Source organism: Epinephelus fuscoguttatus, linkage group LG22, assembly GCF_011397635.1.
Source record: "Epinephelus fuscoguttatus linkage group LG22, E.fuscoguttatus.final_Chr_v1".
Lineage (NCBI taxonomy): Eukaryota > Metazoa > Chordata > Actinopteri > Perciformes > Serranidae > Epinephelus > Epinephelus fuscoguttatus.
In genome coordinates, this window is record NC_064773.1 from 18,838,797 (window position 1) to 18,982,975 (window position 144,179).

At 42.5% G+C, this 144,179-nt stretch overlaps 2 protein-coding genes across 6 annotated transcripts; both read left to right on the plus strand.

The window, feature by feature from the left end:
* Positions 1 to 8,594: 8,594 nt before the first annotated feature.
* Positions 8,595 to 93,278, plus strand: nrcama (neuronal cell adhesion molecule a). 5 transcript variants are annotated; one of them, XM_049566323.1, is made up of 32 exons: positions 8,595 to 8,847; positions 42,089 to 42,139; positions 62,860 to 63,041; positions 63,543 to 63,560; positions 63,898 to 64,003; positions 64,543 to 64,736; positions 64,916 to 65,038; positions 65,205 to 65,375; positions 66,636 to 66,747; positions 66,856 to 67,040; positions 67,778 to 67,909; positions 68,155 to 68,298; positions 68,419 to 68,530; positions 70,466 to 70,632; positions 70,735 to 70,882; positions 71,061 to 71,191; positions 71,488 to 71,517; positions 72,642 to 72,743; positions 72,872 to 73,069; positions 73,159 to 73,229; positions 73,323 to 73,548; positions 74,130 to 74,245; positions 78,155 to 78,362; positions 78,916 to 79,038; positions 79,754 to 79,930; positions 80,146 to 80,178; positions 80,794 to 80,859; positions 82,824 to 82,946; positions 83,048 to 83,203; positions 83,625 to 83,756; positions 83,852 to 83,930; positions 86,815 to 93,278. In XM_049566323.1, the coding sequence occupies exons 1-32, from the start codon at positions 8,765 to 8,767 to the stop codon at positions 87,047 to 87,049; spliced, it is 4,134 nt and encodes a 1,377-aa protein (XP_049422280.1). In that variant the 5' UTR covers positions 8,595 to 8,764; the 3' UTR covers positions 87,050 to 93,278. The 5 variants fall into 5 exon arrangements, with proteins under 5 accessions (XP_049422280.1, XP_049422284.1, XP_049422282.1 ...); XM_049566327.1 differs by lacking the exon at positions 80,794 to 80,859; XM_049566325.1 differs by lacking the exon at positions 71,488 to 71,517.
* Positions 93,279 to 94,550: 1,272 nt separating this feature from the next.
* cntn1b (contactin 1b) lies at positions 94,551 to 113,663 on the plus strand. Its single transcript, XM_049566329.1, has 24 exons — positions 94,551 to 94,695; positions 100,882 to 101,035; positions 101,144 to 101,179; positions 101,287 to 101,413; positions 103,072 to 103,253; positions 103,371 to 103,466; positions 103,548 to 103,760; positions 103,910 to 104,009; positions 104,119 to 104,303; positions 104,732 to 104,856; positions 104,953 to 105,070; positions 105,895 to 106,045; positions 106,147 to 106,274; positions 106,354 to 106,526; positions 106,674 to 106,797; positions 107,993 to 108,160; positions 108,338 to 108,487; positions 108,580 to 108,650; positions 108,776 to 109,028; positions 109,134 to 109,255; positions 109,934 to 110,123; positions 110,229 to 110,350; positions 111,143 to 111,299; positions 111,378 to 113,663. Exons 2-24 carry the CDS (start codon positions 100,981 to 100,983, stop codon positions 111,458 to 111,460), a joined length of 3,129 nt encoding a protein of 1,042 aa, XP_049422286.1. The 5' UTR covers positions 94,551 to 94,695; positions 100,882 to 100,980; the 3' UTR covers positions 111,461 to 113,663.
* The last annotated feature ends 30,516 nt before the right edge of the window (positions 113,664 to 144,179 follow it).

Here is a 144,179-nt window from a genome sequence, read left to right on the forward strand (position 1 = left end):
CAGTAATACGGCACTGACCCATTACCATATTATGAATAATTAATATAACTGTCTTTTGTTTTGTTAAAAAGACTGATGTCCATTTGCATTTCCAGTGACTTGAAGACATTAAGATGTAATTAATACATGGTTGCACAGTGAAACTAACAACTTAACTGCCTATTTCTAACACTGTACAGACAAAAGACCTCATGCACTTTGTAAAATATAATTCTTAACCAAGAAAATGTAAATAATATTTGAAGTAATTATGAATTGTTTGAGTGCTCTTGCTAGGATTTAGGAATATGACATAAGATGTGCTGCTGATTATGAATTTCACGGTGCTGTAATGACACATACGGACACTGAAAACTGTTTCGATACTGATGATGATGTGCAATTACCGTTTTCCTCATGGCACAAAGCATGTTCTCCATTGTGGCCCATTATTCAGTACGAAGCTCATGCCTTTAACCTTGCTCAAGCTTGAATTCCTCAGCCCTGCTGTCGTTGTGGCAATAAATTCGACACCCTTTTTACATTGTGAGAGAATCCTAATTGCCGTGATACCTGCATTCCTTATATCTGGTTGAATGAAAGAAACAAATGTCATGAAATAATAAAACTTGGATTTTCAAAACTTGATCTTCTTTTTTCACATCTGTAAGATTTTAATTTTTTTCTGCTCATAAAATTAGCAGGTTGGAAATATATGTCATTATATTCTGCTGACACACACACACACACACACACACACACATCACACAAAGAGCCCACACAATAGAGTTGCCACAAAGGAATGCTAAGTGTCCTCCTATGATGAATTGCCTTTATTCCCCCAATCGCACACATTGATTTTCTGCTTTATTGTTTGAAGAATCCGCTCAAATTCCACGGCGTCATTCCTCCCAGTCACACTGTTGTTACCCCAATCAACATGAACAATGCGCCACGAGGAGGCATACCTACAAACCTCTGCCACAATGACACGTCAGAAAGATATAGAGAGATATGTCTTGACTGATGCCTCACTCCAGGTTTCAAACTGTCACAGTTATAACTGGATTGACTGAGAGATTCATGCCCTTTTTTTTCAGTGCCAGCTTGAGCTTCACCCAGACGTCATTTCTGATTCATGGCAGTGTTGCCTACATTTGGCCTTGCTCTAGAAGGGTCTTTTTATTGGGTAAACAGCCAGGGGTGAGCAATCTGACAAGAGTATCCACATTGAAAGCTGGTGGTGGGGCAGAAAATGTGTTTCAGAGACAAATAGATGCATGGAAGTCTTACTTTACTCTTACTAAGGACTTTGTATATTGGCTGCATTGGAATGATATACATTGCAGTTTAGGTGCATGGATGCACTTGGAACAAACTGTGGTGATGCAAAGCAGGTGCTGCTGATGCCTTGGTAGGCAAAGTCCTGAGAAAGGAAATACATTTTCTGAATTTGACTTGGAGCACACAGGTTGGTTTACTCACATCACAAAGCACAATATTTACCTCACCTCCTGATTTTCTTAGGTTTTAAAATACCGTCTGTGTCAGAGAAAAAATGGATGACAGAATGTATTTCTCAGCGCTTAAAAAGGAATACTTCACCCCCCAACTTACTATTTGTTCCTAAGTGAATCATCCCGTGTTACGTTTAATTGGTGAAGGAAACTTTGTATTCTCGCATGCCTCCACGGTGACCGAAGAATCCAAAAACTGAGAAAATTCTTAATGAATCAAACTGAATGGGGGCCACGTTTAACAACAAGCACAGATGCGCTACTTGTCTGTGCCTGAAGCTGAAAACATACTGTGCCACCCCTAGCATACTGTGCCATCGTTTCTCATTTCCGTTTCGAAAAAAGTTCTGTGCTCAGATGACAACGTTTTGATAACAACTGCCGTGCACTCAGATCCGCAAAAATGACCAAAACGCTGTAGTATACATTGCCAGGCCATTAATTGGCGGTGCAACTTTATAATGAAACAACATGCGCGTAAATCTACACTTTGCTGAGGAAGCATTGATAAATTCAACAGGGTGAGCAGCACAAACAGAGCTTGGGAGTCCGCCATTGTTGTGATGGTCGACTTTCTCGTGCATGCCTACTGACTGGACACGTAATGCGCATGTTAGAATAGTCTCCGTTTTCAGAGGAACTGCATATTGCACGTTTACATGACAACAGAGACAGTGCTGTTTCCAAAAAATTGCACTCTGGAACCCGTTTTCAAAATGCTGCATTTTCAGGCGCCCGAAACGCCATTGTCGTGTTGATGATCAGCCAAAACGCAACTTAAGTTTACCGTTTTTGGTTGAAATCGTTGTCGTATAAACCTGAATGTGTCGTGCTGCAGCCAGTCAACACATGACCATGCAAAGTTATTACTTCTTTTGCTGAAATATCTGTATTTCCTCCACCTCTGCATTAATTTAAAATCATGTGTAGGCATACCCTGATTTTCTCCAGACCCATGACTCACCAGGCAATATCTTTTTGGCCACATCCATTTTTCGTCAAACACGAGACACAGCAACAGCTACAGAGTTCTCTTTATGCATCCATGGTGAGGAGAGGAGTCGAGCTGCCAAAGGAGCAGAAAAAAAGAGCTGCTACGGGAGCTGGTGTGTTCAAGCAGAGAATGAGCAGGGGGAAAATGCGTTTAATTTCAGAGGCAGCGAGGCTGGAAATAGGACAGTGGCGTAAAATATGTATTGTTGTGTAAGAGTTTGTAAAAAAGAAGGTCGATAATTCTAAAATGAATACTTGCAAATCTCAACATGCAAAGCTGAAACTATCTGAATGACTTCATACAACATGGAGGGAGTGATTCGAGTAAACAGACTGAATTTTTAGGTGAGATTTATGACTTTACCACACACCTCTGATGATCCGAAACTTTAAATATAGACGTGTGATGTTGCTGTGAAATTCCACTGTCAAACTTATTGAAGTCTCCTGTCCAGCTGCGTGGAGACGGACTCTTTGACAAGCACAGACAAATGAGGTGAACGTGAGATGAACACTCGGTGATGCTCATCCTGTTGGCAGTTTCTCTGAGCGTAAAAGGCCAAAGTGCCGAGGTAAAGTCTGCCAAGCTGTGCGTACATGAAGGAGTGGGAAATATGTATATATAGTTCATACCACTGCACTATTATTTGCTTGTTGTGGCAGGAGCTGTCCGTCTCTCCTCGTCCTCCTCCTCCTCCTCAAACAGAATTGGATTGTCTGGTCTTATGGTGTTCCCTAGCAACCGTTATAGTTCCCCTCCAGTTTACAGTCTTTTCAATGTATGTGTGCCCACGTTTGCCTAAAAATGTCCCTGATCTGGTTGAAATCTGTTACACAATCGACCTCCTTTATTTCGCAGTGTGTTTTTCACAGCTGGCATTGCAGTGAAGAAACAGAGATCACATTTAAGTTCGCTATCAATTTCTCAGGCTCTTGTTTTCAAGCTCCTTCAGTTGGCACGCACTGTTTATTAGCTTAACGCCTGCCAGGATGTACCATGTTGTTATACAAACAACAGCCCAGCGTGCGAGCAGATGTTGTTACAAGTTGTTTCACTTTGTTTTGTCATGCCTTGGCGTTTGTTTTTAAATGTACTGCAGTGTCAGAACCCTGGGCTGTGGATGCAAATAGACAAAAACGGTTGCGTAACAAGAGCCACCCATGAACAGTTGATCATAATCTACGAGGATACTGCGACTCCAATGATGCAAGTAAGCCGGCAAATAAGTCCCTGAGGGGGTAAGAAGTGTGTGTGTGTGTTTGTGAAGCCCACACAGGATTCATGCATCCTATCTGTCATAGATAGAGGACGAACTCACCTGAAGGACTTCAAGAAAATTCACAAGTTCAGTTTTCTTACCAGGGTCACCTCAGGATATGTACCCCAGCTGTTTCACATCACAGACTGTCAGTGATGGAGCTCTCTGCCCAAGTTAGGAAGGCCGTAAACGACGACAGTATGGAAGCTGGGCTCTGTCACAGAGACATTGTCGTGCTATAATATATCCTGGCCTGTGTAAACTGGTCTTAAAGTACACGGCGCCCCGGAGAAGGCTTGGCATAGAGCCTAAAAATGTGAAATGATACTGAAACAGCTTGAGTGTTTTGTCTTGAGCAGTTCGCTACTGCAGTACACATCTAGTTTACTGACATATTACTGCAGTAGCTATAACACCAGGTCATCATGGATATTGCACTTGGCCGTACTGTGATTTCGATTATATTTTGATTAATTGTGCAGCCCCAGAAAAAAAATCTCCTTGTGGTCCCGAGTATCTGAACAAAGGAGGGTGAATCTGCCTTTAACTTTTACACACCCCTAGTTTGGATGAGCTGCAAGGCATACTGACCTTGGAAACTTTACCCTCTCTTGACATGTTTAAACATATTTTAGAAACAGTTTCACAACACAACAAGTGTCCAGCTTGCCCAGTGGTCTCATTTATGAACATTGTGTAAGCACAAAACGAGGCATGAAAGAGGCGTACGCCACTTCGCACGCAAAAGTTGTGATCGACAAAAACAGACTTGATGGGAGGAACTTGCACCCATGCTTACGAACATTTGGAGATGGAGCCTGATTGTAGAAATCGTCCGTACGTACTTTATTTGTATAGATTCTATGCACTGTGTTATAAATGAGACTCCAGGACTCCCTGACAGAAGAGATACTGTATCTCAGTGGGACCTTTCTGGTTGAAGATGTGCAACACAGGATTGCCAGTCGACGAAAGTGAAAGTTAAAGCCAACCTCAGATTCATGCTTGTTTGGCATCCCAATCTGCCGATCCCGGATCCTATTTTGAGCAAGCATGCGTGGGAAGTGCCGGTACCCCACCTTGCACCCCGCAAGACTCAAAGGATTCGTCGGCTACGCCTTGGTATTAGACGGCACAGAACACAACCAGAGGTCCTGTGTACATACCTTGACAGGTCTGAGCCAAGTCCGATCCAAGGAGGCCCAACTGTGGATCGGATTTGACTCTGGGGTACCAGCATGTCCCATAGATGCTTGATCAGATTGGGATCTGGGGAATTTGATAGCCAGGTTGACGCCTTGAGGTATTCGTCACATTCCTCTGACCATTCCTGAACAGTTCATACAATGTAGCAGGGTGCATTGTCCTTCTGGGGGGCCACTGCCATGGGGAATGCCGCTGCCATGAGGGGGGTACTTGGTCTGCAATAATAATTGGGTGGGTGGTGAGTGTCAAGAGGCGTCTGCATAAATTCCAGGACCCAAGGTAAATATTTGTGTTCATACAGTATGTTGGACTATAATACACACAGAGACAGTAGACACACAGTTTCAGAAATGGTAAAGGAAATATGTTGAAAGCACCTGGGAATATTTCACACTCCACGGCAGTATGTCTGAAATGTCATGCTGCAGAAAAACACATCTGTCCGTCGTCACATCTCCTCATTGACAAGAAACGGTAGAACAGTTTACACAGTCATGTGGCTCTCCACAGATCTCTGCCAGTTGGTTAGTGTGGCAACACACCTGCGCACACTCACACACACACGCACACATCCTATTTGTCCAACAGCCCCACATGAATGTCAAACAACACTGTCTGTGCCCACCAGTTCCAACGTCTGTGCAGTGTAAACTCAGTCTTCTTGGTCAACACTGAGATGTTTGGAAAGATAATCTATGTTTTTTTTAAAGTCACACCCATGGAGAGCAATTATACATTTAAATAAGTGAGCTGATGCAGATCTTTGTCAGGTTTCTGGGAGTCTTACGCATACATGCAGACACGCATGGTTATCTCATGTTAAATCATGTTTTGTGAGAAGAGCTCCGTCGCTAAAACTCCTTTGTTTTGGTTCCAGCCTTCCCTCAGGCCTTCACATCAGCACTAGTAGCAACAGCTCATGACTCAGTCGTGAATGCCCCTCAGTGCTGGATGAGTGTTACATGCGTTTATCATGTGAAGAAACTGCACATGCATACAACCCCCCCCCCAAGCCGTGGCAGTAAAAGCCATGTTCACCACTTTTATTCTTTTCACTTAAAATAATGTTCTTTAAACAGATGTCAAGTAGATTCTCTCACCTCTCATTTGCCTGGTTGACAAAGAGAGTGAGAGTGGACATTAGTGGTATTGATGAGTGTTGACGACAGGGTCTCAATGTGTGTGAGACAAGCTCGGGCTGTCCCAGATTGGAGTTGAGTGATGGGTGTTCACACACAGCTGCCGTGTGAGTTCTGCAGCTCACATTGTGATGTGCATTGGTGAGCCGGTAATGATAATGTGATGTGCAGTGGGCCGTTTGACACCAGCACCGCCACGGCTGTGTCTGCTTGAGACACCTGTCCAGTGTTGATGGCAGAGGAGCACCTGTGAGTCCTATCTGACCTGAGAAACATCCACAACCTGCAGCTGATGTCCATTTTGATCCATGTTATACATTTTCACATATACGTCCTCTAGAGGGCGTTGTTCAAATGAACCAAACTCCAGGTATTTTCTGGGGCATTTTAAGCTTTTATTGTAGAGTTGACAGTGGAGAGATGGGATACAACCCAAGCACTGCAGTTCAAAGACAACACCCCAAACTCCTAGGCCACCAGGGTGCTCAGAAAAGTGTACAATTAAAGAATCATTGCAGTAGTATTACTATATTGCATTAGGTGGCTGGCCGTCAGCCATTGGTCAACACTGGGCCATTGGTGAGCGTCTGTTGCCCTTTATGTGGCAAATTTTCATTTTCATTTCATTTATTTTATTTGGGACAACGCACGTTAATTAACATTTCTGTAAATGTGCCAGTGATAGCCAGGTGGGCAAAAATAACAGGGGACTTTAGCCGTAGATCTGCACTTAAGACAAACCATTGTCAGTTAAAGACACACCTTCAAGATGGTAGCCCTGTTGTAATTGAAATGCAAATCTCTGCTGTGCTTGGCTGATGGCCCAAACCAAGCCAAGCCAAGCCAGCGCATGACTGTCGAAAGTGGGTATCAGTATTTGCAACTGAATGGAAAGTGAAACTTCTTTATGATCTCTTCAAAGCCAGACTCCAATACTACATTTTCTTTTTGCGAAAATGCATGTATTTGAGAAGTACTGAGCATACGACTGGATAACTGAAACTTTGATTATGCGGTGCGAGTTGTGTGAGAGTTTGTGAATGGTTGTTTTGATATGGTTTCCTGTTGTTAAACGTGGCCCCCAGTTGATATTAATCAAGATGTTTGCCGTCCTCTGTGAAGGCATGACAGAAAAACAAAGTTTTCTTAATGAATTCAAAGTAACACAGTATGACTAACTAATATACAAGTCGCCATTTTGTGGGTGAATTATTCCTTTAATGCAATATAGTAATACAAGAAATATCATACAAATGTATAACAGATCACCAAATACATAAAGAGACAGTGATTAAATTGCTATGTTATAACATTTCAAAATCTAGCAATCCAGTGATAATTATTAAAGTGTAAAATCACCCTAGAAATAAGAGATATCTTTTAATTCTCATGGTAAATGTACCAAAACTGCATATTAAAAGATGTATTTTTTTCCCACAGACACACAAGACGACATGTGACCGTATCCCAGAGCTTTTATTAGATGCAACAATAACACAGCTCTGCAGGGTTTTTGTTTACTTCACACATATGTGTGTGCAGGTCCCTCTGCTGCCGCTCATTAAAGCGGGGTCGCTGCAGTTGCAGATTTTTCTTTCTCTCTTTCTTTCTGCACCGGATTGGCACCGGCTCACAGATAGTGGAGGGAAAAATAAAGAGGTCTCACTCTGATATGTTTTCCATGTACGAGAAATAACATGGTGGAGAGAGGGGAGTCTTTCAGGGGATCAAAGGTGGTGGGTGAATGTGTGTAATAGGGCCGCGGGGAAAAAATCGATACGGTATAGTATCGCGATATTTTGTATGACAATATCTTGTCGCATCAATTTTTTAAAAATTATATAAATTATTAATATTGCAAATACAAATAAAATTTTTGGGTAGCCTATCAGAGTAATATAATATATTTGTTTTTCAGTCCACTTGGTACACTTTGCTGCAAAAAAAGAAAAAGAAAAAAGAAAATGGCTGAAGTGAGATGACGCTCAGTCTGAAGAATTTATCTTATTAGATCGAACAGATGGTGATAAAGTTTTCCTTTGGCGACATAGTTTACAGTTGGAAAAAGGCAATATTTTTTTATCGCAATACTCAACATATCGCAACATATTTAAAATCGCATCGTGATAACATCGTATTGTGGATCCTTATACATTTAATAAATCCTCCCACTTCCAACAACTTTATTATATAAAATACCCCAATGATGAATTTAGGTTTACAGCAGGATTGCCTTGAGCTAAAAGTCTATTTATGTATTTAGTATTTATGTCGATGCAAGAACATTAATGTAGTTCAATTCTGAGTCATTTAAAACAGAGAAATAAAAAGCTCATGTGCAGGCCTGACATATAAACTAAGGTGGTGCATTAAAACTGGGATGAAACAAGGCTTATAATGATTCATCTGTGATAAACAATGCCATCTCCCAGGCGCTCGATGGCCAGGTTTTCTCCGTGGAGTGCGCCCTCCTCTTCAAACCATAGACGATCTTTGTCGCTGCTGGTTTTTGACAGCGGCGGGGGAGCTGGTGAGGAGAGCCGAGGATCCGTGTGGACCACAGCTTGCTGCTGCAGCGGCTGAGGGGGGACGGACACACACACTCGGCCGGGCACAGTCCCTCACATGCACACACACACACACACACACACACACACACACACACACACATATGCGCACACCTCTTCATTTTCTCCAGCATCTACACACAGTCACAGCCGGGGAGAGGAAGCAGGAGCCGGGTTGCTGCAGACGGTGAGTTTGAACGTGCCTCTTGTTTTTTTATTATTATTATATGAAGATGGAGATTGCATTTTTCCTCCTCCACCCCTGTTGTCTTGAGAATTATGGTGCAGTGGATGTGTCAAGTGGGCGCGTTCTTATTTGCACCAGCATCCCCGGTGCTGCTGCTGCTTGACTGGGATGACCAGGTGCACATATTTCAGCAATATGGACGCCGATTGACGTGTTTTTTTCCCCTCAATGTGGATTCTGCTGGGCATCAAAGGCAGAGCAGCCTCACCGCACTGCATACTGCATCTTGAGGAGCAAGCATCAGAGCAAGTGAAGGGAGGGAAAGCAATGTGTTGATGTGCTGCTGGACTGAATGGATGCATTGAGCGGTGCAGCAGCAGCAGCAGCAGCAGCAGGGTTGGTGCTTATTGTTGCCGCCGCCGGCCGGTGCAGGCAGGCCCGCAGGCTCACAGGATTATTTGATGTCTGCCGGTGATGCTGCCAGATGTAGCTCAGCTCCTCCAGCTGTCAATCCAAGGGTTTTCACTTCAAGGCAGGCAGGCAGCAGGGACAAACCAAGGCCTTGTTTGCAGATAAAAGATGTAGGGATATGAATAGTCAGCAGGTGTCTACTGATCAATATAGAGGGTGGGGGCAAAAGCATCATATATATTTTTCTATGAAAGAGACTATTTGTGATATCTGCAGTTTTCTGCTCAAAATATCATCTGATAGAGGGAAATATTATTTCTTTCTACATGTCTTCAAATGCAAAGGGATAAGCAAGTCAGGAGTTGGAGTTGACATTGGATGGTTACAGTCAATCAAAAAGGATGATTCGCCTTATTGGATTCGAAAATCCATCAGGAAAGGAATCCTAAGTGTAATCATGAGCATTTGCAGTCAGTATAAGTGCTGTTTTAATTAATCGATCTATCACTTACAGTCAGTTTTCAAGCAAAATGGCCAAACGCTCTGGTTTTAGCCACTTAAATGTGATGATTTGTTGCTTTACCTTGTCATATGTGACAGCATAGGCGTAGATTTTGGGGACAATGTGGGGGACATGGCCCCCCTCGATATAAATAGATAGATAGACATGATTCACATTCAAAACACATTTGAAACAAATATAAAAAAGGACTGTTATGAAAGCATATTTAGAGCTTGCGCATTTGTCTGCCGCCAGGAAAAACCTGAAAGTAGCAGAAATTCAGTTGAATTAATTATTAAAATTAAAGACATTTACACCATAAATTGTTGGGAAGGGGGAAAAATTCAATACAGTATAGTGTCACGATATTTTGTGTGGCAATGTTGTATTGATACACGGACAATACCTATTGATTTTTTTTACTTTTGCTTTATCAATCCAATAGATATATTTTGCTGCAATAAAATAAAATGTTTTTTTTTTTTTTTTCTTCGGGGGATATAATTTGCAGTTGAAAAAGGGTCATAAATCCTCAAGGCCTAAATTGTCCCTCCAGAGTTGCCATAGGGCTGTGGTAGGCGAGTTTCCGCAGTTAGTGTGGCTGTGTTGCTCGGAATAAAGAGAGAAGCGGTGGCCGCTGAACCTGTTGTCTCGACTCCTGTCCGTTTATTGCTCATTAGCTGCACTCAGTTAGGCGAACCCAGGACGCTCGGTTACAATACATTGGAAAGCAGAGGCAACAATAAACAACTCAGATGAAAAACCTGGCCATTTTTGTTGTTTTGATTCCTCCGATTTTTTATTACTGATTCCGATTTTATAAAAATAACGTGATCGGTGCCAATACCCAATCCGAGGATCGAACATCCCTAGTGCCTTAAGTATCGTGATAATATTGTATCATCCTATAGTGCCAACAATGCAGGAAATTAAGTGTTTGACGCTCAACCCCCCGTTGCAACACATTCTCACCCCAACCTCGTCACATATCAACATTTGGTCATGGACTTTCCACGTCTAGATCCGTCATGAAACGCACCCTGGATGCGTTGGTTGTTGACATTCTGGGATCCCTGTCAAGTTCTGCCTGTTACATGCATTGTCTTCTTTCAAAATGCACTCCCATTTTCACAGGCAATTTACCATTTACATACAGTCTCATTCAAAATAAAAGCGCTACGTCAGCACAACAACGCAAATTGCCATTTTTTTCCCTCCAAGAACTAACGCATGTGGTAAGGTTTGGGAAAAAAGAGCAGGGTTTGGCTTTATAATCTTGTGGGACGCTAACACTGCTCTGCCGCGTTTCCTCCTGATGCTGTTAAACTATAACGACGTTAAAGGACGGCCTTTTTCATCAGTTTCTGACGCTGCAAGTCACTGCCTGAGCGCCGGATTTCAATGACTTCTTTCTTCTCGACTTCTTTCCCTTGTGTGACAGTAACGTGGACAGTTTGACTATTTTAAGACATTTTATAGACAAAATGATGAACTGACTGACGTCACAGGGTATTGCAGGCAATATCAAGATAGAAGCTGTACTGTATAAAATATATGTCCCTTACTGCCACATAGCATTAACAGCCAATTTTTTTTGACATTGTGATTGAAATGAATTGATAAATGTATACAGGTGGTCCTCTCGCTCAATGGTAACGAATTGATAACTGGCTAACTAGTGTCCTGAATTCGTTTTGTCAGGCTTGTGGTTAAATTCCCATGGGGCCACATGTCAGAACATTGCAGGGATTTATGCAGAACACTTGTTTGTTTGATTGGTGACCAGTGTGTATCACACCTGGCTACAAAACAGTCGAAGAGTTGGAAGAATCCCTGTCATGGTATTGAGAATCCGTCAGTCTAACTGCGAGTTACTTGACGCAGCGTTAATGTTTGCATCCGCTGTTGGTGGAACCCCACGTGGTACAATACGACTCTGAGCCTCAACCATACTTCATGCAAATAAGTTCCTGTGTCAATAAGCCGTCACTCATCTTTTATATGTAAAGCTGCTCAGCTGTGATCAGTTGCTGTGAGCGGGAAGCCCTCTGTTGTTCTGCACAAACCTGAAGCTGCACTCGAATGCTAATATCAGCCTGTTAACCCACATTCTCAAAGTCCCTGTCAGCACTTTCTACTGTATTTGTGTGTTTCTATCTTTCTTCTCCTTTAAGAACGCTCAACCTTTGGATGAGGCTCTGTGCAGTAACATTATGACCTGTTGTTTGTGAATCATAATATAACATTAACAGAAATGCAAGCTATTTAACACTAATAGGCCTTTGTCACAGAAGACATTTTGAGATGTCACAGAAGGAACAGCGCAGGTGTAAATGATCAGATGAAATGATGGCACTTGAATAAAGCTGAGCCATGGTGAATGTTGTTCTTAACGCCCCTTCTTTTACTGCTGTAACAATTCAAAATGTCTGCTGTGGAGAAGCCAGATTACCAAATGAATCCACATTTTAAACATTGCAAACATCATTTATTTTAATTCATCTGGGCTGTTAATCAATTAGTTTGATTAGGAGTACGTCTCATTTTTGGAAATGAAACATATGATGTAGTGCTATGGCATGGTTTGTGCGTTGGCACCATGATTCCTGTTGGCGAGCTTTTACCTCCCGAGAGATATCGCAAGACACGACCTCAGTCTCCTGTGACAACTCCCCCAGACTCGTGAGTGCAGAGCCAGCGCAGAGCCATTATTCACAGCAGATGCAGTGTCATCGTCATTCTTCCGCTCTCCCGTTTATCCACGGCCCATTAGACACAAGTCAGGTGATGGAGCTTATGGTGGCTTTAGGTTCTCATTCTGTCGCCTTAAGTGATGACACAATTTTCAGACACGGAGGATGCATAGTTTGGCTCCCAGGCTGTTTGGGGATCAGGGTTGGGGTTGGGTCTCTTTCATTTCACACAAAGAAAGGAAAAAGAGAAACAAGCTAAATATACTAAAGTCTGTATGTCCATTGACAGGAATGAACTGTATTTATTCAATTAAAAACTGCTTGTCACAATTTCCTGATGTCCATGGCGACACCTTCACACTGCTTATTTTGTCCGACCAACAGCTGAAAATCAAAAAAATAATCAGTTTACAAAATGCTAATGAACACATTTGAGTACTTCTGCCAAACAAAACAAAACAAAACACACAAATACCATAAAACTTCAATTAATAGCCTGGGCTTTTATTTGCTTAAATCACTGAAATCAACAGGCCTATATTTGAGACAGGCCTTTAATTCCTTTCACACAAAATCGTTGCTCAGCAAAGATCGGGATATACAAACAAATTGTTTATTTAAACTAGCATGAATATTACTTGTTTACCGGGTGTCTCTCAAGTTGTCGAAATCCGGCGCGTGGGCAGTGACTTGTGGCGTCAGACACGAACAAAAAAGCCGTCCTTTAATGTCGGCATGATACACGACCGGTTGCTGTTATAGTTTAATGGTGCTCGGCAGCGTCAGGGGGAAACGTGGCGGGACTAGAACAAAAGTTAGGTGGCGAAAGTCCGAGTAGGGCAGGCGGGAGGGTTGGTGGATAGATTCAGCAAACACCCGGGAGCGCTGTATTCGCGTTCCCTAACTTTACGTTCAAACCAGAAGCTTCCAAAGAGGCAAAGTCTCTCGCGGACGCCCAAGAAGCACAACTGTCAAAAATATTTGTGGCAGCTTTGGTTGCTCTAGTCGCTCATCGCGTGAATCATTGAACATTCGATCGTGCTTGTCAATGTAAAGGAGCTGCAAAGCGGACTACTGGCTTGAAAGCAGCGTAGTTGCTGCTTGCTGTTGTCCAGTCAGAAAGCTCATAGTTGGCCTACGCAAAGTTATGTTCGGTGAGAGGAAACCGGAGTACCTGGTGAAAACCCACGCTGACATGTGGAGAACACAGAAACTCCACACAGAAAGGCTCCCCCACCCCAGGGTTCGAACCCTCAACCCCAGGGTCTGAACCAGGAGCCATCTTGTTTCAATCCTTTTTTAAATTAATTGTTTACACTATAAAAAATTAAAAAGTAGTGGAAAATGCCTGTCGCAAGTTCTGGAAACCCGAGGTGGACAAACCAGCAAATATTTGTTTTTTTCACTGATCGACTAATTACCTATAACATAGGCACACCTGCCTGGGAAATAAAACATATCACAACCCTGCATAATATCATCACTGTCAACTCATATGGGTGGGATTTTGCTTTTTGCCTGCAGCCCACATTATACCTGATAAACTGAAGGAATACTGTGAGGAATTCTGCATTTTACAGCTGCATAATGCTGCTCATGTTGTGTATGTGTAACACTGCATACCGTGCTGCAATTACGGTTTTGATCCTCAGTCCCTGCGCGGCCCCAGACGCTGCTGCAACTAGGAAACAATGCTTCGTTTTTAATTCATCCCCAGAGGTTGATCAGCTCACTCCCCACACGAGCAACCACCAGAGAAGTATGCAGGTGCACGTGTTAATGAAGTCATCCTGGGTTTTGTCTCAGTCCAGATTTATACACCTCTGGTTCACGTCTCTGAGGCCACTGTGGGAGCTGCAGCCAAATGCATACAATTAGCAGCATAGATTCTTCTGTATGCTTTGGGTTAATAGCATCAGTGCCCTGCGGCGGTGATGGTGGGTTAGAGGGGGAGGTATGTAAACACCCCCACAGCCTTGGCTCACAGCTGGACGGACATGTTTGGGTTGCTGTTTTCATTAAAGGACCGGGACGTATTAAATTACCATGACTGGCTGAAGATTGATGAATTGGAAAACAGGGGACGTTAAAGCTGGGAAAGCCTGGAGTGTGCCGCCGCCGCCGCCGGAGCCGCTGTTGGTAGATTTCTGAGAGAGCAGATGCAGTTGTTCTCTCTGCCTTCCTAACAAGACAGATGGTTTTTTGTTGTGGGTTTTTTTGGAAGATGATGTTATTGCTTGGAGATGGGAGAGACCCAGTTTTTGCACAATGAAGGACTATAAGGAGCTGTGTATATAACAGCTGTGTTAGACAGGCTTGGTTTCAGCATGAGGGTTTAATGTCAGGTATATTTCCTTTCACCCAACACTGAACACCTCACACAGTATATCAGTATACGTTTATTTTATTATATGTTTTAAGTCGTTCACTTAACAGTATGAACCAGGAGAGGAGATAAAAAAGAGAGTAGGGAGGATAAAGAGGAGAGATAAGGAGACAGAAGAGGAGAAGAAAGGAAAGAAAAAAGGGATGGAGAGGAGGGAAAGAGGAATGATAAGAGAAAAGGAAATGAAATGAGAGATGAGAGGAGAAAAGGGAAAAGAAAAGGTAAGAAAGAGGAAGGATGAAAGGAAAAGAACAGGAAAGGAAAGGAATGGAAAGGAAAGGAAAGGAAAGGGGAGAAAGGAGAGCAGAGGAGGGAAAGAGAACAGATGAGATGATGGAAGGTTAAGAGAACAGAAGAGGAAAAGAAAACGGGGGAGAAAGAGGAGAGAGAATGCAAGAAAGGAGAGGAGGAAAGGATGAGAGATGAGAAGACAGAAGAGGAAAGAAATGGAGAGGAGAGGAAGAAAAGAGGAGAAAGGAGAGGACAGAAGAGTAAAGGAAAGGAAAGAGGTTAAAGAGTGGGGGGCAGAAGACAGAAGAGGAGAGAAAAGGAAAGGGAAGGAGGACGGGGAGATGAAAGGACAGAGGAGGAACATTAAGAGGAGAGGAACGGAAAGAAAATAGGCTACAAGGAAGGAAGAGTAGTGACAGAGGAGAGATGAGAGGACAGAAGAGGAAAGAAAGGGAAAAGAGAGGAGGGGAAGAGAGATAACAGGAGAGGACAGAAGAGGAAAGGAAAGCAAAAGAAAGGAAAGGAGGGAGAGAGAAGACAGAAGAGGAGAGAAAAGAAAAGGGAAGGGGGGTGCAAGGACAGAGGAGGAAAGAGAAGAGGAGAGGAAATGAAATAGTACAAGGAAGGTGAGGGGGAAAGAGGAGAAATGAGGAGAAAACAATCTGAGAGGACAGGGAAGAGGAGGGGAGACAGGAGAGAAAAGGAAAGAAAATACAAGGAAGAGGAGTGACAGGAGAGATGAGAGGACAGAAGAGGAAAGAAAGGGAAAGGGAGAGGAGAGAAGAGGAGGGGAAGAGGAGAAGAGAGAAGAGGAGGGGAAGAGGAGAGGACTCACAGGAGAGGATGTGACAGGAGAGGACAGAAGAGGAAAGGAAAGGAGGGGAAGAGTAGAGAGCAGAAGACAGAAGAGGAGAGAAAAGGAAAGGGAAGGAGAGGGGTAGATGAAATGATAGGAGGAAAGTCAAGAGGAGAGGAAAGGAAAGAAAATACAAAGCAGGAAGAAATAAAAGGAGTGGAAATAAAAGGGAGGGAAGGAAGGGAGCACAGTGCGGAGGAAAAGATTGAGTAAAACCTGAGTGGAATGACTAAGGAGGAGGACAGCAGAGCTGCAGTGAGGAGGAGTAAAGGAAAGCAGAAAGGAGAGGAGAGGAGAGGAGCGACGTGCTGCTGCGATCACCAGCTGTGCCAGGCCGCATCTGAAGTAGAGCAGGAGACTGGAGATTAATAAAAGGAGACGTGGCATGGCGCTACAGAAACACATGGGCACACACACTCATGTACGCACTCCCATGATACAAGAGCTTCAAAGGTCAATAATGTACATGTTTTTACTGTCCCATGATGCACCAGTGGGTTTGAGCCCTGTTGTCGGCCGCAGAGGAGTTGTTTGTGTGGATCAGGTGGGCAACAGATGGGAGAGTGGGTGAGAGCAGAGGAGTTGCCAGACTGGTAGTAGCTGAGTGTAAAAACATATCAACAATATCTGTCTCAACGGGCGATTTAACTTTACATACAGAGCCATACGCAGGCAAAGATTATGCTCAACATGGCAGACGACTGCAGTCGTGTTAAATCCACTCACAGCTTAAGATATATTAAGACAAAAAGTGTGAGGTTTTGGGTTTTCTGGAAAAGAAAAACACAACATGTAAACTTATCAAAGGCATATGGTATTTATATATATCCTCTTTTAGCAGGAAACAAAGGAGAAATGTTCAAATCCCAGCGGTGGGAGATTAATTCATGGTACAGTAGGCTTAAAATAATATTACACCCCATCCAGCAGAATCTTTGTCACAGCTCTAAAATGATTAGTGAGGATTTGGGTCAAAGAAGCCATTAAAGAGCTCCTCTTATCACAACAAACATCCAATTGGTTCGAGGCACCAGCGTCACATGACGGGTGTGAACCAACCAGCCTGAACAAAGATTATTAAAGATGTTTTTAAAGGGCATAATTGAATCTGTCAGCCATGGAGGACTACATCATCACTTTTTATGGGAGGGATAAAAAGAGTTTTTTTTTAAAGCTTCTTTTCTCATAGGTAGACATCTTTTACCCCCAGCCATGAGGAGAGATTAGCTTGATGGCAAATTTATCTTAAAGCCTTTACACATGATTTGTAGAGTGTGTAATTATGTATAGCTTTTTAAGGCACTTCATTGGCCCGAAGCCGACGATGCTCACGCTACGCCTACGCGGGACCCTGAGTATTCCCTGCGGCAAGACTGGTGTCATTTCTGGTGTCATTTTCTACACCACAGGGGGCATTTATATCTGCAGAATATTCTGGTAACACACTATAGCTTATTTCACTGTGTGTCTTGTGTCAGGGTTTCCAAAAATTCTGAATGTCTATTGATTTCTTTTTACTTTATACTTGCAATAAACTGTTGGCAAAATGTAGATTAACCTAAACCATGTCCTACATAAAACCTACCTCTGCAGGGGACCACTTATATACTACTGACCTTCATACTTACCTGCAATGCTTGAATGAGAAAAAGATTATTCATCCGAATAGCAGTCTTAGGGTGCTTTCACACCTGTCCTGTTTGGTTCGGTTCAGTTGAACTCAAGTTTGTTTGCCCCCTCAGTGCGGTTCATTTGGGCAGGTGTGAACACAGCAATCACACTCAGGTGCGCACCAAAACAACCAGACCGAGACCTTCTTGAAGAGGTGGTCTCGGTCCAGTTACAAACAAACTCTGGTGTGGTTCGTTTGTGGTGAGAACGTGTTCCGACCTCGATCTGAACCAACCATTGTTTGGGTTAAACATGAGCATGTTACAGTCCTGGAGGATTATTAATGTGCACCTCCTCCTGTACTGCCTTAATACGCACGTTCAGCACATCCAATGCATCAAAACATTGTTTTCTAGTTGGAGCCGCGCCTCGTTTTCAAACTGTATGGTTTGACTAAAATGAACAATGACAGCAATATAGTCCACGATGAGCAGTGCTAAAATCAACCTGCGTAGTTGTCCCTCCATTGTGACATTAGAAAGTGTCACATTTATCTTGCAAGTGTACTCTTCTTCAACGTTTGGTTTACTTCCTGGATTTTTCCCACATGGAAATTCTGACCAATCAAGAGCAGCTTTCTCGCACAAGGCATTTGATCTGGTCCACTTGTAAATGCTGCCGTGAGAACACGAACCAACTCTAGGCAACTATGCAACTTTGTAATAAGCTTAGGCCCTGATTCAGACCAAAGCAAGACAACTCTAGGCCTTAAATTTGGTTTAAAATTATCTTGAAAAGGTCTTAAAAAGCATTAAATTTCAGTATCTGATAAAAGAAGAAGAAGGTTAGGTATATTAAAAAACATAATGACTTGGCTTAAAATAAGTCAGTTTGTTAATAACATAATGTAATGTCATGTTATGTGATACGTCTCACTACGGTAGCATGCTACACATACTAGCACATTAAGTTGTAGTTAGATAAATTTTGGTTTCACATGGGACACCAACAGCAGTCTTGTAGGTGAAAGTCCGGAGTTTGTTTGACCCATCCACCTCCCCTTCCACCCACCTTATGTGGACTCTATACTACAGCAATTGCTCAAGTTGTCAAAAAATGGCGCCACCCAGTGGGTCTCATACTGCCGCCAAAGAGTGCCTCTGTGCGTCGGCATCTGACACAGAGGGCCATTGATCAAGCCTTGGTATTTGATGAGTTGGGAATGAGACCAGGTTGGATTATAGTAGACACCCTGTTTGCATGTCCCTTCACTGATTAGTAAGAGTTGCTCTCTGAAGCATTTGTGAATTCTGGTCTTGTAGTGACATTTAGGGAACTCCTAGTAGTAAGATATAATTCTTTGTAATTCTGGCCTCAGTTGTCCAGTGCATCTGCTAATTGTCCATTTGTGTATGGTGTGGGAAAAGCGGCTCCGGTTCAATGGTGCCCGCATGTGTCCTCGAGCCTACTCGTCTGACCCCAGAGTGAAGGCCTTTCTGAGGCCAGCCCGCCTTCAACAAGTGCCCCCTGCTCATACTGAAAGAATGCCTTTGTAGAAAAAGATACAAACTGTCCGGCGAGCAGATGAAGAGGATGGAGAACAGAAGCAGTTCCCAGCGTGGAAAAGTCATCTGTCAGCTTAAGCTGCATCTGCTAACTGATAAAGCAATTAAAGGCAGACAGAGCCTCATCTTTATGAGCCTTGAAGAGAGAAAGACGGAGTCGGGTAACATCTGTCTTGTTAAACATGCTCTGTTTATTTCAACTTTTAATTTGATTTAAACTGTATGCTCATACAGTGTGGAGCAGGGTCAATGAAACCCTCACGATACACACTTCCTAACATGGACACTTCAGAGCTAGCTGAACACAAGGAGCAAATGGGACTAATTGCGTAGGTATGGTGTGCCAGTCATGTCGCTGCTCCAGCTGCAGTTAGAAATTTGAGGCTGCGGGTACTATGACTTACTGTAAGAGTAATTCGTTTCCTGTTTGTTCTTGCTCAGCATCATTTGATGCCTCTGGATGTCGGCCCATAAAAGTCAATGGCGTTTCACATCAGTGATAATTCCCCACCCTGCCACTCTACTCACTCTGTCCTCTCTGTCTCTGTCTCTTTCACCCCTAAAACTGCTGAGACGGTTGTTTTTGGGGCTGCCAGATACTCTGCATTGTCCCGTCAGAGCCAGGCTGCTTTACTCACCTTGCCTATTTGCACTCTGACGTAATGCAGCCACGGCTGCTGTCGTAGCACTTTAGCTTATTGCAGTTGGATGTGAGATATGAGACGCTTGAGCTGAGGATGTAGATCAGCTTTGCTTGAAACAAACTTCAGGTGATTGTCTCGGAAACTCTGCGGCTGGTAGATCACTGATCAGGATGAGGAGCAGATTGCGATCAGGCCATTTTCTACCAAATGAGCTTCTACCTGTGCTCTCCTGATGTCTGCTCTGTGGGGAAGAGATAACCCCGATGTCCCTGCTCAGACTACGGAGATACAGTGATGATAACCACACAGATTGAGATCAGACACACTGCCCGATGAAAAGGGAATATATATACACAGAGATGTAGGGCCTTGTTTTGTTTCTAATGTGTAAAACAGGTACTAAGGATATTAATTATTATCTAGTTAGCCATACAAGGACTGAACCTACTTCCTGTCCTTTAGAAATGAACCCTGTTGACATGTTTTTTTCCCCGCTATTAATCATTTTAGTTGTTACAACAAAAGCTTCTCTGGCACAAACACTAAAAGAAACGTACAAAACAATAATTAAGTGTTAATAATTACCAATAAGCCATTTATCGTCAGGAAGCAGGAGCTTTTGTAATGCCAAATTAACCGTCTCTCTTACAGAAGATATTCTACTTAACCTTTGTTTAAATAATAGAAGTGTTCCCTCACAGCTTTGTGCACTAGTACACAGATAATTAAAGGTTTTAATGACTTGGCCGGGAGCCAGCCTCTGTAGTTTTGACAGGACAGCCATATGTTTTGCTGATGAAAGTCTTGGATGTCTTGTTTTCCCTTCTCGTGGAAAGGCACGGCAAGGAATTAAATTGTCTGTGTGTATGTGTGACATGTTGCACTTATTATAATGTCCTAAATAGGTAACATATAGATAATTTTACACCTACTTTAATTGATTTTTTGGCCACCAGGCAACAAGCAATAAACACACACACACACTGACATATTAGAATGTTATGAAGTTGATATGGAAGACAAGCCAGCAAACAGCAGCTATATGCAGCATTAGCATTTATGTGGCATTATGTTCCCAGCCATCTGACAAATGTAAGTCCAAAGGTCAGTCATTACTTTTAGCTTTGTTTTGGTTTTCACCAACTCCTGATGGAGATAGTTAGCTCCATAGCTGCTAAATGCGTCATGTTAGCTGCTGAATTAGTCTGTTGGTCAAGGAGGTTAAAAAGAGTGAAGTCACGGCGTCATATCACAATGGGGTACACACTGCTGTAGTCTTCAATGAAAAACTTTCAAACCATTCAAAGGTACAAATTTTCACCACTGCATTGAGTAGTGTACACCTGACTTGATGTGGCCTAGTGTTGAGGTGTTGCTCCCCCGTCTAGCAACACCTGTCCTGCAATGAATGGTTCCTACTTATATTGACAGACACCCATGACCCTTACAGGACAAATTAGCACCCTACATACATTTTACACTGGGGATGGCTCCTATACAAACATTCTACTGTGTATCACCAACCATCCAACTGAGTGTACCCAAAAGTTCTGTTAGGGCAAACACACCCAAGGTGCACCTGAGCACCTAGCCATAGTGGCTAAACCATGTAACTACAACTTCCAGGCCCGTCATGTTATGCTGTTGGCCCCAAAGAGACTTTTTCCCATAGACTTACATTGGAAAAAGATGTCTGTAAATTGGTGGATACATGTTTTTGAGTGTGACAACCCCCATGAAAGAACTCGTTCTACTATCAGGATTTGATCCATTCAGTTTCAAAACATATTGAAAGTCTAGGAGAGCTGCATGATTAAATGATTTCACCCCCGTTCAAGTTAGTGGAGGGCTAAACAGGAAGTTAGCCGCTCAGCTGGCAAGGTCTCTGGTGTGCTTGCTCTGTGGGTCCAATGGTGTGGAAGATTCGGGTAATTTTATATCCAGGAAGTCAAACTTTTTTAGCTTCATGCGCCACTTTCTTGGGAATGAATGGGGCCATGCCTCCAACGCTGTATCCAGGTCTTTTCATAGACTGCTCCAGGGATGAAGTATTTTTGTAGGCTGACGTGGAAGTTAGCATCGCAATGCTTCCCTCATCAAAAAGCCTATGGGATTTTTCCACTGGATTTTGGATTATTGTCGAATATAAGCTCTGGCAAACAAACGTTTACAAGTTTTATTCAGCAAGATAATCTTCACAAATGAACAATACTTCATAATTATTGAAGCCTAAATGTTATCGCCAGAAGTAAAAAGCTAATGTTATGCTATAAATGAACTACATTACAATCGCATGACCAGACGTCTTCACCATAACAAGACTATAGAGCTCGGCATAGATGTTCTGTAGTCTTATTTAGCCACTTGTTAGCCACCTTTTTAAAGACACATAGAAGCTTCAAAGGTCACGAGTGGGGTATTTACAGACATATCTTATGTCGTAGAACTCAACGTGAAAGTTTTTTAGGCTTGTTTTACTTAACTTAACATTGACTTAGAGATGAGGGAACTGTGAGTGGTAAAATACTAACTCACATCTGGGTTTTAGGACTCATTGCTGGGGCAATCAATACACCCGCCATTAGAGTGTGTTAGCATATTAGCTAAAGTGGATAATGATTCCCTGGGGTGTTGTCAGTGACGTAACAAGTGACGCCCTTAATGCAGCCATTTGATCCATTGCTATTATAAAAATATTGCCAAAGAGAAGCTTTAAGAAAATAAAACTCTTAAAAGTAACATGATATTTGTTCACAGGTCATATTAACTTACTGTTTTTTACCTCTGTTACATAATATTAAACAGTTCTTCAAATGCATTGTTCTTTCGTGGAAAAACCAATGAGACAAACATAATGTGTCATAAAAATCATGTCTCAACTATGACATTTGAACACATCCACATTCTTTAAATTGTAATCACTTCCATGCCTGGGAAGGCTGCACACAGCTCTGCACAACGCCTGTTTGCCCAGCTTTCTTTTCCCTCCCAGCATTTTCCCACCATATACACACTGCTGGTATTGACCCTCAACCCACTCCATCTCTCCTCCACTCGCTGCTCTGATCCATGACTCACAAAGCCCATTTAACCTTTACCCAGTGCTCGGTTGCTACCCCACTGTCTGCAAGCAGCAAATATCACTTTCTTTGTAGTTGCAGCTAGTTTTTATGGAATTGTCGGGGAATATCCCTTGGTTGTCTGTGTGCTGGTGACGGACTAGAGGCAGTCAATGTTCGTCCTCTTAAACCCCAACATATTTTTTGGTAGTATGTACCAGCAAATAAAGATAGGGAGGAGAAAGCTGGCTCAAAGTCAGGTATTGATTACTGCAATGTATCAGTGTCTGTCCTGTCTGTAAAGCACAGGAAACCCCTTCACTTTGTTATATATTCATTGAAGCCGGTCATCCATTACGGCTATGTGATACATTACCTGCAAGATATTCACTCTACAAAAGGCCCATTAATAAGTGGAAGAGCAGCTACTTTTCTTAAATGGGTATCACATACTTTTCCCACGCTGGTTTCCTCCGTGTACTCACTCACATAACCAGGTAGCACAAGCTATCAGGTGTCCAGGGAGTGTCCCACAACTGCTGGATCACATGAACTGTCACTTGTTCAGTCAGCGATGTTACAGTAGTATATGTCTGTGGGACTTACTTCAACATATGTTTTCTCTAAAACTGTCACAGATAGGGATGCACTGATTGTGAAATTCTAGGCCAATAGCAATTTGGGCAGTAGCAGATGATGATGCTTTTTTGGTTGTTGTGATTTATTTAAGTTTTGTTGTTATTTAACCTGAACCTTTTCTCATCTAAAGTCATCACATTTAGCTGCTTTGTCGGTGGCCTTTCATGTCTACATATTACGAGCTAGGTATCCCCTACAAACGCCAGGATGTCAACTAAAAGCACGTAGTTAGGTTTAGACAAACAAATATAGATAGATTGATACAGGAAGTGTACACCAGGCTCCTGGGTGAAAGTCCAGGGTTTGTTTGACCCATCCACTGCCACTCCTGCCTGCCCTTTATGGACTTTCCAGCTCCTTACGTAGATTCCAGCAGCGTTTCAACCAGACGCTGTCCAGTGGTGTATCATACCGCTGCAACAGGTGCCGTTTAGCCAACTGGTGGCATATATAACACCACAAAAGGGTGTATCATAATGCTGCGTGGCAAACTGACACAACCTAGCAGTGTATCATACTGCCATAAAAGGTGGTATTTGGCGCCAGGTATCTGATTGAGAAATCACTGACAAAGTGGCAGTACTTGACAACTTCAGAATGAAAACAGGCTGAAATTTTCTGTATTCTGTGCCAGGGAAACAAAGAATTCTTCATCATAAAAAATAATGGAAGGGTTTTAAACAATGTAACTGTTCAACTTTCACCTTGAAAGAGCTCTGTTTATTCAAGTTTGTTGCCCAAATCTGAATTTTACAAGATTCCATTTGAACACACCATGATAACATTATAGTTTACCTTTGCTCAATACTCAGTTATATTGAATAGAGCTTGAATGCATCATAATGTAACTCAGTGCAACCTCCCACTGCTGTTAGTTGCAGCCACCAGCTGCTAACATCTAATATTAACTAGCTGTTTCCCGACCAGTTTCAACACGAATGTGCTCACAATATAGCATTTTAAGGGAGTAATGTGGCGCATCCCCTGATGCGTGGATTGTGAATTTACTGTGTCCTTTCATCCTGAAGGTGTCTCAGGGAAGACATGTTTTCTATTGTCCCTTGATGACTTCTAGTCCAGCCTGTGCAAAATTGATGTGACACAATGGCAAAACATTGGCCACTGCCATCCTGGTGAATGTCATCTTATTTGGTGATAGGCCAATGGTAGTCAACAAGACAAATATGGGTCTATGCTGATGTTCTGCTGATAAATCGGTGCATCCCTAGTCACAAATCTATCCATCAGTTTATAAATGCACACATCAATACTGTGATTTCTTTTGATATTTTAATGCTGTCAAATATAGCACAGCTTTGATGCAGTTCTAATGCATTTTGTGGCTGCCCAACTCTATATACTATCCATCTATTCATACATCAATCTTTATCCTCCTGTCCTCAGAGGCTGGTGTTTTCAGGGAAGACCTGACTGATGTTTGTCTGCCTTACATTGGACTATACAACAAAGAGAATATAACAGAGTTTTGGTGCCCAGGAGGCTGAAAACAACGTAGAATACCGTTCACTTCATAAATGTTGTAGCAGCAGCCAGCCTGCTCTCAAAAACATTTATGAAAAGAGTGAGCCATCCTTCTTTTTACTTTTTTTTCCATGTATGTGAGTGATTTCATGAGGAAACAGAGGGGAGCAGGCCAGAGTGTCACATTGAGCTCATGCAGAAATTCAGAAATGTCACCGGTTTCAGCCTCTCAAATACTAATATTTGCTAGTTTTAGGGGTGGAAGCTCAGTCCATAGGGACTTGGGTTGGGAACTGGTGGGTCATCAGTTCAAGTCCCAGTTTGGATCACATACAAGGTGTGGACTGGTAGCTGGAGGGGAGCCAGTTTGCCTCCTGGGCATTGCCGAACCCCCAACTGCTCGGGGCGCCTGTCCAAGGCAGCCCTCTCGCTTTCACATCCCTCCATTGAATGCATGTACAGGTCCTGGTTGTGCATGATTGATATAGTTTATCTTCTTCTAGTCAGACAAAACAACCAATATGACTCAGCCAGCTTTAGCTTTTTTCTATTTTCGGATGATGTTTACATCAAATATATAATGGAGAAAATAATAGGCAGTTAATTTAATAAGGAAACTCCTTCGTTGCAGCCCTACATATGAGTATCTGTCAGTCCATTATTGTCCATTTGTCCACCTTAATAATGCAGTCTTCCTGTTTTTGGCACACTGTGTGATATTTGATCATTTTTATCTCGCCACATGACGTAACTCTACAGTAGTTAATGCAGGACAAGCATCACTCCACTTGGCTCCATCTTGGCAAGGTGCTGGAAACAGTCCAAACTGGTGGAAAAGATTGACTCACACTAACATCGATGTAGCGTTTCACTTTTTAAAGCATTTTAAAAAGGATTTAGAGGAATTTAGGTGGTGACTGCAGTTCAAAGCCACCTACTGTACATAATATTAGTATTTTATAATGACTCAGTTATTAAATTAATGCCTGAGCGCACCTGAGAATGGTTTTCAATAACAATTTTAAGCTGCCCTAAATTGTTATTTAAGCTGTTGTACTGGTGTTTTTTGTCCACCGTCTTGTAAGCCTGCTGCAAGCTACCCAAGAAGACTGACTGTGGGTTTGACTGTAGGTGAATAATTGATATCCTCTCACATATGCAAAAATATGTCTCTTATCTTCTTGCTTAGAAGCACCGCCACTGCTTTGGTGTATCAAAGCAAAGCCACAAAATACTATACTGACTGATGAATTATTGAGTGCCTTGCCGCTCTTGTCACTTGGACTCACGATTCTCCTTGCAGCAGGGGTTGAATTTGGGATGATTCAGGGATGTACTGCCCTTGTTCTGTCAGAGAATCTGGAGAGGGATACAGTCTCAGAATCAGGTTTAGGGTTTGTTTATGGTTGTTCCATCTTCTTGTGTCGGTTTTGTTTTACATTTACTTTTACGAGATGTGGAATTTACTCAAACACTGGCTTTTCTACACTAGAGCATTTACATTAACACACACTGATTGATAATCTGTCAGGTGTCACGTATCCATAACTGTCAGCACTAGGGGTTGTATTGACAAAGGGACTATTGATCTTGGGATTAGGCGCGGGGACCCACAGGGCAGCTGAAAGCAGAGGCCCCTATTTTTAGACAGCTGTGTGATCTTTCACAAGCTCATTAACACGGGCTGGAGTGGGTTAACTCAGTTTATCTTGGTTAGCCAAAATCCCAGCCGTCAGATGGGCATTTTGTTAGATGGAGCCTCCTCCGGCCAAAAAGAAGGGGAATTCAGTTCTCTCGACAGCCAAAAGATTTTCATGGTCAGTCATGTTTTACGGAGCTGCTATCCTGCTCAATACCTCCTTTCTTTTTGCTAAATCCTCCTCAAGTTCATCTTCAGGCAACGCATAATGGCATGAACTGCAAGCAAAATGCAACAATAAAGATTTACTTAAAGGCACTGTTCACTCTGAAATCATAAATACATATCTTTCCTCTTACCTGTATTGCCATTTATCAATCAAGGTGTTGGAGATATCGGTTGTAGAGATGTCTGCCCTCTCTCCAATATAATGGAACTTAATGGCTCTTGGCTTGTGGTGTTCAAAGTGCCAAAAAAAAAAAAATAATTTTTTTTTTTGAAAAACTCAACAGCAATGTCTCTTTCCAGAAATCATGACCCGGTTAAGATAATCCACAGACCTTGTTGTGAGCAGTTCCATGTAGGAACTATTTTTTCTCTACCAAACTACACCTGCCAAGTGTATCACTGTGCAGAAGGTAGAGTGCATCTACTCATGGATGAGAGGCTCTTGACAATGGGGGAGGTAAACAATGGCGTCCTCTTCGGCTGAGCTGTAACGTTATTGCCGATAGAGACACTCTGCAACTCACACCAAAACAATCTAGGTTTATAAATAGCACTACAGGTAAGAAAATGTGTATGTGTGATTTGGGGGTGAACAATGAAACCGCTCCATCAGTGTCACAATGTAAATTCTCCTCCAGCGAGCTAGTACACATAATAGAGGATGCGTTTGCATGGATGGAGTTGTGTACCGTCCCAATGTAAACCCTGGGCTGCTTTGCTGCGAGGTACACTCATCAGCTCAGACAGCATCTGTTTTTAGAGTACCAAAGTGCTGACTGGAGCTTTTGTATAGAGGTACAGCTGGGTGCGTGCTGTCTGGCTCGCCATGAGCTCAGCACCACTGGCCAACAAGGCTGAACAGCCCTGTGGGCAGCAGTGAATAGCCTATGCCTGTGTGTGTGGGTGTGTGTGTGCGCAGCAAGAGATTGAGTGATAGCAAGCTGCTAGGGTTTGCAACTTTGGTAGGTCAGGAGCTGCAGTCACGTTGGTTAGTACTGAGGCCCAAAGGATACTTTCGGAAACTGTGGTGGAAATCATTGCATGCATGTTATCATGGGCATTTTATAGTCTACAAGAAGGACAGATCTCTTTTTACACCTAAGTCACATTTACCCTGCAGGTTAGGGCCTGCCTAAATGGGGAAAAAATGTTGTTCCAAGAGAGTGCTCCACAGATTATCCATGTTGGCTTTTGGCCTGGTGATGGCATATGTTTGTATAGGTAGAGGAGTGTAAAGCCAAACGGCATGCTTAAAAGCAGGGTGATTAAATATGAGAAAGCATTTGGGAAATTCAAGTATAAAGAGAACAGAACCCAAAAACATGACTCAGACAGCTTTTCAGTTTAAAGTGGATTTATTTTCAAGGGGTGTCTTGGGTTGATCCAGGGTACTTGGAAGAAACGGGGCAGGGAGGCTGAGCAGGTTGGCAGGCGAATAGGTGACCGGTGAGTGTGGATCTGAGGCACAGAGAAACAAGGTGTAGGCAAAAAAAAAAAATCCAAGAGGAACAAAAACAATAAGCAACAAGCAGGCTGTAGCTAGTACTGCAAGGTAGACAGAACAATCTGGCAGAGACTGGACTGCAGAGCCGGGGTGTTTGTACTGCTGGGGTTGATTAGCGGATGGCTTTCAGGTGATGAGAGTCACGCCCAGACACAGAGACACGGAGAGAGACAAACAAGGAACCACAAGATATAAAACAGCCGACACATGAGGAATAAAGGAAAGGCACAGACTATGACACTCCGACATTTCAGGACCCCTAATATGGCGGCTTTTTGAAACACTGGCGACCACATTTTAGTTTGGATGGGCGTAAACGGAATCTTTTGAAAATGATGATGCAGACACCCACATTCACCTCCCCACTGGGTCCTTTTTTTGTGGGTAGCCTACTCCCTTCCCATCGCCATGGTTTCCTTCGGCGATGGATAATGCTCCTGCAACTTCCAATTGTTTTTCCACCACCTTATACTCATGTGTTCAGTTGTCATTGTTGGTCCAATCAAACATATCTCTGGCCTTACCTTTTGCCATCTCTGTATTTTCTTCTGTAACTAAGCAACCAACCACAAAGTAGATAATCTGCTTCCTATTTACATCAGCATGCGCAGGCACAGTGTACATAAAAGGTCATGTGATTAGTTCTGACTTAAAACATGTTTAAAAATGAAAATGTATCCGTGTTGATGTGGCCAAAGAGACCTGATGTTCTTGAGTCTACTCTCCAGAGATGAGGGAGGGAGGTGTTGATTAAAGCCCTTTGGGAAATGGCCACAGATTGGCAGGAGTGAAAGAAACCATCTCCTCAAATATTGATTTCTTTCGCTCCAAAAGCCGTGCAGGGGTGTTAGAGGATAGATTTAAGCAAGCCCTCCTCAGTTCCAACATTGGTGTCAAATAATGAGGTTATTGGGACACACACAGAGAGTCTTTTCTCAGTGGATTATCATTGTCAGACTTTTTTAACCAAATGGTTTTAATAGCAAGAGTGTGATATTAGCACATTGTAAACCTGTGGCTCTTTGAGCCTCTCAGACTGGCACGGCCGAGTCTGCGGTCTGTTTTGTTTGCTGGATTTGCCTCCAGGTCAGTGTGGATTTGTTTAAAGAAAATCAGGGCAAAGGTGGGAAGCAAATACGTAGGTTTCTGTGTGTATGAATTGCAATATATAGGTGCACGTGTGTCCGATTCATGCTACAGTGATCCTGCACGCCGCAGCAAGGAAGCAACAACACTGCGCTACTGAACCATGACAGCATCCAAATAAGTCCAAACACACGCTCTCATTTTGCTGCTCGGGTGTGGTGATAAATCACGGCTGTCACATGATTCAGGGTGGCTTCAGGAACATTTGCATGTGGCTTCTGTAGCTTTTTAAGTCTTCTTTTGTTAGCCCACAAAACGTAGGCTTAATTGAGAGCTACGGAGGCTAACAGTAGCAGTGTTGTTGAGTGTTTATTTGACCTCAAGGGCCATAAACAAGTACAGCACTTATAAATGCGAAAGGCAAAGCGCGTCATTCATTCAGCAAACACGAGAGCCCTGGCTAGTGCTTAACGCTGTTGTTTAGGTAGTGCTCTGTTTTGTCTGCCTGCAGCTCCAAGTCCTCTTTTAGAAGGGGACTGTTAATGTCAAGTCTAACTGGTCTGCTGAAGTGTGTGTTTTAGAGCTTTCACATTCAATCTAGTGGAACTGCTGAGTGCAGTGTAATTAGTCACTTTGTGTTAGCCATGCAGACACACAGATTATTACGTCTCGCTCCAATCATGCACACCCTACATATTAGCATTTCACTGCTCTCACTGTTAACTTATGGTGCCCAAACTGCTCATCCAAACCAATCACCCACAAAATAGACACCTAAAGTGAATACAGATGACATTTCAGCCCCCTCCCACAGCATTTCCAAGTGCTATTATTGTTGTTCATTGTTGCAAGGACAACCAGATCGCTTTCCGTTTTCCTCCGTTTTCCTCTGAGCCTAATAAATACACAGGACACATTTTGTTTTCCACTTATACTTTGGTTGTTCCACCATTTCTGCTACTGGGTAACTGCAACGAACTCACACTGATATTTTGTGGTAATTGGGGATAACTGCTGATAGCTATCACAGAAAACAAAAGCACTCTCTTTTAGTTGCACAATGGTTGACACCAAGGCCCCAGGAACAGCACTTTGTGTTAAGGTCTATTTGGCATAGCGGCTAAACCATGGAATTACAACTTCCAGGTCTGTCACGTGATGCTATTGGGCCCAAAAATACTTTTCTCCATAGACTTACGTAGTACAGGTTTTGATTTAGTAGTCCATCTATGTCGCAACCCTCACCTATGGTCATGAGCTCTGGGTAGTGACCGAAAGAATGAGATCTCCAAAGGGTGGCTGGGCTCAGCCTTAGAGACAGGGTAAGGAGCTCGGACATCTGGAGGGAGCTCGGAGTAGAGCCGCTGCTCCTTAGTGTCCAAAGGGGTCAGTTGAGGTGGTTCGGGCATCTGATTGTGATGCCTCCTGTTAGAGGTGTTCTGGGCACGTACCACTGGTAGGAGGCCCTTGGGCAGAGCCAGAACATGCTGGAGGGATTACATATCTTGTCTGGAGTGGGAATGCCTCAGGGTCCTCCATGAGGAGCTGAAAAGCATTGCTGGGGAGAGGGACGTGTGGAATACTCAGCTCAGCCTGCTGCCCCCGTGACCCAGCTTCGGATGAGTGGTTAAAAATGGATGGATGGACTGACTTACATTGTGAAAGAGATGAGTGTAAATCAGTAAATACAATTTTCTTGAGCATCACAACCCTGTGAAATGACTTGTTTCAGGATTTGATTCATTTGGTCCAATAACATTTGGAAAGTCAAGAAGGGCCCCAAGATTTTTCTTCTTTTTCTTTTTTTTCTTTCTTTTTTTTTTTTTTTTAATTTTACCCCTATTCAAATGATCTAAGGGTCAAACTGGAAATAACTGGCTCGGCTGGTGAAACTCTAGTGACTTTTTTGGCTTCATGTGACGCTGAGCAACTTTCGTTGGAATGAATGAAGCACCGCCTCCAACGCTGTATCCAGTTCTCTTAATACATCTATGGTTGATATACTTCCTTTGTGTCGTAAATCCTTAATCCTCCATAGTAAAAGCACCTTTCAAACTGTTTTTAAACTTGAAACAAACAACTTCTCAACTTCAGCTGGATCGCTTTCTGTTTTTTTAGAGCCTTGCAATGCAGCTTTTCTTCCTTTGCTGGGTTTCCACAGAGTTTCCACCGCTACTGGGGATAGTAGCTGCAAAGAACTTACATTAATAGTCTTTGGTTATTGGGGATAGCTACCAATATCTTCAGGGATATCAAAAACCCTATCCTCTTGCTGTTTTTGTCTCACAATGGTTGACGCAATGGCGTTCTATATTTTTGCGGCGCAGTAGCTAAAAGAAGTATCCCCAAAAGTTTTGTAGTGATGTTGGGAACAGTTAAAAGACCAGCTGTGGAGGATCTCAGATGAATAAGGAGTCTGATATGAGAGGGGGCAAGGCCATTAGGTACCTTAAAAACTAACAGAAATAAATTAAAATCAATTCTAAAAGATATGGGGAGCCAGTGTAGGTTACATGAAACACGTGTTATATAGTTTCTCTTTTTAGTTTTTGTTAATACCCTTGCAACAGCATTCTGAATGATCTGTAATGTTGCAATGACAACTGGAATCAAAAGCACTGACAAGCATCTCAGCATCTTGCTGGCTCAACAGCGGCCTCACCTTTGCTTTAGGGAGCTATCCATTTTAAAACGGAGGAATCTGGGGCCTGGTGTCCAGAGGGACAATTTGGTAATCCATCCCAGAGAGGTCATACTGTGTGCGAAAAATAATGCCACAAATCCCATATGGTTTACCTTGGGGTAATCTGTGTGAAGGTGGCATCCCTTTGAGCTCCATCAAAATCCAGGGTTGGGACTGACATACCATAGAAATAGCATGCTTGATGTACTGTCAGCAGGACATAGTCTGATCCTTAACCCACATTTACATACACATAGAAACCCTGAGGGAGGCATACTTATAAGACAGAACATACGTCCCCATAGTTTCTTGATATTTTCTTAAAATAGCAAATTCAGTATGTCATCGCCTGCCATGGCTCATCTACTGTTTTGATCTTCCTTCAAAGTGTCTCGCGTCGCAAGATCGCTGCAGGATATACCAATTACACAGCTGTGAGGCACTTTGTTTGTGTGGTGTGAGACTAGCAGGAGAGTGAGAAGCATGTGTAGTCTTTTCTCAGTATCATAAAGCTACAGTCTGGCTTTGTTGAACCATTAAAAAAAAGAGAGAAAAAAAAGATTTACAGTAATCTCACTTGGTTACAGCTTCACTGCCAAACAGAAGTGTAATATCTACACTGTCACTGTGAGCTGCTGCGTGTGAGCTTGTCTCTTCCTCATCACAGCTTTAAGCCTGAGAACAAGGTGTCTGTGAGGAGTCCTAAATTAATGAGATCACATAGAGAAATCCCTCTCTACTGGTGTTACTAATATTAGGAGGCCTCAATCTTCTGTTCTTCTTCTTCTGCCGTTCTGTGTGTTAGGTGGAAGATATGCAGTCAATATTAGACGTCTCCCAGACATTCTATAGGTCTATACCCTCCGCTGTTTGCACTCCCTTGTCAACAGCGCCTTTGTTCCTCACACTCTCATTTCCACGTTTTCCATTTTTCATTGCCCTCCGCTCTCTACATCTGTCTCCATCTTTGTCTTTCCCTTGCCTCTTCTTTGTGTTGTTGCTTCAGATAAGATGGTCTCTATGGGTGCAGGCTGCATGGGCATTTCTCCAATGTGTTGCTGACATGTCATGTCACTGAAGGCCAAGCTGTGCTCAGTTCAGCACTCTCTCCATGGTGATGCAAGCTACAGCCTCTCGGATCTTGATAGATTTGGTTTCTTTAGCAATATTTTCTGAGGAACTGAGAAAATTATAGAAGAGAATACTCTGTAAAATAACTGATAAGCAATTACAGTGATAATTGAGTCTGATCCAGTTTGTCTTTACGTTAATTTCTCTATCTCCCCTCTAACACGGAGAGATCCTGTCTTGGTTGTTTACAGTGTTGTACATGTTGCACAATGACCTTTAGGCCAAATACTGCTACTGTCTTTCATAATGATGGCTGAATTAGCATTAGGTGTACTGTTTACATTAACCCTTGAAACCCTGAGGCTGTTTTTCTCAAGCATCGTATTCCTGTGCAGTTATTGCAGTAAGTCATGACACAGTGGCCACCCAACACTGCACTGAAATCTCTGCTTTAGTATGCTTTAGGAAAGTTCAATCATTTATCAGATAAGTTTGCACATCGTCTATGTAAAATATTTTCCACATGCCCATATGAACATTGTCAGTTAATAGTGGCTGCGAACAGATACCTTCCTAATGTGATTCCAGTATAAGCAACCCAATCGCTAGGATAAATGTTGGCGTTGTATGTTGCTGCACACCACAGATATGTAACATTTGCATGTTACTATGTAGTGGGTATGTGGAAACTTAACATTTCTTTACTTGCCAAACACTGTAGTTAACATGTGGTTAGATTAAGGCACAAGAAACATCTGTTATGATTATGAAAAATATCGTGATTTGGCTTAAAATACCTGATTTGATGCCACAATCCCCGCAGCAGTGTCTCTGGAAAAACAACTACTTTTCGTGGCGTTATCACGTACCAATGCCTAGCCCATTCTGCCATCTCCAGAGACGCTCTTCACCCGGCGAGCGGTCAGTTCAGTGTCTTTTTATTTTGAGAGGATGTTTTATTGTTTCATGTGAATGACAGAGGTCAGTCCAACCAGTAAGTAGACAGACATTTTATCCACTTAATACCGGTGATACAATGGAGCACCACAGGGATGACTTTTAGGCCAAACCCGATTAGTTAAATTACACTGGTTCCCTCGTCAAAAAGCCTATGGGATTTCCCTGTTGGATTTTGGATTATTGCAGAAAATAAGCTCTATGGCAAACAAACATTTATGATACTTATGTATTGTCCGGTAAAAAAATCACAAATAAACACTACTTTAATGATTTTTGCAGTATAAATGCAATCTCCAGAAAAAAGAGGCCAATGCTAGGGTACAAACAAGCTACGCCACGGTATTGTGACTCAACATGGCCACCACAATGAGGCTGCAAAATTGTGTTTAGCACGATGAGGTTGGGGTATTTACTGACGTATTTCATATTGTAGAACAAACTGTGAAAATATCTTGAAGGAATACTTCACTTCAAAGACTTTTTGTACATTCATTCGAAGATAACTTTTTTCTCCCGCATGCCTCTGGTGAACAAAGAATCCAAAAAAGACAATCATTCCTCATAAGCTGAAGTCAACAGTTCAATGTCTTTCCCTGTTAGTACAAGCACAGCACAGCAACTAACATCCAAAACTGTGCCATTAAAAAGCTGCTAGAAATGTGGCAATGACTTCCTAAAAACCAACCGGTTTTGTTTTCTGTTGGTCATAAAAAGTGGTTTGCAGATTGGAGAATGTTTCACCTAGGTGTCACACCATCCACTATCCCTTCCACCTCCTGATGGGAAAGTTTGCTCATACTATGTCACCTTAGACACGTCGATATGATATGTATGAAACGGTAAAGAGCCTCGGTTTGCAAAAAACGTACAATACGAGCATTTTCCTTTGGTGTCAAGGACTGCGAAAATTCTCCTTCAAGTCAGATACTTTCATGATTTGTTTGCCTTTAAGGGGTTTCCCTGCTTAGTTTCAGCAACACAAAAGAGATTTTGTACTAAAAAAACTAAATGCGATACTGTTCTTTAAAACTTAAAACCTTATTTGGGGTTTCCTTGAGATTTAAGTAAGTTATTGTATTTCTGAGCAATACACTCATACCTTGAGTGGTATAACATCAACCTCCTGATATGGTTAGATGATCTCATCTGAAGAGTTCGTCCTGCTGTACAGGCCTTTTTCTCAGCTGACATTCTGACTTGTCCTAGTAGGAAAAGCACTGACATTAATAATAACATTAGCGCTGACAGTTATATTGAAGTGTTCCGGTAAGCTATTAGCTGGTATGCACAATATCAGGAAGATGAATTAAGTCATCATTAATTCAAGTGTTTAAACCCATGCTTTTCCTACTGTGACATGTCAAAATGTATGTTTTTCTTTTACAAAGGCCTATTGTCAGATTTATCAGACTAACACTAAGTGTAATAGAATATTTCTGTCATACCTAAGTAAAGCGACCCCCCCGCATAGCCTGCAGAAACCCAGCATTAACATAGAAATCAAACTCCACTCCTGGCCCCTCTCTCACTGTGACTGATTTAATGGAGCCGAGCGTCATAAGGCGAGGTATTTCATCTGCATTGATGGTGGCCGAACCGCCCGTCTTTTTCACTTGGCTTACAAATCTTTTTCTACAGTCTGTTTCGTCGTCTGTTGCTCCAGACCTCCCACTCTTCTGTTCATCCCTGTCCTTCTCATGTTTCCTCTCCCTCTCCTGCTTCACTCTTGCTTTCATACACTCCTTCTGTTGGGGCTGTAAAATGACTCTGACGATTGGATCTGATCCCCCAGAGAGAGCTCTCATACCTGGACACTTTTACAACATGCTCCCCTTCAGTCGCAGAAAGCTTAGCAGAGGATCAGCAGTGGAGGAATGCTACTTCCTGCTGTTCCTTAATCTTGATTTATCTTTCTTGCTCTTACCGTCTCTGTGTGTATGTGTGGCATTCTTGACGACTTCATTATGTGCATTGTGTGGCGTCGAGTGGGAACAGTGGGGATTGGAGGATTGTCCCTTTAACCTCTGGAGGAGAGAAAAAAACTTTGAGGCGGCAGTAAATCTCTCTGATTAAACCCGACTCCCTCTGACTGCTCTTTTTGTGTGGGACGGGACTGTGTGTGTTGTCTGTCATGTGAAGGATGCTCACAGTTGAAATTAAAAAAAAAAAATTTCAAATAGCCATGGTAACCAACATCCCCATCACCACCCCCCACCCAATTTCTCAGTCTGTGTCCAACACACCCACACTTACACATATACAAACATTACAGAGGAATGTGTGTTTAAACTCTTCAGTGGAAACTTCAGAAGAAGCTGTAAAGCTATACAGATACAGGCTTGTAGCATTTTTAAATTGAGCCTTACCTCAAGAAATATTGTGCTATTTTGACCTCTCATATAAGCCTGTCACAATGAATACATTATTGATTTATCGTATGATGAATGGACATGACCTTGATCATTTCGCTGACCTCAATATTGCCTTTTGTGTTTATGTAAGAATGTCACCAACACTTTAGCCAACATGATGCCAGCAGGGTTTTTCTCCAACACATTCTCACTCCGACCTCGTCACATACCGATGTCTGGCCACGAACTTCCCACGTCCAGATACAATGTGAAAGGTACCCTGGGTTGTTGATGTTCTGGGTCTGAAGAAAAATAAAACAACACTCCAATATTTATATTTATTTATATTATACATTATATATATATATTTCAGTTCCAAAGTCTGAACATTCTTAAGAATTAAAAGTTCATTGCTCTTTGAAAGGGTGTACTTGCATTATTACATCAGTGGCATAAAATGGTCCGGAAATGACAATATTGCTCATCACAATTATTTGTGGGTCAATATAATGTCAAACAAAAGTAGTTATGGTGACAGGTCTAATTTTATGCTTTTTTGTCATTCATGTGGGCACTCTAAACTGTGCTCCTCTTTTTGTGGTGTTCCCCAGGGCTCTATTCTGGGTCCCCTTTTTATTAACTATACATGCTACCCCTTGGGCAAATCATGCATATACATAATACTGATTTTCATTGCAGCTCTATGTCCTGATAATGCCTAAAACCAGTGACGACATCCTGCAATTACATTTTTAATGTCTACGTGCTGGGGGGATGTTGTAAATGGTGGTGTGGAACATTGTCTCAATATGATACAATGACACGGTGCAATAAACCCAACCTGGCAACCATCTTAATTAGGTCATTTGTCATTTTATGTGACTATAGGCGCATGCAGACAGATGTAGAAGGGAACAGGATACACACACACACACACACACACACACACACACACAAACAGAGCAATAAATAACCCCAAGGCCTACACCAAAATCTCGTCACACACAGATGGCATGTCTGCTACTTGATGAACAGACAACCTTCAGGCTCCAGACAAACAGACGTCGCTGTCCAGGTGCCAGTACCTCCATAGCTGACTACTAAGTGACTGAGGCTACATTGTGAAACTGAAACTGAAAGACAGTTGCAAATGCCTTCAACCTCTTCCCTTTGTTGGTGTGCTGCTGATGCTCTCTATTTGTTTAAAGAAGCAAATGTGTTGCTTTTGTGTTTTCTGCTGTTTGCACTGACCAGCTCCGGGGCAACTGGTGTCTGGAACGTGTTCTCATGAGTGAGAAAGTTGGATTTCATTCATGGCAGCATGGGCACTGGTTGCTTTAAGCAATACAGATGATTTTACACTGTCATTGGTAGCAGGAAAACGGGCAGAAAAATGAGGGCAGATCCATTTGGATGGCAGCTTACACCTGCTTGTGGGTTTTTGTGTATGTGTATTAACCTCCAAATGCAAAGGTGACATAGGGGGTGTTTTAATTTACCAGCGTGTGTGTTATTATGTAGGATCAGATGAACGTAGGAGTGGGTGTGGAGGCCAGGCAGTCAGGTCGTATGTTAAGTGTGTTTTTTGGGCAGCTGCTACAAGGTTGATTGCTGAGGCCCCGCAGTCTAGGGGATTATGGCACACACACACACACACACACACACATTTCTATTCATGCCTGGGGTCGGTTTTTTATCACAGTCTGCAACCCCTCCACACGCCCCCCCCATGTACCACACACACATGCAGAGTGTACTGGTTCCCAGTGGATCCATAAACTCGGGCAGCTAATTGAAACAGGAGATAGATAGAGGTATTGCACCGGGCTGTGGGACTTACGGCTCTAGTAGTCAGACGTATAGTGATCTCACTGTAGTTGGTATGAGGACATTCAGAGAAACACTGCCCTTCCAGGCAGTGTTTAAGTATTCACAGAGCTTACATTTCACACTCGCACTGTTGTCATAGAGATATTTTAGTGCCCTACTGAAGATAGATGAGTGAACGAATCAGATCTATTTTTGCTTCATGAGTTCTTCTGAAGGCTCATCAGACAGACTCAGAGCATTCATTCTACACTGTGGAAGGTCGCTCCTCTCTTGTCCTTGTCAGCAAATAATGCCAATGAAGTTTGTTCAGAATAGAGTCATTGTGCTGGAATCAATACACCTCGTACAGTGTTTGCATGGATACAGGCCCTGCCTAGTCACTATTAGGGGGTGTGGTGAGGGTGGAGTCGGCATGGGGGAAAACAGCCTTTTCCCTCAGCTTACTCTTAAATAAAAAGGTCCATCTCTGTAGGGATCCTTGCAATATGATGGCGACACTGTGGTGCAGATCGAACCCAAGCCAGGGGGGTTTAAACCCCAGTTGGGGGAGCCCTTCTGTGCGGAGTTTGCATGTTCTCCCCGTGTCAGCGTGGGTTTTCTCCAGGTACTCCGGCTTCCTCCCACAGTCCAAAGACATGCAGGTTAATTGATAACTCTAAATTGTCCGTAGGTGTGAATGTGAGTGTGAATGGTTGTCTGTCTCTATGTGTCAGCCCTGTGATAGTCTGGTGACCTGTCCAGGGTGTACCCTGCCTCTTGCCCACTGTCAGCTTGGATAGGCTGCAGCATCCAACAAAAAAATGGCTGCCAGTGAGAAATGTCTAATCATCTAAAGCCCAGCTCAGACAGAAGATTTGCTCCAAGATTAGTTGAAACGTGCACATCACCACTATGCAACGTTCTAAAAACCTGCAAGTTTACACCGATGCAACTCGACGAGATGGTGTATCGTCTCCATAGCAGCAACTCTTTGTACTTCTGTGCCAATTTCCAGATTTTCAGGCTTATTTTGGAGCTGAATGTAATTTGTAGCTTCTTAAAATATGAATGAGGACAGTGACAGTGAGATACTTTCTACAGCTGCATGCGTAGTGGTGATGAAATGGTGGAAACAGACAAAACGACCTGAGCTAGGAAGTATGCCACAAATAAATAACCAATGGCGATGGATCAGTCATACAAAGAATGCACAGCACATATAGTGACGCAGAAGCAGCAATCAGCCGACACTGACACACTGTGAGGACGGAGACCCACATACGGGTCAACAGTTGCAGGGATATAGATGAGACGGAGTCAGGCTTAGTGGGAACAGGGGGCTGTTGTTGGAGAACTCCACAGCAAGCAGACATGTCATCTGTGGACAGTCTGACTTGGCCACTTTGCTACAAGCTAGTTGGTTGTTGAAACAGTTGATGTGGTTTACGTTGGAAAACCAGCAGCTGGTGACTTGACAAGCTGTGTCAAAAAAAGTCGAACTATTCCTTTAACATGAAATAACATTCTTTGTTGTATGGTCTCCAGAGTCTGTCTCCCTTTTCGTCTCCATGGTAATGCATGGGTGCTTTGGGGTCAGGCCTGCTAGTTTTTCTCTACTGCCACCTCCCAGTGCTCCTCTCCTCTCTCTTCTTCTCCTCTGTATACCCCAACCCCCTCTCTTGCACTCTGATGATGAAGCGCTTTTAGATTTGCCCGTTAATAATGCATGTTTCTGATTCCCACTCACCCTTCATTTTTTCATGTGTTCCTTCTCTTACACTCTTTCTCCCATCATTCTCGCTCTGCCTCTCCTGCCGGGGTTTTGTGAAGTCTCGGTGCGTCCCTGTCTCCGTTCGTTAACTTCTCCCTCTCTCTTTTTTCCCCCGCTCATCTGTCTTCGCCCTCTCTGGTCTCAGTTCAGCTCAGTTCAGTTTGTTTTAGTTAAGTCCAGGTTATGAAATACATTGAATTTTGCACATTTACACCTTCAGGTTAACTTCAGTTCCATTCCAATGTGATGTTAGACACTAAGAAATAATCCCACCTCCTTTTCCTGTTTGCCTCTCCTTCTACATCCCTCTGTTGCCATGGTAATGGCTTGTGGTTTGGGGTTGGGTCGCTGGCGCTCCTCCAATCTCTCTCTCACTGTGACAGCAGCTTCTCACCCATGTCATCGCGGGGAGTTCAAAGACCCCCTTCCTCATCTTTTACATTACCCGATGAGTTCAAACAGCTCGACCTGAGCTTATTAATGGCTACTCACATAATCCACGGGTCTTTCTCCTCTGAGCTAACTACAGTTTTAATGGCTCCACATCTAAATGGGCCGGCGTTCTTTGTCTGTCACATTTGTTTTGCTAATGCGAGATGAATGGAGAGTCTCTCTGGAGATTATCATAATGCATTCACGGTCACGGATGGAAGCCTGTTTGAGGGGAGGCCGGGGCCACTGTGTCATTTGTGTGTGTCCCCTGCTGAAGGTAAAAGTAATAAAAATGACTGCAGACATTTTGGTTATTGATTGAAGGTCCTTGTGCTCAGCAAGACAGAGTCATTTACTGGGAAGTCCCAGGAGAGTCGGGAGCATGTGCCCATGTATTCATGTTGCACTGTGTGTGTGACACTGGGCTTTATTAATGAATGAATTCAAATCTGTTAGCTTGGAGAATCAAATACGTCCTTCTCTCTCAATTATATTTGGCTGTATTCATGAGCAGAGCGCATTTCTAAAAACTGAGGATACATCTTTAATTGTATTACTTTTGTTAACCAAGGACTTCAAGCAGTGAATGTGTCATTTAAAGGAATACTTCCCCCACAAAATGATCATTTTTCTATCAGTTACTCACCCTGTGTTACCTTGGATTTGTGGAAAAGCCTTGCAAGTGTACACGGTGAACGAAGAATCCAAAAACACTACTTGTTTTTGTGTGAGACTGTTCATGCTGAAGTGATTTGAATGGTATGATTTCAACAAAAATGCATGTGTTTGGGAACTACTGAGCATAGCGAAAGATAGTAATTGGAATCTTTGATACAAAATGTTTGCCATTTTTGGATTCTTTCTTTATTCACAAATTCAAGCTAACACAGGGTGAGTCATAGATACACAGATGGTCATTTTATGGGTGAAGTATGCCTTTAAGCACTTGTTTATGTCCTGATACTTGGAAATATGAAGACGCCAATCCATGTGTGCATGAATGTAAGCTGCAGGACTTTGACTATGTATTTCTTTGCCAAATGAGTTGGAATGAAAACACCAGTGCCACACAATATCACAGGACACGGGCAGTTGTAGTAGAACATTTTTTTTTAGAATTGTGTATATTTGAATTCATCTCATTTCATCTCATTTTCAAGGGGGTCCTCAGACCCAAATACAGAACACCTGCACCCCCCTGCCCTCAGCTGTTGTACAAGAAAATGAGAATTGGCTACCGTGACCAGTTTTCAGTATGACATTTAAATAGCATGAACAGGTTGTTTTGAGATATGAATATAAGGAAGTCCGGAAGCGCAGGAAAGGGGTAACAGATCAAGAAATGAGGAAGATTATTCCAGTCAGATGGAGCTTTGTATTGGAATCACCTTCGCCCAACTTATGACAATTCTGAGAACGAAGAAAAGGGGATATTGCATATGTCTAAGTGGATATGAGGAATTACATAGAGTCAAAAACTGTTTCAAATATGAGGGAAAATGAAATACTACATATGATTCATATGGATTCAAAAGATTAAGTTGTCTGGTGGCATGAGTATAAAGTTTTAGAGCTGGTTGGTCCAAAAGCAGCCCCATTAATTGCCGATGTCCTTCTCATTGCTGCAGGTTTGAACCAACTCCTGACAACAGACAGCAGTTGAGATTAAATCCTCACTGGTAAGTAAATGAATATATTCTCTGCTTCACTATCCATCTATTTGGCTCTTGGTACCCCATGGTGTCTTGTGATGTTGTTATTCTCTGCTCCTAAATGTTGTGTACACACCAATGTTTCTGGATGGGTGAATCAGCGTCTTCCTCCAACTCCCAAACCTCCTCCTGTTCTAGTCTTTGGATCACAATATTTGCTGATAGCATGTCTGGCCTTGTCTCCCAGTGATATGGACTGTTTTGCCACGTTCTGGATTCATATGTGCACTACATGGATTTACACTGTAAAGCGTGGCTGTCACTGACAGCACTACAAACGTACTTGTGTTTGGAAATTCACTGGAAAGGCGCTTCAGTTTTTTTTCAGATCATGGCTGTACTTCCAATAAAAAAGGTCAGTTAGCATGGATGAAAAGTGCTGAGTATTGAGGCATATCTTACAGCTGGCAGTGACTGAGTCATACCCGTTGCAGTCTTAGCTGTGTCATCTTGGTATCTGCAAGCACTAACCCTGCGAAGTACAGGTCTATACCTTTATACTTATACAAAAACATGGCTCCAGATGTAATCTGAAAAAGAAAACCTGGTCTAACCCTAGACCTAACCTAGACTTTTCTTGAGAAAATGTACCGTTTCTGATAGCCAAATTCTACTTAAAGGCCCTGACCCAACAAGCCGACAGTCACCTGTTAGTCAAAATTGGGCCGTTGGTGAGTATCTGCTGCCCTTGTTGGTGTGGTTTGTCCTGCACAGTTGTCCCTCTTCACCCCCCATCGGTTTCTTTTTGTTCGATACAGCACGTTGAATCGGTGTCAGCACAGATGAACGAAATCACTCAGATTGGCAGTTCAGCTTGCGTACAAAGACAAACGGAAGTGAGGAAAGTAAACAAACAGCTAAAGTCAAAAGGGAGTGACACCAAAACAAACTTGATACATAAAATGTAAGATTATTTTTCTTTAGCCTTTGAGCTCTTTTGCAGAAACGTTTCCTGATGGTTTGTATTGTTCACTGGCACGCAGTAACACTCTGTTCTTTCAGCATTGGATTGCGCTGTTAACGTGCTAACCGGCTAACTAGCATCAAGACGATCTTCCAGTTTCCCTTTTTGAGTTGGATTATACTGCTGTTTGCTGGTGTGGAGAGTCATTTCCTGTTACGCATGCATGGAACATACATGATAATTGACCACTGGCAACAGTCTTTGCGATGTGTTCATGTGCAACTTTTTTTTGCTGAAACATGGCAACCTTCATATTTGCTACATCAGTCAGTTTGGTGTGTCTGGGCCTTAAAACTTCGTCTTTGATCATTGGCAGAAATAAATTACGGCAGCACTGGTGTTTTTTTCTATCCAAGATGTCAACCTTTCTTGATGACCTAGCGTGTGCAGTTTCTGTTTTTTTTTTAAATATAATGTTAGTTTTTAGACTGTAAAAAGTGGATGGGTCCAGTAATGCCCTATGAAAAAGTGCAGGGGGACATGTACCCTGTGTTCACCTCACCCCTGACTTAATGACTGTTGCAACCTCCTTGTTGTTGTGATTTAGGTGTATTGTTTTGTTTTGTTGCCATGGTGTTTGTTAAAAAACTAATTAGGTAAAATTACCCTGATTGAATGCAGAAAGTAACTCATGAGGGAAGTGAGATTATATTAGTGAGTAGATGTTAAGGCGTTTATGGAACAAGCTAGAGGGTGGGGCATTATGTCAGGTGTCACACTGAGGTGATGCTTTCAAAGACTGTTTGGTTAGTGGAAGAGATGAACAAATACGTGTTTTCATGCCTCCACACTGGCACGGCCGTCCCATTCTCATGAATGAGATATCTCACACCTTGAGGTAATTACTTCAACTTGGGCACAAACATCCAGTTGGACTTAAGGATGATGATTTTCGCCATAACTCAAGAATTCATACGCTAATTATGACAAAATTTCACACAAATGTCTGATAGAATATAATGGTGACGTGACGATATTTTATATCCAAAAGGTCAAAGGTCAACTTTGCCTTGACATCATAATATTCTGCAAAAAGTGTTTGACTATCATTCAACATCATACCTCAGGAACAGAAGGAGAGGCATTTGGTCTGATACTGAATTGGTGGCACTAATTCTGCGTTCCACTGAAATCGGAAGCCGGAGGTGGGAATGACATTACGCCTGAGTTGACCGCATTCCAGCACAACATGTGTGGTGTACCAGTGCTAGCCAGGTTAGCCATTGTTAGCAAAACCAGATGAGTACTTTGTGCAACATTTCCACGGATAGAAGTTGAACATTACTGTGTGTATGACTGACTCAGTGAGACACAAATAAGACAGAAGTGCTAATAAACAGTTTATCACCGCAGCTTTCACTGCGGCAGCCATCCTGGATTTTGAGGTTGGGTTTGATGAGGTTCCTGCGACTCTCCTGGTCAGAAATCCAACTTCAGGGGGCGTTCAAGTTAGAACTCTTGACTTCTTCAGATGTAACGCACCACAATCTGAAGAACTCTTGACTTCTTCAGATGTAACGCACCACAATCTTGGGTCACAATCACAACCTGTGTGTGTGAAGCATCCATGTTTCGATATCTGAAGCATTGTCAGTCATGGCTACATATGAGTCTGAACTGACATGGATGTAAACTGCATTGTAACTGGTTGGCGGAGGCAAACTGTCTAGTTTTGGAATACAATAACATGTCAACATGTCACATGTGTCCACAACCAGAGAGGTGAGAGGACAATATGAATACCCAGCATGTGTTTGGACGAGGATTGTGTTTGAATGCGACTGGAAAAACAGGAGCCACATATCCTGGCATTGCTTGCTGCTCACCTGCTGACACATGACACATTCAGGTGCACACACACTGTACACACCACACACACACACACACACACACACACACACAGGTTTAATAAAATGAAAAAAAGGCATTTTCTTCCCCAGTAATGTTCCAGTTGTCCAAACATGTATTGGCAAATGCTGCATGAGAAAAGAAATACACGATGCATACAGTACATTCTCATGAGTAACAGAATGTAGAAATTTTGTTTGGACCTCTACAGTAGTACACTAAGCATGCTGCCTTATGGAAACCCATTAAACATATTTCTCAGTAGGGAGCCCTTTCTTAGCAAGTAGAGCAGGCGCTGCAGCACAGTATTACATAACACACGGCTACATTACTATCACTGCTACCTGAACATCCCCATGAGAGCACTCTGCTATATTGCACTGATCCATAATTTTAACAGTGAGTCATTATCACAGCAGTTTGTTGCTGAAAAGATGTCATGGGAAAGCGGTTTGAATGCAGTTATTGTAGGTCGTATTGATAGATCTCCCATCCTCTCCCAGTCTTTGCCCTCCCACAGCTTCCTCTCTCCTCCTCCTCCGCCCCTCTCTATATGAGTAATCCTGACGAACAGATGGGTGGAGGAGAGAAAAAGGGCCATGCCAGCTTGTTGCGCTGCCATAACGCGTCAATCAGTCCCATCCCCCCTCTCACCCCCTGCCCCGTTTCCATCCCATCATGCACTTTTCTCTCCTATTAACATTTCAACCTCATGTACACCCCTCTCCCCCCACCACACACACCTCCTTTATCATTAAGCCTTAATATTTACTCCGCCAGCCCTGATGGTGTTGCCAGTCTATTGATCGGTCTTACCATCTGTCTTACCTTTCATCATTACCACCAACTACTGGCCAGACAGCTATTAAATTCACAGTGCACTTTTGATTTCCCCAGACAATAAAATGCTTCTATCTTTGACACACCCACAAGATTGTTTTTAAAATCTCTAGCCCTACAACACACCCTGAGAATAGTAACATCAGTATCCTGAGTGTCCTGTACACTGTTTTTGAAGGGTGTGATGAAGCTACTACAAACAAGGTCTTCAGAAATTGATCAGGCCCAGTAAAATGGAAAAGATGTATAGGAACGTCAGCCATAAAGGTATAACAGTCTTGACCTGAAGGCCACACAAACACTCGTACAAACGCACACACGCTGTAAGTCATATCACAGTAAAGCCCGGAGTCACGCACCAAGGCCACGTGCATCCATGTTGCTCATCAATACCTTTTACCTAGCAATAGCACACAGGAATACCAATGAGACTCGGCTGGTTTACAAGCCCAGCTGGATTTATGTGGCCATGTTCATGTGTCACACTGTATTAGAATGATGCGAAGTATTGATTGTAGGTGCTTTTATCGTTTTTATTTTGCACGGTTTAGCCTATCAGTTTGTGCATTATACATTTGAACATCTAAAACATGCTGTCTACTACTACTTTATTTAAAAAATAACAGGGTTTAAGATATATTTCTTTGTTAATAAAGCCATTTATTTTTGTGCAGTTTATGCCAGGATCACTGGACTCTTGCAGCAGTGGGAGCAGCATAGTGAAAGATAATGCTATTTACGTTTGTTTAAAAGAGAGGCTATAATAAATAGTAAATGGTGAAGGAGAGAACTACAGTAACTGAATGACATATTTGAGAGTAACCGAAAAGACAGAAATACTTGATTGAAAGGCAGTAACTGTCGGATGAAGTCAATCTTAGGGCCTTTTCAGACATAGGCTGAACCATTGATTGAAAACAAAAATTTGCTCCATCCATTTGTTCCCACTATACAAAAATAAAGCCAAAATATATTGGATAAGGCCACTTTTATCTTGCACTGGCGGCAGCATTTAGAGCCAGAGTCTGTGCAGCAGCGATCTCCGCGATCTGGAGTTTCTCATGTCGTTGATCGTGAGCATCAAATACTAATTACAACCAAACTTAAAGCAAAAATGAACACTTGAACAAATGTCGGTGTGAGGGCTACCTAAAATGACAGGATCCATTTTTGGAAAAAAATTATTTGACATGCACTTTATCTTTTAATTTGGCCCATGTCCTATTTGCTAACATGAAGGGGGCCTTTACTGCAGCCAGCCACCAGGGGGCGATCAAGATTCTTTGGCTGGCAGACCAGAGTTCGAATGAGCGTTCACACCACTCCAAATGAACTGAACTATCCGTGGAAGCGGACCAGGGTTAGATTAAAGCGGAACAAATAGCGCCAGCGTGAATGTGTACTTAGGGTGTGTGATGCATTGCATCTTAGAAAATAATATTTTTTAAGGAATTGTGTGTTTTATATACATTACAGCTGATTATTGCACCACTTAAGCCTGATTGATGGTCCTGCGTTGACTCAACGACGTCGCTACGTTGTTGCTGTGACGCCGTCATGAACCCTTCGAACTTCTCCGTCACTCCGTTTCATCGCGGTGCAATTCACTGCCAGAGCAGTAGGAGGCTGCGTTCCTTTCCTGAGTGGTTGTCGTCGTCTCTAGTTGATTGTTTGTTTAGCTTCCGGCATTTCCGGTCACAGAGAAATGAACGCGGAGCATGGACAGACGGCTCCGGCCGTATCCGTATTGAATGTTGAGCATAATGGCACATATATATAATGAGCCTTAATACTGCAACATCTACATCGCAACAGAAGATGTTTAAAGATGTCGGGGATGGCGCAATCTGGAAATACGGAACCGGAAATGCGTTGCTACCAAGCAAACTAATCACAGCCCTGCCGGTCTGCGCTGGGTCTGCGTCGCCTCGACGTGTAGTTACATTTTTGGGGAGGTGCACGTCAGGCTACGCCGGGGGCTACGGCGAGCCTTCTGCATAGCCCCCTACCCTTGGGCGTAGCGACGTCGTTGATTCAACGCAGGACCATAAATCAGGCTTTAAAGTGATTCACTCTATTGTCTGTAGCAGGTTGATGCCGTTGAATAAGCGTGTTTTATGAAAAATGCACTCATGCAATGAATGAGCTGTTAGATCCATGCCTCAGTTTCAAGAATGTATAACTACATATGCTAGAAAATGACCAGATAACAGTATATAGCCTACACAAAACTGAACATAAATGCACACACACACACACACACACACACACACACACACACACACACACACACACACACACACACACACACACAGAGCATGGCCCTCTGCTCTGGCTGAGCCCACAGCTTTTGATGAAATGACCTTAGACAGGCGAGACATGCACTCACACACACACACACGTGCACATGGGCACATGGGCACACACCCAACACCCAGCCAAGCCCCGGCAGCCAACAAACCGGTCCATACGCCTGGCAAAATGTGCAATTGTCCAAATATCACAGCGCTATAATTGGATGACAGATGAAGCGTATTTTAATGGCAGCTATCTGTAATAGCTTTTGATGAGTTACACATGGATGAGTCCGATGCTTTGTTTTTGAGCAGTTATCATTTTTTCAAAGCCATTCTCGATTTAACGCTGCACTGTTGTCTTAGCAAAGCCACAATTTATAGTAATGGGAATTTATTTTTAGAAGACTTTATACTGCTTTATGTTTTTCCATTTTGTCAAAGCAGGTGTTCCTTGAACGCAACAGTTTGTGTTAACTAACAGTGCTCTCAGATGTGTGTGGGTGTGACCCCTTCCGAGGTGTCCTTTTTTTCCTGTTTTGTCACCTTTTCAGAGAGGATCACTTTGTCACCTGAATGTGCCTGGAGCTAAACTCTGTTAAGATTCAGTTCATGGAAAGGCAGAGCTGCTCATGTTCCCTGAATAGGAAAAAGAAAAAAGGGGAACAGGAAATGACAATAAGAGAGGCTATTCATATCAGGGCTTTGCGAGTGTGGGGGGGGGGTTGCATGGGAACTCTCTCAGTTTTGAGTTGGTTATGAAAGGAGAGATCAGAGACTCTAGTCTGTGTGGTTCTGTATTTCACAGTTAAACTATAGATTCACACAGAATGACGTTACATTAACAAAGATAAGTGTCACTTTCATTCCTCCTGTTTGGTATCCTGCCTCCTGTTTGGTATCCTGAAGTCCTACCTGACTTCCTCCGTCGCTGGGTGGGGCTGATGTGAACATTTTTAGACCGGTTTTATTAAGTCAAACAACGGACTGGATTACTGCTTAACAATGGAGCCCTCTGTCCACACATTCAATATGCACTTCTGTTACATCATGTAAACAAACCACGAAACGATCAGCCCTGTGCTCGAGATCAGACAGTTGACACTTAAGATGGGTGAGCAGCCTTCTTGCTATCGTCCTACGTTTGTACTTTCTAAACAGAAAACACATGTTTTATATTGCAATAGTTACTGGGAATGCTATACAATACAGCTAACAGCAAGGATTTGCTTTACCAGATACTTTCAGCTCCCTGGCAATCCATCTTATTTAGGCATTTGCAGTGAATTTTTGCGTTCTCCGTTCATTGTGGCACTTTCAAAGTACGTGACAGGAATAAATGGAGGGCATTCCTCAAAAGTTCAGGTCTAAACGGCCTGCAGCTTCGCTCTTGGCCAGTTAAGACACTTCTTTCATCAGCTTCAAATCCAAAATGCTATCAAATTAGCATAGTTTTAGTTTTTTGAAGAGACTAAAGCCGGATGTCCACCGGATCCATCACGTGCACAATCTGGCCGAGGCGCGGGTGCCGGAGCTAATCATGGCCATTCAAGTCAATGGCTGCTGCTCCATTGCTACGTCAACATCACAAAATCAAGAGAAAAATCTACAATGGTCAATGTCCGGCAGGCAGAGAGATCTTTTCTTTGTTTGTTGGTGTCTTTATACCTCCAGGGCTTCCGTAGATTATCACATGACATTATGATCTCGCGATCCGCCAATTCCAGCCGCTTGCGTGCGTGCCGCTGTCAGTGGACATTGACTCCCGGCACAGGACGGAGCAAGTCTGTGTCGTGGCTGAATCGCGCATGTGACGGATCCAGTGGACATCCGGCATAACTCTGCCATGTGTCCTCTCATCACCCGAAGGAACACATCAACTTTCTAGTAAACAAACACAATGTGAGCCCCCCATCTCCACTGAAATTTGATCTGTCATGTTGCCCAGTAGCACCGTTAGTCCACTTATAAACAGACAAACTTGTTAATCACATTGTTGTATTGCTTGTTACTGATGCAATACAAAATGGATTTAGTGCCATGACGCCGTCGGCACAGACTGCTGATGTACAGACTGCTGATTTTTTGCCAGAATGTGTCATGAAGACAAATTCTGATTTAGCTGGTTTGCATAAAATCAAACAGGTTTAAGTAGATGGGCCACAGTCTACGTTTCAAAAAGTGGAAATGCTGATTCACTTATGCAGATGACACGGCCCTTTGTCTGTAATGAATATTGTTTTTCGGACACAGCAAAATCAGTTACAAAATTGATTCAAAACCAAAACTTTCCCACCATGTAGGTGTACATTTTCTTGTATACCATCACAACACATTATGATGCAGTGGAGAGCTATACCTACTTGTACTGTGGACACATTCTTTTTTTTTTAATCACCAGAGGTGTCATCTTGTGCCCTAGAACACCCCTGCCGTTTCAGCGTTATCCCAGTGGTAAACAACATGAAGGACAATAGCACCCACAGGGCGGTTGTAGAGTTGCGGATGCAGAGGAGGGTGGGGGGCGGGCATGCTGACCATCAGCACTTCACAAAGCCTCAGAGAAAAGCAGACGCTGGGGGATTCTGCGGATGGTGCTAGAAAAACTGACCCCAAAAAGGGAAGGCCCTGTGTGTGTACGTATGTGTGTGCACGTGCGAAAAGAGGCAGAGATAGTTTGTTCTGATTAGGTGGCTGCGTGTGATCCGGTTTGGGGGCTATTGGAGACAAAGAGGCTGCCAGTTCTGTCCTTTCAATGCAAAGAAGTGGTGTTAGTGTAGTCAAAGCTCCTCTAACAATAACTTCCAATGTAGCGGACAGCTTCCGATGATGTCAGCAGTTAAACATGAGGCTGTCTTAAATTAAGCAGTTGTAACTTCCTGCTGGTTCCAATCCTGACAAGGAAACGTGGCTGAAGTGCTTTTGAGCAGCAGTTAAACTACTTACTGGCTTGCAAGAATATACTAGTCATCTTTCAGATATGAATGTCTGTAATTTTTGTTGTGCTAAAATCATTAAATGTATCATTTTTATGGGTTAATAGGATAAAATGTACAAACGGATATATATTTTCTGGAAACAAAACCACACCAGCAATGCAAGTATGTCATTACCTCACCTTTACTAGAAGTTTCTTTTGTAACAAACTCCACACCTCTCCTCTGTGTCTCCAGTGTCAAGTGTTTAACAGAAAACACACCTTGTATAACACCCTGCATCGCTTCACTTAAGCTTGAGAGTGAGTGTTGTATACCCATCCCTCATAAGAATGTCTCTCCTTACTTTCCAAGATAAGGAAAGTGTAACTTTATCCATCTATTGTCTGCAGCACAAATGTGTTTAAGTAAATAATACTTAACTCAGTAAAAAGATATGAAACATGCATGAATAGGGGCCCATCTATCAAGACAGATTAGTGGGGCAGTGCTACCCCTTGTTTTCCTTTTTGATCAAAAGGTCCAGTGAAGGCTTTGCCTCAAAGTAGTAGGGCCATTTTCTCACCTTACAATGGGCTTTGTTCGTTGCAGAGCGGCCACTTTGTAAAGGAGGGAGAGAGAAGGAGACAGAGAGACAGAACAGTCATCCAATAAAGTAATCAAACTGAACGATACAGAGACAGGGACTGAGAACAGGTTGGAGTTTTCTACTCAGGGTCAGCCCCTTTCTTCATGTGTTTACACAGAGGACTGGTATGTTAGCATGTCTTTGTACCTCTGTCTGGTATCCACTTGGATTGCTTTACATTTTGCATTCCTCCTCTGCAGACACTGGAAGTGTGTTCAACACCCATCCTTGGCTTGTGTGTGAATGGATGAGAAAAAGTGATACTAATTAAAAGCTGCTCTAGGCCCCGAACGCACAGAAAGCGCACTTGTTTTTTGCCCAAGCGCTCTGACTACTCAAGTTGAAAAAACTTCCACTTAGAGCAGAAAAGCTCCCAATGTCATTTCTTTTTCATCATCTTTTTTTCCCCATTGTCCAATCGGATGATTTGAGAGGTGGGCCTTCTGTGGTGGTCTCGACAACAAGTTTACAGTTGGTAAACAATGGAGGAGAAACTGATGGTAGCTGTTGCTGGATACCCAGAGTTATACGGCCTCACGATAGACAGCAGGTTGTCAAACTGACCCCGGGTCATCCTAAAATATGCCTGGAAATGGCCATAAGTGAGGGGAAGCTCCTGGACCAACTGGTGGTGCTCCCCTCTTTTTTAATGTCTCATGTACGCACACAGATCTCTGTTTCCCTGTGCCCAACAAACTATTTACTAACAGCCTCTCACCCTCAACCAGAGCTACAGCAAGTACCCTCTGCCTCAACATTCTGTGTGATCAGGGTCATAGTCAATATTTGGATCATATGACTACTTGCATGTGAAAGTTGTCGGAAATAGCAATGAGCTCAATGAAGTATCACTAGACTTTACAGTGAAAGTGATACGGATACTAGTAGAATACTTTGTTCATACCCATAATGTGAATGGAGTATCTTGATGTATAGACTAGATGCTCTGTTGCTAGGGCAACAGCTTTGGTCCCTGTGTACTACCTGTCAGTTACTGCATTAATAAACATTCTAACAGGAAGTACCAAGGGACCCATTAGAATGTTTATGGTGTCAGGTTTGAAATGGTCTGTCGCCATACTGTCTAAAATTGTGGTTGTATGTCTGCATACTTAACAGCCAACTCAAATACACCATGCTCGACTTCACCACACAACAGACTATATGGGTTCCAGCTGCTGATGTGAGAAAGTGTCTGCCTGGCCGCACACGCACAGTGACAGGGCTAACTGTTAGCATCACATGGCTAATGTTTCCTAATGGTTATTAATGGGTTTACCGACAAAGTTGAGGTGTTTCAGTTTCAGTGCAAGTTTGTTAGCCGCTGCTGCTGTGTTAGCTTGTGCTAACCGGGCAGACATTGAACTTATTTTCTGGAGGGAGGAGAGAGTCAGGACAGTCAAGGGTCAAACCCCGGCCACAAAAACGATAAAATGCAGGTATCGTGTGACTGGAAATGTTTCGCATCTACTTGTTGCTGGGTTATTTTTTTAAAGACATTATTTTGGGCATTTTGCCTTTAATGGACAGGACAGGTAAGCGTGAAGGGGGGAGAGAGAGAAGGGTGGATGACATGCAGCAAAGGGCCACAGGCTGGATTCGAACCTGGGCCGCTGCGGCAACAGCCTTGTACATGGGGCGTCTGCTCTACCACTAAGCCACCGATGCCCCAGTGCTGGGTTATTTTGATATACTTTAAAAAAGGTAGCAAGTGCCAATAACCAGCTGTACTACTGAATCTTATTATTATATTTTTTCTGGCCCACATCTCTGTTGTGATTCCCTCTCATGGCTGTCATCAGCATCATTTTCAGCAACAGCAGGAAGCGAAAAGCTCTAATAAACCCACTCTATGCTCCATGCCAGGCACCAAACGAGAAACTTAGTGACTGCCTGGTCAACACAGTGGTGCATTTAGAGCTAAATATTTACCTCAGGAGATGACTGAGATAAAAAATCAAAGCTAAAGAGTAAGTTTACCAAATATATTGACTTCAGTCACCTGCGGCTGTTCTGTTCAGTTTCTAATAGATAGCATATCGTATAGAATATTCTCTGGACACACACAAGCACCCACTCATTCACAAATGATTGCAGGATCATTTTGCAAAATACTGCTTTAACTTCTAAAGTTCTCACCTCAGGGGTTTGCTACACAAAGGTGCTTGTTCGGAGTCTGTACTGCATGTGTGTATTTGTTTACAGGAGGATGTCTGGGCCCTGATGTTTTTTCTTTCCCTCTCTATTCAGTCAGGGAGTTTTAGTTTTTGTTACAGTTCAGGTTCAGATGCACACTCCCCCTACCAACAGTATCGAAGTCTGCTCTCTCAAATGTCAGCAGTGAAGTAGCAGTTATGGTAGCTTCACATTTAGGCTGCAGCTCCTCTGTGTGTGTGTGTGTGTGTGGAAACTCTCATGGCTTAGAGCTCCTATTCTACTGACCTGGTTACTGGAGACAGACTGTATGAAGGCCACTGCTGTGGAGGAGCTGGAGCTGAAATCTCAGCCCGCAAAAGAATACAACTGATGCCGAATTTAATTTCAACAGCCTGCAAGTTCTGCTTTACAAACTCATTGTGGCATCAGTGTGCTTATGTACAAATGATGATCTGTCTGTGTACCGAGCTACAGATGAGAGCATCCAGTCCAGTCTGGCTGAAAGCGGTCCGACTCCGAGTCTATTGTCTTAGAAATATCTCTGTCACCATGATCTGATGTGACTGCAGATGACTGTGTTTTCATCCCTGCCTCTAATTCCCTTCCTGCCTCCCCCCCTCATCTGTCTAGTCAGGCTGTCATGCCTCAGTGTCTCTCAGTGTGACTGAAGGCTGCGGAGTGACCAACTTAGCACGTTGCTTCAGGGTTTGCACACTGAGAGGCAGGAAGACTGTTGGGTTTGTGTCAGCAGGCTTCACGTCAGTTTTTTGTTGTTGAGAATAGTTGAGTCTGGTTATATATTGAAAATATTTAAAGCCCTTCCTCATGTTTTCCTATAACCTTTACACTATACTGAAAATATCAAGTTACTGCTTTTATTCGGTGGAGCAAATACTAGTCCAATGTCTGGTCAAAGACACCGAACACTGGCAAATGGTAATCAGCGCTTTGTTGTGTTATTAGATGACCACTTTCAACAAGTCAACATGTTACTAATGTGCTGAAACAGGGCAAGAATGGAGTTGCTATATAGGAAATGCTACAAATTGCTCATACAGATAAAAAAAGGTTGTTTGCTTTACTGTCCTGTCAATTAAAGGCAAAAAAATGCCCTAAAAAACATCTTAAAAAAAAAAAGATCAATACCACTCCCATATCTGTACAGTAAATATTAGCTACCACCAGCAGCAGGTAAAGCCCAGTTCAGACGAAAGATTCACAACGAGATGAAACCGTTTTAGAATGTTGCAGAGAAAAGTTGCAGTGGTGTGAACTGGCCTGTCTTAGCTTGACTCCAGCCGGATGATGGTGTCATCTGCAACTCCACTGGTGAAATCGCTGGAGGCTGGTTACGGAATGTTAAGCATGTCACCTGTTTCTACAGCTAATCGGCTTATGGTGAAGTCCGCTGGTCAAGTCAAAATGACCGCAGTTTGCTTGCTGCAGCAGATGCTCCGTCCTAGGTTAGCCCTCTGTTTCCATCATGGTGTGCTGGTGTTGGACTGAGGGTCGGTGCCGCTGATCACTCTGTGTTTATATTCCAACACAAAATAAGCCTGAAAAGCTGGAAATCAGAATGAAAGTACAGAAAGTTGTTGCATAGAGATGATACACCATTTCATCTAGTTGCATTGGTGTGAACCGGCAGGTTTTGCAATGTTGCTCATCTCACCATGAATCTTAGGTCTTAACTGGGCTTAAACTTAGCTTAGCATAAAGACTGGAAATGGGGAAACCACCCATTTCAATGTTGCAAATAGGCATTAGTAGTCCTGCTACGTATTAGTCCTGGTCTGGCAACAACAACTGCTATCTTCAGAATGCTGTTATCAGAGCATTAAATGCCTGTTGGCACTGGGAGCAGTTTAATTTCTGAGTTTCTCCTTCGTAAGGTTTAGGCGCAAAGACTACATCAAAAATACCCGGGGGGAAATTGTTGGTTCGGTTTAGAAAAAACATCATGGTTTGGCTTAAAATAAGCATGCTACGTTATGTTTGTTAAATGACAATGTATGCTCGTATAACCGTTCATATATCTTACATAAATGCACATATAGCAGTACATATAATATAAAAAATTAGCGCCCCATGAATGGCGTTGTCATGTTATGTACTAAAACAAAAGTTACATAGGTTAGGTTTAGGAAAAGAAACATGGTTGGGTGTCATCACGTTACCTACTTAACATAAAGTTACATATTTAATTTAAAGTTATGTAGTCACATAGGTCAGGTTTAGGAAAGTAAAGTTACACAGGTTACATTTAGGAAAAGAAATATGGTCGGGCACCATCATGTTACCTAATTAACGTAAAGTTACACACTTAATTTAAAGTTAAGCAGGTTAAGTTTAGAAAAGTAAAGCTATGTTGCTTGAATTTAGGAAAAAAAACACGGTGACAACGAGCATAAAATAACTAAAAGTTCACTTGGTTTCACTCGGGACATGAACACTGGTCTCCTGGGAGAAAGTCCTGTGTTTATTTGACCCATCCAATACCCCAGCCTGTGTCCTTATTTGGACTGTCACTCTTTATACCACTTCCTTTACTCGTGTCAGCACATGGGTCACGTGATCGCAGCCTTATTACATGATTATGTGGGCTATATATGAATTCTTGCATTACTTTTTTTAGGTATACGTATGATCAGCGCAGGAGAACAGCCTGACTTAAAATAACATTGACTTTTATTTTCATATGGGACACAAACCCCGACCTAGTGGATGAAAGTCTTGTTTGACCTGTCCACCACCCTGTGCTAAGTCCTTATGCGGACTTTGTCGCTCTTTATACTAATGTTACATCACCTGAATTCCTCCGTCGCTGCATAACAATAACACAGCTGTTTAGTTTGCTGTTAATATTTTGAATATGCTAATTTGTGTAGCAGAACCCTTCTAACCCATATCTTTGTGGCTGATAATTACGATTAAACACCTACTTAATTGTGTTATGACATTGAAAATGTGTGGGTAAACTGCTGGCCTGTCTTTGAATAACAAATACTTCTCAACTAACTCTCACTAAGAACAAAAATAAGCCAGCTCATAGACTTAAGTTACTGGAAGTCAATGTGTGGTGAAAACAGTAAGAGGAAGTGCATTAATTCAAAGGTGTAGCTGCTGTGTGACCTCACCACTGAATTACGTTTTCATAAGCACTTATATAATAGTCCTGTGGTGCAATTTTATGGCTTCCTGTATCTGATTGAGTAATATGACTCATCCATTAATGAAGGCTCCATGTATATCACCACGAAGTCACTGTTGAACTCGAAAGGGCGACAGAGGGCCGACTCAATTTGTGAGAAGGTTGTGTTAGGATATAATGGTTCCACTTTTTGAATTGGCCAGTGGACGTCTGCTATTATCATCCATTAAATTGTCCTTTCAAAAACATCAGCTGAACACCTTCCTGTTCGCTCATGGAACTGTAACACTGAGACCTCAATTGAGAATTTCATTTTGACAAAGATGACACTCGGTTGCTTGTGGGCTTTGTTTAAGGAGGGATGGCAAACAGCCCAAAATGGCAGAGTGAAATAGAGGAATGGAAACAGGAAGTGAAAGAGTGATCAAGATGAACAGGCAGAGCTGGAGGGCGACTCTTTGACCTCTGGGCTTTGACCACTGAGTCAGAGAAGAGAGGGAAAGTGGAGAAGGAGAGATGACCTGCCCACTAGCAAAAGTCATCCCACTCATCCTCCTTTGAGTCCTTTGTCATCATCTTTGCCTGTGACCTGTGAGGAAATGAGCAATGGAAAATGATTATTATCCACTTAGTATAAGACGTGAATGTTAAGCTGTGTGCGTACCTATGAGCCTCTCTTTGGATTATATTGCCTCCAGAAAAATACCTTCCACCACACAGCACAGCACAACACAGCACAACACAGCACAACACAGCACAGCACAGCACAGCCCCGTGGTAAAGCCTTTAACTATGAAAAATTCACTCACCAGGCTTCAAAAACACTTTGTAGCACAGTCAAACGGGGTCAAACAGGTATGAAAGTGCGTTTGTCATCTTCACTTAAAAAGGTCAAAAGTTCAGTTTTATGGTGCATGATCATGCAAACGAAATGCTGGGAGGAATTTACAACATGAATGTCCAAGCAATTTATGCCAGTTAACACTCAGTGACATTCTAGCAGTGGAAATATGGAGATGTTGACATTTGCATGTGGCAGCTAATTTTATGTATGTGTCTGTTTTGTGTTTGTGCCCGTGCACAGGGAGTCATCTGTGTTGTCTACTGAATTTTTTTTTTTTTTTTTTGTTTTTACCCCCGGGCAGTTAATCTCCCTCTGCCTCTCTGGAGATGTGACCCAGGTCAGACAGAAAAACAGGCCGACGCACAAAAGAAAAACAGATGACAAAAAGAAGAGATATTGTACTTCCATGTTGGGGGATTTTTTTAAACAGATTAATCACTTTATATAAGCAAGTGTAAAATGAGAAGCTTAGTTGGTTACAAAGGCTACAAACTGGGAAACAGCTGGCCCAGCACTGTCTAATAGGAACAAAGTCTGCCTACCAGCTCTAAAACTCAATATTGACATCTTTGTTGTTTAATCTGTGCAAAAACCTAAGCCTAATTGTCTTAAAGAAGTATTAATTGCTGGAAAGACGGTCTTTTTTATATATATAAAACTGGGATCAACAAAGATGCAAATACTTAAAAATTGGTGCTACGTGACCAGAGAAAACAGACAAAGGGCCGTGGCATTTACTTTTGCTCAAGAGGTAGAAAACCTACAACTTCCACAATGCACTATGCCACACAGGACCTATAAACACTCCCACTGCAGGGAGACACAATGTGAGCTTGGGCTTTTTGACACAGGACACAACATGGCCGCCGGCTGTTCACAAACTCTCGAATTACAGTTAAACAGGTCACTAAAATATGTTCCTGAAAACATTTAAAGTTGAGAAATAGGCAACCGAGGAACAGAATCTTGGCTGACGTTTGATCAGCACTGCTTAGTTTTCGATCTCAGTAATTTAACCCCTGTTTTTACAATACAGGAAACAGTATGGCACCCACTTCCTGTTCACAAATTCTCATACTACAGTGAAACAGTACACTAAAATATGTTTCTGAAGACATTTAAGTCGAGAAATAGGCAACGGAGTAACAGAATCTTGGTTTATATTTGATCAGTACTGCTTAGTTTTCAATCTCAGTAATTTAATCCCTGTTTTTACAATACAGGAAACAGTATGGCACCACTTCCTGTTCAAAAATTCTCGTACTACAGTGAAACAGTACACTAAAATATATTTCTGAAGACATTTTAGGTGCGAAATGGGCAATACAGTAACAGAATCTTGGCTGACATTTGATTAGCGCTGCTTAGTTTTTGATCTCAGTAATTTATTCCCTGTTTTTACAATACAGGAAACAGTATGCCACCCACTTCCTGTTCAAAATTCTCATATTAAAGTGAAACAGTACACTTAAATGTTTCTGAACATTTTTAGGTGAGAAATGGGCAACACAGTTACAAAATCTTGGTTTATATTTGATCAGCACTGCTTAGTTTTTGATCTCAGTAATTTAATCCCCATTTTTACAATACAGGAAACAGTATGGCACCACTTCCTGTTCACAAATTCTCATAATACAGTGAAACAGTACACTAAAATATGTTTCTGAAAACATTTAAGTCGAGAAATAGGCAAAGTAGTAACAGAATCTTGGTTTATATTTGATCATTGCTGCTTAGTTTTTTTAACTCGGTAATTTAACCCCTGTTTTAACAATACAGGAAACAGTATGGCAACCACTTCCTGTTCACAAATTCTCATATTACAGTGAAACAGTACACTAAAATATGTTTCTGAATAATAATAATAATAATAATAATAATAATAATAATAATAACTTATTATCACATATTGGCTGTCTTTTTTTTTTATAAATATCGTGTGAATGAATTCTTAGGTCTAAATTAATTTGAATGCAGCCCACATACAATTGGTCAGGCCTTACTTTGAAGGAGAAGACCAGTAAAGCAATTGAAGCAGCATTTCATGTCACACGTCCACTATCACACTCCTCCCTCAGGCTACAGAATTCCTCTTTCCTCTCTGTCTTCTGTCTTTACTTCATTTTTATGCATTGCAATATTCTCTTCGCCCATTTCCATCATCCATCTCCCCTTGTCCTTTTTGTCACTCATTACCTTCTAGACAAAAGTCCCACTTATAAGCAGCTCCACCAGGTGAATAGGCTTCACTGTTTCCATCTGTCTGGGAGAAAATAGCCAGAGGTCCAGCATGGTTTAATGTGTGTGTCGCTGTGGGGGATGCCATTTCTGCTGCAGCAGCATGGAGCATTATTGTAATTAATCTGAAGATGGGCTATTACATTTGCATGATATCACATTGCCTTTTCTCACAATGAGATTAGAGGATTTAGCATGCATGGCCTGCATTTAATGCATCCAGCGCACAACATTGTGTTGCTCTCTCTCTGTTGTCTTCCCTCTCGATTAACTAGTGAGAGTGATATCCAATAGGACGTGTCGGCGTAATTAGCTGTGTCCTGGGGTTGTATTAGCTCACACACTCTGCCGAGCTCAGCTAGATAAAATCTGACACTACTTTATGTGTGTGTGTGTTCATTACCACACTCTCCCTTTGTCATCAGACATGCCTCCTCTCCAGCAGAGTAGAGACGTAGCAGGCCTGAATCAAACAGTGAGTTTGATTGTTTCACCTTGAAATGCCTCTTAAGACTTCACCCCCCCCATGTGTTTGTGTGTGTGTGTGCTCTGCCTGTGTATGTGTCTACAGTATATGCGCAAAGATGCACGTGCTAGTCATGAATAATGAAGATGTCAGGATGGACTGAGACATTTACCTGACAGCGGCACACTGCTCCACCTCGAAATCTATCTCAGCCTGCTGACGGGAGTTACTGTCACCCTTTGGCGACTGTGATTCAGCCGGCTCATGCAATACAAAGAATGTATTTCAACAAATCATTTAGTCCAGCCCTGAAAAATTAATGTCTTGTCTTTGTCTTTTGCACAGCAGCACATTTTTCAAGTTTTGACAGAGACATTAATTAAAGACAGTATATGCACAGGAGTATCTAGGTGCCATTGGTGCAGTGATGTAATGGCAATTTGCGAATAAATTAATGTCAGCTAATGCACATGTGACAGAGGCTCGAACACACTGCAAGACAAAACACACACAGTACATTTCCTGCTCCCCACGGTGCAGTTTATAAGAGCCCATTAATGGCAACATGCTTCTATACATTTGTGACAGCCATACACATCTATCTGTGGCTCTTCCTTATGGACCTCGCAACAGAAGCTAACGCTCGTGGGCCTGCACTCATGTGTAACTTCATCCATTGACACACTTACAAGAATTCTTCCACTAATGTGGTGTGTTTGTGCTTACATGTGCCAATCTGTGCGCAAGCAGAGATTTGATTGTTCCGGGTGAGCGCACTCACATGTCATATGTTTACAGGCAAACACGTGGTCGACAGGACATCTCAGTGGTGCACATGGGATGTATTAGTAAGCAGTGGTCATGTCGTCTTAAGGAGCAATGCATCGTGAAGGAAGACAGCTACGTAGCACTAAATAACTCCGTGAAGACTGCCTAAATATAGGAGCCTGAGTTGTGGCTGTGAAATATAGGACTGGCAATTGCAAGATGCTTAAGTTGTTTAAGTTACAAGGACTGGGATCAGGTTTGTTTTGACAAAGTCTTTACATTGGCAGACTGACAGACTATCCAACAGAGAAGCCACTTACGATGCGTGACTTACAGACCCTACTCTGGATGTTGACCTTTGTGAATGTCAGTGAACGTCGTAGAAAAATGCAGCAAAGTAAACTTTCGATTGTGGTTCAGACTAAATATTCTTAGTCTTTAATTTTCATGGACTAATCTTATATGCATAACACAATTTTTGATTTGTCTCTGTATATATGTGTTTGATCATATACATGTAGTTTAGTAGTAGTTAGTAAACTTCCCCTCATCTTACCAGTGCCCAGATCTCCCTGCTCATCTCCCAGCTCAAATATCATTTGAAACTGCAGATTGTACTTTAGCACCACGGACACAAAGAGTACAGAAGTGGATTGAGAGAGAGGCCCGCCCCTCTCTCAAATACAGTCCAAACTCAGATTAAACTGTGAAACTACGGAGTTCTGATCAAATATAAACCAAGATTCTGTGACCGTTTTATCTATTTCTCACCAAAGATTTCCTCAGAAACATTTTAGTGTACTGTTTGGCTGTATTGTGAAAAACTGAACAGGAAGTGGGCGTCATACAAAACCGTACTAATGAACCTTCATTAATATAGGCCTATATTTTATCTACAAGTGCACGTCACACAATGAGCAAGCCGCCTGTTAATGACGCTGTGGGCTAATGGGCATGTAGCTACTTCCATGTTTCAGATGATACGTCATGTTTGTAGTCGACCAATGAAGATGAGTTTACATATCACCTTGGGTTCGTCCTTCACCTTCTCAAAATGATCCCACACTTTGGATTTCCTGTCCGACATGTTATTAACTAGCCTGTGGAATAACCGCAGGTACCAGCCCTGGAAATTAACCTGACTCCTGTCTGACTGCTGAGCGTGGCCACTTCCTGTGTGTGTCCTTTCAAATTAAATTCCCACATGGTCCAGTCATACAGGTTTTGATTTATTTTCACAAGGCACAGCTCTGAACATTTTCATTTTTTTTTTCCCCCTGCGACTAAGCGACCAATGAAATCTCGCCAACTAATGACATTTCTGGTCGACTAATGTTTGGTCGACTATTAGGCGACAGCCCTAGAAAATACTGGGATCAAACAGTGCGTTCAAAAAGTGAAGATGAAAGGTTTGGTTATGATGCGCCCATATCAAAAGTATTTGCGTCCTTGTACTTTCTAGACAGCACAGTCTTATGAAAAGACCATTGTTCCAGTGTTGAAATACTTTAAGTGTCTCATGTAATAATCTGTTTTTTCCTTTTTCTCTGCAGTGTGGACCCCGCCTTCCGTCACTACGCTGACCGCCCTGATCGTGCCGTTGAATCTGGACAAAAGGTTTTCATTGTGACACACCAGACCATGGACAGGAACAGGAAGTGGGTGCCGGGCTTTGGAGCTGTACTATTGACACTTTTGGGTCACATGACGTCAGCGTTGGAAGTGCCTCTTGATCGTAAGTTTTGTCCCAACCAATATACCAACTTTTCTTCTCGAATCAACACTTTATTCTCTATGGGAAACTAAGGAAATTACACTCAGCACTTTCATATTTTGTAATTATGTCATAATGAACATTACAGAGTCTACGGCCCAGTCAAAAAGCTTTAACTGGTTTACATGTGTTTCAGCTTTGCATGTTTCGGCATGGACTCAAGTTTGTGTCTTTAAGTTATGAAATTCAGTCTGAGAAACTGTCTTTTTATATATCGCACATCCTGTGTGACATTATGATGCCTTCAGCTACCTTTCTTGCATTGACTGAACCTGCCTGATGAACCTTAAGCCATAGAGGGAAGTCACATCTCTACCAAACTTCAGACAGGCTCAGTTAAATGCTTAAAAGTACCTGAACATGCAACTTTTTCACCTGAACCTGTTCTTTCCTCCTTGCAAAAAACTAACCTTTCCTCAACATTCTATCACTGTGGTACGGCGTTTCACGCTGGACAAAAAGCTAAAGTACTGGAAGGATGTAAGTTGCCTAAAACACTGCTGTGACTTGTAGAGTTTTTGCACTTAACTTATTTTGCTTTTGTGTGGATTTTTAGCAACGTTAGATGTGCATGCAGTTATCTCAACACTGTTACTGTGTGAAGTGACTTGCTTGGTTTTGGAGTGGTGCTTGGTTTATGTCAGTTCATGGTACCGGTAAGTTGTTATCAAGTCAGGCAGCTTTTTGCAGCTCCACATGGTGTTGCACTTGATTGTGTGAATGCTTGTTGCATGCATATGCTTGATTCTGTAAGCCTCCCAGTGTGTCATGTTTACATTTTGCTGTCTGAACGATGCTTCCATTCATGTTTCTCCAGTGCCCCAACCCCCCACGATCACCCTACAGTCCCCGAAGGATTACATCTTTGATCCGCGGGAGAACATTGTCATCCACTGTGAGGCGAAGGGAAAGCCTCATCCCAGGTGAGACAATCCGCTCCTCCCATCCCACTGATGCTTGTTCATCTGTCCTTGCCACACACTACTAGCATATTTCACTGGTTACTCTTCCAGTTGACAGTGTCATCAAGCTGGTGAAGTGATGCCATGCTCAAGATTCTTCCTGAGAGTTGCAGAAATCAAGAGCAAACCGATTTCTCATTCACTTTTACAGTCCTCTGTGGGTAATTATAGATCAGCTTTGTTTATGAGGACAACTTAACCTGGAGCGGTGTGGAAATATGAATCACCATGGCAACTGTTGTCATGGAGACCACTTGAGAAACACACCTGGCAGAGAGAATTAGACACAGTTTAGATTTGCCACCAGCCTCCGAATCAAGTTAGAACGCGCTTAACTCCCTGCTATGAAATCAGTGATTACAATCAGTCGGCATGGATGGCCCACAATGCACCTTGATGATCTGAACAAACAGGCTAATTCTGTGACATTTCCACCTTTGTGTTTCCTCATTGCGTCTAGCCTAGAAAACAGTGATAATTATTGTTCTTGTTGATCCTAGCTTTTCCTGGACGAGAAATGGGACCCACTTCGACGTAGAGAAAGACTCCAAAGTTCTGATGAAGCCCGGCTCAGGGACTCTGGTTATTGACATCAGCGGGGAAAAGGCCGAGGCCTACGAGGGGACGTACCAGTGTACGGCTCACAACGAGCACGGCACTGCCGTATCCAACAGCATTGTCATCAGGCAGTCCAGTAAGACATTTGATAATATTCAGTTGTTTCCATTGGTTTTTGTAAATCAGAATAGTTTCCTAGTCCCAGTTTCCAGCCCATCACTTTTGCAAATATGAATCCATGTTCATTCATTCATCCATACTATTGTGAGGTATGGGAAGCCATGAGAACCTTTGTCTGATGTTTGTGACTCGCAGGGTCCCCCTTGTGGTCGAAAGAGAGAAATGAGGCTATAGTCGTGCAGACGGGGGTCTCCCTGGTGCTGCAGTGCCGACCCCCTGCAGGGCTGCCCCCTCCTGTCATCTTCTGGATGGATAACAGTGAGTCATTCGCATGTGTTTATATCTGCACACACTGTTAAAGCACATAGAGAACTGATGGAAAAACAAGGCCTCATAAACCCCCAGGTAAGATCAGTTCGTGTAAAACTAAACCAAACTTGCACTGACAATTTCATGTCCAACTCTTTCTCTCCCCACTTTCCAGACTTCCAGAGGCTACCGCTGGATAAACGAGTGTCCCAAGCTCTGAATGGAGACTTGTACTTTTCCAACGTTCTCCCAGAGGACACCAGGAGCGACTACATCTGCTACGCTCGCTTCCCTCACACACAAACCATCCAGCAGAAGCAACCCATCTCAGTCACCGTGCTGGACAGTAAGTCAGGACACTGAATAAACTCCAAAATGTTACTGGTTACATTTTAGTTGCCAGAAGGAAATGTTGGCATTGTATGTTTCTGCAAAAACCACAAATACCTCACATTTTTATGTTTCATAAGTATGACATGGTCTATGAGCTGACTTTGTCATTGGCAGAGGAGATGGTGGACGTGTGTGTGGACCACCATTTGATGACCATTTATGTATTCTACCTTTTGAGTTTTGTGTTTGTAGCAGTCGAACAGTTGTCACAATACTTTGCAGCAACCCAATATCCTGTACTTACATGTATTTTTACAAGCTAAAGCATTGGTTAATACACTTGGGCAGGGAAAGCCATTGTAGAAGTAACACATTTCCTGTTTTTCTTCTAGTTTTGCATGCTTATGACTTTCTGTTATATTACAGTGGAAACAATGAATGAGACTGTGGCTGCTTTGTACAATTTCACTGATTTCTTTATTGGTGAGTTCTGCTGGTTTATTTCCATTCAGCCCCCCCCTCAGTGTGAACCCAGCCCTGTTGTTACTCCTCAGCCTTAACCATACCCAGCACACACGCTCACCTCACACTTGGCCTCAGTCCTCTCCTCTGTGACTTTATTAACAAGCACTTCTTCAGGGTTCTCTCTCGGTCAAACAGCCATATTCATGTTCCCTTCTGTATATGATAACATGTTCAAGCCCAAGATGTTCTGAGCAGCCTTCAAAGCATGCTGTCAGCTATCATAAATATACTTAGGACTGATCTTATGATCTGCTACATCAAGCACACTCAGTGATAGCCCAAGATGGCCACATAAGCAGCATGATATTCGTCTTCTGGCATAGAGGAAAGATGATTCGTTATCTATTTTCCGACCCTTTCGGCAAATAAATGTTGAAGAAACCAAGATCTTCTGAACTTCTAAGGGATGTGTGTGCGCGCCCCGGGGGGTTGCTTTCCACCATGATGAGACCCCTGTGTTGCCATAGCAACAAACCGAGGGCTACTCCTCTCAGATTCTGATAGTGCTCATACAGCTTGTAACAAGTCCTACAGAAAAAAAAAAGAAAATGCACATCATGTTGGGTCATCACTAACTCATTTATTGTCCCTTCTGTCCACTTTGACAAACCACTTTCATGACTCTTCATAGTGCGTTTCTGCTGCCTATTTCCTTCATGAGAATATGAATGACCCTCTGAGTTCCTGGCCTTCATGTCTTATTGTTGCAGTCTGGTTCTGATTTGGTTGTGTGTCCCTTCGTGTTCAGACAGCCCAGAGGGGGAGCGTCGCCCCGGTTTCATGTTGCCTCTGGGCACCACCAGCACCAAGATGGTTCTGAAAGGGGAGACTCTGGAGCTCGAATGCATCGCCGAGGGCCTGTAAGGATGCATCTTCGTAGCAGCATGTGCTTTGGGTATTCATAAAAGTATCTGACAGAACAAAAACTGAAATGCGGAAACAAAATGTTGTGATTGTTTATGGGACAGGCCCACTCCAGAGATCTCCTGGCAGAAGGATGGAGGAGAGCTGCCAGGCAGCAGGACGTCCTTTTTTAACTTCAAGAAAACACTCAAGGTTTCTGAGGTGAATGAAGCTGATGGTGGGGACTACCGCTGTACAGCCACAAACAACCTGGGCACTGTACACCACACCATCAAGGTCACTGTCAAAGGTATGCAGGTTAACCAAGTGGATTTCTTGTGTCAGTCAGTGCATCAAGTATTATTTGGAATGGGAATTGAAGGTTTTTTAGGCAATTTTGGACTGAGTCTGAATGAAGGCTTGATTTACGACAACAAATTGAGTCAACCTTTGCGCAACCAAAACAGGGATAGGATGGTGCTTTTGTTTTCGATAGCTAGCCTGTTAGCTCTCCCCACTTACCAAAGAAAATCAGTTTAAATTCTTTGCAGTCACGATCACCAGTAGCGTAAATTGTCGATGGTGGAACACGTGATTTTTTTCCCATAAGTGTTCCACTTTGTCCTGCTCTATTGTGCTTAGATAGGCTATTACTAACCCAACCATGAGTTCTTCGCCCTAACCCTTACCGCATTGAACCTCAATGTGACTGGTACTGGCCAATCACAGCATGGTAGGGCTGGACTAGGTGTAATGCTCTAGGTTACAACAACCAAAGTAACTGTGCAAACTGTGGGTAGTTGCTAGGCACTGAAGATAATGGAAAGCAATCTGGTTCCATTTGCGACAGTGGCAGCAACAACACCATTCGGAAACCCTGTTGGGTGGGGAAAGTTGTCCATTTCCACTTTAACCGACACATTTTAATCATACATTTACATAGATACAAATATTTCTGCATCCCTAAATATTCTACTACATAAAGTAGTGGAGGCTCTTCTTTCATCAGTCTGTCAAAGTTCTCGCTCCTCCTTGTGTCATCCACAGCGGCTCCTTTCTGGGTCAGTGCTCCCAGGAACCTGATCCTCGCCCCCAATGAGACTGGCATCCTGACTTGTCGAGTCAGCGGAGAGCCCAAACCCAAGATTAGCTGGTTTGTCAATGGAGTCCCCATAGAGAGTGAGTAAAATGAGACCATGCTTTATAGAATCTACTACATTTAGGCACACTTATATCCAAAACACCTGACAGAGTAAAAATCAACATACAGAGTTGTAGTGGGAATTTAACTCCACTTCAAGGTATTCTATATAGTGTTACTATTGTAACATTGTTATGTGCTGCTTTCTAACTACACAACTTGAACCTGAAAAATTCTGTTTTTTCTATGAGTCTGACCAAATATCCTATCCCTCATATTGTAGACGCCCCCGAGGACCACAGTCGAAAGGTGGAGGATGACACTGTAATTCTTAGCAATGTCCAATCAGGGTCCAGTGCCGTCTACCAGTGTAACGCATCCAATGAATTTGGCTACCTGATGGCAAACGCTTTTGTCAACGTTCTAGGTGAGTTAAACTATCTGTTTAGGTGAAAATATACAAAAGCTAATTGGAAATTTTGGAAATACAGGGCGGTGTGTGTGATGGGGGAGAAACAGTGAGTGCTAATGTTGTTTCTTTCCACAGCTGAGCCACCAAGGGTGCTCACTCCACCCAACCGAGTGTACCAGGTCATCACTAACAGCCCTGCGTTACTTCACTGCGCCTCCTTTGGCTCACCGATACCAACCATTACATGGTATGTTACAGATGTTACAGTGAAATAAAGGACAAAGGCAAATTCAGTGAGAAAATGTAAACCATACAAACTGTTTTAGAGCAACTGCAAGGAACTTTACTTTTGTGTGGATTTTGTTTTGGTGGCCCCTTTGAGTAAACACAGTGTTTCCTGAGATGAAGAATAGATTTCCCATGAGCACCGGCATCTAATGTCATAAAGATCTTGATCTGGCCAGAGGATGCATTTGTTTGAAGGGTGCAAAGTGATAATAACACATCCATTTGTGGGCATGTAAGATTTATAACTGAAATACGATGATGGTGAAACAAAGTAAACTTTGTTGTAGTCACCATATATTTATGTAAAACCATGTCTTGTAATGCATGTTATAGATAATAGACATATTGCCTACCTCTTGAGGAGGACGAGGTCAAATTCAGGGTCTGTTTCAAGACTTTATGACTCCTGCAGTTCTCTCTCTGTTGAATGACCAACCAAGGTTGATGCGTTTTTGCCTCTGCTCTTGCAGCATTGGTCATAACAAAATATAATGTTGATTTAAAATTCTCAGATGGAAAGTCTCCTGGTTCCTTCACTAGCTATCGTACAACTCACTTCAAAACTTTGCCTGGGAAAATGTAAACAAAAGGCGCAGCTAGTCTGCCTGCCATAAATGGTTCTGACTGATTTTATGGGGAATTGGACCCAGGTACATGCGTCAAGAATAACATTATAGAAATAGCCAGCGCTCTCTCTTTGGTTCAGTTCAACTGAACTCAAGTTTCTTTGCTTCCTAAGTGTGGTTCTTTTGGGCAGGTATGAACACAGCAATCGCACCCAGGTGTACACCTGGTCTCGGTCTGGTTACAAATGAACTTTGGTGTGGTTCATTTGTGGTTAGAACATATGCCGACCTCGATGACACGGATACGATGACCAGCGCTAAAAATCAACTTGCATAGCTGTTGTCTTCTTCAACGTTTTCTTTACTTCCTGGAATTTTCCCGCATGGAAATTCTGTCCAATCAAGAGCAGCTTTCAAGTGCAAAGCATTTGATCTGGTCTGCTTGTAAATGCTGCCGTGAGAACACGAACCAACTTTCGGCAATTATGCAACTTTGCAACAAAATTAGTCCCTGATTCAGACCAAAGCAAGACAACTCTAGGTCTGAAAGCACCCTGAGTCATTAAGAGCGTGTTTACACTTGGTTTTAACGTGTGTTTTGGAGATCTGAACACAAGTGGACAGCTGATGCACATTGCCATTCACACGTCTGTTATGTGTCTTCAGCTGACTGCTTGTGTCCAGATTTCATTTACTGCTTATGTCTCTTATGCTCGAGGGTCAAAAGGCCCTACAGAGATTTATGTCCACACACTCACTAGCTTCTTGCTAGCATTACGTTAGGGATTGTGTCTGTCCAGCTGGAGGTATCACTGTCAGCAGGATTCAGCACGTATCCTTCCATCGAGCAAAGCGATGGATGGTCACAACACTTAGTCCAACTTGCCATAAAATGGGAAGTCACCAAAACAGTGACCACCTGTTGCATTGATGACGTAGTCCTCGTCTGGGACGTATCGCGAGGCATTCGTTTTTACATTACAAAAGATGTGTGGTCAAATGCGTCTTAGACCACCTCAGCAGTTGTTTGAGTGATCGGATCACAATGCGTCTTGTTGGTTGTGTCTTGTATTCAGTGCCGTCTACTTGTGATCAGATCACCCATGTTAATACAAGGTATAAACAGGGCCATAGAGGCATCCGTATTAAATTGAGGCCAATTCATAACCATATAAAACTCCTTGCAGCTGCTTTATCAATGTACATTTTCTTCAAGGCTCACATGTACACATGTTTGCGTGTGTAACACCACTGAGATTCAAAGTCTTGCTTGTTCAGCCATTTCTCCAACAATTCATAAAGCCACATCGTTTACTGTTTTCGTGCAGGTTCAAAGACAGTCAGACCAGCATCAAGAATGGTGACCCTTATGTGATCCATGAGAATGGCACGTTGGAGATCCATGTGGCCCAGCCACTTAACAGTGGGAAGTACACCTGCATTGCCACTAACAACCTGGGGATCAAGGAGAACCATGTCTACCTGGAGGTTAAAGGTCAGTATGAGAATTGGTGGTTCAGTTTGGGGCCTGTTAATAATATTATTTTAACAGATTGAGATTTTAGGCCTCTATAAACAGATTTTTTCAATCTTCTAGAGCCGACCCGTATCCTGAGGCAGCCAGAGTACAAGGTGGTGCAGAGAGGAATGAGTGCTGTTTTCGAATGTAAAGTCAAACACGACCCGTCCCTTGTTCCGGTCATGACCTGGCTCAAAGACAGCGGAGAGCTGCCTGATGACGAGAGGTACAAAGACCTTAAGACTCATGAGAGATGGCTTTATTCAGGGCTGTATCCGACTCAGAATTATGTCACTCGAATTAGATTTGGCAGTTTAATACAAATATTCGGCGATTCTTTTTTGTGACTTTGAACAGTAGAGAAATGAAAAATGCACCATCCTTCTGTGATACTCTGTCATCAGGTTTGTTGTGGACACGGACTTGGACAGTCTGACCATCAAAGACGTGAGAGATGGAGATGAGGGGACCTACACCTGCATCATGAACACCACCCTGGACAGGGACTCAGCCAGTGCCATGCTGACTGTAGTAGGTATGTTCACAGTGCATTCAAGGGTGTTTACAGGTTACCAGAGCTCAGTGATTGTGTGGAGAAATTACACAATGCACTTATATTTTTAAAGAAGTTTTAATTGTCCTGCTGATGATTTATACTCCTAAAAAAAAATCTGGTCTTTAGTGAAAAGCACTGAAACCATTTTTTCAGTGGGTATCAGCTGTAATCTAATTTAGTGTCTCATTACAACAAAATTTTCCCTGCTGTTTCTAATATCTCTCACTAACATCGAATCTCTTCTTGCACTTTATTCTTGCTTCTTGCTGTCTCAGAGGCTACTCCTACTCCAGCTATTGTCTACGGTAAACAGTCACCACAGATTAGGATTCTGTAGCATCAAATTCTGTTTGTAAAACCTCTCATTTCACCTCAATTTTTATTTCATTTTGGCTGTTCTTCTTGATTTCTTTGTTTCATATTGTGCCATTTGGTATTTATTGAGATTTATTTCATACAGAGTACGCATTTTACAATTTGAAGCATTTTATTTGATTGTGAAAAACAGCCTCTGCACACTCACGGTTCACCCACACAGGTGTTTTCACTTCACCTACCTGATTAGACGCCTTCTCAGGTGTTTGTGATCGTGCTCAGACTGAGACTGAGAGGCCGTTTACACGTTGCCGGCTATTTTCATAAACGGACATTTCACCGTCTCCGTTTTCAAAAAGATCTTCGTTTGCCAAACCTGTAGGTGGCAGTGTAACGAGAAGCTCAAACCTTCCATGTATCCATTGTCACCATAGCAACATAGGTCGCACTTTTGACACAGGCGCAAGTTCTGGCGCATACTGTGACGTCTGCTGCCTGTAACTCCGTTTATCTCTATTTATCTCAGTTTACATGCAAACGCGCAAACGGAGTTTTCCAAAATCTCCACTCTGGCCGGAGTTTTTAGAAAGACTCGTTTTCAGAGGAGAAATCTCCGTTTGCGTGTAAACGAAGGGCACAAACGAAGGAAGATGTCTCCGTTTATCAAAATCACCATGTACATGTAAACGGCCTCTGACTGCAGAGGTCTAATCAGCCAGGAGTGAAGACACCTGTGTGGGTGTGCCTGCTCTGAAAATGTTTAACTGCACAAAATAAAAATGCACTTTTTAAACACAATAAAAAGGCTTTACTGACAAAATTATACTTTACTTTCTCCAATCTGCCTCCTGCGTTTGTGATATGTTTGTCTGCAATTCAGCTCTGTTAGTTTACTTTTATGCCATAGGTTTTAACTGGGAAAAAAAAAAATCTTAAGTATAAAATTCAAAATTAAAAAAATAATCTTGAGCTACAGTGTTCAAGGTAAATTACTATGCACCTCATTTAGCTGTTTTCACGGTCAAATTTTCAGCTTGCTTTAGACTTGCTTTAATCAGATAGAGAGGGATTTTTTATATTTTCTGTGGTTCTTGGCTCCTCGGTGTGTTTACAGAGAAACCTGACCCTCCGACTGACCTGGAACTGACAGACCAGACAGACAGGAGTGTTCAGCTCACCTGGATCCCTGGAGACGAAAACAACAGTCCAACACAAAGTATGAAATGATTATCAAACTACACTTTCCCTAACTTGAAATCAGATACAGAATGCTTTGAGAAATATTTTTTGTCCGCTTTCTTTGAGGCAAAATCTACACTTATTTTTCGTTTAAATCATCCCCAGAGTTTTTGATTCAATACGAGGATCTGCTCCACCAGCCCGGAGTTTGGGTCAACCTGACGGATGTTGCCGGTACCAGCACCACAGCGCAGTTAAGCCTCTCTCCGTACGTCTACTACTCCTTCCGAGTCCTGGCTCTGAACGACGTTGGCTACAGTGAACCGAGCCAGCCCTCAAGCCAATACAGGACCAACCCTGCAGGTGATAAACATGGCCACCCTCCATTTAAAAGAAATACTGCAATATAGAAAATAGTCAAACACTCACTGATTATAATTTTGTTTTTTTAGCTCCTGATGAAAATCCATCAAATGTTAAGGGGGAAGGAACAATGCCTGGCAATTTAGTCATCTCTTGGACAGTAAGCTATCCTTTTAGATATTTTATTTTGGGCTGAATGTGAGTCAAGTTAGAATATTTCAGTAACTGACAAAAAAATAAATTCTTTGCACAGCCGCTGACAGGATTTCAGGCAAACGGGCCCGGTCTGGAGTACAAAGTGCAGTGGAGACAGAAGGACGTGGATGGGGACTGGTCCTCGAAGACTGTGGCCAATGTCTCTCAATTTGTTGTGTCTGGAACTCCGACCTACATACCCTATGAGATCAAGGTTCAAGCTTTGAACGATTATGGCAATGCGCCAGAGCCTGACGTAACGGTTGGATACTCTGGAGAAGACTGTGAGTCAACTGTTTGTTATATACTTTTTAGTTTATGCTAGAGCTGCAGACCTAACTGTTGCTTCACGGTGGGATCGGTAGTGCTAGCAACACTTCAAAAGTTGTATGAGGTTTTTATCCATAGCAATCCATACTGGTTAGTTTGTGTTATTGTGCAACTGGTTTTTCAAAGGGTTGGTTTAGATTCACCGAAGTCGCACAATAACATGTCCAAACTGACTGCTTGTGGCAGCAGGAGACCAGAAACTCCCGAGTTCTGCAAGGTAAAATTACTGTTTTCGTCAAAGGAGTCCAGTGGCTTTAAAGTGGGATCGGCTTCAGTTCCCTGTGGGAAAGGGCTGTCATGGTATACTTTAAAATATATTCTCAATATAGCGTACACTTCAACTTATATTGATTATTTTAGGTGGCAGCCGCTACTATCCACAGCTGCACAGTACTTTGCTTCTGTGGACAGTACTCCTGTCTGCTTCTCCAAACTAGGAGCATGCTGACCGCAGTCTACTGTATGTAATACATTGGTACCTCATACGATCTTGAAATTCAATCTTGACTAACTTTTCTCTCATATGTCTCTGCAGTGCCTCTGGCTGCACCTGACAGTGTGCAGATCATGGTTCACAACAGCACACTAGCGGAGGTACACTGGGAGCCTGTTGCTTTCACCTCAGTCAGAGGAAGACTGCAGGGATACAAGGTATTGTGTTTTTTAAATGATTATTTCTGCAGCACTGGGAGTCTTTGGGTGTCCCTGGTGTGAGGGGTACTGCCATTACTTTGATTGTCTGCACAGTGCTTTTTTTCTTTTTTAAACTCTTGCACCCACTCACTCCATGAAAGCAATAACCCAGCAACACGAACTAGTGTATTGTAGACTTTGCTCTGCATTCAGACCACACACACATCAGCACACATCCCCAACCAGTGTCTCTTACAGAATGAAGGGAAAAGCTCAGCCTATATATACACCCCACAAAATGGCTGACACTCTATCAATTATCCAATGACGTTTCGGCACGTTTTGGCCAGCTTCCCAGGATGTTGTACCTCCCACACAGACATTTCAAAATAAAGCTGAAAGCAGAAAGCAAATATAACATGTTCAACCAAAAACACACATTCAAACTCTGTAGGAAAATAAAAAGAACAAAACAGGCATCATTAAAGGGAGACAGCATAGACATGCGCCCACCAACAATGTTAAACTCGTCCGAGGTCAGTAAGGGGATGTCAGTTTGCAGACCGGCCAAAGCGTCGGCCACTGGCTCTCTGAGTTCCATCAAACGATTAAGCATTTGATATGTGCTGTTCCAGCGTGTCTCCACCTCTTGAATGAGCTTCAGTTTTGGCCTCCCCAGATGGTCTTGAACCTGTACAAGCTTCTCTTTAAAAAAAATACAGATCAGTTAATTCAATCACTGCAGCAGTAACACAAACAAAATATTAGCATTATCAAAAACTGGAATAAAGTCAAAGAACGTACCTTAGCAGTGGTGCTGCTTCTAAAGTAGCCAACCAGCTTCCTTGCCTTGGCCCGGAGGTCACACAGCACAGGGGTTTGATCAAGAGCCTTCTTCACCATCAGATTCAGCATATGTGCTATGCAGATAGTATGAGGAAGCCTCAGCTCTCTGACGCAGGCAAGCATGTTGGCAACACCATCAGTAACCAGACATGTCTCCTTATCAGTGATTCCCCAATTCTCCATTCGGGAGGCTTTCACACGGGCTAAATTTTCTGCAGCGTGAGAATGGGGGAATTTCAGCACTCCTAACAATACTGAATTTAGCTCGGTGTTCTCGTCAACAAAATGGCAGGTAACAGCCAGGTAGGCATCCATATTAATGGATGTCCACATGTCAGAGGTAAGGTTAACTGCAGCCACCTTCAGCCTTCTCCTTAGCTGCGTCATATGTGGCCTCCACCATGGCCTTTACAGCCTAAAGGAAAGAAGAAAACAAAACATGCTCATGCTCTTGTTTTCTGGTGGCTGGATAAAAGACTATATATGTAAAAACAGTTTCTGTTACTTGTCTTTCATTTGCACAATAAGCAAAAGTCAACATACTAAAATTGTGACAGTATATTTTAATGACTTACCTTGGCTGGGTGCACCTCCAGTTTCCTACTTATTTTCATGCAAGTCATGGAAGTGCCTGAACATGGATGAGGTGTTGTTACTGTATCCCAACTCCTTGGAACACAATAAACACCTCACCATTGAATAAAAGAAGAAATAGTGAAAAATACAGTTCTTGTTAAGCAAACTTAGTGTGTCTGTAATAATGTTATAATTAGCTTACCTTACTGGGAGTAATCAAATCAAAATGTTCCCACACAGGGGAAATCCTCCTCTTCCTCGCTGGCTCCATCCTAGCAAAACTATCCTTCTCCTACTCTCCAAACTCTCCAAATTCTCCAAATTATTCAAACTCTCCAAACTCTCCAAACTCCAAACTCTCCAAACTCTCCAAACTCTCCAAACTCTCCAAACTCTCCAAACTCTCCAAACTCTCCAAACTCTCCAAATTCTCCAAACTCTCCAAACTATCCAAATTATCCAAACTCTCCAAATTCTCCAAACTCTCCAAACTCTCCAAACTCTCCAAACTATCCAAACTCTCCAAATTCTCCAAACTCTCCAAACTCTCCAAATTATCCAAACTCTCCAAATTCTCCAAACTCTCCAAACTATCCAAACTCTCCAAACTCTCCAAATTCTCCAAACTCTCCAAACTCTCCAAATTATCCAAACTCTCCAAACTATCCACACTCTCCAAACTATCTTACTCTCAACTGACCAAAACTCTCCTCTATCACAACCACACATTTTCAATGGAACCCGTGAGGTTTATATTGCTGTCAAAACCTCGCAGCAAGAACTGAATCACTTCCTGAATCGGTCACGTGGTACAGCCAGGCAGCGAGGCTTTGGAGACTCATCAGTGACGTCACTTGTCTGAAACGACACAAGCTTTGATACACGCATCACAGAAACTCTTCCTGGATTACTCAACACACGCTTCGAAGCATCGGCACGGCACGTAACATCACTAGTGTGTAGTTAACTGCCTCAACATCTTGCCAAATGTTTGGTAACTCAGGCTTATGTGTGTTTAGGGGAGTTTTGTTTCATAAAGTGGCTTTAAATAGGTATGGCCCACAGTAGTGGAAGCCCCTCCAGACAAACTGATCCCCTCTCAGACATGAGCAGTGTTGCAGTCTACCAACCAAAAGGAAACAATGCTGTATCCAAAGTTCTTCTATCTTTGTATTAGTTTAACATGTGCTTCCAAATGCACTGAAATCAATTACTTCAGCCAGAAGCCTGTCACACTCCTTGCCCCCCCCCCCCACCCAAATTACCAATAATATGGTGTATTAAAAATACAATATAAAAATCTACTTTCTCAAAAGTTAACATGATCGCATTAAGAAATCTGAACACTTTAAAACTTGGAACAGTGCTGTTCAAATGGCCCCAGATCCGGAGCTTCATAGACTCTACAGCGGTTCCCTAAACCTGCTCTGTTAACACATTCGTCACAACACACTTGTCAGTGGTGAGTCTTTTCTCTTCCGATGGAATTCTCACCTACTGGAAAGACAGCGTGTCAAGCCACCTGGGTCACTGGATCACAGTGCTGAGTGAGCCCCAGTCCTCAGGCGTCAGGCCCCCACTTCTCTACCCTCTCTGATAGCGAGGTTGAGGTTAGATCCTCACCTTCTAGCTGTGCCGTCTTTACCTTCCGGGTGACCTCTCACACTAGTGATCCCGCCGACAGCCCCAAGTGTGGTGGCAGTTAGAGTCTTGTCTTTCTGTAAGTTTAATTCAGCGTCTGCAGATGAACTCACAACTAACAGTCAAGAATGAGGGGTCATATCATTCAAGTCATAAATAGAATTGAAGAAATGAAACAAATGCCCCAAAATCTTACTGAAAATATGAGAGGTGCAGTTTAACAATTTGAAGGGGATTTTAAGACTTTTGCATCCTGTGGGCCAGGGCTGTACCTAACGATTATTTCCACTGGTGATTCTTTTTGATTAATCGATTAGTTGTTTGGTTGAAATGGTAAAAAAAAAAAAATGTCTACTGGTGTTCCCTAAAGCCCAAGATGACACTCTCAGATGTCTTGTTTTGTCCATAACCAAAACTGATTCTGTCATTGAAGAGTAAAAAAAACAGAAAATATTCACATTTAATCAACTGGAATCAGAGAATTTTGTGCTTTCTGTCCTTAAAAATGTACTCAGACCGATCGATTGTCAAATTAGTTGGCGAACGATTTAAAAATCGACAATCAATTTAATTGTTGCAGCTCTCGTGTGGGCACTACCTCACTCACAAAGCCCTCCATAACCAGGGCCCCTCCTACCTCACTGACCTGCTCCACCGCCACGCTCCTTTGTTTTATAAATGCAGTCCATTTAGCCGAGCTTGAGTTAATTTGATCACCTCACCTGGAAGTTGGCACAACAGCTTGAAAGCTCTCTCAAGCCTGGTGTTTCATCTTTGTGTGTATGATGTCCTCGCCATGTTGATGATGAAATAATAGTGCACATCAGGTTGACATCTAATGAACTCCTTGTGTGTCTCCTCTAGGTTTACTACCGGCGTGAGCGCGGCTTGCAAGAGACAGAGGAGGACACGGACCAGCAGGAGCAGGTTTTGACGTTCAGTGGGAATCGTAGTGAGGGACGCCTGCCAGGGCTCCAACCTTACAGCGTCTACAACCTCACCATCAGGGTCCTCAACAGCAAAGGAGAAGGGCCTCCTAGCCACAGCAAGAAATTTGAGACACCTGAAGGAGGTATGTATGCTGACGTTGGCGGACATGGTGGCTCTGTCGACCTGGAGCATCATACATGTACTAATCCTCCAATAAAGCACTTTTGTTTTATCATAAAATGGTTACAAAGGTTTGTCCGACTTCACAATGGGTCGTCACACTTGCACAAAATCAGCCTGTCAATACATTAGAACCTCTCTTCTGTTGTATCAACCTACAGCTCCTACAACTAACACCATTAGTACTACTTCTGTGACAAAAACTTGATCAAAGCCACCCAGAATCACCATAGCATCCCCCTGACATTGCCTAATGACCATCCAGAGCGTCCATAGAAAACATCCCAAACAACCTAGCAAACCTGTAGCTATACCCTAGCAACCACGTGCAGTATAACACCATAGCACTCTCCTTGTAACCCCCAGCAACCATCCGGTTACACCCTTGAAACCTCACAGAGCACTCTATGACGTGAATATGCCCTAATAATCATAGCTTTATGTTTTGCTCCACTACCTATGGATGGTTCTGTGTAACATCCAGATGCTGACTTTGGTTCTGATTTTGTTTTCAGTCCCAGGGCCTCCTTCTTTCCTGAACGTCATGAAACCTAGTTTGGACTCTCTCACTCTGGAATGGGGTCCACCAGCGAGCAACAATGGACGCCTTGCTGGATACACACTAAAATATCAGCCAGGTAGGTTTACAGGTTACCTGACACACCTGAACTCTACCTAATGTCCTTTTTTCACATTTGAAACTTCCGTTGAGCTTTTTGATTGAAGCTTTGAATATCTTCCATATTTTATTTAGCACCTTAAAAGATCCTCAAACAAAATCCTCACTTTGTGATTCCTCATATTAAAGGAGTCAACATCACGTAATGTGTTTTTTATTTTTTATTTTGTGGAATGGTTTATCAGTCAAGGTGACTTGTTGTGCCCGCCCATTAACGTCAACAGAAATGGCACCAAAGTTATCCTGTCATTGACACTATGAGCTCACCTGCTTTTATAGTTTCCATGGTAGCTGACTGAAAGTAAACGGGGACCACAGCTGTTGTCTTAGCAACAGGAAAGCAATGAAATGGCCTATATGTGAAATTTGAACACATGCTGTGTTTTGATAAATTTGCATGCGTTTTGTCACTAAAATAAATTTTGATGAAAAGAAATATATTTGGGAAAAAAAAGGTCTGTCAGAAATGTTTTTTGTTACTATTGCCCCAAGGAAATAAAAAATAAAAAAATCTATTGCTATTTTTCTTAGCATGGACATTAAAGAGTTAATTTCGCTCACATGTGATTGTACCCTTATGCAGCATCTGTGCAAATCAAAAACCACATCCTATATTCCTAACTTCAGCCTTTTCCCTTTCCAATTTCCTTTCCTCTGTAACACTGCCCCTGCAGTCAACAACACCAGTGAACTGGGACCGGTCAAGGTCATGAACCTCCTGGCCAATGAGACCACCGTCACCCTGGGCAACCTGAACTCCAGCATGCTCTACAAGTTTTACTTAAGTGCAAAGACAATCAAGGGCTCTGGCCCCGTCATCACAGAGGAGGCCTTCACAGTCATGGACACAAGTAAGTTATTTCAGCTCCATCTGTAGCCAAATGTAGCCCAACAGGAGGAAAAGGTCAATGTCATATATCAGTGGTATTTACTGGAGTGCAGGGGTCAGCGTCACAGTGCCCCGACAGATACAAGGGATTCCTGTGATTTTTAAAAGCACAAGATCCTACTGCATTCCACGCCTTATACCCCCTCTATCTCTTTCTCTTTTTCCTTCTCTCTGAAGTTCGTACTCAGCCCACTGTAGGGCCGGGCAAAGGTAACCCAAGTTTGCCACTGGAAGCACCTGCATGTTATCCATATGATAAAAAAAAGAGCTTATCTTAGATATTGTCTTTAGATAAATTGTCCCTGCATGTTACTAAGACAGCATGCCTGAAAACTCCCCATGTGAATAAGCAGGATTTAAGTGTGACAGACTTCCATGGCATCCGCAAGCAAACCATGCTTGTGTCCTGTTCTGAGAGAATAGGTTGTACTCACTGCAGCTTCCTGGATTTTTAGAATTAACTGTGCTTGCGCTCTTTGCCTCTTGTATTTCTTCAAACGGACGTGTTTTGATTGGAAGCCTCTCGCATGATGCTTGTGAATGTTTCAGTCCAGCACTAACACATTTTATAAACCTGCTGATGCTATGTGTATAAATACCTAGAATTTTATTTAGCATGCATGCTGCGGTGCTGTGATTCAGAGTTTCGTCTGTTTGGATGCTGAACTAGGTGCGTCACGTCACTCTGAATCTCAGGACTGAGATGTTTTTAACTCAGCATGTCAGTAGCAACTGTCTTTGTGAAACAGCGGCTCTGCAGTTCACCGTATGCTGACGACTGTGTTGTGTATGTGTATTGTCTCACTCTTTTCCGTGTTCTTTCAGGCCCTACAGAACCCCCCCACCCAACCTCCCCCATCACTCAGTCTCCGCATCCCCCGATTCACAAGGGTACAAGCAACTCCCTGCGTCCCCCTCTACCTCCTCAAATATCTACATGTGTTCTCTGCTCTGCAAAAATGCTCCATCTCAGCAAGAGTCTTAAAATAGGATTTAAAATTTGGTCCATTTTCAAAAATTGAGTGAAGCTGATTTCTGTTTTTTATTCCTCACCTAGCTGACAGTTGACCTATTTTAGGAGGACTAATAAGTCCTCACTGAGATGGCCATTTTTCGCACCTACTGTAAATAATACCTGACTTTATGTTGCCACAGGATCTGACTCTGCTATTGTTAGGAAACAAAATGGTGTTGCTGTGTATTGTATTGTATAGTGAGACAAACAGCCAACAGCCAAATGCTTGTAAATGACGGCTCTGGTCAGCTGTACAGTTTTTATTTTAATCTATAGTGCTGGACTTTTACATATAAATTAACTATCATTACACTCAAACCAAAAGAGTTCACACAATGCCGATTAAGCCTATCGCCATCAGGGAAAGCTCTCTGTATTTCACAGTATACCAGAGGCATGATGTATGGTGTCTGTGGTTAAACAAGCTGGAGCATCAGACTGATGCATTTAACGTCAACCAGCTAGAGCTAAAAGGGGGCAGGAAGGGGGGAGAGAGCAGCAGTTAGCAGTAGGGCTGCTCCCGACTAAGAATTTTCCCAGTTGACCAAAAGTCGTCATTTAGAGCCATCAGTCGACGAGTCGCCCGCATAATATAATTATGAAATTACATATTTTGGGCAGGGCAACACAATGGTTTGAGTTGAAGGTGTGAGAAAGAATAGTATCAGTAACATTGTTAACACTGTGCTACATTACAGAGAAATACAAAACCGTACTAATGAACCTTTATTAATATAGGCCTATATTTTATCTACAAGTGCACGTCACACACTGAGTGAGCCGCCTGTTAATGACGCTGTGGGCTAATGGGCATGTAGCTACTTCCATGTTTCAGATGATACGTCATGTTTGTAGTCGACCAATGAAGATGAGTTTACATATCACCTTGGGTTCATCCTTCACCAATGACCTTGCTGGTTGGCTAATGTTTGGTTTACTAATAGGGGGCAGCCCTAATTAGGAGTATGGTAGAAGCCAGGCAGAAAATCTTAAGAAGCATCCATGAAAAGTTTCTGGAGTCGATGCTCTAGAAACGTGCCCTTATTTGCTCTGGAAGACTTGAAGAGAGCGTTCCTCCTCAGACTAGTCTAGCAGGCATGAAGTTCCTATAAATTCTTGACTTGAATTTTGCTGTTGGAAGACCTCAGGTTACAGTGGCTAATGTTTTTATTCTGGTGTAGTAGATTTGTAGGTAACGGCTTTATCCTAAACACTGGTATAACATATAATGTTTGTTATTTCTACACTCTCCTGTACATACACTGTAAGCTCCATAGCAATATTTGAAAGGTTTTGTTTCATAGTAAGGACTTTCAGCCCATTCTTATCCCCAGGTTGTCAAGTAACACTGTCATGCCCCTTGACGTGTAATACTGACACCAAAGGCACCCTTCAGCGTCTTTTTGAGATGCACAGGGCTTTCAACTAACTCCGATGTAATCCTATCTGCAGCAATACTTGACGCTGAGAGCAAATGAGGCACTATAACTCTGAAAATGCCACTTAGGCACCTGCGTCCTGTGTGGAACCAAATGTCAGTGCTGTTTTAACGTGACATATTTACATCATGTTATGTAAAAAACTTTTTTGAACCCAAAACATGATCTATTTTCCAAACCCAACAGACTAGTTTCGTAGCCCAAAGCTAACCATGACAGTTTCACAACATAAACCATGTGTTTCAGCTAAAGGGTGCCTCGTGCGTCACTATTAGATGCCAAGGGGCATGACAAAGCGTCGATATTTGACGACTCGAGAATGAGAATTGGTTGGCATTTTGTAAATTTGGTACATTTTAGAATGAAAGCCCTTGATTTGTTTTTCTCTCTTGTGTGCTCAGCGCCACCTGTAGGCCCTGCGTTTGGCACAGTTAACACGTCTGTATCGGAGGACGGTGCAGTGATCAGTTGGGATTACTTTGGACACCATAGGAATGTATATGTGGAGTATATTGTAGAAAACAGTAAGGCTTCACTTTGTATTTGCAGTCATCTCACAACATGAGTGCATGCACTGAGTGCCTCCCTGATTCTAATTCGTCTCCATCCACTACAACAATTCTAGGTAAAGAGGACTGGAAAAAGGAGTTGGTAAACGGTTCACACTGGCATATGATAAAAGGTTTAAAGCCGGGGACGTCCTATAAGGTCCGTGTGGTAGCTAGAGACCCGGCTGACCCAACGGTCCACAGCACAGACGAAGTGTTGATTGCGGTGCCAGGTGAGGCGGCATGCCTCAGTATAGATGGCCTTTGTGTTTAATTTTTGTCTCATTTCCCTCATCCCGTTTCTGTTCCAGCACCGACTCATTATCAGACCTACATTCAGGCATGAATGTACGGTAGTTAGTTTGGTAGTTAGTGTGCGAGTCGGTCTGATGCATGTCACTTAAAATCATCACTAAGAGGTCCATTAATTTTACTGTGGTGGCTTTTGTCTTTTACTTTTTGTTGTGTGTACAGTGCCGAACGATCATTGCATATTAACCCACTTAAACAATTTAATTTCTGTTTTTACAGCGTCTTTTAATCTCAGTGTTGCTCAGCATGAAGAAAACAGATTCCACCGTTGTAGCAGCCTGGATTGAGATTTGGACTGACAGTCACTGTTTGTCTGCCCCCTGTGTGTATGTGTGTTTCTAGCTGTCCCCAGCCGGCAGGTAGACATCGCCACCCAGGGCTGGTTTATCGGACTGATGTGCGCCATCGCTCTCCTCATCTTGGTCCTCCTCATAGTGTGCTTCATCAAGAGGAACAAGGGGGGCAAATATCCAGGTAATGCACGCATTATCAGTATACGCTGGTGATTTTAAAGCTTACTAACATGGATGGATGGAAATTTGAAAAATAGAAATCGGTTTATTCTACAGTGAAAGAGAAAGAAGATGCTCACCAAGACCCAGAGATCCAGCCTATGAAGGAGGATGATGGGACATTTGGAGAGTACAGGTGAGGGATGGAGAAGGAAAGACTAAAGCTGAGCATACACTGTACGATTTGAGCTGCACAACTCGGCTGAAGTTCAGCTTTGTGGGGCGTAATTTGCCGTGCAGTGTATGTGGGGTGAGTGAGGACGGGTCATGGCCAGGTCAGCTGCTCCTGGCTTGCCATCATTTTCTTTTGGATGTACAGTGTGAGCGCTCAGGTCGTGGCCTTTGCCTTTACAACTTTGATGATTTACTCGTATAGTAGGCGTTGGAATAAAACATATCTGAAATGGTACAGTGTATGCCCCAGCTTTACGTAGAACTACAGCATACAGTAGTGTGTGAGATTTCTCTTCATTTTATTCATTGTTTTCCTGACTTGACTGTTTGTATGTAGAACATTTCACCAGGCTGCAGAGACACTCTCACCGCCAGACTCCATTACCACACACTCCATAGAGGCAAGGCAAAAATCAGCACTTCTGTGTTGATTCTTATAACGACCAACTCACCTTTACACTGACATTAATCAACAAAAGCTTTGTAGAGTGCAAAGTATATCCATTTTAACAACTCAATTGTATGCTAACTGTCCTCAAAACAAGTTTATTATAGTGACGTAGTTTTAGTTTTTTCATCATTTTCACATTTTTTTCTGAGAATATTGAGAATTTTAGAACTCCTGAGGGTTTTAGAGGCCTAAAAGATGAAATAAACGAGTTGTTATAATTGAATGTAATGTGTGTTTAATGTAACATGGATGCCACAGTGCTTTAAATGTTCCCATACGCATGCTTTGTCTTGTGTGACGCTCATTGTGGCTCATGAATTGCTTTTCATGTGTCCTTCCATTCTTATCTTTGTTTTTTTTTCGGTGGGTTTAGGTCTATGGAGAGGTAAGACAAGATGTGGTAAAACCCAGCATGCAATTCTATATAATGCCTCAAGCTATGTCTCTGACTGATGTGAAACTAAAAGCAAGGAGAAAGCACATCGACTGATCCAGCTGACTATGTCGTCATACTCACTGACATAGTCAGCGCCATAACCACCACAGTTACAACATTAACACTGAAATTTAACATGGAATATGATTGCTTCTACTTCTCCAGCTTCCTTTGTTTATTATTTTTTCTAAATACATATGCATTAACTTTCAAAAATTGAGATACATTCAGATTGTAAAGCTTGCAATGTAATGACTGCAATACGACGTTTTTAGGCCAAATGAAAACAGGCTTTATCTTGGAGGGAGAAAGACTGAAAAATAAGAGTGCATTTTTGATTACTGCATGTAAACTGAAAGCATATTGAGCATATTGATTTCATTTAAAAAAAAATTGTATCTAAAGGTAAAGTTCTGCAAGAGGCAGAACAGCACGCGTTTGCAATATCCCCTTTAGCAGTGGTCACCAACCCTAAATCTTAACAGCACCCTGCACTAACACTTTAGATAGTACGATAGCTGAGCTGCTCCACTGTACAAGTACCATAGGTGTGATGCGTTTACTGCCCATTATAAAAACCCTTTATACAGTGAGCAGTTGTGTATATGTCAGCTTAAAGCTGGCAGGCAGTATTTTGGGAAACGGCAAAAAAAACCTGACAGAATATGACAATACACCTCCTCCTGCAGCTCCTCCCTCTCTGTCCTAAGCCCCTCCCACCAGACAAGCACAGGCCTATGCATGCACTTCATGCAGTATGTGTTTACCATGCATTGATTTAATTTAATTTTATTGTAGAGTTACACTCAGCCCCTCCTTGCCCAGCTTTTTCTCTGTTTGAGAGGCCAGAATTTTGATAAGAACTAGCTAACCACCCCACGGTCCCTCCGCCTCGTTCTCCACCAGTGTGGACTGCTTCTCCAGGAGGAAAGCTGGCAGCAGCTCAGTAGACTGATGTTAAGTCAACAGCTGTAGCATCTCAAATTCAGCCAGCGCAAACCCTAAAGCTGGCCAGTTCAAGCCTTGAAGCTGGGTGCCACAGCAGGCTGGTGGTCAGCAGCAGTGCCAGGTCTAACCTGTGTAACGGCAGCAACAGAAAGTTTGCTAATCCAGCAGGTAGTTGGGGCTGTCCAGTCCCATGAAGCTGGGGTCTGTACTGACTCGATTCAAGTTGCTGCAGCCACTGACTGAGGGTTCGTCTTTGAAGCTGTTGCCTGCTCTTCTTCTGTGCCGACACTGGCTACGTAAACGTGAACTTGAAGCCGCAGCTGTTAGCCTTTTGCTCCAGTTAGCAGAAAGCTAAACTGTTAGCTAAATTGTTACATCTTCTCTTCATCTCTTGAATGCTTTGCAAATGTTGACACCTGTTTTTATTTTGTTTGTCAGACTCTCTTTTTAATAAGTATCGTATCGTATTGTATCGTAACGAATGCTGGAATATCAACTTTCTCTGCAGGATTTTCTGCTTTTGAATCAGGTTTTCACTAAAAAGGACATGCACACACATCTGCATTTGTAGTACAGCCAATAGGAACGCCCGCTCTCTGAAATGACCTGTGATTGGCCAAAGTTTGCCATCACAGGCCAGATTTTCTAAAGCTGAAAACAGAGCCAAGAGGAGCTGCAGAAGTTTCATGTTCTCTCAGTCCACTTAAATTACAATACGCTCAAAGTTTATGATGGGATTTTTGCCCAGTGATGCCAACATTAAACTGCCTACCCCTGCTTTAATACCTGCTCTACCAGCACATTTGTACCAAACTGTGTACAAAACACCACAGCAATATATTTTGTCATTTCATAGTATATGTTGTATTGTGCAGTGGAAAAGCCAGATCACTCATGTAAATTGCTAATAATGGCAAGTATTGCATCAGGGTCTCTGACCACTGTCGAAAAAGTTTAACAGCTGTATGTTCTTAATAACCTTCCTTCTAAAATGTTTCCTTCCCTTTATAGTGACACAGAGGACCACAAGCCGCTGAAGGGCAGCAGGACGCCGTCCAACGGGACGGTGCGCCGTGACGAGAGTGATGACAGCCTGGTGGACTACGGGGAGGGCGGGGATGGACAGTTCAACGAGGACGGCTCCTTCATCGGCCAGTACAGCGGCAAGAAAGAGAAAGACACACACGAAGGCAACGAGAGCTCGGAGGCCCCGTCGCCTGTCAACGCCATGAACTCGTTTGTCTAACGAAGGGGCCACGGCCTGGCTGCGACGGTTGCTACGGCCACTCCATGTCACCCTGGCAAATGTGACCATCTCTGTGTGGTGACAGTTGCTAAGGTGACAGTCGTTGTGGACACCTACTTCTACCATGGTGGCTGTCACTCCGGTGGCCCCCTCGCCACGGCTACCTGTCACCAAGACTGCTGACACACCCTCATCTCCCACACCCGCCAGCCCCTGTCACACTGTGACCTCCTCTGATCTACACGCACTCAATATGGCCAAGACACCACATCCCCCCCATAACCACTGAAAGAAGGTGTGAAACGAGAGATGCGAGGACTCTGAGAAGAGGGAAGGAGAGAGGAAGCAATATAGAAAAGCAGAAGGAATGTACCAGAGAGTTTTACCACTCAGACTGAGCAGAAGTGTGTGTGTTAGTGCCATTTGATCTCCTTTGCTAAACATGATGTATCCAAATATATATTTTATCAGAGTACAGTACATGACCCGCAGGCAGGCACATATGCATTGAGTCACGTTCATAAACATCTGCATGGAGTAAATCATGATTCTATTGAGCATTTTACCACCTTCGTGTTGCAGAGGTGAGCTGTGTGTTGAGACTGTGTTTGGTGCACGCTTACTAGCGACTGGATATTCCTTTTATTGTTTTTGTTTGTTTTTTCTTCAGTCAAAGTGTTAAATGGCGTATGATATATAGAGAAAAAAATGGCGGCAGGGTCTTTGTGGACACTGCCGCGAAAAGTGTGACTCAAAGTAGAAGCTAGCATATGTCTTTTTGAGACAGATGAACTGTTTGTACATATGTAATAGAATAAGAAGAAAGATATATTTCAAGGTCGGGGTTGTCAATGTGTAGTCATTGGAAACCTGGCTAGAAACACTTTGGACTCAGCGTTCAGTCACCAGCCGGCCAGAACTCCCACATTTATTCCAATCCAATTCTACCCTCATGTTTTCTCAAACTTGTTCTTTGCACGCTTTTTTCCCTTTGCTTCCCTCTCCCGATCTGTTCCTAAACACCGAGCCTTTGCTTCTCGCTACTGAGCACTAACTGAACAGCTGAGGTTGATCCACTGTCACTGTCATGTGCTTCCACCCCAGCGTCGTGGCCACTGTACACGCCTTTCTTCAAGGCGATCTTGGTGTTGTCAGAACCACCCGCTGCCCCAGCATTGTCTCCATTAGCATTTCCACTCATGTACTGGCAGAAAGAAAGGTTACACACAATAAATACACCTGAGCAGGGTTCAGTGATACTCGCTTTAATTTCTGGATGATTCGATTTTGATGATCAAAAACCTCTCAGCACGGTTTCTAGTGCCTTTGTAGAGAACAGTGACATAGATCCATGGAGTTGCATCCCTCTGCATACACAGGACAGACCTGGGATCAGTGCAGTTCCTAAGAGTCCATGACCATACTTTGCATACAGAATACCACCTCATATTGCTCAAAAAACAAAAAAAAAATCTTGGAAAAATAATCGCTGTTTCAGAATTTGCTCCAAAGGGCAAGTTAAAACTAAGGCCTCTTCTTTGGAGCAGTTTAGTCACCAAGTCTGTAAAACAGTTTTTTAAACATCCACGTGGCTCATTAAAGGTATACTCTGCAGGAATTGGTGGCTGTTGTTCGTGAACAGTATCGCCAGCCCCAGTTTTTTCCATCTGGCATTTTGATTTGTTATATTTGCGCTTTGTTAGTTTGTCCGCAATTTCTGCAGCTTCCTCTCTGATGCATGCTGCTTACAATCTGGCACCTGGGGCCTCATTACAGAAACTTCCCAAGTCTGAAATCCTGTCTTATCTCAGTTTAGGATGACATTAAGATTTTTTGGTGTGACAGAAACATGTTTCCAAACTGCATTTAGGAAAATATGTTACATTAGCTTTGGATGTGAAGTTGGCTATTTAGGACCGTCCTAGCTTAGAGATTTTGGAAGTTAGGATGGGACAGACTCTGTCCTTCAAAATACCTGCTAATAATGGCGGCAGCACTGTTAGATTTGTTTAGCACTGAGTGCGTTTACATGGACAGATTAATTCCCTTTTCATTTGGAATGAAAGTTCATTCCGAGTGATCTTGTAAACACCTAATTCGGAGAGAAAATGGACAATGCGATTGATAATTCAATCCGATGTAAGGGGCTGGAATATCCTGTTTCTCATTCCGAATGAAAGAATTTCTCGTACTTGTATACACTCAGTCCTCTTTAAGTTCATTCCGGTCTTTCTGTGCATGCTCGTTTCCTTGCCCTTCTGGCGTGATGACGTATATAGCGCACACGGGACTCGTTGCACTAACTGGTTTCCGTACACCAAAGCACAGTCTTCTATCTCCCTTCTTCGACCTTCTACCTCCCTTCTCCTGCTCAACAGATGAAGCATTAGCAGAACAAGGTTGTTGTCGTACTGCTGCTTCAAGAATATAAGCAAAACAAGCCTGAAAAAGGCACTAAGAAAGGCGTCGTCAAGCATCATGTTATCCGGAACGAGGACTACAGTGTTTTTTTCCGGTAAACGTAAACATGTAACATCTGCCTTGCCCCCTATCCAATCAGAAACCTTCCCTCCCCACCTTCCCCAAACCTTGCGCGGACCCGAATAAAGGAGATTAAACTGACACTGAAGACAGGAAACAACACAAACTCCAAAATATGATTGAAAGTCTAATCAAACTGTCACTTTAAATTTCAATAAATAACTCAAATTAATAATAAAAGGTGTGGTTTCCCCTCCAACTCCTCATAGCCAATATTGAATGCCCGTCTCTTTTTGTCCGTGATAGCAAGCTAGCTAGCCAGTGAAAAGTGAGAGCCATTGAAATTATGGCCTGTCCAAGTAGCCCATAGCACATCTTTCTTTAATCAACAATATTTTTATTCATATCACAACAGGTATCAAATTAAAGCATATATATGACGGGAACAAAACATGAAATTCAATCACAATCCTCATTCCACAAACCCCTAGTAACAGCCGGAACATCGTCAATAGGACGGTCCTCCATCTCCTGAATAGTACGAAAAATGACAGATGAGCTGATAGTCAGGCTCAATATGAAAAGAGGCATGGAGAGATGCCTCTGTAAAAGGCAGGTTCAGAATGATGGGGTACTTTATTAGAGTATACACTGACAAAAAGCACCAAGAACAAGGAACAAACCGACAGAGGTGGGTGGGGCAGCATCCCTCCATCTGATTAGAACTGCCTGTCTGGTCAGCGGAGAGGGAAAAGACAGTGAACGGTGTTGGAGTTGGTGTACATCATCCTCTCCAGTGGTGCCAAAGAGGGCGACCAGAGGGTTGGGTTGCAGGTCAAAGTTGAGGAAAACGTCCTTCCAGTGTTTTTTAAGGCTCAGACACGTCCAATACGTGAATAAGAGAAGCCTCACCTCGTGAACATTTGTCACACACATCTGGATAAATCTGTGACAGTCTGACTTTAGACCAATGGGCTCTGTGCACGACATAAAGAGATGATGAATGAACCAGATTGACGATAGAGTCCTATACACTGTCCCACAGTGAAGTGTTAAAATCTTGTTCTATAGTACTTTAATCAAAGATACAGGCAAGACAGGACAAGTGCCAACTGACAATTGAGTTACAGTTATAGTTAGGATTAAAGAAGTTAAGATAGGAGGTCTGAAATAGGATTGGACACAGCCATGAGTTTAGGATTAGCTTCTGTAAGATAGGATTTCTCTTATCTTTGAAATGATAGAAACATAGGACAAGCAGTTGAATATTTTTTCTCTAATGAGGCTCCTGGTTTCTAAAAAGTCCCGACCTCACCTGACAACACATTCTCACTCCGACCTCGTCACACATTGCGGTTTGGTCATGGACTTTCCACGTCCCGATACGACGTGCAAGGTGTCACAGGTGCGTTGGTTGTTGATGTTCTGGGACAGTGTCTCAAGTTCTGCCTGTTACATGATTTGTCTTCTTTCAAAATACACTTCTGTTTTCACAGGAAATTTAACGTTTACATACAGTCTCTTTCAAATAAGCTACGTTGGTACAAAACCGCAAATTGACGGGTTTTTTTCCCTTCAACAACAAATGCACGTGGTTGGGTTTAGGAATAAAAAGGTCGGCCGAACACCGTTCTCTCGAGTGACAGTCGGGGTTTGTTGGACTCATCCACCACACCTCCCACCCACCCCACTCGGACTTTCCCTGCCTTATTTTTGTTCTTGTCCCGCAACGTTTCCTCTGATGCCACTGGGCAGCATTAAACTATACTGACAACCGGCTGTGTTTCATGCCGATGTAAAATGATGGCTTTTTTCCATCTGTGTTTGACACCGCAAGTCACTGCCCAAGTGCCGGATTTTGACGACTTCGGAGTGAGACCAGATCGACTGAGCACTGTGGGGGTGCACGCTCAGGAACGTCTTGACCACAGCAAAGAATAAAAGGAAATACAGGCTGAGGGCAGAGTCAGCGCAGATACACCGCTCCACGCGTCATAAGTGATGATTGAGAGGGATTATGTTTTGTTTGAATCTTTACGTTTTTTTTAAGGAGAACCCTGCATAGTATACCTTTAACTTAACACAGCCTCTTTGAGTCTCACTTTGGGTTCCAGGTTCCTACACAGAACTCACAGCTGTACACGGTTGCAAGGAATAATTTTCAGCTGTAGATTGTTATGGCCTTGTTGACAATCATACACCCATCATCATCATTGGCACATGATATACAAACACACCACCAAATCATCATCAAGCTACGAATAAAAGGCAAATGTGTGGAATATTAAAATGTGTAGGAAACCTGAGGTCAGAGCACGGACGCTTCACGAGATGTCTTCATGTATTCATTTCCAACATTCTCCTCCTAACACGTTCATCTTTAGGAGGAGCTGCTGCTCAAGCAGCACTAAACTACTGCCAACCTACTCACCAGGTAACTGCCAACGGGAACCAGACTCACCATCTGGTACGGACTACTGTTAGAGCGGGACTTCCTGTCACTGGTAGCACTTAGAAATGAAGGCATTGGATGAATTACGTAATGATGCTGAATGTGGAAACAAGTGTATCTGTTTATGTGAATGAAAAATATTGCTTGTTTCACTGCAAACGGTAAAAACACTGGTGACTTTGGTTTATGCATTTAACCTTATATCTGTGTATGTTGTCACGTTCTGAGCGCCGCACTCAGTGAGTTTTCTATTACTGTAAATGAATGAAGCTTGTGTGTGAATGTTTGGGTGCACGAGTGTGTGCGTGTGTGTGTGTGTGCAGCACATGCATGCTACTGTGTTACAGCGTGCGTGATGTATAAAATTGCTTTTCCATGGATAACAGTCGATAATTCTGATGTGCGTCTACTCTCGACAGGTACAAGACCTTTTTTTTTTCAGAGAACATTTCCACGCCTTAGGTTTATCATAACTTGCATCAAGTTTTTAGGTTGCGATGTGTCGGCTTTCCATGTGTAGATATTTTTGTTGTATTTTGTAAATAATGGCTTGACTTGAGAGCAGACGTGTTGAGGTCACATAGGTGAGAGCTCGGCCTCAGTTAGCCCCCCCCCTCCCGCTGCATTATGGGTGGGAGGGCGTTGTGTGAGATGAGACTATTTACAGTTTTCACTCTTTCATTTGCTGTGAAATTTTATTTCTTTCATTTTTTTTTTGAACTTGTCAGGTGAATTTGCTAGCTCAAATGTTTAGCCTATCAGGTATCAAAGGAGATTATTTAACTTGTGACTGAGCTCTTGTGACACCTGTTTTGTTTCTGTCTCCAACAGTTCATGCACCTTTTCTGTATTTTTTATAAAAAAAAAAGGCACTTGCTTAACAAGGATGTGTCATTTCAAACACATCCGTGCATCCAGTTTATGTCAACATCTGGTACCTGAATGCAGCATGTTGCCCCAAACTAGACATCAGATGAATCTGACACATCCTTTTTAAGAGTGTGCACCTAAAACAAACAAAACAAAGCTATAATTTGGAGCATACTAAAGGATGGCTGGCATGGACAGATAAACAGACTGGCGTGAAAACCCTGGACACAATGTTCTAGTGACTGGTGAACATACAGTAGGATATAACGTATATGATATGATATAATATGACATTCTGGTTAATGTTGAAGCGACATGAGAAGCATGAAAGGCTGTCGAAATGGTTTACTCTACAATATAATATTGCAAAATATTTTGTATTTTAAATGAAGTTTAAAAAAAACGAAATAAATGTTGGTTTCAGGATTTCACATTGGTTCTGTTTGTCTCTGTGGTCATGTGTGCAGCATGCAAAAGTGAGTGTGTGGCTCCACCTAGTGTACAAAAAATGAATCTCTGTCAAATCACCCCACAGAGATAAAACACCAGAAGTTAATCCTTGGAGGATTAACACACATTTGGTGTGTGTGCACATGCGCGTTGCCTTTTATTCTCATACTGGGAGAGCTTTACTGTAGTTTTCCAAATGGTGTCTCTCCAAAAGGACAACCAATCATAGAGAGAAGGCCCTTCCATGGTGTGTTGGCCAGAGAACAGGCTCTTGTAACTCATTCAGATTGCCATCACATACACGTTATGTTAAAAATTGGGGCCATCTGCTGTATATGCCGTCGTAAAGGCAAATCCATCTTCGACATGGTTTCTTTTTTTGTGAAAGAATCAGACAATCTATTCTATCAATCACAAAAAAATATTTAATGGAATGAATACTTATTTCATTTGGTATTTCTGTCATATACACTTGTGTGTCTGATTGTTGAGTGCGATGTTGTTGAATGTCAAGTCATAGCTACCACAGATGCAAAATCTTGCACCAGGGCCCATCATAACAACATGCACTGGGGCCCATCCTAACTACAATACACCACTGCTTGTTACCATTCCTACAGCAGTGTCTCTTTGGCTTAAGACTGTTTAACAAGCTTGTTTCAAGGTGGGCCGTCACATGACAGAAATACCACTATATTGTGATAATCCAGACAGCGATGAAGATTATTTTCTTAATTTTGAGAAACCACAATAAGCTAAATGGCAAAGTGTACACTAACTTCTATTTGACCGTTGCATGTGCAAATAAAGTGTGTACTGACCCAGTGCAAAGGTGCACTCAACTCATATTAATTTCACCCATAACTGCTGTGTGGACTCTGTCATTAATAATAGATTGATCTGAAGGTCATTTCTGATGCACAGCACATGGTGGAGAGAACTCCATGAACTGTAGTCTAGGAACATTGTCTGTGTTTTCTAGTCATATATTCTTATGTCTTAACTCTTGTAATATACCTTAATATTCCTTTAAGTGTGTATGGGCACAGTGGCTTATGGTGATTATCACATTTGCTGTTTTTTTTAAATCAAATAACAAGGATTAAAGTAATCCCATAACATTCTATGCTGTTACCATTTCCCATATTATTTCCCTGGTCTGGGATGCGCAGAAGCATGACGCCCGCATCCCTCCCATCCTCCCTCTCTCGTGGACCAATCGCATCCTCATCCTCGCTGCCACCCAGAGGTGCCACTCAGCCGCTTTCCTCCAATAGAAAAGTTGAGCTGAACGGGACGCTCCGGCGGGTGAGCTGTGGGGCGCTGCGGTTCGGGTCCAGGTGTGCCATGAGGACAGTGTAGCCTACTGAAATTTTGCCATTCAGCCTCAAAGGTAAGACCCGACACCACATGCGAGTGTGTGCATGCCCGAACTGGCTCTTGTGTCTGGACTTTAGTGGGGATGGAGTGGCATATGTAGAGCTGAAATGGACCGGCACAGGAGTACCGCAATGCAGAGCAGTGCAGTGCCGGTGCCGCTCAGTCGTCATAGGGGTGAAGTGATGTAAGGAGCTGCGCAGCTACTCTTTTTTTATGGGAAGGACTGCGACAAAGTGTTGGATGAAAGGTCGTTTTAGCTTCTCACTCTGCACCTAAGATAAGAAAGTGCGTCTCTGTGGATGCAGAGAGGAGGCAAGGTGAAAATGTGAGACTCTGTGTGCGCCAAGGGCGCAGTGAGCTTATGGATGCAGCATGGCATCTGTTTGTAAAGGGCACACTGTCCTTCATGGGCGAGGGGGCAACTCCCTTAACAAATCACTGTTTAAAGATTGTTTTCTGGACTGTGCTGTCATGACGTCAGAGCTTGTCAAATATTGCAAATTAAAGTCCTTTGACAATCAGTTACTTTTCTCTCCATCCCTGTCCCCTGGACTGTGACAGACAAATGCAAAATGCATGAGAGTCCAAGAACAGTCCAGCCCCCCCCCCTCTTTAGATGCCAGAGAGATTAAGCATACTGTCATGGCTGCAAGATGTTCAGGGGAAGTGAATTAATTCTCCTAACATTCTCAACATGAGGCCTGATTTCTTTTCCTGCCTTTATTTTTGACATATTCAACCTTCTGTGATGGACAACAGAAACCCAGAGCCAGCACTCAAACTAAATAAAAGAAGCCAGATTTAATCAACTCGCCACTATAGCCCAGAAAACTCCAGATGGTAATGGCATCATTGAGATATTCTTTTGTTTAATTTCAATATGACTTTGACAGTGATTTCCTGCAGCCATAAAACAAACATGGGTACTCAGGCGGTCACTGAAACACTGGGCTTAATGCTGACCTAAATTTCGCTGGTCTGTCCAAAGAGGATCTGTGATGGGATTATCTCCGGGGGGAAACACATGAAAACACACTTTGAAGAACTGATTAGAATTAGTAGTGGAACAGATTGTTGCCGCCATAGAGGCAAAATTAAATATAGAAGTGTTGTGGGAGCTTGTTTTTTTTTTATGTTTGCAATGACTCATCCATATGTAGGATCTTACAGATGCAGAAGAGGTGTTGCTTTCACTTTATCTGAAGCTGTGCAGATGCAGCATAGATGCAGTTGGGATATTAGTGTTGAGTCATCAAGAGTGCACACAGGGAGTCAGTGCTGCAGTCTGCATGTGGATGCGCTGTATACTGGGTGTATACCTCCGCTCAGTCTGTCTCTCTCTCTCTCTCCATTTCTGGGTGATGCAGACAAGTGTGGCTGCTGAGGCACATGGAGGAGGCTTTTTCTTCCTATATCATGCGTTCCTATTCTTCTGATATGTAGAATGACTCAGTAAAAATCAGTGATTCTGGCTAGCTGTTAGCTAGAAGGATGTTCATTTGGTGTCAGTATTTACCTCAACAACTTACGTTCAGACAGGTTCTCCACCTTTTCGTTAAGATGTAACCCTATCAGTTGAACTCAAGTAGCATACCCCTCCACCTGGATGTTAAATACTATTGACAGTATTTTTTTGTAGTGTTTACAACGTTGTTACAGTAATTTTTCATACTATTAAATGCCGGTGTTTTGGTCAGTTTGGTTAAGTTTGATTTGTGACAGTGGCAGACACTAAATGTTAAGTTACATTTAGCTAACTATTTCAACTAGGGGTGGGCGATATGGCCCTAAAATAATATCATGATATTTCAGGGTATTTTTGCGATAACGATATTCTTGATATCACAAATTAGTGGGAAAAAAAGTTATATAAATTTAAGAAAATAGAATATGATATAGTTTTACATGTCTGTCTAACAATTTGCCTTCAAATATTCAGGAAAAACTAAACAAAAATGACCTGATTTCTATAGTTTGTAAACAACAACAGTAACTTTGAGTGAGATTCAGATTCAACAAAATAAAATCTACCACAAATTACACATTTAAACACCTCTCAAATACAAAAAAAACCCGTCCCTGGGATCTATATACATATATTTTAACAGACGATTTATATGCTCTTCCATTTCTCCTCTAATCATCACTCTGTAACCTGTGACAGGCTGTTATGATACCACAACTATCGTACATTCACATATATGTAGTTTTTTTGTCGAGCTGCGAGCGTCACACAGGTTTACATTACCAAAGGTTTATGACAAAATCACTTGACGACACCGCTGTGTGCGCATGGCGAGACAGGAGAGGGAGAGACGCTGTGCTGCTGCCGGAGGAGCCGCTGAATGAGTTCCCTCTGAGAAGTCTGAGAAGTCCTGGGCTGTTCATAAAACATTCAGGGTGCCACAGTTTATTCCTCACTGCTGAAGCTGCTCCTCTATTTGGAACCACCATAGAGTCGGCAATAATTTCGCTTTCAGCCATGTTTGTTGTTGCCATGGGTAACAGCATGAGGTCAATGTGTCAACAAGCTGAAATATCGCGAGTATCACAATATGAAATTTTCATTTTCTATTAAAAAGTTATACCAGTGTTATCATGAATTAGATGATATGGCACACTCCTAATTTCAACTGCATATCTGTTATTATACAATGTCTGGAAATGTGAATTGTGCATGATATATAAATAACTTAGAATCACACATCACTCTGAGCTGTTTCTTCCTCTCCCCATGACTCCGTCTTGTTACAAGTCTCCAGCAGCGTAGGCACATAAGCTTGACTTCAGTGTTTCACAATGCAGTGAATCAGACAATTTGGAACTGGTTGTTCATTCCCATCTGTAACTTTCAGTTAGCTCGTTCAGCCATTTCTCCATGACTGATAGTTAGCTATTTTATTAGCTTACAGTTTAGACTGCTCTGCTTGCTTGCTAACTACTTTTCACGCTCTATCAAGTACAACACATTGAGTATAGTTTACAACTGACTATATATATATATATATATATTTCTAGTCAAGCTGTCATTTACATTTTTTTCAGTAGTTGAACTGAAACAGTGTCATTTTGCTTAGAAATAGTGATTTTTTTAATAATAAACATGTTTTGCTACATCAATATAATATTACAATATGACATTTATTTATCAGAATACATTTCTAAGAGAAGATTGCTTTCTGACTTACTGTTCCTAATCTCATCCCTTTGACTTGTGACACTGCAGGAGGATTATTATCAGATGAAGCCTGAGAGCTTTAAGCTCCATGTTTAGCATAAAGGTTTAGTTCCAAGGTCTGAGATGTGTCCTCATCAATGAACAACACCCCAAGAAAAGCGTGTAGAACACGAGTGTTTCACGTATTCAGCCCATGAAGGCTAAGTGGTTCCAGGTTTTACTTCATGTACAATGCTGCTTCAGAGGCTTTTCACCCTGAGCAGAATACAGAAAACTATTAATAATTATTGGAGTAGTCATATTTAAAGATATTGAACATTCATCTTCTAACCGCTTCATCCTCTTGAGGGTCGCGGGGGGGCTGGAGCCTATCCCAGCTGACATCGGGCGAGAGGCAGGGTACACCCTGGACAGGTCGCCAGACTATCGCAGGGCTGACACATAGAGACAAACAACCATTCACGCTCACAGTCACACCTACGGACAATTTAGAGTTATCAATTAACCTAGTCCCCAATCTGCATGTCTTTGGACTGTGGGAGGAAGCCGGAGTGCCCGGAGAGAACCCACGCTGACACGGGGAGAACATGCAAACTCCACACAGAAGGGCTCCCACGCCCGGGATCGAACCGGCAACCCTCTTGCTGTGAGGTGAGAGTGCTAACCACCACACCACCGTGCCGCCCAGATATTGAACAGTGTGCAAAATTTTGTCAATTGGCTTCAGTGCCAAAGAATCTGTGTCAGACTTCCATCTGAAAACAAAACTGGTGGCAAAATCGGTACAGCGTAGCATCGCAGTATTTTTGTGTCATCACACAGTGCCAAGTATCAATTTTTTATTATGATTAGGGATCGACTGATATGTTTTTTTTTTTCAGAGCCGATGCTGATACCGATTATTTTGAAACAGAGATACCAATAGCTGATATTTACAACCGATATATGTCTTCGGTAAAAATCATAGTTGACACAGAATTGACAAAAATAAACACTGACAAAGCACTACATTCAAATGCAGTTAAGCATATATTTATTCTGAGAACTTTTCCAATGAAACAGTACAGTGAAAAAACATCATAGTATAGTATGTAATTTAAAAGCAATAAAAAAACAATAAAAAAATAAATAATAATAAAATAAAATAAAGGAGAGTTCAATTAAAAGCCAGGCTGGAAAGCCAGGAAAAAATTACAGATACCGATAGCCCTAAAAATTCATAATATCGGCCCCGATAATCAACCAGGCCAAATATCTGTCAACCCCTAATTATAATATAGAGTAAAACTTAAGGTAGCCAACTAAAATAATATAATGTTCATGTTTGTTTTTGTTTGTTGATGTTTTTGTTATGTCTTGTTGTGCGTCGTAACCTTTATGTCTTGTTTTCAGGAATCTGTGTTGCTGCCTTTTTTGGCCAGGATTCTATTGTAAAAGAGATTTTAATCTCAATGAGTCTTAAATAAAGGTTAAAAACAAATAAATAAATTAATTGCTTTTTCAGTCCACTAGATACATTTTGCAGCTGCAAAAAAAAGGCTTAAGTGAGATGAACAGAGTGAAAACTTTCTCTTATTAGATAAAACAGATGTTGACAAAGTTTTCCTTTGGCGACATAATTTACAGTTGAAAAAAGGTAATTAATCGCAATATATCGCAATATATTTTATCGCAATACTCAGCATATCTCAACATGTAAAAAAATCACGATAATATTGTATCGTGACCTAAGTATCGTGATAATATCGTATCGTGGATCCTCTTGTGATTCCCATCCCTACCATCTCGTAGCCTTTTTAATTTATTTATCTGCATTCATATACAGATATCAGCCAAAGTGACCAGCACACAGAAGAAGTCTTGGCCCGGATATCCGCCTGCTGCACTGGAGCCTCAGAAATATTGACTTTTGCCCTCGGAGGCTACAGTATATCGTTGTTGGAGTGATAGCGGACAGGTTCCGACTGTGATCAGCAAACATAAATGGACTCCAGAAGCTTTGTTCCATGAGTACAACTGTTAGTGTAAAATAAAGATTTTGGTGTTTGTTCCCATGGGCTTCATTGGTGCATTTTGACCTGAATTCACGCACTGTTCTGTGCTATCTAAAATGATAGGATTTACTTAAGCTTGCACCAACACAACTTTTACTGTCCTAATATAACTTCAGATAGCATCACAAAGTCAATATTGGTGCAGATACCTGTTCAGCTGATTGGATCTGTGCGCTCCAAATTTAAACTGTTGCAATTGGATGTTTATTTGATGGGCCCATATTAAGCTTGTACACACTGTACACTACAACAGCATAAAAGATGTATAAAGATTTTTCCCTTGTGCTGCAGTGTGTTCTGTAAAACACTGGAAGCTTAACGAGTGCACATAAAAAGATCAAGCCCTCCCCCACTTCCTCCCATCCTGGTCATCTTTATCAATCCTGGGTTCATCCTGCTTTATATCTCCATGTTCCTCCCCCAGCTGTTCCTCTGTCTTAATATCTCTGTCTCTCCCAGTGTTTCCTGTTTGACAGTGAGACTGGAAACACTGCAGTTGCTCAGAGCGATGCTGCTTTCTCATCCTGCAGAAGTGATGTGTAAGCATGTGTTACTGTGATGGCACAGAAGGAGGTGTCTAAATACTGCAGTGCTACCTTGTGTTTTGTTGACAGACAGCCCTGGTGTATCAGTGTGAACACACACACACACACACACACACACACACACACACACACACACAGTACAGGCCTGTGTTTCTGCAGGTGCTTGCGGATATGCACGCACTCCGCATGTCTATTTGCAGCGTTCTGCTGAGTCATTCTCAACCTGAATCATTTATATGCACAAGGAGGATTCGAACTAGATCTTGACTCTGCATCGGTGAGGAAGATCATGCAGGGTCATCAGTCTGGTCTTACATCTGTAGGGACACATAAGTGATTCAATAAAACACACTGAGGGACGATCATGTTAAAGAAAATACTTATGTTGTTATTAAAATTAATTATTTTTGCTCCCTCCTCAGCTCTTTCCAGTTCATGTCCTGTCTGTCCACTGCTGGTTCGTGTCCCTCTGCCCATCCACCGAACTCACGTGGTTGCAATAACTCGGTTTGTTGACCGTCATGGCTTCTGCTGCTTTGCTGCTCCTGGCCCTCTCCTCCTCTGTCTCCCTCACAGGTAGGAGGCACACTGATGCCTGAAAATACACCACCACACCCCCTTAAATTAAGTCATGTGTAAACGCTGCACGCCATGAGCTTACATGATCATGTTTCTGCTTTGCAGTGGCAGTCCTGTTTGGTGAACCCAGAATTTTTGGAGGTGAGTTTCTTGGAATTGTTGTATGTAAAGTCAGGACAGAAACAGGCCATACTGCACGTCCATCAGTTTACCGTGTCATCAGCTAATTGTAATGTTACATTTGTCAGATGATGCTACTGGATATGGCCCCATCTTTGAGGAGGAGCCTGTGGATGTGGTCTACATGGAGGACTCCCCCGATGGGAGAATCTCCATGAACTGCAGGGCACGAGCGAACCCACCAGCTTCATACAGGTTACACACTATAAAGACTAAATTCATATGGTAGTACCAGATATAATGTGGTAGGACATGGTGTGGGTTGGCATCTTCTCCCTTCCGTCCTGCAACATTCAGTAGTAGCTCCTGCCACCTACACTCAGGTTGTCATTGTGGACTACAGCTCTGCTTTTAACGTTCTTACCTACAAAACTTTTTCAAAAATTATGTCAACTAGGAGATAATCACTCTTTATGTCATTGGATTCTTGGCTGTCTACAGCAGTGGTAGGGCTGATTTCAAGCAATAATGAATCAGCCCGCAGACATGAGGTCTTGTCGCTGGTCGACTGGTGCTCTCTCTACAAATTTAATGTTTCCAGAACTAAAGGGGCTGGTGGTTGACTTTTGGAGAGATGGGCTAAAAAGAGCCTTAAAGGAGCAGTGTGTAAGATGTAGGGGGAGATAGTGGCATCTAGTGGTGAGGATTGCACACTGCAACCAGATTAAACTTCTCAAGGTTAGAATTTCTTCAGTGTTCATTGTTCAAATTCAAGTTTTTACTGCGAGATATATTATCCGCAGAGGTCTCCTATTCTCCAAAACAAACAGTCCAGGTGATGTCTGTAGACGAGGAAGCGCAAAAACACAAAGATTCTTGTCAGTGAAGATTCTCAGTCATCCAGGTCATGGTAATCGTAAGTGCTATATCGTAGGACTTGCTTGCATTTCTTGAACACGTTTCGCCTCTCATCCAAGAAGCATCTTCAGTTCGAAATGACTGGCGCAAAGTTGCAGGCTATAAACCCTGTGTGGGTGGGAACCCTTGCAGAGTCGTAGGGGTCACGTGAGCTCTTAGTTATAGAGCTGTTAAGGTCACAGTGTGAGTCGTTGACCCACCTGGCCACCATGTGAGTCGTTAGGGTCAGGTGGGACCAGGGGTGAATGGGTGTGAAGTCGATTCTTATTTTCAGGGGATTATACACAAAAGAAAACCTACTTATTATATTATATTCAATATCTGCCAATATATCCCCCCAAATCCTTCGCACTGGACCTTTAAGTTCCTCGGACCAGCTATCTCCTCTCTGAAATGGGATGACGATTCAATTTCTACAATCAAAAAAGCCCACTCTTCTTCCTGTGCCAGCTTAAAATGTTCGGGGTGTCCAGAGAGGGGAAGCTGCAGCTCTACAGAGCAATGATAGAAACTGTTCTCACCCTCTCTGTATCTGTATGGTGTGGTGACTCCACAATTCAGCAGAGAAGGCAGCTCCGCCTCAAAAATCATCAGCTGCAACCCCCCCCCCTCCGTCTCTGACATCCATGAGACTCGCAATCAGAGCAAAGGTCTAAAAATACTACAGCAGTCTGGCAACCTCCTTGTAATAACTCTCGCCTCAGGAAAAAGTCTCAGGGCCATTAAAACCAAGACATCCTGTTTCCTCAACTGCAGAACCATAATGGCTCCCCAATTCTGCACTAGCACTTTGCACGAGTAAACCTCTAATACTGTACTTTAAAGCACCCGACACTTTATTGTGTTTTATGGGTTTTGGAGTTATGTATTATGTGTTTTTATTTCTTATGTATCTTGACTGTTATGCTATGATTGGTTCTTGCACTGTCAATAAGCACACTTAGGCAAATTCCCAACAGTCTTGAATCTTGAAACTTGTATTGTACCACTGCTAGGTGGCGCCGTGATAACTGGGAAATCAAGCTGATGGAGCAGCCAGACGAGCACTACAGCCTCGTGGGGGGGAACCTGGTGATCACCAACCCCAGACAGAAGAAACACGCTGGGACGTACGTCTGCGTGGCCAAGAACATCTATGGCACGGTCATCAGCAAGGAGGCCAGGGTCAAGTTTGGATGTGAGTCACACATTCCCTCCTTGTTTCATGTTTGAGTTGCCATTTTTATGTTCAGTTCTCCTGTTCCATCATTCATAACTCCTGATTATCTTTTTTAATCTTCTCATCTGAATGTAGTTGTGGAGGAGTTTCCCCAGGAGGAAAGAGACCCAGTGTACGTCAAAGAAGGACAGGGCGCTGTTCTGCTATGCGCCCCTCCAAAAGCTTGGCCACGTACGTACGGGTCTTCACACCCTCATTTGAAAAGCCAGTCTAGTGGAGATAACAATAATTACTCTGTCTTCCATTTTTCAGAGGAGGTGACCTACCGCTGGATCTACAACGAATTCCCGGTTTTCTTGTACACAGACCGCCGTCGGTTTGTCTCCCAGAAGACGGGGAACCTGTACATCTCCAAAGTGGAAGCTCAGGATGCAGGAAACTACTCCTGCTTTGTTTCCAGCCCGATCATTGGGAAGAGTGTCTTCTCAAAGTTCATCCCACTCATCCCCTTACCTCCTGACGATGGTTAGCAAATAATAGCTGTGAAAAAATATAAACGTCTACTAACAAATGTTGCAGAACAGAGTTTAGAAAAACAGACACACAATATTGTTGTGTTCATGATCCGATACATTGAACATTTTGGATATAATTTACTTTTTTTTTTGCTTCAGGTGAGGAGAGAAAGTACCCAGCAGACATCAGGGTGAAGTTCCCAGATACCACTGCCTTGCTGGCCTCTAATATTACACTGGAGTGCTTTGCTCTGGGAAAGTAAGTTTTTATTTTTGTGCTCGGTCAAAGAACTGAATTCATTAAAAAAATGGGCTCATAGGATATATGCTTCCACATAGTCATTGGTTTAGTTTCTTTGTCTTTTCAGCCCCATCCCTCATATTGTTTGGAGGAAGGTGGACGCCACAGACCTCCCAGCAAATCATGAGATTAGTGAGTCAGGAGCTGTGCTTCATCTGTACAATGTGCAGTACGAAGATGTAGGAGGATACGAGTGTGAAGCCATCAACACCAAAGGAAAGGACTGGCACAAGGCCTGGCTGTATGTGGAGTGTAAGTGGGTTTCAATGTAGAGTGTACTTTAAGAAACATTCAAGTGTAAGCCTTAGTATAGAGATTATTTCTTACAATTGAACTAGTGGTGTTCTTAGGTTGCTTTCAGACCTAGGGTTGTCTTGCTTTGGTCTGAATCAGTGACTATACTACACTATGTCATTCACTTTCTCCCTACATCCCCCATATGTCTTACAAACATGCATATGTGTGACGATACTAGTTCCCTGGGAGGCGTTTCAGGGCAGAGATGTCTTCACACTGATGTCAGATATGCGTTGCTTCAAACATGAATTTGAACCATCTGGGCACAAATCAGAATCGAGCATTAAGCCCTGTAATGTGAACGTAGCCTTGGACAGCAACAGTGCGTACATCTAAATATTGTGTTGCATATAATGACTTTTATGCCCGTTTTGTTTGTTCAGCTGCTCCAGAGTGGGCAGAAACCATCAACAACACTCAGATTGACATCGGCTCAGAGCACACCATGCGCTGTGTGGCATCAGGGAAGCCCTTCCCTTTCATTCGCTGGTACAAAGATGGATATATGGTAAAAAAAAAAAATCATTTTGTTGCCTGCCATTAAAGAAGTTGGGGAGTACATGGTATCAGCTTAACATTTGGGTTGTGTGTGCGTGTTTTCCAGTATGGGAAGGGGGAGTTGAAGTTTTCCAGTCTCACTTTTGATGACTCAGGAATGTACCAGTGTATTGCTGAGAACTACTGGGGCATCAAGTACGCCAACGCTGAGCTGCGAGTCATCGGTGAGCCCTTTCAATAAACAGTGCTCTTATTGCCTTATTATATTAGGAAGCACAATTGATTCTTCACTAAGTCCTATCTATCTATCTATCTATCTATCTATCTATGAGTGAAAAATATTCTAAAGGACAGAACAATTTATTTGTCGGTGGAGTATTGTGAAAGAGGAAGACATTAAAACTGAGGAGAGCTACAGAGAGGAACAACAATGTTCTTGCACAGCAGGTAGCTCATTGTTTTTCGCTAACATTTAGTTATGACTATCTGTAACTTTCATTATCAATTTGTTTAAAATACAAATCGCTTCAAATGGTATAAGACTACCTAACTAACAACATAAATGTAAGTCATTTACAAAGAATATTTGACTGTATTTGGTAGCAAACATGCTAAGCTAGCTAACCTTAGTTACCTTGGAGCATACAAAGGAGTTGGTCTTCAGTGGATGCAGTTGTAAGTGAGGTCTTCCTCACAGTTTGATACATATCCAAAGTTCAACTCTTGTGTTTTTGGCCTCGGAAAAGCAAAAAAGAAAACAAAAAATCCCCCTCCAAACTTTGGGCATATCTGCTGTCAGACTTGCAGGTTCTATATACACACCATCTCTTGTTGAGATTGACAGGCCACCCGTGCCTAATTACGGTTGCTAATTTAGGACTGGACCATGGCCATCCACGTCGGACGGACTTAGTTAAGGGTCACTGGTGTGCAACAGTTTCAAAGACCAAAGGCTGATGAAAGACTAGCTGTTCAAACAGAAGATGTCATGACATTCAGGATAAATCTGAAACTAAACATGAATTCACACTTTATAATCTCCCCTCAGCCTGTGCTCCTACATTTGAGTTGAACCCTGTGAAGAAGCAGCTTCTTGGAGCCAAAGATGGCCGTGTAGTAATCGAGTGTAAACCCCGAGCTGCTCCGAGACCGCGGTTCACCTGGACGAAGGGCAAAGAGCTGCTCTTCAACAATTCCCGGTCAGTCAGCATTAGCAATAAACAGTGGACTCTAGCACTGGAATGCCCTCCCAACCATCCGCTGTCAAGCAGCTTCGCTAAATAACCGGTCTCATTTTTAGGATTTCCATTCTGTATGATGGGAGTCTGGAGATCCTCAACGCCACCATCAATGATGAGGGGGTATACACCTGCTTTGCTGAGAATGACAGAGGAAAGGCCAACAGCTCTGGCACTCTCACCATCACAGGTCCGTGAACATGTGTATATGTGTATGTGCATATTCAAATACAGAAAACATTAACAGTTTTAATGTATCATTTCCCTAGAGGCGACCATCATCACAGAACCTCCTGAAGACTCTGAGGTGCAGGTCGGCGATGAGGTGATTCTGAATTGTGCTGCTTCATACGACCCCATGCTGGACATTACCTTCATCTGGGCCATAGACTTCAGGGTCATTGACTTTGATGCTGAATGGACACACTACGAACGTGTTACGGTAGGGTGACGGTTCATCCGAGCCTCCGTTATCATCTCACACCCACAGCTGATCACTTAACAACCACTGATATTGTCAGCTAATGTTTCCTGCCCTCACTCTTTCCCTTCATTTTTTATCTCCTTGTTTTCTCTTCTTGTTGTTCAGAGTGAAGATGGCAGAGGTAACCTGAGAATAAAGAATTCCCAGATTTGGCACGAAGGTCGCTACACCTGCACGGCTCAGACAGTGGTGGACAGCGATATTGCATATGCTGACCTCAAGGTTGTAGGTCAGTTCTATCACGTTTTACCTCGAATGATCATGGATGCCGAGCTTAATGATGCCTGAGCACAAAAGTGCTCAAAGTGCAAAACCTAATGTTTGTGTAGAGATTATTTTTCTGCTGCGCCACTGCTTTTTTGAGGGGTGCTTAAAAACTCACAAGATTTGGCACATGTATCTGACAAACTGATTTTTGATGGGTCTCGTACTTGGGTGTAACAAAATTTCAACAAAGTAGCCTTCTTGGTACATTTTACCTAGAAGTATGAAAACTGAAGGGCACATGTGACATCCAAAGTCTCTTGGAGCAATATCCTAACTCCAAAAGGAAGTCAGCCATTTTGAATTAACTGTGCACTCTTAGTGTTTAGGCTTATATTTTAACAAACCAGTGGTAGAGATGTCACCAAATTTGCACTGTGCCATCGAAACACCTTTCTGATGAAAAGTTGTTGAAATTTGATAGATGCAGTGGCGAGGGGTCAAATTAACATGTTTCACCACCAAATAGGAAATAGTTTGTAACTTGCCTGCATGGTCAAATCTGCACCATACTTCACATTCGATAAAAGTCCTGGCCTGAAGACATCTACGTGCCAATATTTGCAATATTTGATTATAGTCATAGCACCACCTTGTGGCAACAGGAAATTACATGTTTTCTTCTTAAACAAACTCGTAGAAGATTCATCAAATCAGCAAAAAAATTTAGTCAACACAATCTTAAGACCCTACTGATGAAAGGTTGCTAGAAATTCTTGTTTTTGTTGAACAATATTGCTGTGGCATGGGCGTCTGTGTATTTTGCCGTAACAGAAAGTTGTTGTAAATTGAGTGTACAATGTCCAATCCTCTCCAGATTAAACATGCTTAAGAAGAGTCCTGCCTGAGGGCATCTTCATGCCAATATTGAGTCAAAGTAATTCTGCCACCTACTGGCAAAATGTGGGCCTTGTGTGACAAACATCTGAGTTACGTAAATTTTATTTTTTAATTTTAATTTCTAAGTCTTGCGTGTAAATATATGGTTGCTTCAACTGCTGTCTTGCCAGCACACCCAACATTCAGCTCTACTTGTAGCTTAAGTTTTTGATTTTAATTTACCTTTCTTTGTGTGGTTGATAACCTGAGCAAATTTCCATTATAAGAATAGATCATAAACAATGTACCTTCTTTTCTTTCCCCTCTCCTCCCTGATCCAGGTGTTCCTGGGCCTCCTGGTGTGATCAGGATAGAAGAGATCGGGGACACGTGGGTGAGGCTGTTGTGGACTAAAGGAGCAGAGCATAACAGCCCCATTCTCTTCTACACCATTCAGACCAGACACTACTGGGCACTTAATGAAGACGACTGGAGGGACGCCAGCACCAGTAAGTACTTCTCACTGCCAGTAGGGGGCCAACTTGCTTTGAATTGACCATTCTGACCTTATGTGATTTGATTGCTTCAGTTTGCAAGTAAAATGTACTTAGATGTTGTTGATAGGATTGCCTGATTGTATTGGACCAGCACAATGCAATGTGTCATGCCATCTGTATCTCCTTCAGCTCCAGCTGTTCTTGACGGCAATGCAGAGAGGGCTGATGTGACAGACCTGTACCCCTGGATGGAGTATCAGTTCAGGATCTTCGCCACGAATGAGTATGGCGCCGGAGAGGCCAGCATCCCCTCCCTCAAGATCAAAACTTGGGATGCTCGTAGGAAGAGAATATTAATACCTTGACATATATTTTAGTCATTACAGATTTGGTGCAAAAAGAAAAAAACTTTTGACCTTTCTTCTTCTTAGAACCGGTGGTATCTCCCACTGATGTGGCGGGGTATGGAGGTAGAAATGGCGAGATTGTCATCACATGGACTGTAAGTAAGCCCTTAGTTCATGTGACTCATTTTTTTTTTTAACCAAAAATAGCACTCACCCCCGCGTTAAGAAAAATCTAAGAGGTGTTTTTTTTCTCCTTTCCTATCCACTCCTGACCCCTTAGCCCGTGCAACCGTGGTACTTCTATGGCAAAAAGTTTGGCTACATTGTGGCATTTAAGCCTCACGATGCTTATGACTGGTGGTATGAGACCATCTCAGACCCCGAGACCAGGCGTTACGTTCACAGGGACTCCTACTTTATTCCCACTGATGAAGACTTCCAAGTCAGAGAGTTTCAGGTGAAGATCAAGTCGTTTAATGTGAAAGGAGACGGACCGTACAGCCTCACCAAAGTCATCTACTACCCAAGAGATGGTGAGGATTTGGTTTTTTGGTTTGGTTTCAGTTGTGGGTGACACTAAACTTACAGTTAAACTTAGCTGACCAACAGTTTTTCTTTTCTCAACCATTTGTCTCCAGTACCTACAGAGGCTCCGACAGATGTCTATGCCAGACCGGTGTCCTCCACTGAAGCTCTGGTGTGGTGGTTGCCAGTGGTCGACACTGGAACAGGCCTGCAGCAGTACATTGAGGGATACCAGGTACATAGCTTCTACTGTACAAGTTACATACAGAAGATTTGTCTCAAAAACTTAAGATGTACACAAAGACATATGAAAATAGAATAGACAGACCATTTTTCTGTTAAGTATTTCAGGAGTAACTGTTGTGAGCAGTCCTCAGGTAAAGGACCACAACACTACTTTGTGGTTGCACTGAAAAAAGCAGCATCTTGCATCATGCTTTTTATTAATCTAGGTTGTTTTGTTGTGAGTTGCCGAGTGTTGGAGATATCAGCTGTAGAGATGTCTGCCTTCTCTCAAATATAATGGAACTAGATGGCACTCAGCTTGTGGTGCTCAAAGTACCAAAAAATACATTTAAAAAAACTCATCAGCAATGTCTCTTTCCAGAAATCATGACCCAGTTACTTAAGATAATCCACAGACCTTGTTGTGAACTATTTTCTTTCTACCAAACTACACCCACCAACTGCGTCACAATGCAGAAGGAAATGTCTATACTGCTGACTCATCTAGCACCACTTAGTTAGCTACAGTTACAGCTCAGCCGAGGAGTTACATTGTAACACATGTTCCTACCACATTCTCAACACATTCTGGCCTTGATGTCAATATTAGTTAGCTAGCAGTGTGATTAAAAGTTGACAGACGACTGACAGATGTCTTATTTAAAAAAAAATGTCCTCTCCTAACCAGGTCAAATACTGGCGAAAGTACGACGACCCAGAGCCGGGAGCAAACCGTATATTTGTTTCAGCCTCTGTTAACCAGACCAGGCTGGAGAACATGCTGCCAGACTCGCACTACCTCATTGAGGTCCGTGCTTTCAATGGAGCCGGCCTCGGACCCCCTGGTGAACACTGTGAGATGTTCACAAAGAGGCCACGTAAGACGAATTACTCACAATCTATGAACAATAAGCATGTGCAATGAGAGTTATTCTATAGATGTGGTCTTGTTTATTCATTGATTTTTTTTTTTTTGTCTACAGCACCACCAGATCCTCCCAGGATGTGGCGCTATGTTACCTGGACAGGACAGTGGTTGTATGTGTGGTGGGATCATATCCAGTATGACTGGTTTGGCAATATTTCCTTCCCACTCTACTACAAGGTGAGTGTGTAAAGCTTTTGTAAAGCTACTGTTAAGCCTGATAATAGGGTGAATTCGTAGCCTGAGTGTCAGACTGAAGCTCCCAGAACCTTCAGTCTGACATGGCTGGGGGAGGGAATTTGATTTTTCCCTAAACAATCAGTAGAGATCAACGACTCACCCAGAATCTGACGTCATTAGTATCCATGCCTCAGGGGTGCCGAAAACAAGCGAGCATTGCCCGTTTAAAATGTCTCCGTCGTTGTGCACGCCCAGCTGCATCGCCGTTAAATCCAGTTTAGCAGCTTCCTTAATTTGGTCCTCCATTAACGCGAGTAGTGGCGAAATACCTCGATAGCATCGTTAATGTGGTCTGTAGGATCTGTAGTGGTCGCCATTGTTGCTATCCTCACCAGTTACCCACCGGCGTACAGCTTGACATCAGCGTGGCGCTGATTGGCTAATCGCTAGACCCCAGGCGTTCATTGGTCCGTCCATCGTTTGGACGAGATAAATCGCAAATTCATTGAAGTATGCCAGACCAGAGATGCAAGCCTACTCAGTTGAGTGGGCGGGGTCTAGGGTCTGGAACCAGGCTGGTGAATTCGGGGAATGTTGGACACTTTTTGGTGTATGCCGCAGCACATCTAAACCTCACTCCATTGATGTTTCTTTAAATCTTTTTAGGCCTTTATAACATTTTTATGATGGAATCAAATGGAAATAAACCATCTTTTAGAAGCTACCTCACTCAGGCAGCTTCTTCAGACTGTGTATAAAGATGAACTCAATGTCCTGCTTTTTGTTTTCAAGGTCATGTTCAGAAAGACTGGCTACATCTATGGGAAAGTCTACATCACTGGCTGGCACTTCATGGACTTCCCCATGCCTCAGACTGGAGACTATGAGCTGATGGTACGTGGCCGTTACGAAGGAGGGGATGGCCCAATCAGAATGATCAGCATTAAGGGTAAGGCTAAAACATATCTATGAGAATATTTTTTTGTCCTCTTGGTACATTTGTCTCATGTTCTTTATGCTTTCTCAGGTAAAGTATCGGTGATCACGCCCACTCTAAGCCTGGTGTCTTTGGTGCTGCTGGAGCTGTGCATCGCAGGACTGCAAATTTAAGGCCTGCCACAAGTGACATGTATATATTAAACTCTGGGAAGTCAGTCTGTGGATAGAAGAGATCCAGTCTTCACCTCCAAACACTCTTCTCACTGATAGTTAAGATTATACATTGCGTATCTGTTCTGTTGTAACACGACACAGGAAGTTCTTTTTCATATAAAAAAAGCATTGGGTGTTGGCCTCGACACTTTTTATGGACTTAATTCATCTACCAAATGAACAACAGCAGTGAACTGGGTAGGACTCCATTGAGAGGGTTGGAAATGTGTCCCATCAAATCCAGATGCTCTCTCAAAAGCCAAAGTCAAAATGAATGAAGGTGGATGTTATGATTAAACTCTCCACACAGTGTATTCAGATAGAAATAAAAGCATCCAGAAAAGTCATTTTAAGTTGTTTTCTGAATGTATAAAGTTAAATTTAAGTTTATTTCCTTTATTAATCCCCCTGAGGAGAAATTCAATGTTTTCACTCTTGCTTGTCAATTACACACAGGTCCGAAAGACACACACATGCACATGCACAAACAAGACCTATACATGCACAAATTGGAGACTAGGAATTGGAGGCTATAGTGAACTCTACACTCAAAGAGTCAGGTCCAAAAACGGAAAGGTATATTCGTGAATAAGTTTTGATAGGAAGGTCATAGAGGGATGGAACTAAGCTCCACCCCCCGATTTATGGCGCTTCCGCGTTGATAGACCCCATCCTCAACCTTTTTGGACGTCGAGAAGTGGATGAACTCGACACCTGAGGAGTCAGGTCCAAAAATGGGAAGGTATGTTCGCAAATAATTTTTGGAATGAAGCTCTACGCCCCCGCTTTTGACGGTTCCGCGTCGATAGAGCCCACCCCCGACCTTCTAAGACATTGGGAAGTGGGTGAACTCCACCACCGAGGAGTTGGGTCCAAAAACGGGAAGATATTTTTTCGAATAAGTTTAAATTTATTTCCTTTATTAATGCCCCTGAGGGGAAATTCAATGTTTTCACTCTTGCTTGTCAATTACACACAGGTCCACAAACAGGACCTATACATGCACAAAGTGGAGAGATGTCAGAGTGAGGGGGCTGCCCTTGGTGAGGTGCCCCGAGCGGTTGGGGGGGTTCGGTGCCTTGCTCAAGGGCACCTCGGCAGTGCCCAGGAGGTGAACTGGCACCTCTCCAGCCACCAGTCCACGCTCCATATTTTGGTCCGGACCGGGACTCGAACAGGCGACCCTCCCAAGTCCCTATGGACTGAGCTACTGCTGCCCCCAAACATTCTATCACTTCATTATGTCATTTTCTTCTTCCATCATTCAGCTTTCTTTGATCATTACTTCCTGTTTGGAGTTGAAATGAGCTGGACGAACATTACCAAGGTAGAATTCAACCCACAGAATGGGACGATGTTATTTATAACAAGCACTATAAATCTCTCAGATGGTCATGCTATGAATATTATGTAAGCTGTGTGATAATCATTGTTTGGTTTGGAACGAGCAGAGTAGGATGACTAAAATGTGTATAGATTCTCTGAACATGTAACTTTTTTGTGGAGCACATTCAGCATATCACATACTTCAAACAAGCGTAGCCTATTCTTCACCGCCATGTTATCACTTTTGTTCAACGTGTTTAGATTCATTTTCTAAATCTTAAATGGTGCTGTGCGACAGGTAGATTCAGAAGATTCTCCATATTAATTTAAAATGTCATCCTCACCAGAATCACGTGCATAGTTGAAGTTTGAGTTCTAGCCGCAACGATAAAAAGCCATAGCCTATCACTTTGACAACTTCCCATTGAATGTTAATTTATGAAAGTGTAATATTTGAATGTCCCATGAGGCCAGGAGTTGAAGAGAAACTGCTGTATATCACATAAATATATGCTACTTTTCTTTATGTCAGGCTGCAAAACCATTAAACAGAGTACAAACCATCTATAATCTATACAGTCTCATTTGTTGAGTTTTAGTCCGTTTTCAATGAGTCAGTTACAAATGTTCCTTTCAACACATGTTCATCTCTGATCTCAGAAAAAAACATTCAACTCTTTTCCCAACTTTCCTATACATTGGAAAATATTTAATACACCAATCAGTGTTGTAGTACTCAAGATCGGTCTCAACACCACTTTTTGCTTGGTCTTCTCTTGGTCTCACACAAAGAGGACCTGGGACTTTATACTACAGCTTCGGGGATATCACTTAATTTCCTGTGCAATAAAACAGTGTTGAATAAAGACAGTTATGTTGATTTCAGCTTCTTATTGTTTGTTTTTAAATGTTTGCTCGTCGAAAACATGAAGACACATTCATTTTCCGTAACCACTTATCCTGTTTGGGGTCCCTGGAGCCTATCCCAGCTTACATTGGGTGAGAGGCAGGGTACACCCTGGACAGGTTGCCAGACTATCACAGGGCTGACACATAGAGACAGACAACCATTCACACTCACATTCACAGAGTCACCAATTATCCTTACTTGCATGTCTTCTGCACAGAGGGGCACCCTCACCCCAGGTTTGAATGTGGAACCCTCTTGCTGTCAGGCTACAATGCTAACCAATGATAAAGCCCAATGATAAAAATACAGTATGGCAATAAACAGGGTCCCCACGGTTATGGAAAAGCTGGAAAAATCATGGAATTAGTAAAACCCTTGAAAGTTTTGGAAAATTCATGGAATTTTGTTGTCTGTAATGGAATTAATTGTTACAGTAATCTATGTATTTAATGTAACATAACAGCAAATATATTTTGATCAGATGTTTACGTAATGTAGCTCCAATAAGTCGATGGTTTGTTTACCATCGTGTAGGTTTTTTAATTTTCCTCCATGTTCAGTCTCTACCTACATGTATCACATCTAGCTTTAATTACGTTTGAATACAGTTTGAATCTGATGTTTGAATAATGCTGGACAAGTGGGGAAAGAAAAAAACATGTGACAGTGTGATTTAACAGTTACGGTCAAGGTTCCCAAAGTTTCAATACCTTTGCCCCACAAATACTTTTAAACTGTACTGCTTTTTTGAGGTAGCGCAACTGATATGGGCAGCCTAGGGCTGTCAAAAGGAGCACCAATGCACACTGCAGTTTTGTTGTAATTCCTCTGAAAGTAGAGTGCGGTTGTTTGAAGGTCTGTAGCATTTGCTTTTTTCGAAACAATTAACCAACAAACCAACAGAACTGTCGGCTGTCAGTCCCCCACTCTGGGACCTCGACTGGTCTGTGTTTACAGATCGCCTATAATATAATTACCATTTATTACCATTTATTTTGTCCCTGGAGGGCAAGCAGTTTCACAACAAGTAAAGTCACACATAAAAAGACATGACAGAACACATAAGAATATAATTACTCAACAAACAGGGGACGGTGGGGAGAATCAAACACAGCAGATACAGAAATAACATTGAATACTGGAATACAGCCATTGCAATGAAAATGAAAAAATCTAAGCAAATTGAATGAGCAAGTCATATTTAGAGTCCAGGAAGTATACCTGTTTGAGCTCTCTCAGAACCTGCAAACTGAAATGTAATGTTTGATTTCAACCAGCAGATGGCAGTATATCTATGTGCCATTTATACCCATGTTCCCAGTATCATTTGGTCCAGTCACTTATCCAGTAGTGTTTATGATTTCTAGTCTGAGTTGCACAGTTGCTACAATAAAGGTTTGCATCACTACAAATGTTTTTTTTATTTTCTGCATGTACGAGTATTCTTTGTCTTACAGTGATATCATTCACACTTACCATCTGTATAATATGCTACTGTATTGGTTCGTATTTCTAATAAGGTTCGCCTGCTATTGCTCATTCCCTGTTCAATGTGGACACTATATCCATCATTTTCTCTAATGGTGTTTCTAAAAAAACAAGAGGAAAGAGCTTTTTTATGTCTGTGTGCTTTTGTTTGTGCTTTAAAGCGAGCTTGCTTGCATACTGTACAGTAGTCTCTGTGTGGGAGGCTTTTATCTCTCCTGTTTCCACCTCCATTACCAGCAATTCCCCCATTTTACCTCCTTCCCTTCAAACAAATTACCTAGGCACAGAAAATCCCATGTGAGGCTGAAATCAATGCTGCCATCATTTACAAACAATCACAGAGGATGCACAAAGGTGAGTCCTCTATGGCAGGGAGTCTTCCTCCAGAGGAGGATATTGAAGAGTCTGTTGTTGTGATACATGGTTCCTCCTGCTTTTATTTACATGCTCTGTGGCTCTTCTGTGGACAATGAACAACGGCATGCTATGTGTCTTCAGTCTCTGTGGCTTGGACAACAATGCTTATGGCATGAAATCTCTCCTTTTTTTTTTTCAAATGTTGCATCTCAGAAGGTACATAACGGCGAGTTTGTTTTGCCAGTGTGTCAGAACTTTGTCAGATTTACGGTGAAAGTGAACCTCTGAGCAGGGATTTGCTGTGTCAAATCTCCGTGCCTCTCCTGTGTGAGACATCAAACTCTAGGTTAACTGCAGTAGTGGTAGGCCAAGCTGGATGTTACACGGTCAGTAACATGGAGGACTGCGTGCATGCAAAACATGAAATGCTGCTGCTAATATGTGACTTTATCAGAATGGATTTATTCCTGGTGGGTCTGATGGATATTGTGCTAAGATATGTGCAGGAAGCACTGCACTCCCTCAGGTCATTACTGTAAATAAGGAAGGTGGTTTGGTCAACTCGCCTGATCAAGGATGCATGTGCAAACTAAACTCTGACACTGGCTGTACTATCGGAATAAAATGCATCTGCACAGGCAGGGTGACACTAGGCTCATACAATGGTTTGTAGCACACTGCGCGGATGCTCTCTTTTGGCTGGCGTTAGCACCCACAGAGCAGGACAGGACAGGGTAAAAGATGTATGTAACGGTTACATATATGTGCCCATGCCCTTAGGGACTGTTAGTTATTTTTGAGGGGGAGGCAAGTCAAATATTTTTTTAAGCACTGGGAAGGGAATTATGTTGTTATTTTGGTTTAGGGGAGGGACATACAATTCTTAGTGTATACCACCTTCCTATCAAAAGTTATATGCGAACATAACTTCCCGTTTTTGGACCTGACTCCTCGAATGTTGAGTTCACCCACTTCCCGATGTCCTAGAGGGTTGGGGGCGTGGGCTCTACTGACGCGGAAGGACTGAAAATGGGGGGGGGGGTAGAGCTTAGTTCCAAAAGGTTGTTATTATTATTATTATTATTATTATTGGGGCAGCAGTAGCTCAGTCCATAGGGACTTGGGTTGGGAACCGGAGGGTCGCCTGCTCAAGTCCCTGTCCGGACCAAAATATGGAGCGTGGACTGGTGGCTGGAGAGGTGCCAGTTCACCTCCTGGGCACTGCCGAGGTGCCCTTGAGCGAGGCACCAAACCCCCCAACCGCTCGGGGCGCCTCACCAAGGACAGCCCCCTCACTCTGACATCTCTCCACTTTGTGCATGTATAGGTCCTGTTTGTGGACCTGTGTGTAATTGACAAGCAAGAGTGAAAACATTGAATTTCCCCTCAGGGGGATTAATAAAGGAAATAAATTTAAACTTATTCGAAAAAATATCTTCCTGTTTTTGGACCCAACTCCTCGGTGGTGGAGTTCACCACCCACTTCCCAATGTCTTAGAAGGTCGGGGGTGGGCTCTATCGACGCGGAACAGTCGAAAGCGGGGACGTAGAGCTTCATTCCAAAAATTATTTGCGAACATACCTTCCCATTTTTGGACCTGATTCCACGGGTGTCGAGTTCATCCACTTCTCGATGTCCAAAATGGTTGAGGAAGGGGGGTCTATCAACGCGGAAGCGCCGTAAATCGGGGGGTGGAGCTTAGTTCCATCCCTCTATTATTCACGAATATACCTTTCCGTTTTTGGACCTGACTCCTTGAGTGTAGAGTTCACTATAGCCGGAAACTGTAAAAACAGAAATTATTGTAAAATTTTCAAATTTCCGACTGTCCTTAAACACATCAAGTGCGATGAAGGCTTCCATCAGAAAAAAACATAATCAAATCTGAGCTTATAATAGCAATAGTCCATCAAAATCACTTTATTCTACTTCTCATTTAAAAACTCAATTGGCAGGTAACACAGTTTCCCTATTTTAGCCCATAAGCATAAATTTCTCTGTATAATTTAAAGGGAGCTGACAGACACAATGAATGTTAAAAGGGGAGGTGTAATAAGCTATGCAATAAGCTTCAGCCTACACCTTTTCGGGCCAGTTTTTTTTTTTTTTAAATTTTTTTTATTGTTTTTGTTTACCTTTTGTTTATTTTTATGCTAAAAAAAGCATTGAATTAATGTTTATTTTGGAAAATGACCAAAATAAAGTTGGAGAATGACTGAAATAAGCTTAACTAAAACTGAAAAACATGAAATGGACCTCCAGTTATAGAGTACAGTTTTGACAAATTTGTACTTTGCATTAGTATTTGTGCTACTATTAAAATGGTTTTACAACACTACATTTGTTTGACAGATAAGATTTTTTAAAAAGAAAAGTTATAACGTGGTTATGAAATGAGTGTATTTTTATAGACGACACTGTCATCATCATGTATAAAGCAGTTAAAATAAGCTCTAACTACACGTGCTATAAATTAAAACACTGCTTAAGGCATCAGTGGGCCTAATGAAAACCTACTAGTAAAATATATAATGTGGCCATTCCACATAATAAGCACTTGTCCCTGCAAATAAACTCACTGTGTTCCTGACACCAAGTGTAGTAATCCCAGCAGGCGTCAGCTCCTGTAAACTCCCACAATGCAGCGGAATGCAGCTGATTATTTACGTATTAGATATTCCCTTTGCTGCTTTCCATTTGATCAGAAGACGCTCTCTGGCTGTCAGGTTGGACCTGTGATGGCGGGAGCACATAAATAGATTTAATAATAGAGCTTGGTGCTCAAAGCAGGTTCAGCCTTGTGCGATTTCCTACCTCTCACATGCACTCAGTGCATTTTTATCAAATCCTCTCAGCCCTTTTAGTCCCATTTCCATGCTCTGAATCACCCCCATCCTTAACTGTATACCAGTGGCTGTGTTTTTGCACAGTAAAATTTAAATAGAGAATGTGTTTTCTATAATTTAGCAGCAGTGTTGCAGCCCTGAAGGGAATACTATAAGCACCAAAGGTAAGCTCAAAATCAAGCCAAACTGGGACATATGCAAAGCAGCCTGTACTAGCCCTCGCACTGGCCCATAAATCACATACATTTGGCGGGGCCCCCTGGCTTGCTAGCTAGTTAGCCCCAGACTAGAGAAGCCACTGGTCCCACAGAGCGGAGTGGCCTATTGAGCAACATCAGATAGCTCCCAGGGTTTGGAGAGAGCCACACTAAATCTCCCAGACCAATTTGGCGTGGCAGAGCTGGCCTGTGTTAGCAACACGGCTAACCTGGTTAGCAGCCTGTAAGAGCACGGTTGGAGGCCCCCTCCCGCTGTTCGATTGGCTGGAATGGGTTGTGGTGTCAGATCAGGAAGTAATTGCCTCTTCTATGGATAGTTTATGACCCTGTTTATCCTGTGAAGAATAGCTCCTTCATATATCCCTCTTTCTGGCGGTGGTGCTTTGTCAGGCTGATGGTTGATGTAGGTGCCCCCTCGCTATTAGTGAACAAAAAGAATGGGCACCTTGAGGCTGAAGGAAACAATTTTAGCTGCATTGTGTGGCATTGAGGGGGAATTGATTGCTTACTGAGCATTGTATACTCTCACAGAAAAGGTTTTTCCTGTCCATTGGCTAAATTGGGAGACTTCATTGTGGGAATATTCCCCAGATACCCAGTATCCGACAGTGCTGTCTAAATTCCTAAATAACAACAGACAGGTTGTGCTATTGTGTGACTTGGTTTTGTGTTGCTCATCAGCCTCCTGCCAGATTTGTGCTCTCCCTGCACCCGGACCCCCCAGCCTGCTTTGGCAAATCCTCTCTCTTCCTCTCTGTCTTGTGCTGGCAGACCTGATGCTTGGTATTGCTGATGCCAGGAAAACAGTTTCCAATCCTCTTTGAGTCCAATTAAAGATTAACAGCAGTACCTCCGCAAAGCCAGGAGCCTTTCATTGCTTTAAATACCTTTTCAGCTTTTGTTTAGGGGATGTACATTCAGTGTGATTGCTGAAATTAGGAAATGGGCAGTCCACACGAGGTGCACTGCAATGTTAACAGCTGTCATTGTTTGACATCACTTGTAAACAGAAAGGACAAGGACACTCCAACTGGGGGGAATATATTGATTCCAAGATTTGGATCAAATACTTCACTGACATGAAACAAAGACACAGAAAATAACTCCCCTCTGTCTGTGAACATACAGTAGGGACATATTTCCACCAATTTTCTTTTGCCAAACTAACGATGTGGTTCTACAGTTGGACAGTTGGTCGTCCCTCACTTTGACTGTCCAAACTGAAATGTCTCAGCAACTACCGCTTTCACTGCCATAACCTTCATGGTTGCCAGAGGATAAATCCTTGAGACTGTGGTGATCCTCTGATTTCGTCCTTGGCACCACCTGCTGGTTGACATTTTGGATTTTTAGTGAAAATTCTCAACAGCTATTTAAAAATTGAATTAAAACAAATTTGGTAGAGATATCATTTGGTCCCCAGAGGATAAATCGTAATGAGGTTTTTTGACCTTTCATCTAACGCATTCAGCAGGTCATAATTTTCACTTAACTAGTTGAATATCTCGACAACTACTAAATTAATTTGCACAGAATCTTGTAGGCGTATTCATGGTTCCCAGATGATGTATAGGTAATCCATCCAATGCATGACAACAAGTTCAAACATGCCACAGTTACCCAAAACATTTTCATTGGGAGAAACATGCTGCAGCCCCAGAAATGATATCACTTCAAAAACACATACAAAATCCAAAACAAAAAACAACAATGGACACCTGATGCATAGTATGCTAACATGCTAATCTAAAATCCACTGCAAGGCAATGGCAATACAGACGCTACAGTCAGTGTCTAGAGCATAGTCTGTACATGAAAATGGACAACATGTTGCCACTTAGTCCCACTGTACAAATATGAAGCCAAAATATCCCGGATACGATTGCTTCCATCTTGCGCTGGTGATGTCATTTGGAGCCAGAGTCTGCGCAGTAGTGATCTCCGCCAGCATTGAGTTCCTGTCCATACACCTGTCTGACCAATCATGACCAGTGCCACTGATAGTGGGCACACCAATTGGGACACCTAGCTTACAACCAAACCTTTGAACAAGCAGCAGTGTGACCAGAACTATCTCAAGTGACACAAACCATTTTTGGGTTAGAATTTATTCAATGTGTACTTTGAATTTTAGTTTGGCCCATGTCCCATCTGCTGACATGGAGGGGGCGGGGTTTATGACCGATACTGCAGCCAACCACCAGGGGGAGGTCAAGATATTTTAGCTTCACTTTTGGGGGGCTGTCATGTCGTCCATCTTTATATACAGTCTAGAGTAGTGGTTAAAGTCTGTAAAAACACTTTATTTTGAAGTGCAGTAAATTTCCAGAGCAGAGCTTTTACTTTGAAGCACCAGTTTCTGCTGTAGAGTGACTGAATAATGGACAGCTACTTAACGGAGACAGCAAACTAGCTCAACGACATGGCCAAAGGCAGGTATGATGCTGAATATATCAAACTGTGTGGACGTTGAACTGATAACTAAGGAGAGATCTGGAACCCCCTGATTGGACCAGTTGGGAGCCTCTGGTCTAGAGGCCACCTACACTTACAATTAGCCTAGCTAGCGGGTCACATAGCACATGAAATGCAAAGGCATAATGATGGAGGGAAAAGATGAGGCTGTTGAGAATATTAACATTTTCATCCAAACACCAACTCCATACCACGAGCTTTACAATATATTATCTTACCATCCACCAAAAATGTACCTTCATGGCCATCTCCATAGAGTAAGCACACTGCAGATTTTCATGAGCCAAGCGTCTAACTTCCACCAGCCAATTAGCTAACTTCCGATTCAGCCCTTGGCTAACTTTAATGAGGATAATATGATTCAATCATGCTTTGGGCCAAATGGCATCGCACAACGGACATGTGACTGTTTGGCCACTATAAAAATTGCCTTTAAAGCCAGGCACTCTTCTTGGGGAGCCTGGACTCTTCTTGTGAACATGGTAAAGACGACCCTATTTGAAAGCAGCAATAGTAGCTAAACAGCAGCGTGGTAGCATTTAGCTTAAAGCACCTTTGCCCCTAAGTACAGTGTCACAGAGCCGCCAGCATGGCTGCAGACTTTAGGAAGCCTACAAAGCTTTTATGACATATCATCACTGTCAGCTGTCACACAGGAGGCCATGTAATGAAGGATGGATGTCAGCCTGGTGAAAGAGAAATGTGATACCTGCGCTGTCAGGAAGGAAAAGCTGGAGGGGTGGCAGCAGAGAGAGGCAGGAAACAAGCTGGCAGAAAAAAAAGAAGACAGATAGTGATAGGGGGAAAGAAGATAGACTTTGAAAGACACCGCAAAATGATGCGGCATCACTCAGTGCCTCCATCCTCCATCCCTCCTCACACCCTCAGAATGATGGCAGGATTTATCATGCATTCCCTATTCACAGAGAAGATTTCTCCAACAGGGAGGAGGCGACATTAAAGTAGAAGTTAAAGTTTAAAAACAGTCTTAAAGCATGAACGAGAATGAGATACACCCAACAAAAATATCCTGTTCAAATTCCCCTTGTTATTCTGAAAGACGTCGTGGAGTGAATGTCAACTTCAAAAGTCTTTTTTGAAACTAAAACATTGTCTTCATCTGAATCTGAAGTGGGAACAGATGCACAGCATGATGGGCCCTCTGTGGTGTCTGTGACTGCATATTGTGTCTGCGCATCTGTATGTGAGTCTGCATTGTCCTTGGTCTCGGTTTTAAAAGGCAGTTCTTCTGGGGAGTTTGCCTTTTTTCTTTGACGGCAAGCTACACGAAATCCTTTTCACACACACAGACTCTCACATCATGTCAGACTGGTGTCAGGGAGGCTGGCAGATTGCGTCAGGTGTCGCAGGCTCAGGTTCAGCCAAGGAGACGGGCTCTATTGTCAACACAGTGGTTGCATAAACAGTCATTAGCGGTGTTGCGTTGTTAAGTAGGGTGACGGATCTAGTGTGTCTCCTTGTGTTGCACACATCTGCACGCAGCAGACACTGTCCATCTTAACAAGAAATTTTATCCTCTGTCAGTCATAAAATTTTATGTCCACTGAAAAAACAACACAGCAGTAAATATGTCACGCCCAATAAATGATGGCTTCCCTGTGTGGGCCAAATGGTAACAAATGTGTCACACTGTATAAGCTTTAACAATGGTTCCCGCTTCTTTATCTGAGTATGTGACACTGATGGCAAACAGTTGTAACGCCCTGCTTGGCAGATAAATGTAATGGGTGAATATGTTGTATTGTAAAATGTCCCCTATGGTCCTGCAAAATCCAACAAATTAAATATAGTCATGTCTCAGTAAGGCCATGCATGCACTATTCTCACAGAATTATATCAGAATCCAGGCAGTGGGATCGGAGAGGTGTTTGATGAACAACAAAAATGGATATATATGGGAATAGGAATTACTAGGACTAGGAATATTCCTAGTCAACCAATAGTTGTCATTTAGAGCCTTTAGTTGACACGTCGCCTGCATGTTTATGATATCAATGTAATGATTAAATGATATATTTTGGTGGTTTGAGTTGAAGGTGTGATGTTTTCGCCGGCGTTGGTCTGTTTGTTTGTCTGCAAAATAACTCAAAGTTCTGAATGGATTTTTATTAAATTTTCAGGAAAGGTTGATAATGGGACAAGGAACAGATGATAAAATTTTGGTGGTGATCGGTTGAAGCGAAGTGGATATAATAATAGCTGCTTGGTGGAGGTCTGCGCTCTCCGAGTGCTCTAGTTAACACTGTGCTACATTACAGAGAAACACAAAACCGTACTAATGAACCTTCATTAATATAGGCCTATATTTTATCTACAAGTGCACGTCACACACTGAGCGAGCCGCCTGTTAATGACGCTGTGGGCTAATGAGCATGTAGCTACTTCCATGTTTCAGATGATACGTCATGTTTGTAGTCGACCAATGAAGATGAGTTTACATATCACGTTGGGTTCGTCCTTCACCTTCTCAAAATGATCCCACACTTTGGATTTCCTGCCCGACGTGTTATTAAATGGACATGGAAATTAACGTGACTCCTGTCTGACTGCTGAGCGTGGCCACTTCCTGTGTCTGTCTTTTCAAAGTAAATTCCCACATGGTCCAGTCATATAGGTTTTGATTTATTTTGAAAAGGCGCAGCTCCGAATAAAGTTTCATGTTTGTTTTTTTATTCTGCGACTAAGCAACCAATGAAATCTTGCTGACTAATGACCTTTCTGGTCGACTATGGTTGGTCAACTATTGGGGAGCAGCCCTAGTTGGGACGCTGCCTTCTTAGCAAGTCTGAAAGCAAGTACAGCTGAATCCAAATGTCCACCCTCTGGACTTGCGGACTGAGCCCTCGCGGACTTCAGTTGTACGTAGTTTGTATCTACTATCATCACGTAAAGTCTGCGAGGACAGCCCTTGAGACTGTTTTACTCGTTTCCCTGGAAACATTCAACTATCGCTGCTGTCATATTCATGTCATAAGTTGATGAATGGTGCCTACTCATCTGTTCCTGCAGATAACAAGATATTAATCCCATGTAGAGCCTTTTTGTGACTAGTCTCTATATACAGACTCTACATTCAGTGAATGTAGAGTCTGTAGGCAAACCCCGGAGATCTTGCCTCCAGAAGACAAGCGGAAGAGCCCTGGTTTCCGGTTGTAGGCTGTTTGTAGTCCGCGTGATATTGACCAATCACGTTTGAGCCGGCTGCAGTTGTTGCCAGGTTAAACGGTCCATGCGGTGAACTAATGAGGCAGAACATAATTGGCGTCACTGCAAACTCTGAATCCATCGCAATGGTTCAGCATATTTACTTATATATAAACTTACTTATAAAATGCACAGCCTGATAGGCTGCAATAATAAAATGCATTTTCATTCCCTCTACAGCCTAGAGACTTCTACATAGTTTCTGTAACATGATGTGGTTGAATATTATTTCTGGCTTTTTTTTTTTTTTTGGCGATTGAAAAAACCACATCATGTCCGTATTGCACTGAACTATGGGTTATTAAATCAGTGAAGTCTGCTAAAGTCTGCACCCCAAGCGGATGCTCTGGAAGTCTGCAGAATGTCCGCTTGAGGCCCATTGTGGACTGGTTGAATTGTGGATTTGGACAGCTCCCAGCACTCCCAGACTTCCTGGGAACACGCCCAAGAAATTGGAATGTCATTAGTTTTCCATGTATTTGTATAAAAAACAAAGTTGTGGACAAATTCAAATTATGTTCGACATTATCTCCACAGGCTGTGAATTATTCCCTGTGAAACTGGCTTTGACATTACAATCAGTGGAGTGCCTCTTTAAGTTAGCCGAGTTCACACTCCACATGATCACACATAAAACCTCAGTGAAGCCACATGCTGAACACCTGTGATGCACCTAAGAAACAAGCATTTCAGCAGTAGCCCCCCAAACACATATGGGTAACTACAAGAGGTGAAAATGCCTCGTGTTCTTAGGAGTTAATGTGTTATCACCTTAATTGAGACAGATGCATTTTTAATGACCCATCCTCGCTCAAAGCAAGAGAGGCATCAAATTATGCTAAGTAAGTGAAAAATGCTAATGGATATGGCTGTGGGTTGCTGCTGAAAGACGAACTTTGCAGTTTTTTAATGTCCTTTCCCCTTGGCAAAATCTTTTAACCCGCATTTGTTTTGGTCCTGAAAAGCTGAACGGGCTCATCTGCGACTTAAAGGATATTGGTGTAGTTAAGCATTACAGCCAAATATCTAAACCTTAGAAATACTATAATAATATTTGATTCTCTTAAAAAGGCACTGCATGCTGTTTAACACTGTGTGTGAAAACAGACTGTTCATGGCTTCACGAAACGTAATAATATTCACAATCACCAACCAAAACATCTGTCTTCCTCCACAGTTCAGTCGTGTTTATCTCCAAGCTTCATCTCTGCCTGCACTCCTGAGGTGGCATTTAACTCTGTTAACACCTGGAGAGAATCATGCACATATCAAAGCAGAGACATTTCAGTGTTGCAGAGACCACTTGTCAAATACACAACACAGGGATGCAAACACCAGCACACAGATTTGTTTGCACATATGCAGATGCAGAAATACGTAGCCACAGACAGGCACATACACAGACACACAAATAGACTGATTTCCCTTGCTGCCATCTGCCTGATGAAAAAATCCCAGGGGAGTTACAGTAGGCTGCAGACTGTGCCACAGTTGGGTGCTAAATGAACAACACAGCAGATGCTTGGGCCGCCTTTTAGTGAGCTCCTATACCAACCTCTGAGAGGAGACTGTCGGTTTCACTCCACAGGAGGATGCTTACTGTGCTCCTGTCATGCAATAATGTCACTTACTTAATGACACTCCCGCAGACTAGTTGTAGAAACATCTGTGTTCTGTTTGTGCTTGTCTTTGTGAAGGATGGGCTGCACACACTGAAGAAAGTTATGTCAAGACCTACAGAAAAGAACTCAGCGGGGGTGTCTGCACTGACAAAATGTTGTTTCAACTCAAACACTAGTTGTTGTCGTTATTTTAAACATCTGGAACAATCTCTCTGATTACATTCTGGGTGCCTGACAAAGGCATTCTTGTAAAAAACCTTCAATTGAGAAAAAAAAAACATAATAAATTCAAAGTTTCCATTTCCACTTGCAAAAAAATGGAACATTTATTTATTTTCTTGGAACCATCTAATAAAGTTAGAGGATATTTTGATGGTTTTTTGACATTGTCCCAAATAAAGCTCCTTTCCCACTGCACAAAAACCCACTAACACCTGTTTTTTTAACGTAGTGGGAAAGGTTATAAATCGGTATTCACTCCCAGTTCAAATGACTCCGACATCTGAAGTAGCTATGGGTATTTATCCAGCTCCGATCAGTATCGATGGGCACACAACGCCTAGGTGATGTGCTAACTTTAGCTCGCGAGATGCAATGACATGCTGTCACAATACCGCCCAATTAGCGCTTAAACATCCATCCAGATTAGTTGACACCAAGTTGGAAAGAGATTAAATAAGTTAGAGAGATATAAAAAGAAAAAAACAATGGAACATTTTCACTGGCCTCAACACACACAGAAAGTCATACTCTTCTGCTGCAGAGCCGTGTACACAGCGCTTATGCACTGGCAATGGGAACGGAGTCTATCGCCAGTTTTTAGCAGGTTTACCTGTGTTTAAATAACATGCGTACATGCTCTAATTTTGGTGGACAAGGGCAGTGCTGTAGTGGTAGTTGATGAGGTGGGTGCACTACTAGGTAGATAGGTAGGTTACTGGTGAGGAAGTGGGCATACTCTCCTATATATTACAATGGCTTTTTAGCTGATAGGTGAGTATACTGTAACTGGATAGAAAAAGAAGTGGGTATACCCCGTATACCTGAGTATACCCTCCACTACACCACTGGACAAGGGGTATAAGTTTGAGACATGCTGCATTGACTTCTTTTTCTTTGGCTACCTGGGGGCAACAACTGTTAGCATTAAAAATCTAAGTCCATACGCAGTACGCATACTGCCAATGATCAGACTGAGATTGGTTACGTTTACCTGCCTGTCCATTGTTGCCTTATGTATGCTCTGACGAAAGTTGAATAGGCCGAAAGCTCAACAGAATAGTTAAATGTTACATGTAACTCGTCATTCCCCAGCGCTGTTAAGCTTTTGCTGGAAACGGGAAATGAACCAAAGACAGGGGTGAGAGTTAACTGGTTTATTATCCAGAAATGGGCAGTGAAGCAGGAGTGTAGATGAGAGGTACACAAAGCTGGGCCAGGGCTGTTGGTGGATGTCCAGGTGGAGACGATCGGAGCAGATGTAGAGGCTGGAGCTGACAGTGGCAGACAGAAACAGGTGAGTATGGCTGGGCACTGAGAGAACGACAGAAAAAACAAAGAGTCAGGAAAAGCATACAAAAAATCTGGAGTCAAAAAGGTCTAAGTTCACTGAGAATTTGGCTGAGTAGCTACCACTTGTGGTTACAACAACAAACTGGCGATGAATGGAGAGAAGAAGGTGTTTCCAAATGTCCAATATTCACTCCCCTTTTATCTCTGTTTTGGGTCTCCACCAACTCTGGACAACAACAATAGGACAACATTTGGCTTTTTAGCTGGTAACTGCTTCATCATGTTCACCAGGTAGACGTTAAGTTTGTCAGTGCTGTTTGGAAACGAGGTTGATGAGATCTGTGAGAGTGAACCAGAACATTAAAGTTGTGGGCAGCAAAACCAAAACAATCAGCTAAAAGATGCTAAAATGCTCCATAGAGCTGAGGGGAGCTGCAGTGAGAGGTGATAATTCTTAATGGGTTAATCACTATGAGCAACTCTTCACATTAGTCATTACACCTTCTTTTGATATCAAAATATTAACTAGAGCGGCTTTAACTTTGAAACAGACCTGTGAGTTTACCAGAGCTCCATTACTATAGGGAAGGATGGAGAAGAAGGATGCAGGGAGAAAAAGGTTTGACGTGCACCCATCGTGACATCACCACCTCATTGTAAAGAAGGCCTCTCAAGACAATAGGAACCGTGTCCTATCAATTCCCAGCAGAAATGATTCCACAGCCTTGCATTAGTCATTGACGGATGACACAGTGAAGCCCCTCGTTCCATTGTTCCTGAACATTACCCAAATTAGCCGAGTCTCTAAGCTCACTCCCTGCTGATGTCAACAGAGCTCCTCTGCAAGAGCAGATTAGTTGGTAATATCTGTTTGAAGGAGTAAGCCTTTAAATAGGCCTTTTCTTTGAGGAGTGATGCGCAGTTCTACTTTAGGATCGCTCTGTTTGGATAAAAGATTGTAGGAAGCTCAAAGTCGTCAAAGGGAGAGGGTTTCTGTGCTTTTCACGATCTGGAATTTAGCTGTCACCCTGATCTAGACTGAAGAAGTGTGTGGGCAAGGAATTTTGTGTCTTACCCAAGGACACATTTTTTAATAATTATTTCCCATGAACCCTGGAAAAAATGGGAGATGACGAGCTTGAGTTTAAGATCCACTGTGTAGGATTAAGGAGGATGTATTGGCAGAAATTATTCAAATATGTTTCCTTTAGCTTATAATCACCTGCAAATAAGAATCATCGTGTTTTTGTGATCTTATAATGCAGCCCAGCGCTTGGGCAGTGATTTGTGGCGTCACACTGACGAACAAAGCCGTCCTTTAACGTCAGCATAATGCGCGGCCGGTCGCCGTTATAGCAGTAGTTATAGTATAGTAGTGTCGGGGAAACACAGTGGGACAAGAACAGAAGTTAAGGTGGTGAAAGTCCAAGTGGGGTGAGCAGGAGGGGTGGTTGATGGTCGAACAAACATCGACCTTCATCTGAGAGAGCAGTGTTTGCGTCCCATAAGATTATAAAGCCACACCTTGTTCTTTTCTCCAAAACCCAACCATATTCTTTTGTTGCCTTAACCTAATCATGTGTGTTAGTTGTTGAAGGAAAAAAATGTCAATTCTCATTGCTGTACCGACGTAGTGCATTTATTTTGAAAGAGACTGTATGTAAACGGTAAGTTTCCTGTGAAAATGGAAGTATATTTTGAAAGAATACGATGCATGTAACAACTTGACATGGCATCCCAGAACATCATCAACAGTTGCACCCAGGGTACCCTTGCATGTCGTATCTAGACATGGAAAGCCTAGGAGCAAGCGTCGATATGTGACGAGGTCAGAATGAGTGAGAGTGTGTTGTACAGTGGGCTGTTTATTTGTACATTGGGAGCGGGTCCACGGAGATCACCATGTGGCACCATCATATTTCTGTAGTAGCCCAGAAATGACAAAGCAAACATGTTTTTGAAATCTGTAATCTTCTCAGCTAGATGCTACGAAATCCCGAACCCTGAAATTAACACACTGTTCCTTTAACACAGGCTTAAGTTTACCAATATGTCTATATGTTTTAGCTGGAGCAACCATTTTGTACATTTGTTCTGTTTTTGTTGTCTCAGCTCTGTGCTGTCAGTTGCTTTTATGAGGAGACATAGCTCTAAATGTCTTGTTTTGGAACAAATCTCTTCAAATACACCCGGCCCCTCAAGGGTCATCTCTCAAAGGCACTACTGTATGATTTGCTTCAAACTTTTGAGTTTGGTCCACGATTGAGTTCAAATGGCACCAAGTTGTTGTCTCACCTTTCCTGTCATTCTCACTTGTATGCTGTCCAACAGGAGCAAAATAAATCCCAAGAAGCAGATATGTACAATCCCCCTGTCTCAACAAACCATTAACCCCTCGCACAGTGAGGCCTCACCCATCGGTTTCAGACTCCCTTTTGTCAGGTTTAATTTCTCAACCCATTTCTCACACTCCTTAAGCTGTACAGGGTGTGCTCTGGATCAGCAGATGAGAGCACCATACTGTGCTTTTGAAGTGCTGGACTGATGACCACTGAAGGAAAAGAAAAATAATGAAATAAGCGCTCAAAACACACTCAGTGCCTTGCAATAACATTACACCGTAACAAGACAAGCTCAACAAATGAAGGTTAACAAGTGGGGCTTGTCAACCTTTTGTGGCCACTACATGGTTTCCTCTCCATGCAAAAGGTTAGGGAAGTGACAGTTGTGGACAGAGGGCGTGACCCCGGTGTGTGCGGGAACGTCAGGATAAGGGTAAAGGTCAGAGGGCAGGGGCTTTGGGGTAATAAGGTCAGACAGTGATACATTACTGTAGCCTTAATGCAAAGCACTCTTCAAGGAGTGAGCAAAGAAAAGCAGGGGGGATGAACGTTATTCTAGGAGATACGGGTCAGTGACATCAAAACGTGATTTTCTAGGTTTTTCTTTCTGACCGAGGATCTGCTTATCATTCACTTGATGTACTGTAATTACTGTGTTTATTTATGTCCTTCAGCTTGTGGTAATAACTGAGGCACAGAAACTATCATAGAAGCAGATCATCTTAAACTCATCAAATACTGATGCTTAGTTAGTGGCTCTCAGTGCATTTGCTGTAGTATAAAATGCAAGAAGGTCCACACAGGGCGTTTGGGAATGGAGGTGGATGAGTCAAACAAACGGCGGACTTTCACTCAGGAGACCACTGTCCGTCTTCCCTGTGAACCAAAAGTCAGCGAATTATTTTTCAAATAACAGTGTAGTGTGCTAGTATGTGTAGCATACCATGCTAGAGATGTATGTCATGTGACGTAATTATTTCAAACCATGATGCTTCTTTCGAAATGTAATCATGTACTTTTGTTGACTAAGTTTTCTTGCTTTGGTCTGTTCTGTGTTCGGTGTTCTCACGGCAGCATTTACAAGCGGACCAGATCAAATGCCTTGCACTAGAAAGCTGCTCTTGATTGGTCAGAATTTCCATGCGAGAAAAATCCAGGAAGTAAACAAAACGTTGAAGAAGAGTACACTTGCAAGATAAATGTGGCACTTTCTGATGTCACAATGGAGGGACAACTACGCAGGTTGATTTTAGCGCTGCTCATCGTGGACTATATTGCTGTCATTGTTCATTTTAGTCAAACCATACAGTTTGAAAACAATGTTTTGATGCGTTGGATGTGCAGAATGCACATATTAAGGCAGTACAGGAGGAGGTGCACATTAATAATCCTCCAGGACTGTAACATGCTCATGTTTAACCCAAACAATGTGTCATGTGACTGCAGTTGGTTCAGATTGAGGTCGGAACACGTTCTCACCACAAACGAACCACACCAGAGTTCATTTGTATCCAGACCAAGACCACCTCTTCAAGAAGGTCTCGGTCCGGTTGTTTTGGTGCGCACAGCGGGATTGGTGTGTTCATACCTGCCCAAATGAACCGCACTTAGGGGGCAAACGAACTTGAGTTTGATTGAACCGAAACAAACAGGGCAGGTGTGAAAGCACCCCAAGTCTGAGGAAGCACACCTAAATACTAGATTTTTTTTTTTACCTTACTTTATATTTAACAAAAGACTGTATAAATAGAATAGGAAACTGTACATTTCCTGTTCAAAAGAAGCGTAAACTGACACGGCGTCCCTGAGCTTCCAGAACTGACGCTGTAGGAGGAACCATTATAGTTTGATGTGTCGGGCCACTGACTAAGTGTCAACATATGACAAGGCGGGAGGGAGAATGTGTTGGCATTACCCTGTCGTGGTTTATTTCGCAGCAATGACCTGCGCACTGTACAAGTTATTACACAATTACTCACTACAGGAATCAATATTTTCACACAAAATTTTGATTTAAAAATTGTTTTGTCCTTGCTAAGTCTTTGATCAGACCTGTGTCTATAACAATGGTCTTTTATTCATAGCAGTGGTCTGCTGTTCAGAAATGACAGACTGTAGAATGTCCTAATTAACTGAGTATAAAGCCATGTATGACCCAAATGCAGATTCAGCAGGTGGGTTTAAGTTTTCAACAAAAGGCGAGCTTTAATATAGCCGATGAAGAACTTCCAATAAAGGCAGGCAATTCAAGAAAAAAACCATCTGGGAGCAGAACAAAAATCCAAACTAAAACCAAACAGGAAAAGACATGAAGACCAGGCATGGATGCATGATGATGGCAGGAATGATGAACACAGAAGGTTCGCAGACAGACTGACAAAGGACAGAGGGAAACACACAGGTATATATACACAGAAGACTAATCACAAGAACGAGACACAGCTGGAGAAAGAAGACAGGGGCAAAAGGAGGGAAACAGGGATTGGCTGACAACAAGGGTGGAGCAAACAAGACTAATACAGAACAGGTGTGAAGGGAAGACTCTGAGAACAGGGAAGGACTAACGAGACAGGTGTGGCAGAAAACAGGTGGGAAAACACACAAAGACAGGAAGTAAAACCAGACATGACACATGAGGAGAGAACCTACAAAATAAAACAGGAAGCAGACTAAATATGAGCTAAACAACATGAAACAAGGAACACAAACAGGAAAAATACAGAAAATTCTGTTCATTCAGTATTGACAGGTAGTATTACAGCACTGTATATCTTTTTCTTTAATTGAATCTGCATTAGCTTCCACAATTACCGTCATGTTTGCTTCCATAAAATAGTCTCTAGTCTTTCTGGGGTGTTGGTTTTTTATTATCTAAAATTTTACAATTCATCTGAACAGAATCTAGCGTTGTTTATCAGCTGCAATCTGTTAAACCCCAATTTGCATACAAAAAGGCATTTGGCAGATGTTTGGCTTTTGTTGTGCAGTCATGAAATAACATTTTTAAAGTCAAATGTCTCAGTCACAGTTTCTCCCATACGAAAACACTCTAGTGTGAAAAGGATACAGAATTACCAGTAGACAATGGAGATTATTTGGTGACCTTTAACCTTTAGAATGACCCCAATCACCTCTGAAGCTGGGGAACAAGTAACAATAATGAGTAATTATGGTTGTTAGCTGTTGTTAGAGACAGGAGAGAGAGAGAGAGAGAGACCTGCCTGCTAATTCATCTTTCATCAATAGATTCGAAAGGTTAAAATCTTTAGTGAAAGCATGGTAAAATACAAAGCCCTTATTCATCCCCAAATTTTAGCATAGCAAACACAATCCGACACACTTCACAGATTGCTTTATCTTGCTGCTTATGCCCAACACATTGTCACACATAATTTGTAGATTTTTGTTTGCAGATAACGGGGTAATCTGCCAAATTCTGCGTGCGGAGCCTGTCGCTGAAGATCTGACATGGCACATGGCTGTTGGATCACATTTTGGCTGCTGATAGGTACAAAGCTGTTGCAGTGCGTCTGGAGGTTTTGCAACAGTTCTTAATTAGTGATAGCATCTGGACTAACCAGCCTGGAAAAAATAAAACGTCAGGAAATGATGACATTCTTACAAAAGTTATACCTGTAATACAGAATTCAGACAGATTAGGGTCTTGGGTGCACTGATGTGGAACAAGACCTTTTTGTCAAGTCAGTGTCAATATAACAAATCATAAAGTTGCCTCAAGGGGCTTTACAATCTGTACAGCATGCGGCACCCTCTATCTTTAAAGCCTCAATTTCAATAAGGAAAAATTATCCATCTGGGGACAGACAGGAGCCCTGTATTCTGAGACAGAAGAAACCAATGTTGAAGGCTTGCTTCATGCTTCTTGCATCATATGGGTTATTAAAAAATATCTATATATCACATACAAATGAAGCTCTGGCTCAAGTTCAGTCAGGAAGACAATACTTTCATGCCCAAGCTGAAAGTTTTCTTTCTTACCCTGCCATTCATTCTCTTACACACATGTTCACTCCCTATCTCTAGGTGTCATTAGCCCCTTTTACACTGCCAGATTTTCTACGAATGTTGGGCCGTTTTGCCGGCAAGCTGCGAGCATTTAGACACACAGAGCCGGATTGGCGAGTTGATCTGAGGTGCCCAATTTTCCGCCTCATAGGATAGACATATTGGCTGAACCCTTTTAGTTTAAACAGACCAAGGCGGCCTTCTGCAACAGGAGGGGCTGTTGAAGATAAACAGGAAACAGCTGATAGCAGGAATTAGCAAGCAGCTAGTAGCAAGAGGGAAACACAAACCTGACAGACAATGTAAAGATGAGCAACTAGGGAGACAAGGAATTGCGCGCCCTCCTTGCCCTTGCAAACGAAGAGGCCATTAACCATCAGATGACGGGAACGGTGAAGAACGGGTTGACTTACGAGAGAATCACCGAAGGACTGACCAGCCGCGGCTTCCCTCCCACGTCACATTTTACGTCACACGCTGAGCTACACGTTTTGTTACTTGTTTTTATACTGCCAATGCTGAAAAAAGAATGATTGGGCTTTCCTGTAAATTTGCACAATTCCTATCTAAAAAGGGGCTATTGTCTGGGAAGGTCAACTGAGTCATTGGCTGATTCACAATCAACCAATAGCACAGCGACACCTTCTCTGTCAGCCTATCATCTTACTGTTCCTCATTTGAAATAAGGTTCTTTCTCTGCCGTTGTTCTTTCTTGCTGCCGTCGTGCATGCATTACACCTCCTCATCACCACCTAGTCTTTACAGGTTCATCAGCCTCATATGCCTCATCAGCCTCAGAGTCATCAGCCACCACCACCACCAGTGTCTGGACACCATGTGGGGGATTTATCCTGCTGCCGTTCAGGTGTCCCTTGATCACATAATATCTCCTCTTCTGTTAAATCTTAAACATCTTAAATCATCTGTTAATCTGTACACTCATATTCTGTATTACATATTATCTTTACTTCATTCTTCTGTCTCTCCTGATTGAAATGAGACAAACACAACTGTTTCATTTTTCAGTGAAAAAGTATTCAACTTTACACCACAAATCATATAAGGCTTGAAACTATAATAAAATATAACACATCCTCTTTGTAGCATCCACGTTATTCCCACATTACAACTTAAAAGCTCACAAACACAGCAAAGTTGGCGACGAACGACTTCCCAACTTCCGTCTGTCTGAGGAGCATGTGAATGCAGCATACTACCAGGACTCAGAGGGAGTATCAGAGTAGGTAAGTAGATGAGTGAAGCGATGAAAATGAAAAATTGAGGAGAGAGTAGACAGCAGTTGTTTATCACAGCACTGAAGCAGCCAGCAGACAGTCAATTCTTTATCAGAAACACCATCAAACCTTTCATTTCATAATGACTGTTATTTTTGAAACCCTTGCCTTGACTAAAGATAGAAAGTATTGTTCAGAGGAGCACATTTGCATGTGCAGTGAAGAATAAAACCGTGACCCGAAGACCCTGAGATGGATGAAAGTGCCGGGCCCTGATGTGGGCAGCCAGACTGACAAGCCTGCATATGAGAACCAGTTCCTCAGACAACAAGACTTGCAATTATCTTCACCGCAGGCCAATCAGACACACTGCGCCGAAGCAAGAAAACCGCAATCAATCTCCAATGCTCGTAATGAGAAACATATTTTTCTGTGCCAGTGAAAAGATAATCAGCAGCTGAACGGAAGGGTCATCAGGTCCTCTCTGCAAGGATGTAGCAAAACAAATAACACAAATCTCTATCAGCCTCCACAGCTCCACAGCTGAATCCTCAAACAAGGTAACCTTCAAACCTGCAGACCCTTAACACAGCTGCTGGCTGTGGTGGCGATCAATATGTGTGCGTGTGTGTACCAGCAGTTTTCCTACGTGCCCTATGTAATGGGTGCATTGATTTGAATATTTACACATAGTTTACTGTAATACTTTGCACTACAATATGTGCCTCTATGATGTGTCCGACTGTGACTGAGGAAAAGAATGAAGGTTACTAAGTGCTGTCAAAATGTGTTAAAGGGAGTAATACATTTTCATAACCACATTCATAAATGGACTGAATTTCAAACAAAATCCCATAATTTTGGTGCTAAAAAGCACAGCTTTTAAGATTAACCTGAGGAAAAAATATTGAAAAATTATTCAGCAGAATACATTAGAGCCACGTGTTGTTAAAAATCACTGATTTGGTTCACTCATTATTCATTTCAGTGCCCTTTGAAGTACATCTGTGCACTGCATTGACTACATAATTTAATACTTAAGGTCATTATACAAAGGGGATGTGTATACATATATATATATATATATATATACATATATGTATATATTACGTGGTTGCATCTCTCAACATTTAGGAGTGCAACATTTAGGAATAATAGTTATATCTTGATTGTTCAACCTGTACAAAAAAAAAACAACACACACACACCAGAAAACACTTTTTTTTGCTGCTTCCCTATTGCAGCTGGGCCGACTCTCTCGTGCACTGACTATGACTATGCTAACACTTGAATTTTTGATAGCTATAGCTATGAGTCCAGGGCAGGCTGTTGTTGGGGCTGCATGATGAGCCTCTCCATGGTGACGTAGCAATTTACTTTTTGCTGAGCCCCGCCCCTTTGTGACGATCCGACAAGCTGTCAGAGTAAGCATGGAGCCCACACTGTAACTAACTGCACTTCCTGAAGAAATATGATCACATTTTTATAAAAATGAAAGAGTGATTCCAGAGAGAAGCAGACAGAGGGGTCTACAGTCTGTGTTTGAAGGATATATCCAGGATGTCAAAGTGACTCAGCAGCAACAACAGGTTAAAAAGACAAAGATAGTTAGAAGCTAAAGCCGAACTATAGGCTACAGATCACAGTGTAAAAGTGAACCACCACATCACTGCTGATCGCCACACAAGACAATGAATAAAAGGGAAACTTTGCTGATATTCAACCAGCAGGGCTTGACAGTGTGAGCGTTTCACTCACATTTGCGACTTAAAATAGGTGTGTGCGAACTGTAAAAAATATTTAGGGGCACGTGTGCGCATAAAAAAAATCAGCCGAAGCAGTCTGTATTTTTGTCAATAAACAAATATGATAATCTAACCGCAAATGTTGGAGGAACTCCAGCCGCCTTCCCTCTTTCCTCTTCCACCTGTGACACGGTTAAGAAACACACATCCGCGGAAGCGCCGCGAATAGCCTCGAAGCACCAAGAAGTGAAGCCAGTTTCCTTTCGGCGCCCATGTTAACCGATTGTGTCATCCACACCGGCCGCACCGCGCAGCTCCGCCCCCAGCCCTGCAGCCGGCCCTGCAGCGATCATTTCGGCACCTGGTCTATTTCTGCGCGAGCCGCGAGCTAATGTGTCAAGCTGGGTAGTTACCCATGATGGAAAAACAGCCCCAAATGTGACGGAGACAACAGCTGGGAGCAGAACCGCTTGTCGACCAGCGTGGAGAAATGCAAGTCTGATGTGAACGGAAGTGCTCTGGCTCGCTGGAGAATTTCGGTGTGCTGCGCTTCGCAGGCAGGGCAGGCCCTGGCGTTATGGGCGGTTTTCCAAGCCACTGTCGGCACAGTGAATAGGCCTATAGTCCCACTGTCGGCAGCGTGGAAACACGTCAAAGCGTGGAGGAGACAGACCGGGAAAAGCGGCGGGCCTCCGGCGAGGCCTGCTCTGTTCTCCCCGCAGTTAGGGACCGTTCGCCACGGTACCACTGCTGGGCAGGGTGGAAATAAGTCCTGCAGAGTTTCAGAGGACCTGGAGAATGTTTTAGGATAGTAATAACATCAGTGTTTCTGCTACATTCATTTAGCTGCGGTGTGTCGCTGCTGCTCCTTCAAAACATTTTTGCAAATGCACCACCACTCTGAGACATCTGTGCACTTGCACAGCGCAGCAGCCAGTATAGTGAGGAGAGCAGCGGTGTGGGGAGTGGGGAGTGGGGGAGGGCTCCTATGTAGGGATGCACCGAATACATTCGGCCGAATATTGCAAAAAAAAAAACCCCACACACATTGGGTATTCGGTGGAATAAGTGAAAAGCAAGGCTGAATAATAGCGGCGTGTTTTGATAACGCAATCAAACAGCGTGCGGTGACGGCCAGAGTCAAATGTCGGCATTGTGGCGATAAACAATAATGGTGAATCCCGCCGGTTGTGGGTTGAACGGGGGTCACAGACACGGCCAGGAATACGTATTCCTGTCAAATACAGCGGCGCATTATTACCGGCGAAGAAGTCCGGCTCCAGGTGAATCATGACTGCCCAAAAGTACCTGAACAGCTGAGCCATAGCGGCATGTGGCGTATCAGAGGAGAAACTTTAGGGACTGTTCTTTACTTATGAAGGGACTGTCAGGGGAGGAGGGTGACTGGTTGATTTTTATTTCATTTATTTATTTTATTTTGATCCCCCCTATGTTAATCACTTATTGATGCTGTTTTTGAAGTATGAATAAGTCAATAAGTAATTTATTCCATTGAAATATCATTGATGTATTATAGAAAAGTGATTTATCTTTTTATAAATGACAAAAGGCACATCTGCCTCAGAACCATGATACTTTCACTGGTATTGTACTATGGGTCCCAATTGAGGGATGAGGAAACATTGAACATTATAGGCTATAAGATAATCATATTGCAACGATAATATATGTAAGATCACATTAAAGACAAAATTAAATTGCAATATTTTTTCAAAACTTGATGATTTTACCTTTCTGTACAGTTTGTATACAAATTCATTAAATAATTTTTGCTTGTAAATGTCTATTTGCATCATGTTTATTACGGAAAACACATTATTTGATCAATTTACATTGTGCCCCTAAAGTTCTTTGTGCGCTCCTTACTTTTTCAACTTAGGAGCACATGTGCTCCTTGGGAAAAAAGTTAGCATCAAGCCCTGACCAGCTGTGTGGCATCGCAGTGTGTGCAGATGAACGGTGTTTGGCAGTCTTTTTTTCACTGTTATAATCATTAAAAAGCAAAAGCAGCATGTGTATACATTCAGTAGGCTATATCTTCAGTAGCTAGCTAGCTAACCCTACACTCACAGGGTTTGATTTTTGTTTTGGAACAGGGAAGAAGCATATATCTTTTTCCAACCTCTCCAGGTAACGAGTATCATTAATACATAACGTGCCCCAGGCACAACGTTTAGCTCCAAATCCACAAAACCAGCCTGAAAATGAAGGAAATCTGAAACGACTGCATTAGAGTCAATGTTGTTGGACCCTGGTCTGAGCTGTCCTGATGCTTCGTTATGATTGGCCGGTCTGCGTCTGGGCGGGACTTAGTGAAGGGTCTCTTGTTCCCACAATGTTGTTTTCTTTAACATGTTTAAGTCCTCTATTGTAACATCAGTTCTTCCACTGTGTTTGTCTAGTTTTTCTTCTCCTCAGAAACTAAAAATGTACCAGACCCTCTGAATCCCACTGTGTTGTTTAACTGACGCAAATGTCTCATGATTGCCGACAAATTACTTTGTATTATTTAATATTTGTAATAATTACATTAATTTGTAAGATTATATCATTCCTGTGGTACGTCACTGCGTGTTAAAGTGTGCGCATATGCAGTGTCTGCGTGGGTGTGTGCCGATGTTCCGAAGTTAATGGAGCTCGTTTTATATTGTCACTGTTTGTGAGATGGAGGTGAAACCAATTTCAGATAATTGGAATGAGTAATTGAAATTTATGTTGCCACTTAAATTACCCTCTCCAACTTTTATTTTGCCAATAAGGGGAATTAATGGATGCTTTAAGTTTGAAAGTGAAAAACATGAAGCAGAAAAACATTTTAAATAATACAACAAATCCATTCATTATGCTCCTCTGTTTTTTATTGGTGGGGAAATCCAATATCTAATTTCTCATACCCTGCTGTGTGGCCTTTGAAGCTTCTATGTGTTCTTTTATGACTGAGAAACGGTCTAATTCTTTCATAGCTTTGAAGAGTTGTCAACATTGCTACTTAACAGGTTATCAGGTTTTCCTCATACAGTCAGTACTAATAACTGGAAAAGTTACTTTTTGTGAAATGTGTTGCATACACAGTTGTGTAGGTGGTTCAAGAATAAGTGAATACAGATAACAACAATCACAAAGGATGGACGAGATGTCTCTTGAGGTGACGTCAGCGTTCATCTGACCTCTTGTGACTCCCAGTTTATGACCTGTGAAAGGACATAAATCTATATTAGTCACTGTGAAGGGGATAATTGGAGCAGCCCCATTATATATTAGGCTATTGGAGTTTTTTTGAGATGCTACATTTTATCTTTGACAGTTGCAGCATGTGCAGGACAAATTGCTTTTGCATGGAGATGGGTTAGCAGTGGCAGAGCTTAAATAACATGGAAACCCATTTTTAATCAATCACCTTCTTATTATGAGCAACTGGGTCCTACATGACCTGAAAACCCCACCAAAAGTTGGATAATTCCATCAACTGTATAAAGTAATGGCAGTAGTCACTGTGGCATTACCCCTTGGTTTGTGGACTCCTGTTCATAAGCCTTGAGTTCACATTCTCGTCAAATATCGATGTTTGGTCATGGACTTTCCATGTCCACATACGAAATGCAAAGTAGCTACTCTGGATGTATTGGTGCATGACATGCCTTGTCTTTTTCAAAATGCACTTCCGTTTTCACAGGAAATTTACTGTTTACATACAGTCTCTTTCAAAATGAATGCACTACGCCAGTACAACACCGTGAATTGACTTTTTTTCCCCCCTTCAACAACAATTGCACGTAGTTGGGTTTGGGAAAAAAGAACAGGGTTTGGCTTTATAATCTTACAGGAGGTGAGCACTGCTCTCCCAGGTGAAAGTCAGTGTTTGCTGGACCCATCCACCACCCCTCCCGCCTCCTCCACTCAGACTTTCACTGCCTTAACTTTCGTTCTTGTCCTGCTGCCTTACCCCCCGACATTAAACTATAATGGTGACAGGCCGCATATCACGCCGACGTTAAAGGATGCCTTTTTTGCCGGTGTCAGACGCCGCAAGTCACTACCCAAGCATCGGATTCCAATGACTTCGAAGTGAAGTTCGGCATTTTGGCTGGTGCCATTTTGGATTTTTCTAGCCACGAGTGACCGTATTTAGAAGAGAAGGTGGAGGTGTGGAGGTAAGGTAGCCACGCCCTAAAGCATACCCTGCTTTACTCTACTACACTATTTTACTCTAACTGGGACCATAATCTACAAAATTAACATCATGCTGTCTTGAAAAAGACCTGAAATTAGCAACTAAGAAGATAGACCCTTTAAGGGCCGACGTCAAAAAGAGGTCAGTTTGTTAGCTGGAGGCAAAATAGGACTCCCCCCCCACAGGGCTGTAGGCTACATAGGAGTCTTAAAATGTCGTATTGTTGTGTTATTGGGAGCCAGAATAGAAGGAGTCATGGGTCAAAGCTTATATTTATTCTCATACCAGGTGCCACTGCCCGTTAACAAAATCAAAGACAAAAGGACTGGACGGACGCGATCATCAAAAATGCTCAACTGTGCAGTGCACACTTCATATCAGGTTAGGGAAAAAGTATTTCCTGTTGTAGGGATGAATAATGTTATGTGTATTAAGGGTTATCAGGTCCACCTCATCAGAAACTGGGGATTAAGATGAATATTGGATTTCTCTGTAACGTTAACTTTTTAGCGTATTAACTAACATTAGCACTGATAGCAAAACAAACTGGAGAAAACTGTTCAAGTGTCATCCTCCTTTGTAAGATGGGCAAAGAAGCCAACCACAAAGCTTCCTGTGACATCATCCATCCACTGAGTGAGAGCATATGGGTCAGCCAGTCTGGTCCTGTTGGTCAGTGTTTGCTTATTCAAGCAATACTCGTGGTCCCAGAGAGTGAGTGACCTGACATGGTGCGTTCATAAATTCAGTCTGATGCTCTACACTAAAACAAGAGTCCTGTTGGTTGAAGAAACAGAGCGTTATATTTCTATATGAATTAAGGAACAGTTAAGTTAATCACACATTCACTCTGCTGAACTGAACGGTACATTCAGATAACTTAACGGTACATTCAGACAGTGTTACGAATTTACAAATGGTCCAGTTTGTGCCACAGTGCGCTCCGGCACTTGGAATGAGTATTTCCGAATGTCTAAAACAAGCCGACAGATCTTGCTAGCTAGTACTGGTTAATGTTTGTGGAGAATTGTTTTGCCTCCAGCTAAGCCCCGCCCACCAAAAAACATCATATTTTTTAGGAACAGTAAAAGGCTCTATAAACCCATTGGGAAAATGTTCACCGAGAGGTAATAAATCAAGTGATAAGTGGGGTCATTTTCACTTTGAGGGTGCCCCCTGTTGGCCATTAGAAATAATGCAGGTTTAAGGCACTCCACATCGGCTTTACTTTTCAGCCTGGAGATAAACCTTTGGTGTGAACACTGGATTTTTTTGAAGCGCACACACAGAACGGACACTGACTGCACCTTTTGAGATGTGAACCCAAGATTTCAGGGGCTTTAAACCTGGCACACTATAGCACAAAATAGTCTCTCTAACACCTTTCCCACAGCTCTTGTAAAGTGATACTAGAGATGGAGAGATAATATGCACAAGCCAGCAGCATGCCGATACATTAAAGTCACTCTAACACCACATTATCAGGAACTTTCAGTAAGTGTTGTGGGCGTATTGCACTTGTTGACAGTTAAACTTTTGTGCTGCAACACTGGCAGGGTGTCATCTCATGTAACCTTGTGTTTTTATTGTCCACACACTCTGGAGCTGGATAATTGTCATGCATTGGAAGGCGGGGAGCATGACGGGCACAGATAGACAGAGAGACACACCCCATATACAATGTTCTTGATGCTGACAGAGCTACTGCTATTTGTCTCACCCAGAGCGAGGCAAGCCAGCCCTGTCTTTTGATCAATGGATTTTTCATCTGTCCATCTTTCTTTGTTACTGTTCCTGCTCCCTTTTTTTTTTTTGCTTTTTATACACTGCTGTTTTATGTCTCCTCTTTTCATATCTCTCCTTTATTTCAGCAGTTCATACCAATGTACTTTTCCTTTTATAGTCTCCAGACACACCATCATCCACAGACACGGCAGCATTTATGCTGGCTATTATGTGAACCATAGTGGACAGTGAGGTTGTTATCAGGATTTTAAATGGCCATTTGCTTTTGCTCTCATCCTTTGTTCAGATATTAATCGTATATGGTACCGTAGTACAGAACACAGGGTGTGATAAATGTAGAGTGTTGCAGAGAGGAAATGACATGATGATAATCTTTCATGGATTTAGGTAATTGGTTACACAAATAAATCGAAGCATTTAGCCTGGAAATCTTTGAGTCTGGGATTGATTGATAACTATTAACTATTAAAAATACTTTCGTATTTTCTTTTGTTTTTTTTCTGCCTACATCTCTTTGTGTATGTGTGATTCATAACTAAATAACTAGAGTGTACCAGGGTCCGTCATGATAGCGTGCACTGGGCCCACCGTAACTACCTTACACCACTGCACAACTCGCGTATGTTGAAGGCCGTTTAAACATTTGTTTTTCATCTGACCCCTCATGTCCCCATCTGTCAACAAAAAATGACGCCCTTGTGCGTATTATCTTCTTGCTTCAACTTTCCCTGTTATCTAGTGAGACGTGGCTGCTCTGGAGAGTTGTGATGCAGCCAAGTGGATATTCTGTCCTAGCCACAGCGACAGTGGCAGCATTATATCACTGCATGTTAAAATCATCTGGATCTGGTTACAGCTCTTCGCTCAGGTCACATTGACAATGAAACAGCATTTAATTGGGAGCAATGATACTGCAGACATTCTATTATTTTTCTCTCATCATATGAAATGACCTCTCATACACACGTCACATACTGTGACTTTTTATTCCCTGGTTTTCAATTATGTTTTATTTGTGGCCATTTGCTTTCTCTTTCCATGTGTTATGTGTTGTGGTGCTGTAACAGTTTACTGAAAATGGTGAGAACAAGAAGTGGATGGACGGATGAATCCTGAAAATGCGGAGAAAATTAGAGGTAGTGATGAAAAAGTAATGGCTGGGGAAGCACAGAGGCCTGACCATAGAAGAGGTCTGTTAAATGCACCTAATATTACACCATTACGACCTATTACATCTGGCTATGACTATGTTTGGCATGATTGGATGCTGGGACCTTTAATAGAGCTCTTCGTATTTTTAGCCCACACGCTCTAAAAGCTTTGAGTGGTCTTGGTTGCCACTGCAGCACTTGAGGACACTCACGGATGCTGCGAGCCAAAACCAGGCTGTAATTATCATAAAACCCAAACA

Excerpts from the sequence above, each read along its gene's own strand:
- cntn1b (XM_049566329.1), top strand. The coding sequence starts at position 100,981 with ATGGCTTCTGCTGCTTTGCTGCTCCTGGCCCTCTCCTCCTCTGTCTCC. Across the intron at positions 101,180-101,286 it reads TGAACCCAGAATTTTTGGAG|ATGATGCTACTGGATATGGC; the intron begins GTGAGTTTCTTG and ends TACATTTGTCAG. Across the intron at positions 106,275-106,353 it reads TGGCACTCTCACCATCACAG|AGGCGACCATCATCACAGAA; the intron begins GTCCGTGAACAT and ends TCATTTCCCTAG.
- nrcama (XM_049566323.1), top strand. The coding sequence starts at position 8,765 with ATGCGCACACCTCTTCATTTTCTCCAGCATCTACACACAGTCACAGCC. Across the intron at positions 71,192-71,487 it reads TGCCATGCTGACTGTAGTAG|AGGCTACTCCTACTCCAGCT; the intron begins GTATGTTCACAG and ends TTGCTGTCTCAG. Across the intron at positions 82,947-83,047 it reads GGAGTATATTGTAGAAAACA|GTAAAGAGGACTGGAAAAAG; the intron begins GTAAGGCTTCAC and ends CAACAATTCTAG.